Source organism: Cheilinus undulatus, linkage group 17 (assembly GCF_018320785.1).
Source record: "Cheilinus undulatus linkage group 17, ASM1832078v1, whole genome shotgun sequence".
Taxonomy (NCBI): Eukaryota; Metazoa; Chordata; class Actinopteri; order Labriformes; family Labridae; genus Cheilinus; species Cheilinus undulatus.
The window spans coordinates 14,293,288-14,437,466 of NC_054881.1; the positions used below are offsets into that span (position 1 = coordinate 14,293,288).

Sequence of the window (144,179 nt, forward strand, 5' to 3'; positions counted from 1 at the left end):
CCAGAAATCACTGTCTGTCAACACTGTTCATTGTTGCAAGTTAATGCTGTATCATGCAAAGAAGCCATGTGTGAACACGATCAAGAAACGCTACCGTCTTCTCTGGGCCAAAGCTCATTTACAATGGACTGAGGCAAAATGGAAAACTGTTGATATCCTAACCCCTACCTTAACCCTAAACAGAAGTTTAATCCTTTCTTAATTCCAAAATTTTAGCTTATATTTCCATTCTGAGTAACCTGGTGTCCCAGATGAACGGTTTGAGAGAGCGGCCGTCAGAAATGAACAGTCTGCAGCCGGGCTGTCTTGGATTAATTGCAAGAAAATGTTGACACTAAAGCTCCAAGTGTTTAAGCATGTTTAAAAATGTTCCTCATGTTGAAGAGCTCAGAGGTTTTCTGAGGTAACGTATTACAGCTCACATGTTCATGAAACTGTCAAAGACCAGAGACATAATCTACCTGCTGCTGAATGAGCTAAATAAATACTCCTCTGTAAAAGTCAGAGTTTCTGGTAGCATGTTGTTTCATCAACACCCTCTCTACCTCATGTTTTCTGTCTCCAAAGCATCAAACAGAGCCGTGGACCCCCTACCAGGCCGACCCCCACCCCGACCTGCTCCCCTCCCCATGCTCTGAGTCTGAGCAGCTCCGAGGTGTGAACTTCTGTCCCCCAGCTGATAGAGCCTCCTGATCATTTTTATAGTCCCCATCCCTCGCTGTTTATGACTCTGCGGTTTGATTATAGCGAAAGAGCCCCGGAGAGGCACACACAAACACTAACCCACACATGAAAGGAGCTATGAGAGGAATGTGGACATTAGTTGTTTGTTTTATCATCCAGTACCAGCACTTATCTGCTTAATCATAAAGGATTGGCCTGAGAACGAGGCTGTAGTAGCCAAACAAACAGTCACTGACACTGTAATCCTTACTGCAGGGATGAACCAGGCTTGTTTAGGTTATTGGAGCTCACAAGGGCCATAGGAGTTTATTTAAAGGGAGTGCAGAGCAGTTGACTTTAATATTACAACAGTTTCTGTTATGATAAGTACACCTGAGTGATTTTGCTGCAGCTAGACAACAATTCATCCCCATTAACATCACTGTTTGAGCTACATTGTCCCTTTCTACTGCATGAGATAAAGGTGAAACCAAATGCTCCTCATTTTTAAACACTATTTAAAAAGGGCAACTTGAGCAATGAAAGATTATTTTTATTAGTAATTAATCTTTCAAGAAAAGTTCATTAAACTGTTGTAAAAATGGATTTGTTCATCAAGAAGTTCAGTTTGGTTAAGGTCTCCTCCCTACCCAGTTAAATTTCCCTCATATCTACAATGACTTGTCAATTAGGTTAAAGGGATATGGGCTACTTTCGCAATGAAGTATTGCACTAAGTCTCTGAAAAGACTGGAAAGTTACAAGAAACGGACAAAAAAGGGAAAATGTATACAGCAGAAGTCAAGATATCAAAATTTAGCTTAGGAAAAAATACACTATAGGCTTCTAGATTTACATATTTTTGTGAGTATATCTTGTAGGAATGGGACAAACATTGATGCTGCAATCATCATCCTGACTTGTGTTATGTAATTATCCAATTCCTGGTGCCAGGGATCAACATTTTGATTAAAAATTGCCCTCAGAATAGATTCCCCTGTTATTTTGACTCCTCATGTCATCACTTCATCACTTCTTACCGTGGTGCTCTTGCATGAAGATAATCCCAACTGCTTGTATTGTACCACACTGTTTCGTACTGTACCGCATTGTACCGTATCGTACCGTATCATATGTCATGTCATGTCATGTCATACCATACCATATCATATCGTATCAATGGTATCGTATAGTCTTGTATCATACTGTACTATATCGTAATGTATTGAATCCTACAGTACCGTATCATATCATAACATATCATTTTATAACTGTTATCCTATTATATGGTACTGCACAATATTGCACTGTACCATATTATATCAGATTGTAGAATATCAAACAGTATTGTATCATATCGCATCATACCATATCATATATTAATATCATATATCAGATCCTATCGATGGTACCGTATCACAGCGTACCATATCATATCATGTCGTATCCAAATGTACATTATTATATTGTATTTTGTAAAATACCATATGACAACAACTAATCATAGTATACGGTATTTATGATGTGGTATCAATATGTACCGTACCATATCCTATCATATTGTATCGTATAATACCATATCATATTGTAACATATCATATCTATGGTATCTTATCATATCTCATCACATTGTACCGTATAATATTGTATCATATCATACCACATTGTATCATATTGTATTGTACATCATATTGTAACATATAATATCTATGATACTGTATCAAATACATACTGTACCATATCGTTTTGTATCTTATACCATATCATTATGTATCATGCCATATTGTAACATATCATATTATATCTATGGTATTGTACCATATTGCACCATACTATATCGTATCGTACTGAGAGTATTGTGTTGTATCATATCTATGCTATTATATCATACCATATAGTATTGTATCGTATCATGATGTACCATGACGTATTGTATCCTATTGTACCGATAGTAGCGTATTAAATCATATCATATCAATTGTATCACACTGAATTGAATTGAACCTTACCATATCCTATCGTATTGTATCTTATCTTGTGATATTGTACCATATCATATTGTATTGTGCCATATCATTAGGAGAAAAGTCTTACACAGTTAAGGGCTCCAAAAATTCCTAATTATTTATTGCTCAAGTACTTTGGTGCAATAAATAATTTCAAATTTTTGGAGCCCTGCAGTTTTTCTGTTCTTTGGATCATATCATATCATATCTTATCCTAAAGTTTTGCAAGAAATTTGCAAGAATTTGATAGAAATGATTTGATCTTATTTTATCATATCTTATTTAATCAAATTATTCTATACAATCTTGTTTCCTATCCTATCACACCCTTAAGTCCTGTATCATATTATATTGTATCGTACCTTATCGTATTGTGTCATATATCATATCTATGCTATTGTATTGTAAATTACCATATTGCATGGTATCATAGGCATGGTATGCTTTCTTTTTTTATCATATCATAATGTATTGTGAAGTCTTATGAAGTATTATAAATTATTTTATTCTAACATAATTGTATTGTATCTTATACCACATTTTAGTGTATTTTAGCGTAAAATCTTTGATTGTGTTGTATCACATCATATCACAGACTGTATCACGCATCATTATCAAGTATTAAAATGATCTTGTGAATCCCAGAACCAAAATATGGGTAAAATATGGGTAAAAGCATAGTCTCTTTATAAAAAATTACTACACATGACCTCTTAATATTTTTTGTCCCTATTGTTCAGTAGCTAATACAAATGTATCATCAATTGGAGAACCACGGTTACTTTGTCTGATGTGAAACCTTAACCTGGAGAGACTATAAATAGGAGTTAAATGCATTACTATTTAGTGGCAGTCTCTATGAGGGAGTTTACCCTGACCCATGTGTTTATTAGATCATAATACTGACAATTAAAATATGTCTATTACCATATTTTTGCATTGTTCATCAGACCTGTCACATTAACTGCGATCTCAACTGTTTTTTTACATGTCTGATTTTTCTCACCACACTTCCTCAACACCAAATTGACAGAGCTGTTTACAGTGTGTGAGATACCCAACACTTTAATTAAGTCACAGCATCGCAAACCCCCCTCTTTTTGTCTCTCCGGCCCTTGTGAGTCAATCAGACTCTCTTGCCCTTCGTTTCCCCTGTGTGGGAGGCCGGTGTGCTGGCCTGAGTGGCTGGGAAAGTCCGATGATTTATGGCCTTTTGCAGGCCTGACTGCCTCTCACCTCACTGATGATAGAGCCGGAGGTAACGAGGACTGCCTGCTCCAATCCACTCCTCTATTTGGTAAATCCAATTTTAATCATTTGGGATTTAAAGATCCATCATCGCAGCTACAATTGGAAAGCACTTCTATGTGTAATTGGGTATATTTTTTGCAGGGTGGGTGATGATGACATGGATTAGATGTTAATGATTAAGCACTCCAATGATAGGAAGGCGTATTTTATCCTCAGTTTCACATGGTAGACTTTCATTTCCTTCTTCATTACATTGTTCTGTTTGCTTCGTAGAGCCTCGTAAAAGTGTTAGAAGCAGCGTCAACTGAAAAAGCATAGGTCTCCTTTTTAGAAGTATGTTGTGGCTTAATATTTACCCTGTGACTCTTTGCCCTGGTCTCCCCTACACTGCTGTATCAACACTATTCAAATGTAGTGTACAGTGGAAAACACACAACCACAATATTTCAACACCCATACTGAGAGCATTATCAAGTCCATTTGGAGGGTTTCTACACTTGTTTCCATCGGAGGATCAAGCAGCTCTGATATATTAAAATCAACCAACCTTACATACATAGAGAGACATACACGAACACGCTCGCCACGATAGGCTGGGGCAGTAACTCAAGGCCAAAGGAGGAGGTTTATTTTTATCACGGGCAAAGGCGCCAAATCATGTTGGTATGAAGGGGGCTATATAAATGCAAATTGTATTGGAGAGCTATTAGTCCTGGAAAAGGTTTGTATGTAAATGCCCTATAGGACCACAGCGGAGCACTCGGCCAGTTCAGATTAGTGGAGTTTGTGGCAAATGTGCTGCAAAAGACAAAATAGAAAAAGAGACGGAAAATGCAATTGCCTCGTGGTAAATCATGGTGAACAAGGTGAGTTGAGGAGTAATTGAATGGCCAAGGTGTTTCTGTACGCTTTATTGTGTATGCAAGAGGGATGTATTGAGGTCTGTTTACTGTGTGCATGTGCAAGTGGTCACATTTTATGGTCATTTCCTCCATGCTGTAGTTTTTTTTTCCAGCTTTCACAAGTGTACAGGAACAAAACAAGGTAGCATCACTGAAGCAGAATATGACTGCTTCTCTGGCCTTCATAATACAGCAAAATAGACTTTGTAGTTTGTAATAAATTATGGTTTATTTACTGCAGACTGATCAAATCAAATATGGCACACAGTGCCACATCACTTAGAGAAACTACAGTAACATAGTAAAGCATGAGGCTTTGGTAGACAATACTAGTGCAAGGTCGCCCTCTAGTTTTAGGTAGAGAGAATCACAGGTATTCAACACCTGAATGTCTGAGATTTATCTCACACAATACTGGATTTTTATTACTACCTAAAAATCATTACTTTAGGGGAAAAGTTTACCAAAAAGCACTGTGTGCAAAACCAGAAAACAGAACAAAAGAGTCCAGTATATACAGTATTTACATTTGAACACTGACAGGCATAAAAGTTACCATGGTGAATAGCTACATGCTAATTTCTAGGTATAAAATCTTTGATACTGCCAACTAAACAGAATATAAATTGTATAAAATAAAGTAATGATGACATCTTTTGTCACATTCATGTGACTATGAAGTTCAAATTTAAAGTGCACTGCGATTCTTCAAGATTATTCCTTCCATAGTCATTTTTTCCTGAAAGAAATATTCCGGCAAACCCAGGTCATGCCATCCTACAAAGACACAGAAAAACGAAGTTTAGATATTAGAGGAATTCAAACTGTATGTCAACAAGCTATTCTTTACTAAATTTTAATCTTTCAAGGCAAAATAACATCCTCTAATGTAGTGGGACTCAACCAGACTAGCCTTAAAACCCACTACCACTTCCTTAATGAGAAATCGTGACCATGTTTCCAAGGAATTCCATCAACTTGAATTAATTCAGTCCACAATGTTGCAGTTTGGACCTAGATGATGCAAGCCAACTGATCAGAAAGAACTGACAGCAGCTACATCAACTAGAATACACTCAGCTAGTGTCAATGAATTTTGAACAAAAGAAAATCTTATGTTAGAGAGTAAAGTACCACATAAAAGGTTAACAGGCAGATGATACACCGCTTGCCTAACTGTAGCAATAAAGAAGGCTGAACCATCTGCATAATGGAGACGCATGAAGCAAAGCCTCTTTGGCCTTACGAAAGATGATAACATGCTTAACTTCACACTCCTAATCTGGTTAACCTTATAAATAGTATGTATAGTTTGAGCATGCAGGAGAGCACTCATTATGTTATCATGCCGCGGCTTTGGCAAACACCAGGAGTCAGCTTCATATGAAATAAATTGACTGCATGAGTGCTGTATGAACATTAATTCATTTAAATCAGAGCTGGCAGTAAGGCAGTTTTAATGTGGCAGCTTCTTCTGTAATCATTTATGTTCATTTGTTCAGCATTTTCTGCTGCTTTTAAATTTCATGCTAAAACTCAGTGTGATAAGCAGAAGAAACATAAGCGCTAAGTTATCCTTATATCAAAAGGGGCCGTCTTATTGGAAAAAAAAAATCATTCATGAATTCATATATAAATAAAAAAGGCAGCCACTCTGCAGTGAACTCTGCCTCTCCATTACCATACATACTGTATTTACCTGTACTCCCTCTGCTGTGATTGCCGAACACGCCTGGACCTGCCACATGCGATCCCGGATGGTGTGCAGATTGAGACTCTCTGCCAGCTCAGACGCCGGGGTGGCTGTCATCAGGTCCTGCTTGTTAGCAAAGATTAGCAGTGGCACACCAGCGAGCGCATCCTCCTCCAGCAGCTCAGCCAGCTCCTGAAGGAAAGAACATCAAAGTACAATGATACATGACATAAAAAAAAGAGAACAAGTAAAGATAGATATAATTACAATCATCTGTGATCATGTCCAACACAAAATCATACCAAAAATTATGTGTATTTAATGCGTCTTACCATACTTGTCTCTTCAAATCTTTTCTTGTCTGAGCTGTCAATCACATAGATCTGAAAACAGCAAAGTCACAGAAAATTTAGTCATAGATATTAATAAAGCAGTTCAAAACATGCAAGTACAGAATGATATCACATGAGAGAGACTGCTGTTATACAGGATATCAGGCCACAACCATGGCAATATGATACAATACCTTCAGATACCATATGATACCATACAACACGACATATTACATCATGATGCGATACAATACACGATGATAGGAAAAGGAAAGAAACGGTATGATAGTCATGCTACCAGACGATACGATATGATATACATCACCTCATGTCACAATATGAAACAAAACAGTACAACAGTCATGAAACCATATGATACAAGTGATAACTTACGTCATGTTACGATACGATACAGTCATGGTACTGATACAACAGGTCATGACACGTCACACTACAATATGAAATGGTACCACAGTCATGATACCATACAATACAATAAGATACAATATGTCACATCATATCATGATATGATATAATACAATGTGAAACAAAACAAACGATATGACAGTCATGCTACCATGCAATACAATATCATGAGATATGTCATGTCACAATACAACATTCATGGTACCATACAATACAATATGATGGTCCACATCAGGTCACGATACGTCAAGTCGCATCAGGATACGTCGTGTCACAATATCTTAAGTCACAATACATAACATCATGGTACGTCAAGTACCATGCCTCTACTTTGACTAATAAGCTTGTTAGGTTGAATGAGGTTATTTAGATTTCTAAAAAGGGTTAAACAAAAAAATCATTACAACGATGTCAGATAAAAACAACATGAAACAATGAAACAAAATGGTGATAGATGAGAGCCACTTTATGAGCTACTTTTTGGTTTCCAGCCAGTTCAACAAGAAAAGCTTTTTTAAATCACTTTGTACTCCTGGTTGAATATTCACCGATAGTGCCTGACAGCTGGATTTCTGAAAAAAACTCATTAAATGTTGAGTCCCTTGTGATTCAAGTGTTTCAATCTCAGTTTTGTTTTTTGCTTTAATAACTGCAGGGATTTTAAAAAGACCCTAAATACCACAACATGTTTCTCCTCCTCACATTTTCCGAATTTGATAACCTTATGGGGGCCAGATGGGAGGCTGTGGGGAGCCTTATGTGATCACCTGCTAGTGATCACTGGTACTAAGTAATGGAAACAAGGAATTCCTTATCGCTGCTATTGACTAAATTAATATCAAAAGAAAAAACGTATTAAAAAAAAAAGCTAAAGAAATACCCTGAGTCATCTTATCTATAATATACTACACACATAACTGTAGTTTTTTTTTTAATCTTAATCTTATGCTTTATATAATGTTAGTTCTGCAAGTATTTGGACAGTGAAACTTTTTAAAATCATTTTGCCCCTGTTTATTACCACAATGGATTAGAGTGAAAATAATTAAGATTTGACTGAAGAATAGACTTTCAGCTTTAAATACGGCATTTACCATTTAGGACTTATGATCACTTTTTTCAGAGCACCTTCGTTTTTTGGGGCTCAGATGTGTTTGGAAACACCAACATATCTAAATTTAACCCATGTTTTTAAACCTATCTCTCATTTTTATGTTTATACCTGTGCGTCCCATGTACAACGGATACAATACGATACAGTACGTATCGTACACATTATGATATGATACAATACAGTACGACATGACACATTAACATACAACAAACACAACACGATACAACACAATATGATAAAAAAATAATAGGATACAACAATACAATGACACGACACAACAAGGCTCACGCTTTGTTATCAGATAACACTTTAGCTTGGCGGGCTTCGTGGTTTCACATGAAGACACACAACACAGTTTGGTCTTCCGTCACTGTTCTCAATAAAACTAAACTCGAGATAGCTGTCATATTTTCTCAGTTTAGCTGGTTTGGGCCTAGCATCACTTGATGAAGTGGATGCTCTTAAATATTAATCCATTGTTGCTAGCTGGACCTGCACACCAAATGCATCCTGAGCAAAGAGACTAATGCGTGATGAGTGGTAGATTTATATGATATCTCACAATCATATCTGAATTTTTATTGGCCCAAAGCTGACTTATGTGGGAGTCATTGGTTTTGTATGGTTGTTTTATGGCGCTGTGGTCCCTATATGTATTTATTTGACTTTGAATGACATGGCATTACTTTAATGATTTATTTTAAACTATTTTGCGGACCCCTAAGCTGTGGCTCACAGACCCCCAGAGGTCCCCAGACCCCAGTTTGAGAATCACTGCTTTAGGATGCGATACAATTTTGACATGACATGACAGGATACAATATCATAAGATACCATACAACACAATTCCATACAGTACTAAAAGATATGACATGATACTGCTCAACAGGATACAACACAGCACAACACAACATGATGTAACACCATACCATATGAGAAGATACGATATAATACAATAACATACCATATGATAATATATGGTATGACACAATATAATACAACACAAAGCAATACACCACGACACGATCCAATAAGATATGACACAATACGATATGGTTCGATATGATACAACATACGATACACAGAAAAAGAGTAATGAGAGTAATTTTTCCAGAGTTAAAAATATTTGACTCAAAAGTATTTACTAGTATGTACTCTTTTTTGAGTGTATTAGTTAGCAGCCACTGCCAGAGTTTGAGTGGAAACAGATGAAATTCAACTGGAGTAAAATTTTAACCACACCCACTCAAGCTTTAGTTCAGTTGCCATCACTCGTTGGTAGTCATGGCCGCAGCTCGTTAGGTGTACCGGGTGCAGCTAATTCTTCGCAATCAAGATCTACACACCTGGTGTTGAACTGTCAGGCACCGGTGTACTACAGCTTCTAGTCAAGTAACCTGGCTCCTCTTCAACCTTTGAATATAGTGATTATAGGAGTTTTCGTTTTTTGCCTTGTTTAACCGCTTTTTGTCCCCTTTTGTTGTGCAATGTCTCTGTCTCTCTTCCATTGCTTCTGCAAATCACCAGCCAGCTCACCACTATTAGCACTACTGTTGTCAAATAAACTTCTTTAACCTTACTGCCTCGTCAAAATTGAAAGGATCAAATAAAACAGCTTTATAAAAAGTAAACTTTGTTTTGTATTACTCTGTATTGAGTACAATTGCTGTCGAATTGTTTTTATTTTGTTTATTATGGAGTACATTATCATCATTTAGTGTTAAAAAAAAACAATTTTTAGAGTAAAAACAACTCTGAAAACATTACTCTGCAAGCAGAGTCAATTTTACTCTAAATAGACTAGGACCAAATGTTATATTTTTCTGAGTAACATTTTATTCAATTTGAATAAAATTTACTCAGATAAATTTACTGTATACAATGCAATACAATAAGACAAGATACGATATGACATGACACAATACTACGTGTACAATACGATTCAGCACAAGTGCAGTCCATACGCAGGCCCATGAAATATATTCACTTATTTCTACTACAGTATACCCACTTCTATATCCTTTAATGTACACTGTTCAGTAGTTTGGTTCATTTTTGTTGTTGTTGTTGTTGTTGTTGTGTGGTTCATCAAGGTAACCCTATCAATAGCAGAGGAGGACAGGTCATACTTTGTCTGTTGTATATCTAGAGATGCAAACAGAGCTGCTTTCTATCTAGCTTTCTCCCCAGAATGATCCTTACTACCCGGAGTCAAGTAGCAAAAGTTGACTATCAATTTCCAAATACAAACAGCCTATTTTTGGTAACTGACAACAAGTCACAGTGTTTGCTATCGCTCTGAAATTCATTTTTATTTTTTCAGTCTAATTATGACCTCCTTCAGTTGCACTGACACCTCCCTGAACTTCATATTGATAGCTTCAGTCAAACAGCTTCAAAATACAATTCAACACTTGATATTATCTCTAGACCTTTTCATCTGCTTCAAGTGTCTTGAAGTATTGAGGGAATAGACCGAATCTGGCCATGAAACTTCCTTCCAGTTAGTTTTCAAAATACTTTTGAGCCCCTGGGGTACTCTGAGTGAAACGGCTGTAATTGCTAAACGGTAAATGCCATGATTTTTATAACACCACATACATTAAACCTCAAAGTCTACTCTTTAGACATGCATTGACTGTTTCCTTTCAAGTTAGTACAGATGAGAACTACCTGTGAATGGTTTATATATCTATTCAAAGGACAGCCAGAATACATCAGGGAAAACCTACCAGTACATCTGTGTTCTCGAAGTAATTCCTCCAGTAGGGGCGAATCTTGCGCTGACCACCAATGTCCCAAACGTTTAACTTGAAACCAGAAGACTGAACGCTCTTTATATTGAAACCCTACAGAGATACAACAGAAGCAGACTCAACACCTTTTGACTGTAAAATGACGACATGTAACTAAGTGGGGAAAAATGTGAAAACTTCTTAGTGCATGTACTTGTGTGGGGGTGATGTGGCTGATATCTTCAGCAGCGAGCTGTTTCAGCAGAGTAGTCTTTCCAGCATTGTCCAAGCCAAGCAACAGTAAGCGCACTTCCTGCTCTGGAGACTGTTTCATCCGACGAAGAATGGACAACAAGCCCTAGAAGTGGATCAGAAAGCACGTAAATGCTTCAACAGGACAAGCAGTTTATCACTGAATTGTTAAAAAAATCAATGCCTTAGTCCAGTTAGATAATGCTGTGGTCATCAGAGTTCATTTTGGTGTCAGGGTTTGGCAGAGGATCATGACACAGCTTGTGTGGGAGGTTTAACACTAACCCCACAGCAAGAGTCATCTAGAACACAAGGATTTAGCTGTGAGTGGCTTGCTGTGACCTCCTCTTGTTAGCAGGCCAGAGGCTCTAACTGGCATGTGCACAGTCAGTGGCTTGAGTCCAGAAAGTGGTGAGGAAGGAAAGCTTTGGTTCAGGCTGGTCATGTTGCAGGGTGTTCCTGTACTGTACAAATGTAAAACCGAACAACCCAAAATATTACAAAACATAACCACATAAATCAACATGCCACTTTTTGCACATTATAATTTAGACTTTCTTGCACTATATTCTTCATCTGTCTTGGTGTCTTCTCCTTTAAGTTTGAGGCAAAAAGATGTAAGGCAAAGAATCCCCCCAAAAGGCAGTTTAAAATCTTTTTTTTTTCTTAATCAAAACTAGCACATGTCCACTTTCCAAATACATCATCATTTTAGCACCATTACGTGCAGGACTGTATAGGTGTTTATAGTGATAACTCACATTAAAGTCATAATCAGGATCAACGACAACCTACTGTGGCCTTTTTGGCACTTGTTTTATTAAACCAGTAAGTAACCCTGACTAGGTGCACCATTCACTGTTATCAACTTCTGTAGCATTAGCCGCTGTGGCTAACAGTTTTCAGTTACACGCTACTTATTTAACAAAGACTGTAATTAAACATTAAAGAGATTAATTAAAATGGTCTAATGCCACAAAAGTTAACCGGAAAACTCACCATGTTTGTCTCAGGTGCTGTGGTGTTTTGTCCCGTCTTACGCTGAGTGGATTAAAATCTTTATAACGATTCCTCTCGAAGTGGGGAACAGCTGTCAGGTTCCGTTGTCGTGGAAACCGTGACGTCAGGATAAACAACGTGACTTCTGAGCGTCCGTGATATCTACAGGTCTGTGCAGCGGAAGCTGAAGCCTTCAGCTAGAGAAACTAAAAAGCTTCAGTGCTTTTCTGAATGAAGGACATTGTTATCTCAAAATTCAGGGGAAAAAATCTGGCAAAGAAGAAATCTAAAAAGGGCAATATAAAAGATACAGACAAAATAAAAAGAGAAATAATAACAATTTCTGTTTTCTTTCTTTCTTCTATTTTTTTCTCCATAATATAGGAAAGAAAATAAATATGGTCATTGTAAGGACAAGTTTAAAATCCCCAATATAATTTTCCAAAATCTAAGACATAATCATGAGGACAAAAAGGTATAAAGGTATTAAAATGAGATAATAACATTAAAAGTCGAAATTATAAAATGGATCAAAATTATGAGATCACAAGCTGGAATTCTGAGCTAGAAATTTAATAATTTGACATAGTAGACCATAATTTTAACAAAAAAGGTCAAAATTCTGCATAGTAAGTCATAATTATGACATAAAATGCCAAAACTTTGAGATGGAAAATGATAAATATGAGATAAAAAGTCAAAATTATGAGTTATAAAGTTAAAATTAACTAAAAAAGTCAAAAAATTTTAGATTAAAAGTCAATATTGTGATTTTGAAAATCGAAATTGACATAAATGAAAAAAAAACAAAAAACAACTAAATTATTAGTTATTATACCATGTGATATTCGGCCATGATTTATGTTTTTAATTAATTAAAGGTCTACGAAATGCCATAAAAAGTATTAATCATAAAATAAAGTGTCAAAAACTGAGATAGAAAGTTGTAATTACGAGATTAAAAAAAATTAGGAGATTAAAAAGTCTACATTCTGAAATAAGTCATAACTTGGAGTTAGTAAGTCATTGTATGAGCTAACTGCATTTTGAGATTAATAGTTTTACTTTGACATATCTCATAATTATGACTTGCTATCTACTTATTTCGACTTTTATCTTTTAAGATTTTTTAATCATTTATTTTTCACTGTTTATCACATAATTTAGACTTTTTATCTTATATTCATGAACATCTATCTCATTGTTTTGACTTTCTATCTCATAATGTGACTGTTTTCCCCATAATTATGACCCTTATCTCAAAGTTTAGACTTCTTCTTTCTTAATATTTACTTTTAATCGCATATTTATGATTTACAATCTCATAATTTTGACATGTAATTTCATTCATCATTATGATTTACTGTCTCGTTGTTTCGATTCAACATTTTGTACATAATTACCTAATTTTCTTTTATTTTAAGTGGCGGAAGTGTCCTTAATCAGAAGTAAATTAACTCCACTTTAATAATATTCTCACAAACGCATATACAGCGCCCCCCAGTGTGAGTCTGACTCAGTTTCATATTACCATCGCTGTTTCTGAGTCAAGGAAAACAAAAACATGTCTGAGTGCGACAGGCTGAACCGTTAACAGGCAATAGTAACCTGAAGTCACCTCAACAAGTCGTCGATTCGACCGACTGCTATATGATTCCCGTCGTGTCAACGGCCGACGACCCAGAAAGATGCCGCAGAAAGCACTGGGATCCATTGTAGGTCTTCTTTGTACCGGGACCTGTCTGGTGCAGGTAAGCCGATGGTAAATGTCCCGGGGTCGGTTGTCCCTTCAAGCCGAGGCCGCGGCTCCTTCGTCGGTTAAAGGCCTTCTGCTGATCCTTTTTGTCTCCTCCACAAAGGAAACAGGGCACGGCTCGTTACTGTATACCTAGGATGACGTCAGTTAGACAAAGTTTTTGCTTGTATTTCGACAGTTCACTCGCTTAAAAATGCAGTTTGTGTCTCAAAAAGCAACATGACTTTATTTCATAACCTCATTTTAACAGTTCGAATCACAGTATCAAGATTAACGTTAGCCATTGCTAACTGGTACCCGGCAAACTGACGCGTTTATTCATAGTAGTTGATATTAGCTAGCCAGCTAGCTCATATAGACGGTCACTCTCCAGATTGCTTTCACAATTTTTAATGTTTATACCGTGAAACTTGGGCTAAAACGTTGGAATTAAAACGAATCATTATAATGTTATTTAAACTAATTAGCATTGCATTTACATAACTGAACTTATTACCGTGACACCGTTGGCTTTGTAACAGAACCACCTTTTTTGCTTTTATTACTGCAGGCAGCTCTTTTTAAAGTATTGTCTCCATTCACCGTAGCTATAACATATGAAGTGTGTTGTTGAAAAGCTTTTTTTTCTCTTTTGTTGTCTTTGCCTCAGGGATATTTAAAAGGTTTCAAAATATTCAAGTTTTACTATTCAACATAAATGTAGGTCAAAGTAACGTTACAGGAAATTACCATAGCCAGTGAAAACACAAGAAATGACACGGAGTTGACGACCGAAAAAATATTTAACAGATCCTAGAAGTAGGCCATTCCACCCAGGGTTTTCTGTGCAGCTTTTGGGATTGAGTGTTGACTCAGACATTTATTTTCTGTTCTTCTTGTGTGTGTTTAAGGGGAAGGAGTTCTGTTTTGGGGTAAACAATGAGCAGTATCGCTGTGAGATGGGCTACTGCTGTGGTGAGAGAGAGTGCTGCACCTACTACTATGAGCTCTGGTGTAAGTATCTCTGGGTTTTTTAAATGTTCTTAAATATTTATATGAATAAGTCTAATTTGGTCTCTTTTATCCCATTCCTCTTTTCCATTTAATGCTCTGTTTGAAGATAAACTCTTTAGAAAGCTTCCACAATCTATAATTTCTTAAATCATGATGCTTACATCTGTATGTGTCATACATGAAGGAGCAACTATAACACTTGAATTTCCCCAGGGATCATTCTAGTTGTGACTTCCATTTTGATTATAGCGACCATTTTATTCTGCAATCAGTTTCGCTTTCATTTAAGTACAAAGCTTGGTGGAAACTACTTTAGTCTGCAGTTCAAAATGGATTTAGCATGATAATTTGAGACCAGACTTATTTGAGTTTCCCATCTGTCCTTTTTTTAGGTCATGGAAAACCTTGCAAGGTTCATCAGTTGCTGATGTTGTTGATGATTTGTTTATATTGAGCCTGCTTGTCTCCTTTCATAGGGTTTTGGTTGGTATGGACCCTGATTATCATGCTTAGCTGCTGTTGTGCGTACCGACATCGGAGAGTTAAGATGCGTCTTCAGCAGGAGCAACGTCAACGTGAGATTAGCCTCATGGCCTACCAGGGAGCTTCCAGCTCCTTCATTTCTCCTCCACCACTTAATTTAAGTAAGTACTTTGTCTTCATTAGACAAACTCAGCACGTTTGCAAGATGACAATATTTTTATTGTTTAATAATCTTACAAGTCCACCTTTGTTGGTATCACAGAATTTTAGTTGTAAACTGTGAGTTTCTCAAAACTTTTCACAATTAAGTGCCCATTCCATCAGATTAGGATGGCAATCTCAGACAGATCTCTGCTCAATGTAGATAAATAAAAGTACAGAGCTTTAAAAGCAGAGAAAATGTACTTGTGTATACAAGTTATGGTCTTTTTGCATTCTACAAAGTCCATATCCTGAGGTCATGTCTCCTGCTTTGACATGATCAGCAGCAATTTGCCTTAGTGGGCACGCATACTTTGCCCAGTTGCCCTGTACTGATCCAAAGCAGAATCCCCCCCCCCCACCCGGCCCTTCAGTCACATTGCTTCAAGCCAAAGCAGCCCTGAGCACTTTACCTCTTGTACATACATCATTATGTTAGAATAAGACTAGGGGTGTAACGGTATTTGTTAGTGATGCACTATATATATTTTTTTGAACCGATACCAATAACCGATAATTTCCTACTCCTGATGGCCGATAACCGATAATTTTTTTTTCAATTTTGTGATTTTAAAAAATAAGTTTATTCCATGTATTTATGAACATCTGGGGGCAAGAAGGGGTTAATATGTAGTGAGCACAGATGTTTACAACTAATTCTAACCGACATTATCCCCTTTTCCCTTGGAATAAATTCTTGACAAGTGGTCAAATCTGACATTTCAATTAACTAAACAAGGATTCAGCTGACTCATGTCAAATCAGACATAAAAACAAATGATAACAGGCTGTCAAGCTTAACAAATGGAGATTTTTGGGTGTCTGTTTTTATGTTTTTGCTGCATAAGTCAGAAACAGAGCTGACGTTTTACGTAAAGATTAAAAATATGCACTGACATAAGTCATATCAGAGATAGGTTAAGAATGTAAAGTCCACTGTGGTCTGTAACTTCTGTTCCTAACTTTGTAGAGTAGAGTAAATTCTGAATAACTTCGCTGTGTTGTTAGCTCTTAGCACAGAGGCCGCTTCTCTTCTTCTCTGGTGGTTAACAGTGGGTCGTGTACCGCGGCGCCACCTACTGTTTTGAAATGTGTAGTCTCATGAGAAAGAAAACAAACGCCTTTATCATCGGTGGATTTTATCGGTTAATATTTTATTATCGGCAAAATTAAAATATGTAAAATATATGCGTTATCATCCGATAATTTATCGGTGCCGATAATTATTGTGCATCCCTAGTATTTGTATTCGTCTCGTACCGTCACGGTACGGCCGTCACGGTTCGGTGCACGCAGTAATACGACAAATACGTCTGAGTGAGTATTAAAAAAAAGTAAGTTCTCACTTCAATCCAGGTGGCGGCAATGAGCCCAAAAGCTACCAGCAACCGTCATTACAGAAGAAGGAGCAGTTACAAAAACAAACAAAGAAGAGTGATGGCGCGTGTGGAATTAGAAGAGCCGCCGGCTTCATTTAAATCCCCCGTATAGCAATGGTGCTCTGGCTCTATGAATCATATTAACTTTACCTTCAGCTATCAGCCTCGGAGGAGTGAGAGGGACTCTGCAGCTGTGTCATAGGTAAAGTTATCTTCAGATTTCACACGACTCTAACCTCTTTATCCTCCAAGATGGGCTGTGAAAAGTTCTTCCAAACTTTGTAGTAGGTCCCATGGGTTAAAAAAGTAGTCCAGTGCTGAAGTCTGTGTTGAAATTGGCAAAAAAGGCGCTAATTTGCATACTTCACACGCTAACTTGGGGTTGTGTGATGATATGTTAGAGTTAACGGGGAAATTTTACTGTTTAAAGAATGGGTATAAATATGTCAATATATCAATGAAAATAACCTAGTTATTCAAAAATGTATTTATTTATTTATATTTTTAATCACTGAAGAACTTTTGGAGGGAGGTCGCAGCATTATTTATAATTTAAATGTAATTTATTCAGCCTATTTATTTTAATACAACTCAATTAAAAAAATTAAACTTAAATTTTATTTATCCGCTTAAATCCCCGTACCGAAAACGTACCGAACCGTGACTTCAAAAATGAGGTATGTACCGAACTGAAATTTTTCTGTACTGTTACACCCCTAAATAGGACACATGCATGACTTTATTTACAATAAGCGCAAACACAGAGATGGCTCAATGGACAAAAACACAGGGCACAAGACTGCAACCTTGTGTCTTTTTGTTGCATTGATTTGGTCAAATTCTGTCCTCTCACACTCCAAAAATCATGCCAGCATTATATACCCATGTTCATGTATATGCATGAGCAACCACAACATGCTGACGCCCACCTTTTCTGTCTGTGGCAGAGCAAAGAAAGTACACCGTCCTTAAGCGTGGTACAGAGTTTTCAGACTAGTCAAACAAATATGACTTTGGGGGTCAGTCTTGCTTGGCCATGGTGCGGATTTCCTAGTGTGTGTTCCTTTTATGTTTGTTTGCCACATTCTCTGATGATAAATGGTAAATTGGTGGGAGCACTTTGGGATTAAGTGTCTTGCCCAAGGACACATCAGCATATGACTGCAGTAGCTGGGGATCAGACCCCTGACCTCCTGGTTGACAGACAAACGACTCTACCTACCGAGGATAGCAGAGATGCGGCCATTATGTCATCAGTGTCTCTGAACCTTGGCTGAAACTTGATATTGTCTTCACTAATATCACAAGAGTGGAACAAAGGACACACTTGTCAGAGTCTGAAAGAGTCACATTGAACGTGTTTCACTTAATGTCAGAACACAACACCTCACTATGTGCATACACAGACAGTGATTCACACAGATCATTGCAACATGTACTCATACCGCTCTTCCCACAGGAGATTTTGGCAAAGGCAGAAAGAAGCCATTTATAAGACGATATAAAAAGTATCATGAAACATCTTCTCATGTGCTTTCCCAAACTCATCCCTAACCAGGCAAACCCATGCATGCTAAGAGAAGCAAAACTGGTCAACTGGGTACAAATTGGCACATTTTAGATATCCTGAATGTGTATGCCTTCTAATATTACAACTTTACAGCTATAAATTTGATACATACTGCACTCACGCTAGGCCCAGTTGCTGTGTATCACACTTGTCACCTGTCCCCAGTTTCTTGCTGGCCTGTATTGACTCTACTCCAAGCCCAATCAGGCCTGGGCAAGGGTATGTCATCAATATCAATACGACAGATGCAGTATACAGGACACGCAGTGAAGAAATACATTGACAACATGACAGCAGCTTTACTCACTTTTTTGCTTATTTGAGTATTTTTGGTCAGATACAGCCCTCTGACATTATGCCAATGTCTGAAATGATTGTCAAGAGGAACAGTTGTCTCCACTATAGTGGCGTGAAAAAGTATTTGCCCCCTTTCTGATTCCTGATTTTTTTTGCATATTTATCAGACTTAAATGTTTTCAGGTCATCAACCCAATTTTAATAGCTATATACAAAGTAATTGCCCCACCCTTGTTAAATCACGAGTTAACTGTGATTAACCACAGTTCTTGGAAAGCTGAATTCAATTTCACTAGCCACACCCAGGCCTGATTACCGCCAGATTTGTTGAAACAAGAATTCACTTAAATAAAACCTGTCAGACAAATTGAAGTAGGCTACAAGATCTCAAAAAGAAATGCATCATGCCACTATCCAAATAAATTCAAGAACAAATTAGAAACAAAGTGACCGAAATCTATCAGTCTGGAAAAGTTTACAAAGCCATTTTCAAGGCTTGGGATAGCGAACTACGGTAAGAAAAAGACTTCAGCTGAAGTAGGTCTGTTGGTACAGCCTGAAACCACTAATTTCTTTGTTCACATGACCAATATTTGCAGCGGATATAGGCAGATTTTAAAGTCAAAATGTCAGTTGAAAATATTTGCAGCAATATTCATATCTGCCGTACTGATAACTCACTTTTAAGATATATCCGCCAGTGCTGATACCACACTAATAACATAGTACATCCCTTATTTTCAGTACTCACTGAAATGTGTCCACATACAGCATAATGCTCCTGTACAGCATCATAATGCCCAAATTGGATACAAACACCTGTAAATGTATTGTATAAACAGGATTAAAGAGTTTGAAACCCTTTTTGTCTTCAAACATATCTTAATTTTTAATCAATCCAGCTAACACTTAGTTGACTTTGACTCTCAATTACTGTTTTGCTTCAATAAATCTTACTCATAAATGCAGCTACCATCATGAGGATGATGACCTAAAACTTTCATTTGGCTGAATTTCAGGATTCTGGAATGACTGCAAGCTACCTGACTACGAAGAGGTGGTGGGTCACCCGCCAACGCCCCCTCCCCCATACTCTGAAAACCCCCCTGAGACTGTTCCAGCACTCCCCGCTCCAGTGAGCCAGCCCGACACTGCCGCTGTTCAACCACCAGCAGCTGAAGAAGAGCCACAAGCAGACGCTCAGGCCTCAGGCTCCTCATCGGGCTCTTCGATGCTGATCCAAGCACAGCACGTGGCTGAGGAGAACGTCGAGGTTCCCCTGATGGCCGGGGGTCAAGAGGAGGACGAAGACGAGGAGCTTATTACTCGGCGCCGACATGTCACCGGTGACTCAGGGATCGAGGTGTGTGTTTGCCAACTGGATGTTGATGAGGGCTCAGGGCTTGAAGAGGAATGTGATGAGGAGCACCGGATGTGTAAGGCCAGTGGTGGCCACTGCTGCTCTGCACAGCAGCAGCAGAGCTTCAGGCAGAAGGAGCACACCACAGAGCTGCCCAGCCAGACCGCCAGCACCAGCACTGGGGACCACATGGTGTGATCCACAACTAACCAGCCAACCAGTCCGGCTTTCTGCCTCACACAGGGAGATCATCATCACCACAGGGACTGTCTGTGTTTTAATGCTTTAAACTAACACACAGGCATGACGTCACGATGATGATGATGATGATAACGATAACTAATCCTTAATGCCGCCTGTTAAAGAAAGATGAATAACATGTTTATTTTTTGGACTTTTTTTTTGCTTTTCTTTTGCAGGGGAAACAGAAAACGCTCTTGGATGCTCCATTTGGTCTGTTTTTTTGGTGAGCAAAAGGAAGTCATAAGAAGGCAGCAATTGATTGTGATTGAAACCAGAAATGACTGTTTCCCTTTGTTTCTGTGTTCTCTTTGAGCACTGCCTTCATGTTTCTGTCCCACCGCTCTCCTTGGTCAAAACATTTCCTGCCACTCATCCGTCTGACATTTTACCTCCACTGGGATGGTCAGCCAGGAGCATACCAACACGGTCAATGACATCCCCCCTCCCCCCAGCAGAGGAGTCATAAACAAACCTCTTGAAAACTCTATGATTCTGAATGAATCAGAGAGAGCACATACATTTTGTTTCCCCAAAAGCAGTTTGCGCCTAAGAGTTTATGTGTGTGCTCTTTAATCTAGGGCACAGCTGCATGGTGATGTCAGCTGTGAGGTCATGGCAACCAGTGTCCGCTGGTGTGAAGAGTGTGCGACTCTTTGCATGTGGGGGGGGGGTTATGCAACCGCAAATAGCAGAGAAGAGAGACAGGAAGGCGGTTGTTGTTTTGTCTCTAGGCTATTAAATGTCACACAACCCTTTTTGATATCCATGCAGTGATGTGTATAACTGAATGATCACCAATTAACACTTTTTGGAAGTAATGGGTGACCATCTTTAAGGAACTTAATCATGGTGTGCACTTGATCTCTTGTATCTGACTGTATTCAGTTCTTAATAATAGCCCAGAGGGCTATGCCACCACTTTTAACCCCCCAAAATATCCTGTGGTGGCTCTGATAATGTGTTTTATTTTCTGTGTTACATTGGAGTGAGCTTTGGCAGCATTTAGCTCATTTCTTCACTTAATTACATAGTTTAGATTTCACAGAGGATGTAAATGCTTTATTTTCATTTCATAACCAGCTATGCTTCACTTAAATGCCACGTTTGTCACTATAAATGGCAACAAAGCTCCTGACAGGGGCTGCTTGAGTATGTATGTGCTTGTGAGTGGATGTTTAAAGTGCAGTAGGTAAGGGTTGAGTCGTGTGGTTTTTTTAGTGCTGTTGCACCTGGTCAATGAGGTGGATTAGAAGCACTGGTATTTTTGCATGAGGCATGGATTTCTCTGTTTATATTTGAGTTCATTGGCATTTTCTAGCTATTTGTTATTAGGCTACACATCTGTGAACCCAGGGTTCCAGTTAAAAAGAGAGGTTTAAATCCTTACACCCTGTGTTTAGTTACGTTTTACTGTTAGAAGTGTGTAAGCCATGCTGTCCTCTGAATGCACTGCTGGGTAAAAGTTAACCGGGGCTATCCTGGTTCACTGCAGACCCTCTGTAGCTCTTGGCAGCCTGAGGGATTTGCAGCGGTATTTTCCATTGGCAGCAGAGGGCGGATGCATTAGCAAGTTGAGGTGGATGCGGGCTCTTGGTCTGCAGTCCTGTCACTGTTGGCACAGCTGCAGAGTCTATTGTGAATAACCGCATGCTTTTTTGCATGTCATGTCGTTTGCCCTATATACTGTACAGTCTGTATTCAAAGCAGTCCAACTGGATGGTGTCTGACAGGAACACAAAACAAATTCATCCTCCCCTGGCAAACTAAAAACTAGTGCAAGAGCAGAAAAAATTGACGCATCTGTAACTGTTTCATTGAGATTTTTGTTTGGGAAATGGTTAACAACTTTTTTTATTAGTCTGCTTTGATACGGTGTATGGAAATGAACACAGTGTAAAGACTCAGGTCAGTCATTCTGGCTCATACAGGCTCATAAAGCTCCACTCTGGAGTATATTATAAAAGTGATGCAAAAGTTTTCTATGATAGACATAATCCTGAATTAAGTATATTGGATGGATCTGGTTAAACATCCAGTTTACAGAATCCAAATGTTTTTGTTAGCAAATATCCATCCTGAGAAGCTGGAGGAAAAATGGTACCTTTTATGCTGAGTTTAGACCCTTACTGTGTTAAAGCAGGGATGCGCAATATTATCAGCTTAATGTAGGACAAGGTTCATGGAATGTTGAGGCAGTACCCACAAACTGACGTTTGTTTTTTAGTTCCACCTTGACCTATGAAATGTGCTTTAAGGATTGAAGTTTTAGGTCTGGGCTACATTTTATATAAGTACCGGAAAAAATGATTTTTTAAATATTAGATTGAGGCTAAAATAAAATATTATACTTCCCTACAATCAAGGAAACGTATATGTCGATTATTTTCAGCACTGTCTGAACACTGACAAGGACGATACTTGTTTCTGCTCTTAGTGCTTCCTTGTTCCTCCAGCTGGCAGCAGCCCAGCGCTCTGTTCTCACACTGGATGTGCTTCTTAGATCTACAATTTGAGCTTCACTATAAAAGCTGTATTTCCACCAAGCAGTCTGACTCAGTTTGGCTCAGTACAATAGGCAATTATTTGCATTTCTGCTGAACCAAAGGATGGGCTCTTATAGAGCCCAGCAGTGTTAGCCTACCTTTTTGGCAGTCCTGACTCTGGAACCAAAATTCACCATTCAAATCTGCCATGAACATTTTGTAAAATCCTTATTACAATGCTTTTAGTGCATAGACCAAGCGTAACATTCACCTGAGTACTATAAAATATTTTATTCAACTCAAAAATGGAGAGAAAGGCAATGGTACAAGACTGTGTGCATTTTTTCTTTACAAGTTGGAAGGAACTAAATATTCCACCATCCACCGTGATTTATTTTATTCCTTGTTAATGATAGATTTTCAGATCATACAATAACCCTTTTTTCTACACTAATCTTTATTGTAGTGACTTAATCTAGAGAGTTTGAGCATTTATCACTTGGCGATGGCATGTATTGCTTCCTTCGTGGGCATTTCCAAGGTAACTGGAGATCCCATCAATGAGAGACGTTAACTGTGACACTCAAGGATTGTGGGTATTGTAGTATTTTTTCACTAAAAACTATGTTGTTCTGAAAAACGAGGTTGATATCTTAAGAACCTTTGTCTCCTACAGGAGCATATAACGTTTCACACTCAGGTTACTTGTGGTTAATCTAACTTGGATACTTCTGATTATATGGTGGATAATCAAATCTGCTATGGAGAAAATGAATGGGATTTTGCTTCCATAACCACACTGTTGAGCCCTACTGCTGAGGTGAGCCAAAGGAGCCAGATCTCTGAAAAGAGCCAGGATTCTTTGTGCAAGAGTTGACGGACCGTTGCTGTAGAAACACAACATCAGCATCAACTATCAAATTATACCAAACTGTTCTTAACCAATCCAGACTGCTTGGTAGAAACGCACTTAGACGGTTTGAACTTGAGGAGAAATATGAGAGTGAGTGCACCTGTAACACTGCTGTAGTGTGAAACACAAATCCAGCTCCCTGAGGTCAGGACAATTTAGTTTCATTTTCATTGCATCAGCCTAATCAAACATGCTTTAGTGAAAGGTTTTCAGCCTTTTGATGCTCCTTCAATATGAAGCCGAACTGACGTGACAATGAGGGCTGTTGCACTGTGAGCATGACTAAATACCATTAGCAGAAGTCATACTACAGACATTGTTTGACCAGCACACCTCAAGCTGCCTTGCTGCATCTCTAGAGAGAAAATGTCTTGATTATGAAGTGGCACAGTGAAAAGTACAAGAAAAGAGTTGTGCTACTGCCTTATTAGAGTAGGTGTTTAAGTGGATTTGTTCTGTTTTGTTTTCTCAATAATATGATTGCTTCAGAGTAGAGGAGTGCTCTGTATCAATTCAGATGTCATCTGTGCTTGCTCCTCTTGTATGAAGAGGATGTGGTTTAAAAAGAGCAGCCACACAGTTTAAACTGTCACGTAATCGTTGTAGTGTTTTACATGCATAGGTTTTGTATCAGAGTGTGCGGTTGTGTTGAGTTCATGTGTGTTTGTCAAGCTGTGGCACTGATGGAGAAGTGGAGACCGGAGTTTGTGCTTGTTCTGTTTTGGTTTCAAGGATCTGGTCAGACATAGTTTGTGATGTGAACCGAATCTGAAGCATAAGTAAGACTAGTTTTGATCATCCTGTTTGTTATATTCTCCAACAAGAGATTACTTCATAACATGTTGTTATGAGGATTTTTTTTGTATACATATGTAGGCAGAGGAACTGGGGAGGGGGATGGGATGGGGTTTCTTTTGTGCATGAGTGAACTTGGGGGTCCATAGTTTTACCATTGCCAAACAACGACTATGCCTCGCTAGTTTTCACATGTTTACTAAGATTAAGGGCTATATCTGTCATCCATTGTGTACAAACATCCATCCATTCATTTTACTGAGTGATACGTGTGCTGTTTGTTTGAAGCCACAGTTGCCGAGATCCACTATGTGAATATGGTGTGTTTGGAGTTCTTTTTCATGTAGTGGAGCTCATATTTAAAATAGCTGATTGTATATGACCATGTATGTTTGTGTTATAGGCTTTAACTTTGCCTTTTTTTTGTTCTGTCACACTTAACGGAGGTGCGTGATGCATGCTGAACCCCGATCCCACTTGAACTCATTATGTAACCAGCTACATGTCTGTGTGGTGTGATGGGACTATGGCTGAATCCCAGTTCTCCCCTTAACCCTCAATCTTAACCCTCAGTCTCAAAATGTACATTCCCGGGAAGTGCGAGGGCTGTCCCAATTCTCCCGAGAGTTGAGTTGAGGGGCGAGTTTGAGGGTTTTATCTCCCCCAATTTTGAGATGTTCCTGGAGCTCCCTTGGTTTTGAGAGGTTTCACTCAAAGAAAGATGGCAGTGAATGTGGGGAAGAAATCGAGCTACAAATGTAAATATTTCTTTATTAATAGAGATCTAAAAATTAAGAAAACCACTCCAATGTCTTGGTTACCTCCGCCAAGGAGATTATGTGATCGGGAGGGTTTGTTTGTTTGTTAGTTTGTTAGCAACATAACTCAAAAACTTATGGACGTTTTTTTGAGATTTTCGGACAATGGCATAAGGAAGAACTGATTAGATTTTGGGAGTGATCCGGATCACCGTCTGGATCCAGGAATTTTTTAAAGGCTTCCGTACTATTGGGAGACACGGCTAATGGCGGAGGTCTGCGCTCTCCCAGTGCTTTTCTAGTTTAATGTAATTTTATGGATTATTTGCCTTTTTGTAGCGTAACATTTATATTTTTACTATCATAAGCTGGTAACTGTGCCGCCTCCTTCTTCTTAAATCGACAGACTACGCAGTTTTGGCACATTACTGCCCTCTACAGTCTGAAATCGCAACTGCTATTAAGGGGTGTCCCATTTCTAAGTCATGAGATGGCCCTTACACTTGGTTTTGAGGGGCAGGTGGGTTAAGACTGAGGGTTGAGCTTGAGGGTAAGATTGAGGGTTAAGGGGAGCATTGGGATTCGGCCTTTGTTGACCCTTTGTGAACTCCACGCTGACTGAAAGTGTGGCTAACGCTGTACATGTATGTATCCTCTCTACATTCGGTCCCTTGGAAACAGGAACACCAATGCAGAAGTGTCGACATAAATAATCAACCAAAGCCGCCACTGTCTCCATGCTACATGTCTTTTTGTTGTCTGTTTGGTTTCCCGCTCTCAGGGTTATCTTTAACAAGCCGTTTAGGATTACATTCAGTCTCAGCAGTCTTTTCACAACCTCATTGTTGATTTTATTTCTGCATCACGCACCTCTGTCGTTCATGTTACTACTCTATGCAAAAACATAAACCTACTGTTAAATGCTGCGACCCCCCCTTTGCTCCATCGTCTGTCTGTGGACACCAGTTAAAGCAATATAACTGAGTATGCGTGGCACTGACTGTAATCTGCTTTTTTTGGTCTGTGTACATGTATTTGTTTAAGAAAATGCTGAAAAAATACTTGTAATGCTATAAAAATGATGTGATGTGTATGTATGCTTCATGGTCAGCTGAGGGGCTTGATTTTAAGAGCCATTGTAGTTTCTATATATATATATATAACTATATATTTTACCTTCTCTTTTTTTGTCTTTTCCCTGCCTGCCTCAACCACTTACACTTAGTACTCCGTCTTCTAGGTAAACCACATTTTTGGGTTGAAAGGAAAGGGTTAAAAATGTCGTATTTGTTGGTTTCCTTCGTCCACTTGCTACTTCTCCATCCCTCATTTTTGTTGCACTAATTCAATGTTAAAGCAACAGCTTTTTTCTTGTTTCCATCTTGATGAATTTCACAGACTGAATATTTAACTGTTGCCTTTAATCCTCAGTTGTAACAGCATCAATTTCAAAGTTTTTATATTATACATATGAAGGACCTCAACATGGAACACAGTCAGCTTATGAGACATGAACACAAAAGGGCGATTCAGGAACTTCAGTGGCCACCTGGCTCTCTGAATTAGAGAAAATGAAACAGTACCCTCCATGATATATGATTGTCTTCTTCAAAAACTTCAAGCTGTACCTTTTTGTCCCTGCTGTTGAGGAAAAAAAAACAAACACATGGAGGTGTCCTTTTAGAGCTATGAGGGTTGTTTTTTTTTTTGTTGTTTTTTTTGCCAAAGTCCCAGTTAGAGAAGAAGGCAGGAATCTCCAAACACAGATAAGACTCTTCTTACATTGTTTTCCTATGAACTTTAACAAGCCAAAATAAGAAAAGAGGAAAAAAAAGAAAGCACTGAATGATGGAGAAATGCTTTGGTTGTAGTAAGAAGTCTGCTGTGTACTTGTTGGGTCATCATTTGTATTTTATTTTTTTAATAAAACGAACATTTGCACTCAAGAGTTCCTTTCCATTTCTTAACTTTAAAACTTGTTTCATTTCATCAATTTAACCTCAGTTTGCCTTTTACATGATCCTGGTAGGTTTTCTTTAGTATTTTTAAAGTGTGTAGAAAATGCAGAGACAGTTACACAACAGTTTTGGACAAGCAGCTTTTCATATGTGCAAATATCAAACACAACAACAGCTTTTGGATTTAGAGCTGTATGTAACACTAAGCTGGAAGTGTTTTGAATACCTTGAATTTATGTCAGCTAAGAATTTTTGTCTACTGTAAAATCACTAAAGTAGCAGTGGTTCATCTTAACTTTCAACCCAAATATTGATGCTCATAATACAAGAAAAGCTAGTCTGTGGCAGAGGTGGAAAAGTATACGACAAATTTACACCAGCTAAATTCTAGTTACGTAAAAGTACAGGTCTATAAATTTACTCAAGTAAAATAAAAAGTGTCAAATATAAAGTTTATTTTAAGTACTGAGTAGCTATAGATGAGTCGTACAGTAAAATGTGAAATTTCAATATTCGCAAGAACAAGCGAACAGATCTCTAACCAGGTTATTCAGACAAATTCACACCGCCCTCCTCTCCTGATCCTCCTCTCATCAGGAAAGCCACATTTATGAAGCCACATCTATTTCCTGGGAGGGAAGTGGTCAGGGGTGGGGTCAGACAGCTAATTAACATTTAAAGCCACAGACACGGAAACAGCTTGTTCTTAACAGGGCTGAAACAGAGGTTATTAGACATGCAAAAATCCAATACTGGAGTGTTTTTTCAGCAACAAACTTCAATAGTAAAGTAAAACATGTGACCTTTAACATGATAAAAAAAGCACCCTAAGATGACTAGTTTTCTAAAGGGTGCCTTTCAAGGACAAACGGGACAAGTTGCCCTTCAGCTCACCCTCTCATTGAGTACAACCTGATAAAGGGCCCTTTCCTACTCTTAACAAGCCTGTCATAATATGGTATATGCCACATTGCCAGTGACAACTGCTTCAAAATAGAGGCCTTTCTCCAAACTGAAACATGTCAAGACCCAGCGCAGAAACAGATGTGGGGAGGACAGGCTATCTGAACTTGTGCTGATATCAACTGAGAGGGACGTCACTCTCAATGGAGATGGACAGGGAACCATAACTTGCATGCTTGTACAGGTTTGATGACTGCCTGCATGAAGTGGCTGAATTGCTTGCACTTGAACCCAAACAGGTAGTTTCTGCTTCACCAGTGTTTATTTACTGTTTTAGGATTACTTCAGCTTGATTAACGAGTCATATGACATTTGCATGACTCATAATCTTCCATCTTTGCCATTGTCCATGCCTGAGCATGCATGTTCATCTCATAGTAAGGTGATAGATGTCAGCGAATCAGCTCAGGCTCATCTTCCTGCAGAAATTACTCATGTAAAATAAAAGTACTCATTTTAAAAACTTTCACAAACACACAGAAAGCTGCTCAGTTACACTAACATGGGTAAATGTCATTTCTTACTTTCCACGTATGGCCAAATATGTTTCCCATCATTGACCACACCGAGAAATCATATAACCAGTGTAGGTTGTTTTGCCTTTAATGATGCATTAAATAAATTAAGGACAAACAAAAAAGTGATGGAGCACACAATGGATACATGAGGCACACAATTTTCTTCCAAAACAAAGAAAAGTCGAGAGATAAACACAACACAACAACATAGTATAAATAAGGTAGGCTGGTTGTCAAAGTGGCTTGGAAACAGCAGAAGTCCTTACACATTTCATGACTGGATTAAAAACAGAATAAAACACATCTGACATTATAATAAATAACATAGAGAGTCAAAACCTTCATCCAAACACACATCTTGAGTTGAAACCAGCATGGTTTTTGGTTCACTGGAAAAATATGAAACCTATGAGGAACGGTGGTGTCTACACACAACACAAAAGAACACAAACAAAAGGCCGTAATAGTATTCAGTGTGCAAAAACAGGTGTCAATGAAAGGGTACAAGGGGGTATTACTGAGTGGAATTCTCACCATCAGCCCTCTCTTCAGTGCAAAGAGTACATTAAATAAATCTACTTAAAATAAACTTTATTTGTAATAATTTATTTCTATCTGTCCATGAATCCCACAAATCCCTCTTAAAGCTCATATGAGGGACTTTTGATCTGTGTCAACTATAGTGCCTCTATTGACCAATAGGTGTAAGTCAATCGATAAAATTTTATTTGTATGGTGGCAATTCAAAAACCTGCTCTATCAATTATGACAGACTCAGCATAAATCCACCATGAGCACAGCACTACGGAACATTTAGCATAGTTTCAGTAGCAAGGCAAAGCTTCCCTTTACAGGCAGAAACCTCCAGCAGAACAAGGCAGCCTTCTGTGGAAGCTGTGTTGGAGTTATAAAGGAATAGAAGGTAATGCGGAAAAAAAGAAGAGGGAGATGCAGGGAAAAGAAGAGAGGGGAAGGAAGCTGCAGAGACAGAGAGGGGAGAGAGATGCAGAAAGAGAGCTATACTGTATTTTTCCTTTCTTCAATGATCTTGTCCTGTACATGTTGAGGAAAAGTTCTCTGATCAATTCCTGTGACTCTTTACCATGGAAACTGTGAACAAAATCTGTTTTGCTGCCTGCTGTAACTCCCCTCACCTCCCTGCAGCAGTTATTGACATTAAACATAAATACAGTCAGCATCAGGCCATAGTCTTGGGTGGGGCGTCCCATTAGGGAATGCTGTAATGCCTTACATTGAGTCATTACTATTAATCATCAAAGGAAAATAATATGTCAATAAACTTGTCAGAATATGATCAGATTGTAGCACAAGTTTTTAAAAAAGGGTGAATGAAAGACCCCACTTATTAGCCCAACGTATCATCCGCAGTTATCTGGTAAGAGTCAGAATCCAATTCTCTGTAGATATGAAGTACTAAAATTAAAATAACATCAATAACTCCAAGTTTTATGTCTCCCCTGAAACAATCAAACACGGAAAACTTCATGTTAAAGTTACTAGGAGTTAAATGCTGACTATGGACACATGCTGGGATTTCGGATCCCACGTTCTGGACCTTAGATGGGTAAATTAAATAACTCAAATTTTAAAGATTTGGGTTTTAAAGTTCATTTGTAGGGCAGATGGCTACCAAGCAGTTCCTCAGCACTGAGGTTGATGGTGTACTTGTACTCTCAGTGTGAAGCACTGCAACATTTTGAGGGTGTTCCTATTGATGCTGATTGCAGCTATTGCTTAGAGAAATGATCAATAATGTTGCGATGATCTTGCTTGCTTTCACAACTCCTCACAGGAGCTTTAAATATGTGCATAAAATATGAGGAAGGGAAAAATAAATATTTTTACACTGTCATTAAAACACCATTTTATAGAAACTATATTTTCCCTGAAACACCGAAATTGTTGCCACATGCACCAATCTGGACGCAATAGAAGACCTCCAAATCTTAAAAAAACCTTGTTGAATATCATGCATACTATACCTACAGCATGAGATTATAAATATCATCATAAAGTTCATACACAAAAACCAAATGATTGATTGCTTAGTAATGAATTTTTTTTCTAATGTAAAAAGGAGTAGAGATGCATCTTTAGCTAGCAAGAAGTGATGATGAAGACCACAGTCATATTCTCAGGGTGGTTTTGGTTGGCTTTAGAAGTTCTACTGCATGTGGAGCACAAGTAGGAACACAATAGATATCCTTATATTACTTAAATTAATTTCTAAAAGCCACAAAATCAACATCAGCCAGCTGAAAATGTATTTAACAGTCACTTCACTTTCAGAACATAAAAGCTGCTCATAAGAAGTGGTGATATAACAGCCTGTTTTCTGTGAAACACATTCAGAGGTGGAGCTGGTAAGGCCAAGTTGGTGTGCGTCAGGCAGGGGCCTTCCTACTGCTTCATGACTACCAATGGCAAAATCAGAGGATGGCTTTAGTTGTAGAGGGTGATACACTGACTTGTTCTCCCATCAATATATTGTTGTCCTCAGGAAACAGAGTGCCATCAGCCCTTATTAAGGTCTCAGTGCAGCTGGGTCTGATCACCGCAGTCTGTATTTCCATTACCATCATGTCTTTCTCAGTAGAAGCGCTTGCGCCGGGTCTCATTCCAGTGGCTGTAGACCACCAGGCCGATGACGATGAGGAAGATACAGCCCAGCATTGAAAAAAGCATGGTGAAGAACATAGCCACTGCACTCATCCCTTCATCAGTCTGACCCACTGGAAGAGAGGAGCACAGACAGAGGCTTAGAGAAAGGTGGAAAAGTGACAAAACTATCACCTGAGGATGGCACATTTGTGTTATTCCAGCATTGTGTAAGTGTTTGTGCTTCTTACATCGGAGTAGTTCAAAGTTGTCAACACTTGGAATGGTTATCTCCTCTTCCTCCTCTTCCTCTTCCTGTTTACTCTTCAACACAGTCAGCTGGTAGAGTTTCAGGGAAATGATATCATGGTTGTCTATAAATAAGGAATCAGACAATGTGATTACAGTTAGGACAACATGGAGGAAAAGGTTACTTTCTCTTTAATCTTAAGGGAGGAAATGCTCAGACTAAAGTGGCCAAAGTGAATGCTTCATGTTAAACCCCTGAGACCTGAACAAGTGACTTAGTACACAAGCATTAGTATAGATGTCAGTATTATAACTTTAGTAAGATGTAAAGAGGGCTTTAGGGAGAAAAATGGAAAATGCTTGGAAGGCTTTTCACAAGATTTTGGGGCGTTTCTGTGGGAATTTGTACTCATTCATTCTGTAGAGCATTTATGAGTCAGGTACTGATGCTGGACAAAAGGCCTGGCCCTCAATCTCCATTCCAGTTCATCCCAAAGGTGCTCGATGGGGTTCAGGTCAGGGCCCCGTGTGGGCCAGTCCAGTTCTTCCACACTGAACTCATCAAACCATGTCTCTGTAGCCCTTGCTGTGTGCACTGGGGCTCAGTTATTTTGAAAAAGAAAAGGACCTTCTCCAAACTGTTGCCACAAAGTACAAAGCATTGTCCTGAATGTCTAGGTATGCTGAAGCATAAAGGTTGGCCTTCACAGGAGATAAGCAGTCTTGACCAAACCTTGAACAAAAGCTCCACACCATTATCTCTCCTCCACCAAACTTGACTGTTGGCACAGTCAGGCAGGTAACATTCTCCCAACACCCACCAAACCTAGACTCACCCATCTGACTGCCAAACAGAGAAGCAAGATTTGCCACTCCACAGAACACATTTCCACTGCTCCACAGTCCAGTGTCAGTATGCTTTACAAAACTCCATCTGATGCTGGGCATTAAACTTTGTGATGTTAGGCTTGTATGCAGCAGCTCAATCATGAAAACCTGTCCCATGAAGCTCCCGTCACACAGTTTTTGTGCTTACATTAATGCCAGTGGAAGTTCAGAACTTTGGCCCATATAGTGTATGTCAAGCTTCCAGCGAAGAATATGTCTGCTTACCCGAAAGATCTCCAGTGATGGCTGTAGCTCCAAAATAATAACCCATAGGCAGCCGCACCCCAGGGATGTCTAGGCAGTCCCTCCACTCATGTTGCCCTTCAATGTCAATCATCACCTGAAGAATGGGCAGGTATTGAGTGTCAGTAACTTTGAGATGATGTTCACATAGTATAAAAACCTCTACATCACTTTACTTCCCAGGAGCAGTTTATCTGAGTTATAAAGATCGATGAAAAATCAGAATCATCTTAGATATCAGACTTTGATTTAAGTAAATAAGGACTGTTTTCAGAGTTATCCAAATTCTAGAAAGGACAAAGGGGATGTAAAATGCTAGATAGATCCTGATACATCCCTTGTCCCTATCTCAAAGCCTTCTGTTTTATGCATTCACCTCTGTGGCTGGAGTGTCCCAACTCTTGTTGAAATGGATGGGTAGAGTGAGGTGCCAGGACTATATTGGGCCCACTCCAAACTGAGTGTTTCAAGAAATCTCCCAGAATGCTTTGCAACTCACAGGCAAGGTGGCTGCTCAAGAAGTGTTAAAACGTCAAATTTTTAAACAAGATTCAAAATTACAACTTAAATTTACTTACAAAACTATCATGGTCCTTTAGATCTCAAACAAGCATTTTGTTTGGTTGTAGAAATGTCCAATATCGCTGCCTCTTTAGTAATGCTGTTGATGATTACTGATGACATATTAGATACTTGAAGAGTCATCCTAGTTTTTTTTTTTGGGGGGGGGGGGGGGTTAACCACTACACACTGTAACTTTGTTTAAAGGGCAAGGGGTACTTGTTAGTGAGGGGTAGGGGTAAAGCTGATCATGGGACTGAGCTTTAGCGTAATTAACGGTAATTGTTACACAACTCAGTGCTATATCTCATAAATCAGAGTCATCGGTTTATTCCTGAGTAAGATAACAAATAACTTTTGTATTTTATCCATCTAAAAAGCACATCTTGATAACTTTTTTTCCACAGCATCTCCTAAGAGCATGTTTTTACTTTGACATCCTGCTTCTATTTTTTATTTTGTTACTGTGCCTCAATAGATATTAAAGGTGAGGGAAATAATCGATACAGCATAGTACTGCAATATTTTGCATGTCGATATATTGTATCTTCCGCCAAGTATCGATTTTTTTTTTCAAATTAATTGCAAATATGAACTGAAGTTTAGGATACTGGATAAATAGCATAAGTTGCTTTTCTGACCACTTGATGGTGCTGTTGCACCTTTTTCCAGGGAGGTCAGCAGAGGTGACGGCCATACAGCAGGAGAAAGTTAGTACAACCAATATGGCAGCACCAGGGAAAGGACATTAGGAACGCAAGCAGGGCACAAACAACATGGACATGACACATGGGGTTTGCAGAGTGCTGCATGAAAATAAAATACTGCAGTAATACGATAAAAATGAAGGCAAGGCTGATACACAATCAGCTAAACAGTTGGAAAAATGGTATAGATAGAAATATATCGCAATATATGGTATGCCAATACTATATAAAATTGCAATAATATCGAATCGTGGCATAAGTATCGTGATGATATCGAAGCCTGGGGCCACTAGTGATTCCCACTCTAGGGTACTGGGACATGAAAAGAGGGAGATCAGTGTAGCACTGGGAATGCCCTTGAAGTTTTTAATTATTTGTTTGCACTCTTCTTACTCAACAGAGCTTGTAGTTTTTTTCAACTCATTGGAGATAAAGACGCATTAATGATGAAATCCACACCCATGACTAAAATGTTGTGCTCTGACTTGTCTTGAGGCGGAGGCAAAACCATTCGGCTTGCAGCCACTGAAGGCTTGTCATTGCAAAGCACCACACTCCTGTTTCTCCACCTTCAAAACAAAAGTACTAGCTGTTGTACTGTTAACAAGGGGAAATGTAACTTCATACAGCTGAGAAATAAAAATTGAATGGATACTGTGTGGACAGCAAGCATCTCGTGTCAAGATAAGAAGCAATATCTGATGCTTTCATCACACTGAAAGATTTTATCTTTGCATTAACTATGCACTAATGCTTTCTTTGAATACTTTGTTTCTTAACAATTTTGTTTAATTAATGTTAACACTAGTGAAACTTTATTTCTCAAGAATATCGTTCAATACTAATCAAATCCACAGTACAATACAGTTCATGATAAGCAAAAACCACAATCCCATCCTGTTTCTCCTTTTAATACCCCTTTTCACCTGGAAAACCATGCTCCTCTGTTTAGTAGTTTATACTAGAATATAAAAAAACAGCACAGACAGAGGCTGGAAGTCCAGCTTGTATTTACCGAAAAAGATTGGAGGAAAAAAGGAGAGTAACAAAGGTCTCCAAGTGGAAAAACATGGACAGAAGGTCAGCCTACCAACAGTGCATTCGACAGAATCAATATCATAAAATCAGACTCATTCTTCCAAATGTACGTCTGCAAATCACAGGCTGAAAGATGGAGGGTTGCGTCTCTCACCGTTAGCCTGCGACGGATATACCGGATGAAGAGGAAGGTGTCGTGTTTGAGATTGCGGACCATGGCGTTACAGCCTCCGAGCTCCGTGGGCCGACCGTCCCTCTCATGGTCGTAGCTGATGCTGCCGTTGCCGACCATGGCTAACACGAAGGGGAAGATCCTCTTGTGGTCACAGGAGAGAAAAGAGAAAACTCTGTGTAGTTTGGGTTACAGCACTGAGAGGTGATGATATGATATCCAGAGATGGCTGGATGATGAGGAGGACGAACAAAACCCAGGCAAAAAGAAAGGGACAAATACAAGCAGAAAAAAAAAAACGAAATTAAAACAAATGAAGACAAACGTACGGATGACCTTGTCTTACAAACAGTGAAGCAGATCTTAATAACCAAACAGTATCATCTAGAATTACAGACATCAAGGAAACACTTAAGGAAGGCCAAAGCCTCCCTTTGAAGGAGGATAAGCAAAAATACTTCTTATCATATGCTCACAAGGTCAACAAGCCATGCATGCCACAAAAGTTTAAAAACACAGAAGATCACTCAATCTGCAGATTAAATAAACATGTTTTATTTAAATGAAAGTACGGATGAGTGTAAGGGTTGTGTTTTAGTCATTACACATTATGCTGAAACACAACTTTTGACTCATTAACTTGAAAGATTATTGTTACAAATTTACAGCCTTATTCATGTAAATGTAGGACTTTGAGGTTATTTATGTATGTTTTGAATTTGTAAATAACTTTACTTTTGTAATATTATGCCTTTTATCTCTTCAGTCTGTACACTCATAAATTAAGAACTTTATCCTTGCAATTCAATTAATATAATTTTGTAATATTATGACTTAAATCCTGCAAATTTTCTTTGCTGTGGCCCTAACACTCCGTCGTACTGAGGTTATGCTTTCAAACATAGAAAAAGGCTAACAGACCAAATGGAAGCTGTATCGGGACAAAACACATGATTTATCGTCAGATGCTCAAGGTGCTGTTTGTTTACCTGTGTGCGAGGAGTATATCTTTTCTTCTGCGCCTTTCTCCAAATGGTTGCACAAAAGAACACAAAGACATCCTTTTTTTACACAACTCTGCCAGAGCCACTGTCCATGCTTTGCACTAAACCTTCACTCCACTTTTCTCTCCCACTAAGTGTGAAATCTACGCAGAACATACCTCCAGATGTTTCTCCTCATTGGGGTATGTGTCCACAAACACACCCAAGCCAGTGAAATTATCCATATTGCCAAATACAGGACCTGTCAAAGAATGTGGACACAGTGTTAGAAGCACTAAACAGAGAAAAAGTTATTTTTTTCCTATTATTATTTACCTTTCTGCATACGTTCCTTTGTGTACCAAATGGCCAACCCGTCACCGTTAAGGTTCTTCTTTCCTTTTCCGTGAATCTTAAAGTGGACTTGCATCTCCCAGTTCTTCAGATGGCAGGGCTAGAAACACAAAACCGATGAAATTATGCCAACAACTGAAGCTAATGTAAACAACTAGACATGTGAAGTGGACTCAAGAAAATGACATATTTGACATTTTTAATATGAATTTTCTCATTCAACCATTTGCTGATCATCCTTCATATTTTTTGCAACAAGGAATATCTTCAAAGTCAATGTTCTGAGGGGTGGTGGTTTGACGAGGATTTCAAATAAACAAAGAAGGCAGAATAAATAGCAGTCGGTGTTGTCAACTACATCAAAAGTCACCAGTGCAGCCATAACGTAAATAACTTTCTAAGGGCACTCCGCCTGGCTTCAATAAGGACATATAGGGGTTCTATGAGAAAAACTCATCAGCAAACTTAATGGATGTTAAAGCAAAGAGCTTCACAGCACATACCTGGAGCTCTGATGCTACTGACACTTACATACATCAGACACCAGCACTCATTTTCAACTATGGCCATTTTAAATGGCATTTAAATAAATGCACAATTTGTGACAGTAGTACAGACACTAAACCAAAAGGGAGCATATAAACTTTATTTTCAGGAGTTCCACCTGGCTTAGAAACCTGTCAGAAAATGTGAAATTTCGAGTTCTGAGGCTCTTTAAAAAGGCATTAAAGCACTGATGAGTGTTTATATTTCAGATTTGGGTATTTCCTGTAGTCCCTTACTTTGTTACTTAAAAAAGAGGCTTCCAAATTGTTGTTCACGCACTGTGATTGCCTACAGCTAAATGGGAAAGAGTCTCATACAGGTCTTTGCACGTAGCCTCCAATTATCAAAACCACCCCTAAAAATACCCCAAACCGAGGTATGAGCTCACAAAGTTAGACGGGTGCATCCTTCTACTACCTCAGTATTTACAGTATGCAGGTACTTACAATGCGGCTCCACACTGCCCCCTGCCTGCTCTGCATGTCAGGTGTGAGGCGCACCTGGTCGGTGGTTACCATGGCATCCCCCATCAGCTCCCAGTGGGCGGAGCCCAAGGAGCCCACACCTGAGTACACAAAAAGCACCGTCAATAAAATTAGAAAGGCTGGCACAACACAAAGGATACTGAAAAGACCAATAAACAGGTCTGCTTTGTAACAAAGTAAAACCCCTTTTTTCTATTATAGGAGACATGCTCAAAAGTAAAGGTTTTAAAACACTATGCGGTAAATATATCGTGCTACATTTACTTGTATTACAATAAAAGCAAAACAGCATGGGAAGCTTAATGCTAAAGCAGCAACGGTCTTTTATAGATTATAGATGAGAGACACAATATAGTATCTTTATCACTTTTCCTTTAATTATCATGATTCCTTTTCCCTTTTTATTAACGAGAGAGGAGCTCGTGCGCAGATATAATGTAACATTTACTGATTATTCTAGAAATATCTGCGTCTCGTGAATCAGTGTCTAACGGTTGGGACAGCATTACCTTGGTATGGCTTGGATAGGGAAAACTCCCGCTTCAAAAACTCCTCCATTTCATGGTCGTCGTCAGCGAAACACCCACTGAAGACAAAAATAAGAAAACTACATGTCCAGTAGAAATTTAAAGACATAATTTTCCGTTTCGGCTCCCTGAAATGATAGTTCCTGCCGACGGCAGCCATGGTGGGACAAAATTCATCCCACTAAATCATCTGCCTTTATCCCATTGGTTCGCTGTGTTGCATGGCTCGTTTCTATTTGTCCGTTTGGTTGTCAATCAAAATGCCCGCTTGTTATTGGATGTTGCATATGGATTTTCTAAATAATGACAGCAGAGAAAATGATATTTATTTATTAAACTGGAGGATTAAAGCTGTGGCAGAGATGAATGAGCTTTGTAGGGAAAATCTGATTATCATATTACTGAATCTAATCCAGCTTTTAGACGTTGTTTTTCAAAGCAGGGGTCCAGGTCCTCGATCGGGGGCATTGGGTGGGTTGTAGACAATTGCCATAAATAAATCAATAACACTATTTGCTAAAATAAAATCAGAAAAACTGTCTTTTAGTTGTCAGTAATCACAGAATATCGAAAGCTAGAAATAATTTCACAAGACCATTTATGCATCCAGGTACTCTTGGGAAAAATGAGGAAATCAATATCATTTTGTTAATATCATTGTAATTATTATTATTAGTAGTAGTATCTGTAAGTGTTTTAGAGATAAGAGTAGCTATGTAGCCTATAGGGCAGTCTTTTTGATTTATTCCAACACCATGGAGTAAAAGTCCACATACATTTATTTTCATGCATATGAAAACAAAACAAACAAACAAACAAAAAACAAAACAAAACAAAACAAAACAAAACAAAACAAAAAACAAACAAACAAAAAAACAAACAAACAAAAACATAAAACCAAACAAAAAACAAAAAACAAATAGGATTTCTATATAAAAGCTTATTATAACCACTAACAAAAAATAATCATAATAAAGTGAAAAACCCCTAAATGTTAAATTGTAATTATAAGATAATTAAAATATAAGATTTTGAGAAAACAAGTCAAAATAATGAGATAAAAGTCAAAATTACGAGGTAGTAAGTCATAATAATGTGATTAAATGTATTAAATGTCATAGTTATGCAATAGTAAGTCATTATTGTGAGATTTTAAATAATTAAAATTATGAGATCTTAGTCAAATTTATGAGAATGTAAACGCTTAGTATGAAATAAGCTAATTATGAGTGAAAAGTTATCATTTTGACTTATCTAAAAATTATGACTTACCATCTCAGATTTTCGAACTTTATCACATAATTTCTTATTTTTATCTAAATGTTTTACCTTTTTTTTTTTTTTTCAAAATTTCAAATACTTTAATTTCATAACCAAGATGTTTTTATCTCATAATTTTGACTTACTTTACGACAATTTCGACTTTTTGCTTCATAGTTATGACTTATCTTTTCATAATTTCTATCAAAGATTTTGTTTAAAATGATTACCATACATTTATATATCTTCTGTGGTTCCAGACGCTCCTGATCCCAGTATTTTGATCCCTGCCGTAGCTGCTCATCCCTGATGTGAACTGCAGATGGCGGTAGTGTGCCATTACGTTGGGTAAAAAGTGCTTCGTTTAAATGTAAAGAAGAAGAAGTCTGTGCTGACAGGCAACATGGCGTTCAGTTTTGGCGGCCCTGCGACCAACACAGCGGCAAGTAAGTGCTCTTAAATCATATTTGTAGGCATTTTAATGACACGGGAAATATTTGCATTAACACTAGATACAAAGGTTCAACTGACACCGCCTATTTAGCTTCCGTTAGGCAGCCCATCACTCGATGGAGTCCTCTTAGCTCACGGTACATGTATGCTAACTGTGATGAAGTGCTTTCTAATTCCGAGGCATATGGTTAGCTGTTAAGTCCACGTTGTTACTTTTATTAGTATTCAAGTACGCTCGAATTATATGCGATTGAACTGTTAGCTAATAACCGTTACCTTAGCTGTAGTTGCTATAGATGCTAACGAATACATCACAAAGGCTTATCTGCATCTATCCTGCTCGACAGTAGTGTGCTCATAGAATACACAGGTGCATTTAAAAAATTAGATATCAAGCAAAAGTTTATTCCTCCCTTGAGTTACTTCGGAAAGTTACATTTATATATATTCAAGTGTCATCTCATACAAAGTGAACCATTTTGAGATTTTTTTTGTCTTAATCTTGATGAACACAGCTTACAGCTCATGGAAATTAAAAGTCCACTATCCAAGAATAGTAGAATATTTTGGAAAAGTTCAATTTGCAAAGGTTTCCTGAGCCTTGATTCCCCCAGTAAACACAACTGCAGTCATGGGGAAGACTCAACTCTTGTCCAGAAGACAGATAACAAAGATGCACAAGCAACAGAGATGAGTTCAGCCTTCAGAAGATTGTCAAACAAAGCAGATTCAGAAACTTTGGGAGCCTCACAAGAAGTGGACTTAGGCTGGAATCAGTGTTTTAAGAGCCAACACACACAGATGTGCCCAGGAAATGGACTACAGGTGTCATGTTCTTAGTGGAGAGCCAATCCTGAACTACAGATGTTACAAGATCTCACCTGGGCTAAGGAGAAAAAGAACTGGACTGTTGCTCACTGGTCCAAAGCCTTATTTTTAGGTTAGACTAAATTTTGAATTTCATTTAGAAATAAAGGTCCCGCAGTCTAGAGGAAGATCAGAGTTTTCAGTTCTGACAGTCAGTGATGGTTTGAGGTGCCATGTCATCTGCTGGTGTTGGTCCACGGTGCTTTATCACGTCCAGAGTCAACGCTGTCAGTCGTCTACCAGGAGATTTTACAGCACTTCATGGTTCCATCTGCTGAGAAGCTTTATGGAGATACCGATTCCCCTCTCTAGGAGGACTTGGCACCTGCCCACAGCGAAGCCAAAACTACCAGAAACTGGTTTACTGACCACTGTGTTACTGTGTTTGATTGGGCAGCCATCTAGCCTGACCTGAACCCCATAGAGAATCTCTGTGGTATTGTCAAGAGGAAAATTAGACACACTAGACTCAATAGTACAGAGGAGCTGAAGACTGCTATCAGAGCAACCTGGACTTTATAACACTCCAGCAGTGCCACAGACTGATTGCCTTGCCTCCATGCCACATTGCCTAGATGCAGTAATTTGTGCAGAAGGAGCTTCAACCAATTACTGAGTGCTTAAATGAGCGTAATTCTCCAGAAGATCAACGTTTATATATTATGAATCCTTTGTTGGACTGGTGTTTTGTGATATTCTAATATTTTGAGATGGTGGATTTTTGAATTGTATGAGCTGTAAGCCATAATCATCAAGATCAAAACAAAAAAGTCTTGAAATATTTCACTTTGTGTGAGATAAATCTGGAATATATTAAAGTTTCACTTCTTGAATTAAAACACAGGAAAAACTTTCCTGAACTTTTTCATGACATTCTAATTTTTTGAGATTCACCTGTACTAGGGATGTAACGATACACTCATCTCCTGTATCAAGATACTGAGTTTACTGAGCCTTTTTTCTTTTTATTTTCTAACATAAAGTAATTGAAGTAATTTTATGAATAAATCTGATGGATTAACATTAGTTCTTTGTCAGTCTGAACATCAGAATCCATACTAGCTTCCTCCATGTCTGTATGCCCTTGTTTTTAAGGCACTGACATCAAACGAGAAGCTAAATGTAGACAGTGCTCTTTGCTTGTTAAGGATAAGTTTTTGAATATACTATTGGCAAATTAATACAAATTGTCCATATTGCATGCATTTTTTAACTGTATTGTAAGGTATCGTTACATCCCCAGAATACACTGCAGCTGTAAATTTATTATCACTACACCCAACACTCATTGCACTCTCTATGTTCTTGTGAAGACACATCCGGGTTTTCTTTTGGTTCATTTGGAGCCAAAACGACAGCATCAACCACATTTGGCTTTGGCGCTGCAGCCACTACTACCACCACTGCCTCATCTGGATTTGGCAGTAAGTACAGAGTAATGACCCCCACTGAAGGAGGACACCTCTCCTCACCTGTCACCTGAAGTAAACACATCTGCTCTGCTTTGTTTTTGATCATTGTTGTCACTGGTCAGTGAGTTCTTTCCAGAGTTGTCACAAGAGTTTACGCCAGACTTTTTTTTTGTCTCTGGCCTAGATGGATAGCAGTCCTCCAGAGTTCCAGCCATTTAGAAAAATTACATATACTTTACATCAAGGGTTCCCAAACTTTTCAGCATGTGACCCCCAGAATAACAGTAGCACGTTGCAATAATGGACATATATACCAATTTAAATGATTTTTAATTTCTTTTTGTTGTTTTGGAAAGCATCCTGTGAACCCTCACCAGTGTGCAACCTCTGCTTTTGGTAGCCTCATTTGACCAATAACCTGCATTTAACAGCAATAAAACATCTGAAAACAGACACACTGTGATACACTTTTATGTCTGGGCTAAAGCAGGGCTGGTGTCTCATGTTTCTGTCAAAACCAGTGTTACAAACTGCTTCACACAACATCAAAGTCCCCCAATAAAAACACAATAGAAGAATAAATTTGGAATTTAAAAGGTAAAGATACAAAATGTAATGGGGACAAATTAAAACTGGCTATATAAAAGAATAAAAGAGGATCGATAATTAGAGAAAAGATAATATAAGACACAACCCTGAATCAGTGGTTGAATATATAAAGTCATCATCTGAAATAATTTAGGCATCATGGATAAAACAGATTTCACAGAAAAAAAGACATGTCTTTAAAAGTGATTTAAAGAAGCAGCTGATGTAGCCTGTCTGAGATCCTGTCTGAGCTCGCTCCTCAGCCAGGGTGCTCCAAGCAAGCACTCGGTAACTTTTTGTTTTTAAAGTTTGAGATGGGAACGCAGCAATTGCACCATGCCAAACACCAGAACTTGTCTCCTGACTCCTCAGAAATAGAGCAGTGTCATTTTTGTGTTACTTATTAAGACTGATAGTAGTGCACAGCTGCTTGGCAATCTTTTTCAATGGCTAACACCTGGGAGTGTCTCCCCCACAGGGGATGAGGTGGTTGAAATGGGACTAACCCTCTGCTGTCAAAGTAATTTTCCTCTTAATTTCTGTAAATTCTGTCTGCTGGTGTGACTAACTGCCTTTGCTATCTCTACTTTTTCATCAAAGCTCTTACAGCCCCTGGTTTTGGGGCGACCACCACCACTGCGGCTGCACCAGCCACAGGATTTAGTTTTGGCTCCACCAACACTGGTAAGATACGCTAAATAGATGTGAAAAAGCATGTCCATCTTTAGCACTTTTTTACTCCTGTCTCTTTTAGATCTTTTGATGACTGTTTCTACATTTATTAAGGCCAAATAATAGACTGTATATGAGAAGACGATGTAGTATTGGTGTAAAAATAACAGCTATTGCTTTAACCGATTCTGCTCATGTATAATCGTAAATGACTTGACATTATTAGGGGTGGAAAGCATTCTTGTTTCCTGCCCCTATGTCCACTGCTTGTATACAGTCTATTGGCCATACTAAGCCTGACCTTTTACCATTTAACTCCTTCATGTCATTCTCTCTTTCTCGCTGCCTGCCTCTGCTGGCTGCAGGATTTGGGGGGCTGGGAGCTGGAAACACCACGGCTGGTGGGTTTAGTTTTGGGGGGTTTGGTTTAAATGCCAACCCAGCAGCAGTCAGCTTTAATGTGGGGTGCTTTGGTACAGCAACCACCACTGGCACTGTTTTCAATTTTGGTAATAGCCTGGCTAGCACAGGTAGATGACCTTTGTGATTAATAAATCAGTACAGTCTGTGTTTGTAAACACTCATTTTCATCCATTTTCACGTCTATATGGTGCACTTGTTTTTCATCCCAGGTGTTTGTGTCATTTAATGTCTTACATTGTTGTTTTCCACTTGCATGAGGAGAATAACTTTGACATTATGCACTTATATCATTAGATTCCTTTTAATAAGACAGCAAATGAAGGATTGAAACAAATCTGGTTTGCATTTTATTAATTCTAAAAGGAAAGACATGATATATTTTAAAATTATTTGTCAAATGCAGCAGTTTCATCCTTTTCTTTTCTGTCACATCTTTTTTCTTCTCCTTCTTTTCCCATTATTTGCATTGTTTCTCAGGTGCTTTTGGTGGCTTTGGGACGACTACTACTACTGCCACTGCTCCTGGGTCCACCTTTAGCTTTGCAGCTCCTTCCAATACCACAGGTCTGCGGCACGGCTCGGTTCAACCTCAGAATTTGTTGAATTTGGCCTAGTTTTTGTCATTTTTTTGTTTATGAACATGACTGCACACACTAAGTTTTAAAAGAGGACAGGGGAGTATCATGAAATGGGATTTGATTAGTGCTGCGCAATTAATTAAAATGCTATCGTGATATTAGGCTGTGCGATTACATAATCACATAAAGGCTGCAATAACTACTGTACTAAGAAGTATTTGAAGGAAAATAAATGCAGAAAGGCCTTTATGTTAACAATAAAGCCACTAATAATACCTTTATTTTCATGATTTTAAAAGGTAAAACTTTAATTTGGGAAATTATTCAGCTATTTAGCATATAGCATTTTTGATTTGAGAAATACACATATTAAACAATCATTTTTCTTTGCATTTTCCAGCAAACTGTTAATAAAAGCATTTCTTCCATTCCTATCCCTCACTCTGTGCTGTGCATACTGTGCTGTCTTATCCTTAACAATAATCCCCTCTGCAAAGCCGCAGCATGTTTCCTAAACACAGAAGTCTTTACCAGCATTATTCTCATGCTTTTGACTCTTTTTGATTGTCCTGACGTGTTCTTCTTTTCCAGGAGGCCTGTTTGGTAACACCCAGAACAAAGGCTTTGGGTTCTCCTCTGGACTCGGCACTGGGACCGCCACTGGGACAACAGGGTTTGGAACTGGGTTAGGAACAACCAGCCTGGGTGGAGGCTTTGCATGCTTTAATATCCAGCAGCCTCAGCAACAGCAAGGTGAAGTCATGTTTAAGATTATCAGCATAAATTTAAGGGGTGCTACGTGCTTTCATCATAAAAGCTACATACTCACTCTGATAAAACAATAGACCAGTGCTTCTAAAGTTGTGGGCTGGGGCCCTCTGGTGGGTCCCAGAAGTACTGGGGGGGAACCATTTGCAATAAAGAAATAAAACATAAACCTAATTTTAAAAATTAAAATAAAGTTGAAGTCCCAGAATGAAATAAACACAGCCAGAAGATTTAACTCCCATTTATTTATTTTTCTGATGTCTGTTGTCATGGTTTAAATGGTGATGGATAAATTGGTGACACTGTTAAATATTTTACTCTGGCACATCACAATTTAAAGAAATTATCAGTGTCTTTGGAGACTTTAGGGTTTCTTGGACAGAATTTATAGGGTCACAGACTTTGTTTAGTGATAGGAATATTGGAAAGGAGAATATAGGTGGCTTTGCAGATGCCTGCTCAAAACAAATTCAGGGGGCGTTCTTAATTTTATTTTGTGACTCTGCAAAGGCTTTCCTATTAAAGCTAATGTCCTCAAACAGTAATTATCTGTACATGAAGTAAAAACATGGAGGGAAGTTCTTTCAGTCTCATGTTATGGATTTAAAGGAGTTTTGCTGGGCCCCAGAAGATTTTCAGGTTTCACTTTGGACCGCGGCATCATCAAGTATGTATGTCTATAAAATATGGGGGGTACAACAGCTTTCAAAAAGTGAAACCAAAGTATCTGGTGCTCCCCGCACTGACTGGCTGCAGTTATAAGCTCCAAATCTTCCATGTTAACAGATGGGAAATGGACCAAGCTGCAAGGGAAATAAATGCATGTTGAATTAATCTTCATCAAATGAAAATAATCATTATCATGCTCTAGATACAGTTAATGAGTGAAAAGGAAAAGTGAAACATTTACCACCCTTTCTTGGAAGATGATTTAGAATGCAGCTTATGTTATTGTCGTCATTTTTTGTTGTGAACTGATAAAATTAACAGCTTACACAACAACTCTGACACTATGCTGTACACATGCTTATAACTACAGAGGGTGACTAACACTTTATAGCCTCAACATCATCATTAGTCAAACAGTTTACTTCAAAGTAGAACAAAAAGATTGTGCAGCTACAGCATGCAAGACTTTCAAAATTATAATCATAATCAACATCTGCTCTTATGTTCCCTTTCTTTCTATCTTTCTTTCTTTCACAGGGGGCTTGTTTGGTCAGCAGGCCCAGCAGCCAGGTCAGCCTCAGCCCACCCAGCTTTACCAGCAGGTCACAGCTCTGTCAGCTCCCACCTTATTAGGGGATGAGCGTGACTCCATCTTAGCCAAATGGAACCAGCTCCAGGCTTACTGGGGCACCGGAAAGGGCTACTACAGCAACAACACCCCACCTGTAGACTTTACCCTTGAGAATCCATTCTGCAGGTTTAAGGTAATGAATGATGGAGTGGTAGAAGCATTTTTATGTTTATTTGAATATTAAACAGTCTTCCTCTTCTGCGTTTGTTTTCTAGGCGGTGGGCTATAGCTGTGCTCCAGTGAGTAAGGATGAGGATGGTTTAGTGGTTCTAGTTCTGAATAAAAAGGAAGCTGATGTTCGAGCTCAGCAGCAACAGCTGGTGGAGTCACTTCACAAGATTCTTGGAAACAACCAGTCCCTCACTGTCAATGTAGATGGGGTCAAACCTCTTCCCAGTGACCAGTAAGCCACTTTAGCATGTCATGTGTTATTTGCTTTTTCTTTCAGAGAGATTTGTAGCTGTCAGAAATTGTGTTTATTTAAAAATGTGTGATCTCAACCACAACTCTTCTGTGTCTCAGGACGGAGGTGATCATTTATCTCGTGGAGCGTTCACCTAATGGCACCTCAAAGCGAATTCCAGCCTCCACCCTTCTCAGTTATCTGGAGCAGGCCCACATTAAGAATCAGCTCACACAGATTGGAGTTGCCATGTCCGTCACACGCACAGAGCTGTCTCCGGCACAGCTCAAACAGCTGCTGCAAAATGCACCTGCAGGTAAATGTTTAAAATGGTAGTCCACATATTGTTGTTATGGACATTGTTGTCTGAGGATGTTATTTCTTCCCAATAGGAGTGGACCCCATAATCTGGGAGCAGGCTAAAGTGGACAACCCAGACCCTGAGAAGTAAGCTTGCAAGGAACATCTAATTAAGACTTTTCAGTAATGCTGGTGCCTATAAAAAGTATTGAACCCCTTAGATGTTAATTAGGCTTGTCTGGCCAAAAAAAAAAAAAGACAAACACTTTAATCTCAAAAAAATGTTCTCCAGATTGATCCCAGTGCCCATGGTGGGGTTTAAAGAACTGCTCTGCCGGCTGCAAATCCAGGAACAGATGACCAAACAGCACCAGACCAGGGTGGATGTAAGTGAGATCTCTGCTGTCTATTCTTAATGGTTTCCTGGATGTGAAAAAAACCCACTGGGTGTCAATGTAGAGCATCCTGATTACCAAGGGAGGAAATTTGAAACACATTTTTTTGCCTTTACAAATACCGCTGTAAGAGAACGTGCCAGATGCTTTGAACTAATTTTAGCTTTTGCCTGTAGCCTTGTTTTTTTTTAAGATAATTTTGTTGCTAATATATTTACATGCAAGCACCATTCATTATTCTTAAACAGAAGAGACTAAAAGTGTCTCTGAAAACAAACAGATTATGCCCAAATCAAAATCAGTTTCTTTATATAATCAAATGCTGCAAATGAAAGATATAACACAAAGTTATCAGGACAGATAGTCCTTTAGGTTTGAATTGAAATGAATAAGTCACATATGCTGTTCCAGATCATCTCAAATGACATCAGTGAGCTGCAGAAAAATCAGGCGACCACGGTGGCAAAGATCGCCCAATACAAGAGGAAGCTGATGGATCTCTCCCACCGGGTGCTGCAGGTAGCTTCTTGCATTTCAGACAGTGACACAGAACAATAAGTTTGCATTTTATACAGTTTCACTGAATACATGGCTCTATCTTGGGGTGTCAAACTTAGGGCCCAGGGGCAAAATCCGGCCCGCAAAATTATAACATATTTCTGTTATGACTGGCCCATCCGTGTGAAGTCTGCAGATTTCCTCCTTTTTTTTTTTTTTTAATTAAAATGTAAACTTATCCTTGATGATTTAAGATATCCTTAAGTCATAGAATTTGAAAAAGGAGAAAGATAATATAAAAAGTCAGGAATGTGGGAAAAAAATTAATTTGTGTTTCTAATTTAATATTTTCAATTTTGCGTCTCACAAGTCACACTCAAACTTAGGATTTTGACGTTTTATTTTGTACTTTGAGCATTTCAACTGATCATTTTTACTTCTTATATAATATTTTAAGCTTTCAAAATTCACAATTTTAAATTTTAAGTTATATTTTGACCTTTTTAACTAATTATTTTGTATTTTATCTCATATCCACTCCTAACTTCGACTTCATAATCCCATAGTTTGACCTTTTAGACTTACAATTTAAAAATTTGAATCATATTTTGACTTTTAATTTCATGATTACAAATTTTATTTCATGTTTTGACTCATGATTCAAAACTCTTGATTTTGACTTTTTTTCTAATATATTTGGCTTTTTAAAACATTTTGTAATTTCATGTTTAACCGTTTTGATCTTACTAATTTCTTTTCTTAGATTTTGAGCCTTTAAACTCGTCTTTTTAAATTTTCAAATTTCAAAGTCATTTATCATCAGTGCTAAGTTTTTTTCGTATTCTATTCCTGGTGAAATGAGGTTGACAGTTTATAGTTAAAAAGTGACCCTGTCAGGCCCTCAGGTTAGACCTGAATCCAGAATCCTGCCCCTGCTGTGATTGAGTTTGACACCCCTGCCCTATCTTTTTACCCTGTTTCGTCCACTATTCTCCAGTGTTTCTTGTTTATCCCTCTCTGTTGTCTTTTTTCTTGAAGGTGTTGATCAAACAGGAGATTCAGAGGAAAAGTGGTTATGCTATCCAAGTGGATGAGGAGCACCTCAGGGTGCAGCTGGACACCATTCAGTCAGAGCTCAATGCCCCCACACAGTTCAAGGTAAGTTTGGCCCATTTTTCACTCTCTGAGGACGGTAACTAGACTGAGAGGTAAAAATTACTAAGTCCATGAAACATTTCATTGCTTTCTGGGCAAATATTAGATATATTCTTCTGTGACACCGAACACAAAATGTCTTTCAGGAAATTTTACCTGAGTCTGTGCTTTTTCTTTTTACAGGGTCGGTTGAATGAATTGATGTCTCAAATCCGCATGCAGAATCACTTTGGAGCTGTCAGATCAGAAGAGCGCTACAGCGTTGATGCAGACCTTCTCAGAGAAATTAAACAAGTAAGTCAGCACCTTTACACAGTCTGTACCTTTACAGAAAGTCTGTACCCTGTCATGGTAGTTCCAGATGAGGATTTTTCTCTGATGATCAAACTAGAGGTCAAATTCAGACTAGCCAACCAGTTTAGGAAATGAGAAGCCACTACATTTATTTAACACAACTAAACACTGTCCAAAGCAGTTTTACCTGTAGCATATTTAAATGTTTGAGAACATCTGATCACATTCTCCAGTAACTGATGGTTGCTTTAAATGCTGCTGAAACGTGTGGCACTTTGCGACATGCATTACTCTACAGGAGAACAATGTTAACTTGAGTTTGAGTGTGACCAGTGTTAGCAGTGCACTCCAGCAGTCTTCAGTCCGTCTTAGAGGTTAATGTCAACATCCCTGAGCTGAACTTGGTTGCACATTGTTCCACTGAAGTGCTTGTATGCCAGTTTGGCTGCACTGCTCCTACTAGCTGCTATTGGTTCACTGTGCTGGTTTACATCTGGGTAGAAGAGCTAGGGGAAAAAAAGCTACAGCTTTGCGAGTGACTGACTGATTATCACTTAAAGCACTGATTCCCAGACTTTTTCTGCCAGGCCCCATTTGGCAGACAATTTTTCAAAGCCAGCAGTCAGGGATCCTGTGTCTATGGGCACCGTAACCCTTGACTTGTTGCAAGAGTATATCTGAAGCAGAACCAACAGACCTTCCTAAAGAAAAGTTGTTCTTCCATCTATAAAGACAAACCAATAACCAAATCAGCTGTGATACCCATAATTGAAATTGTACACAGGATCTTGTTTCCAGATGGTTATCAGCATGTCTGCTGCTCTCCAACTCATTGGTTTCTGGTCAAACAGTGAGGCAGAGAGGAAGCTTACTGTATGACAATATTTGTCTAAAAATCTGCTCTGAAAGTTGCATACTAAACCCTTAAGTTTAATAACCTTTCACATCCCTGATTCAGACCTCAACAGTTTGGTTTTCATACTCTCCTTTAAATATATTTGAAGACTTAAAGTATTTCCTTAACTAAAAACATTTCTCCTTTATCTTTCCCTTTCAGCACTTAAAACAGCAGCAGGAGGGTTTAAGTCATTTGATCAGTGTCATCAAAGACGACTTGGAAGACATCAAACTCATAGAGCACGGGCTGAGCGACAGTGGACACATGAGAGGAGGCATCCTGAGCTGAGTTTATCCTACATAGAAACACGCTCACATGCTTGGACTCTTGGTAGCAGTCCTCCTAAAAAGCACCATGCCCCTCATCCACACAAGGAAAACACCTCTCTGGTCATGGTATTAAAATAATCTCAACAACAACTTGCTAATCTGCTCTTTCTAGACTGAAATCTTCATGGAAAGACTCTCTAATAACAGCTGGCTTACACTATAATAAATCAGATTAAAAAAGTTGGACTATGAATGTATCAAGCATGTTAACAAGTCATTGAGTTGAGTGTGTCAGTATTGATAATTTGTAAATACATTTTGTATTTCTTTTTTATGCTGTTGTTGGAATATAAATAAATTTCATTTAATCTGAAAAGAAAAGGAATGCTATATTTTTTTCCTTGCATACATTACCACAGGTAAGCCTGTTTTAATTTTTTTTTCTATCTAAACTGTTTTTCCATCCTGAGAAGGAATGTACAGAGGCATTGTTTGGTTTATGGGCCTTATTTTGTCTCTCTGTTTACGCTCACTAAAAACCTCTCCTGTGTTTCGTCAAACAACGGCTTGAGTTGATAGGATTCATGTCCTGGATTCACCACCCCATAGGACTGAAAGGATGACTCACAGTTGAACTGATAGAGCAGCCACTGAATGATAATGATAATGATTGGGATTTAAACATACAACCAAATTTAGCTTTTTATGAGACGATGACAACAGATGGGACATAATTTTGTGGTGACACGTGACATTTCAAGTGCAATGTCCATACTTAGGTCACAGACCTGGTTGCTCGGTCACAGGATTCGAAAATTAATTCATTTGAATGAAAACGGGATCAAAGACTTTTCAATCCAAACGAACAGAGAGACAGCAGCAAATTTCTGATTGGAAACACTTTAACTGATGTTTTTTTTCTCCTGCAAAGTGTTTAACACGGGAGACCTGGGTTTTTTTTAATAAAAAGATTAAAACTCTTAGACTTAAAGATGCAGAAACATGAAAAACATTTAAATATTCACTCTGTATTTGGCTGATCACATTAAAGCAGAATTTTGTCAAAATGACAAGAAATCATTCAAATTTGGAAGCCTTTTAATCAATTATTTGCTGATTAAATCATCCAAATCTTTCCAACCAAATCCCCTTGTTAATGACCTGACAATAAGATAAGATAGGACAACTGTACTGTCTTGTGAGATAATTGAAGTGTTTTCATTAATTCACAGTTTCTATAATGAAAGATGATTGATTATTTTAAAAAAAGAGTGTAATTTGGGTTGCGTTTAAGTAGAAATGTTATTGAACTAGGCTCAGAAAGTAGAGGCATCAGGAATTTTGAGCTCATTTGAGGTGTCCCGAAGCCTAATATAACCTACATAATAATCAAAGGATAACACCTCTCAAATTGATTTTATTTACAAAACATCATCTTGGTTTTTTGAATAGTTGTGTAAAAATCATGCAGAAATAATGTGTTACTGGCCTGAAAATTCTGGATCAAGGTGAAGAAATCTTGTTCACTGAAAAGACTTAGAAGAGCTGTGAACAAAGCTCCTGAGTAACAGCTCCATCTTGTGGTCTTTTGTGTAACTGTAAAATCAGTTTTGATTTTGTGTGATGACTGAACAAAAATGACTTCAATATAACAAATACAAAACACCATGTCACATCAAGACTTTCCTTTAGGGTGTAGATAGTTGACAACATGTAATCAAAAAAGGCTTTAAAACTAAATTTTTGTTGGAAATCCTATAAAAATATGTCTGTGACTTTTGGTTTTATTGATGATTATTGAATGGAGGTTATGACTGGTCGTCAGGTGAAGACTTTTTTCAACATGAAATGTCTGCATTGATCAAAATCTGAAACTTTGTGTCTGTGTCTTCAGAGGAACTACTGTGCCTTGATGGGCTACACCCTGGTCCAGGGGCCAGGCTGGTCCAGCCAGAGGTTGATCCTCAGGAGCATCCCCTCAGCAGCCAGTCCACCCAAGTGTCCCACGGTTGCGCCTCCATGCTCTCCCTCTACAGAGGTACAGTGGCTTGCAAAAGTATTCAACTTTTCCACATTTCTTCACATTACAACCACAAATGTAAATATATTTTATTGGGATTTTATGTGATAGATCAGCATAAAGTGGCACATAATTGTGAAGTGGAAGGAAAACTATACATGGCTTTCAAATCTTTTTAGAAATATAAATCTGAAAAGTGGTGTGCAAAAGTATTCAGCCCACTGGAATCAATACTTTAGAGCCACCTTTCACTGCATTTACAGCCGCAAGTCTTTTGGGGTATGTCTCTACTAACTTTGCACATCAAGAGACTGGAATTTTTGCCCATTTCTCTTTGCAAAATAGCTCAAGCTCAGTTAGATTTGATGGAGAGCACCTATGAACAGCAATTTTCAAGTCTCGCCACAGATTCTCACTGGGATTTAGGTCTGGATTTGACTGGGCCATTCTGACACATGAATATGCTTCAATCTAAACCATCCCACTGTAGCTCTGGCTGTATGTTTAGGATCATTGTCCTGCTGGAAGGTGAACCTTTGCCCCAGTCTCAAGTCTTTTGCTGATTCTAACAGGTTTTCCTCCAAGATTGCCCTGTATGTAGCTCCATCCATCTTGCCGTCAACTCTGACCAGCTTCCCTGTCCCAGCTATAGAAAAGCATCCCTGCAGCATGATGCTGCCACCCCCATGTTTCACGGTGGGGATAGTGTGTTCAGGGTGATGTGTAGTGTCATTTTTCCGCCACACTTAGCGCCTTGTGTTTAGACCAAAAAGTTCAATTTAGTTCTCATCTGACAAAAGCACCTTCTTCCACATGTTTGGTGTGTCCCCCACATGACTTTTGGCAAAGCTGTTAGTAGTTGGCCTGTGGACAGGTTCTCCCACCTGAGCTGTGGATCTCTGCAGCTCTTCCAGAGTTACCATCAGCCTCTTTGTTGCTTGTCTGATCAATGCTCTCCTTGCCCAGCCTGTAAGTTTAGGTGGACGACCATTTCTCGGTAGGTTTGTAGTTGTATCATGCTCTTTCCATTTTCAGATGATGGATTGAACAGTGCTCTGTGAGATGTTCAAAGCTTGGGATATTTTTTTACAACCTAACCCGCTTTAAACTTCTCCACAACTTGATGTCTTTATGGTGTTTTTTTTCACTGAGGCCTTCACAGAACAGCTGTATTTATACTGAGATGAGATTACACACAGGTGGACTCTATTTACTAATTAGGTGACTTCTGAAGGCAATTGGTCACACTGCATTTTATTCATGGGTATCAGATTCCAGAGGGCTGAATACTTTTGCACACCACACTTTTTCAGATTTTCATTTGTTAATAATTTTGAAAGCCATGTATAATTTTCCTTCCACTTCATAATTATGTGCCGCTTTGTGTTCGGCTCTCATGCAAAATCCCAATAAAATATATTTACATTTGTGTTTGTAACTTGAAGAAATGTGGAAAAGTTCAAGGAGGATGAATACTTTTGCAAGCCACTGTATATTGGATGCAACACCAAATTATGCACAGGGGACGGTTTAATATCAGGCTAGCAACAGGCAAACTGTATCACTGCACTTACATGTGAGAATGTAACGTGTGTGACACACAGTCTGTCCACTCAGCACTTTATTATTTCCGCTGAGAGCTCAACCAGAGGACCAGAGGACTTCCTGTTGGTTTTATAAAATTGGTCCAAGAGTATTTTGCAGACCCTGCCATGTTATGTTTACTTGCCAAAGTTTGCAATCATACGTAGGTTCATCTTACCTTAGGGGCTGAATTCACAAAGGGAGGCACCACTGAGCCATTTTGCCCCACTGACTACATAACTCAAACGATCCAAGTAATTTCTAGACTGGGCTAATTTCTACCAATATGAATGGCATTACAAGCATTTAAGCCCTTCTTAAAAATGTCTTCCTGTTTGAAATGCAAGGTTATTCACACACAAAGCTTGCTCTTATTCTATAAAACACTTAACTGCATATGCAATATGTAACAAGCATTAAATCAACACTTCTGCACACAGGGATGGATTAAATCCTTATAATCCTCAGCTCTAGCCCACCAGGCAAGAATACCATCTAGTGGTGGAGAGCTAACAAGCAGAGGTACCAGCGATCCTTGTGCTGCACATCAAAGGCAACTCAATTGACACCAATTAACTGCTTGAACTCTTGACTGGACTTACAATTGTCGTTAGATGAAATATAAAACTTGCATACCACAAACTCTAACCAGTGATCTAATAAATAAGAAATAATATCAAACACAGATATGTTACTGCTGCAGGTTAAGATTAAGAAGTAATTCAACACTTAGTAAGCAAATGTCCACACAATACAAGGCTTAGCAAAGCAGGGGAGCAATGTACATAGCACAAGCAAAATATAACCTTTACCAAAACAAACCAAGAAACTCTACAACATAAATGAAACTAATGTACTTACTGTAGCATGGACGTACATAGACACAAATAAAGTCAACACTGGCTCATCTACAGGAGTATGAACCTGAGTACACGATGCTCGCGCTTCTTCTTAATAATAATAATTTTATTTGTATAGCACTTTCAAAAACATGGGTTTACAAAGTGCTTTGACATGTGTAGAAGCAAACAGAAGAACAAAGCAACAAAAACCCAAATAAAGGACAAAGAAGACAGAACAAATGACACCTGACAACATCAGCAAAATCCAAAACAATTTAAAAATCTAACCAAAAATATGATCGAGATAATAATTCATCAACATCAAAATTCATCACACCCAGATGTCATATGATGCCATGCAAACTAAGGCATGTCAGACAACAATCAGGGTGCAGACATCATGCGATACTGCACAACTAAGACGTTGTGGACCTCATCGGGATGCAGGTACAGACGTCAATGGCTAATCTTAGAGGCAACTTCCCACACTGCTCTGCAGCTGTGACATCAGAGTGTGGCTTATAATCCTGGGCCTTTTCTACACTGAGTACTGTGTACTTGATACTAAAAATGTGTTCAATCAACTCAGAAAAGCAGCTGACAAGATACCACATCACCCCAGATTTGCCTTGTGCCTTGGCACTCCATTTGAGAACCACAGATTTAGCCTTCCAGTGATTTATGAGCTGTCAGTGGAGGCCAGCCAACTCAAACACACAGAGGAGTGAAAAGCATAAAAATCCCTCTGATACAGAAAGATAACAACTGTAAATGTTCAAGAACAAATGTTGTGTTGGGCATTAAACATTCACATAAATTTTCTCTCTTTTGATTAAAAAAAACTGCGTCATTAAACCAATGGGTTCCAGATGCTTCTGCAGAGAGTGAGTGATCCTGTCAGTCCTCTAAACTTTATCACCTTTCAGCTGGTTCACTGATCCCACAGAAATCTGTTTGTTCACACGCTCTTTGTATTATTAGCGTAGAAACTGTTGTTAATTTGAAGTTCTTTGCTGTTAAACTGGTTTTTATTCTTCTTAATGAGTCTCACACCTTTCACTTTATTCATAAGAACAAGGAAAGCCGGGCATTAAGGTGGAGTTGTTCTCAGACGAGGAAATAACCTGCATAGCTTGAATGGAGTCGTATTCTCCTTTAAAGGTGTGGGCGGGGAGCAGAGTTGGGTTTCAGTGCCATCCCCCTTTTTTTCTGCTCTCTCACACACTCTGAAGTGCAGTCCAGACTAGGAAGGCACTTTGAGCAGTGTATGTGTGAGTATATTGGTCATGGCCTCAAGCTTTTCTGGATGGCTATGAACTTGAATAGCCATCAATGAAGGACTACAACACGAGATGCCACTGGGGAACCTGCACAGCCTGTCCACACCTTTTTCAAAGGTCAATGACCTCTGAGAAGGGACTGATCCAGTTTCACTTGGATTTGTCAATGAAACTGAACTTTCATTTGTCGTTTTATGAGCGCTTTTATCAAGTGAGGAGATGGCCAAGGTGTACAGAGTCTGTCTGGTAATAATAACGGGTAAGATTTACTTGTTATTTATTTTTTAATGTGAATTAATGTTCACCTTTCCTACTTAAAGGTTCCAAAACTGAAGGCCTTCTTTAATGAAAGTTGTGCAGCCTTAGATACTGGCATTTAACTCCCATTCTCTTTACTTTTAACACTTCTCAAGAGACATACCGGCTAAAAATACCATTGAATAATAGCGTCTATTGTTTTCATTGTTGGCACCTATTTTCAACACCCATATGCCTTTGAAGCATTGCAGCCAAGGCTGGATGAAGACGGTGTTCTCCCTCTAGAACCATATTTGTACAGTAGACTTCACTGTTGGTTAATGATTGAATGTAGACTCCATATCTGCCGGTAATATCCCTTGTGATTACTAATCCTTGTCAAAACAGGCTTCCCTAATGGGTAATATCTCAATACATGTGCATGATTGCAGTCTGTAGTAAACCTTTAGTTATCTAGCAGCTATGGGAGTGATAATATGTTTTAGTTTAGAGAGGGAAAAGTGTTTGTTTGTATCAAAAGTGGGCGTGATCAAGCAGAATCACCACTCTCCTAAATCACTGGCTTGCATCATGACTCAGCAGCATTCTGCCAATAACTGGGATAGTGATTACATGTTTTCTGCTCCTCATTGCTTATCCCTCTCTGTGGTTGGAATATCCTCAGAACAATTTGCATATTGTACACATGTGTTGTGTGTCTGTAATCGTCTATTTGTTTGTGTCTCTGGTTGCAGCTCTGGCTTTGTGCAAACACTCTCTGGCTGAGTGGAATGTGACCGGGGAGTCTGCCAATGGCACTGTGACAGACTGTCATCAACATGGCGACAGAAACAATTGCACAGGTAGATATTGGCACGAGGGGGGGAGAAGGCGGTGCCGACTGTGGGGTTATAAAGGTTGCTTTGTTTCGAGGTGGAGGTTAAATGGAAAATTTTGAAAAGCATAGATGCCGATATGAACATACAAACACACCTATGCAGGGAAAAATATACTGCTTTCCACATTATTAAGCAAATGACATTTTTCTCTTATTTTCCTAAATATTAATGCAAATGACAGTCAGAGTATTTTTCAAGTCATCAGCCATTAGAGCATAATTCAAATGTTTTTGAACAAACTTTATAATGATAACCATTATTTTTTTTTAAATAAAAACCTCAAAATGCACTTTTCCACATATTCCAGATTATTAAGCAGGCCACAGGTTTCAAGCAGTATAGGAAAGAAAAAGGATTTTCTGTTGCCGAAAAATGTCAAACAGTGCAATGCCTTAAACAAGGAATGAAAACATTAGATATTTCATGAAAAAAATTAATCGTGATCATCATACTGTGAAGAAATTTGTGGCTGATTTAGAGCACAGACGGGTTCCTGCAGATAAAGGCATAATGAGGAAGGTTTCTGACGGACAAATTCATCAGATTAAGAAAGCAGATGCTAAAATGCCATTACAAAGCAGCAAACAGGTATTTTGAAGCTGCTGGTGCCTCTGGAGTCCCACCAACCTCAAGGTGTAGGATCCTCCAGAGGCTTGCAGTCGTGCATAAATCTACTATTTGGCCACCCGGTCCAATGCTCACAAGCAGAAACGGTTGCAGTGGGCCCAGAAATACATGAAGACTCATTTACTCATTTTGCACTTTGACATTTACAAACTTGTTTTTGATAGGGATGCACAGGTGCATCGGTTTAACATCAGTATCAGCCAACAGCTGCCCTGCTTACAAATATCTGTTGTGTCCAACCAGTTTAATGAGGGCATCTGTTATACCTGACTACTGATTGAAAGAAGTTTTTTTTACAAGCTAGGAGAAGTCCCCATTTGGACAACTCTGATCTGCTTTCATGGTCAAACATGAAAGAAGAATTTTGACAAGGGGGGGGGGGGGGGGTGGCAGTGGGCACTGATCTTCATCAGTCACCCATCTTAATGACTTGGACTGATGTAAAAATTTGCATAAAATCAATAAAATCAACCCCTGTTCCTTAAAAAATAATGAGGAAATTTTCAGTGTCAGCGTGAAGGCATGATTTGAGCATGAGCGTGATTTTCTTTTTCAACGTTAAAAAAATTCGGACGAAATAAATGTACCCAATGTGCAAAGGCCTTTACACCGGGAAGTACATGGGTATCAGTATAGGTACTGCCAAAGTAATTTTAAACAGAACCATTGGCCCTAATTTTGATATTTGGTGCATCTCTACTTTCTGACTTCAGATCTTTGTGTTTCAAGAAGGACACAAAATGTATTTTTATGCTAGAACATGATATTTGCTACTAGGGGTGTAACAGTATTTGTATTTGTCCCAAACCATGGCATTTCGGGGGTCATGGTTCAAAACACGTACCCTTATATTTTGTTCACACTAAACGCAAATGATCACCTCAACAAACATGGCTGAGCTTGACTACACTGAGCCTCTAAATGAGGAGGAAGTGAAGTGAGGGGGAAAGATACCTTATTTTTTAAAGCTAGTTCTATAAACTGTGGCATTAATCAAATGAGATACACTTAATAATTTTGGCACTGACATTTAATTTTTTCTGTTGGCTATCCCTGATCAACCAAGATAAATCAACCTGCTGCAGGGATGGTTCAACAAAGCTGCTCTGGCTAAACTCAGGAGAAAGACATCGGAAAATGTAACTTATTTCACGGTTCCTTTAAAAACTTTGACTCTACACACTGGTATTTTTGTATAGAAATAAAATGAGATAAAATAATTTGGACATTCTTGATCATTTACAATCTAGGTGGCCCCACACTGAGCTAACTGCAGGGCTGCAGAGAGGTTAGCTAAAGTCAACAGAGAGAAACTTGTCACCCAGCTTTGCATTTGTACATACAGAAATAAAATGAACACATATGAGAGTTGAATAGTTTAGGTGCTTATTGACATTTTTTAATCTTCTCTATGCTAGCTATTCCTATTACACTATTAAAGCTGAGCTAACCTATCCTAGGCTGCTTTAAAACAGAGCAGGTTAGCTGAGGTCAGGAGAGAGAAACTTGTTACTCCACTTCCTTCAGCAAGCAAGACTTAACACTCTGTACTCATACAAACCAACAGGATATGTAAGCTAAATAGATTTTGCACTTCGACATTTCGAAGACTTCAGGCAAGCTTTTGCCCACTCTAAATCACTAATCATACAACAGCTAGGCTACTGAAGCCAGTAGCAGGTTAGCTTAGCTCAACAGATGAGCCACAAGTTTGGCCAATTACTTAAAGTCAATGTAAAGCAATAAATATATATTAGGTTTGCTGTATGACAGGCCACTGTGTTATGAACCACCAGGCAAATTTAAGTCAAATAAAATATCTCTGAGTTTATATAATGACACAGTGGCCTATGGGTCATTGAAAGTATCATAAAACAGAGATTTGTGCCAGAAAACAGTAAATTTTATCCCCAACATCAGTTTCAGCTGCACTCAGTCTTTTTCTTTTATTTGGGAGGATTGTACTTCTGGTGAGTGGGCGTGGCTTCAACTTGTTAAATCGACATGCCCACACCATCCTTGAGCAGATTCTACTGCCCCTTTTTTCATGGTTTTGATGCTTAATTTTATAAATTTGGAGATATTTTTCACGACTGAAATTTGGCCTGGTGGTAACACAGTGGCATGTCATACAATACACCTTAAATAAAGATGTTTTTCTTATCACTTCACAGGGACTTTAAGCAAAAATGAAAACAAGGGTAAGTTTCCAGGATAGCTGCTAAGCAAGGCAAACGTGACCATCCATATTTAGCAAACAAACACAAGGGGGTCTAAAACCTATTAGCTAAATTTGGTCAAGGATGCAGCTAAACACATTTTTCCTTTGAACTCTGTAACTGGATATTTTTCTTTACAGCGTCCAGGGAATGGCAGCAAGCTGGAGCTCATGTTGCACCAAACAACTGAGGCGCTCTCATTGATGTCACCTGAAAAGCCGTATTCTTTTACAAGCTCATTTTCAAAGATAATTTCATGTCAATGGGTTGTAAAGATAGCGGCAGCTAGTTTAAAACGCGGTATGTGACACCAGGTCAGAGGTTCAGCATAATGGCCTACTAGCAGTTGTGTTAGGGTGTTTCAGTTTGTATTTGTTGTTGAAGTTAAAGAGAAGATGAAAGGGAAATACATAAGCACAGAGAATAAGAGTTGTACTGAAACTGTATCCCACTTGTGCATCCGCTGAATTAATTATTGAGACACGTGGTTGATGAGACCATGACAACACAAGGCTTTTCCAAGCACTGATTCACCCTGACTTCTCTGTGGATCATATCACAGTCTATTTTTACCTCAGGTCACGGCAGAAGGTGAGCGTGTTAGTCAAAGTGGCAAGCTGACAGAATGTGACACAGTTACAGGAATAGTTAAGACATATTTTGGGTATGAGCTACTTAATTTTCTTGATGAAAGTCAGGTGACAACACCAATTTAATGTGTTAGTGAGATAAATGGATGCCAGGAGATGGCTTTGCTCATAATAAAGACTGGGAATGAGCAGGTAACAGATGGAAGAAGTGTGTACTTATGAGCATATTGAGGCATTTTTCCAGACGGTACCAGCTAGGCTAGCCTTTTATGAAAAAAAACAAACAAAAGAATTAACTAAAAATCAGTTCTTTAGAACACACTACTGCACACAGAGCAGAGCAGTTTAGATATGGCAGCATGAGTGCAATTATCCAATAGTGTGCTTCGAGTGAATCAGCTGGCCATCATCTGATGAGGGCTTGTGTAAGATCAGCTGATCTCAAATGTATGGCAGCGCTCGACTCTGGGGCCTGCCTGAACTAATGCCATACGCTCGATTTCTGTTCAGTTTAAATTCTTTGAACCCTAACTCCAGATAATAAGATGCGATTTATGATGAATTGTCAGTTACTACAAACTCATTTTAAATTTCACATTATTCTTTCAGCAAACACAGAGGATACAGATGAGTGGAGCGGCCACCTGTCCAAATGTCCGGAGGAATTTTCACATTTCTGCATCCATGGGGAATGTCGTTACGTCACAGAACAGAAGACAGTTTCATGCAGGTTAGAGATTTCATCTCAAAAAGACGAACTGAAAGAAAGTCAAATGAGGGATTTGGCAAGAAAGGCAGTTGAATGACAAGAAAATTAAACAGCACAGACAAAGTCTTTTTTAAAAGTGATCTGGACTGATGTGAAGGGGTTTCGAATGAAAGTCCCAAGATTTGTCTTTGGACAAGCCCAAAGGTGGCTGAAAGGAATATTCAGAACAAATTATTGAAATAAAGCACATAAAACGTACTTTTCTTGTTTTTCTTTTAGATGTACGCAAGGCTACCATGGTTCTAGGTGTGAATTTGTGGACATTGACTGGCTGATAGGAGATAAGCGGCACATCATTATTGTCGGAGTCGTTGGAGGCCTTGTTTTACTCATTCTTCTCATTGTGTTCATCTGCTTTTTTTCACAGTAAGTTATCTTTCAAGTACAAAAATCATCAAGAATGCCAATGTGTCAAATGTACTTTCAGCCTATAATTAGTCTCTCAAGAGTGTTGCAATGTTAAAATCAGAAATCCATCCATTTTTCATTATCGCTTATCCAGTTTGGGGTCACATGGGGCTGGAGCCTAGCCCAGCTGTCATTGGGCAGGAGGCGGGGTACACCCTGGACTGGTCGCCAGCCATTCGTAGAGCTTGGATCAAAAATATTAAGACATATTCAAATAGTCCTTCCAAAGTAATGTCAGACCCCATAGCAAAGCCATAATGTGCACATAAATCAAGATAATGGGGAATGAAGAAGAAGTAACTTTCCTGGAAATAATTCAATAACTTTGAAAAGGAACAAAAAAGAGTTAAAATTGGAAAAATGGATAAAAAGTGGCAGAAATGTGGCCATATAAAGCAGCATAATGAGTTATAAGTGGCAAAATATGGCAACAACAGCAACAATGGGCAACAGGTGGCCTAAAGTAGCAAAGATGGTTTAAAAGTGGCAAAAATTGGAGAAAAGCAGCATAAATTGAAAGAATATGGCTAAAGAATTGTCCAGAAGTGGCAAAAAGTAGCAATGGGCAAAAAAACAATGATGGATTGAAAGTTCTAAATTTAATTTGAAAAAAAAAAAAAAAAAAAGGTAAAAGTGGCAAAAAAGAAGCAAAATTTCTAAAAAAAAAAAAAAAAAGGCAAAAGTAGGTTACAATAGCAAAAAATGGCAACAGTTGGCTTAAAAACAGTAAAAGTATGTTACAGGTGGCAAAAAAATGTCAGAACAGGCAAAAAGCAGCATAATGGGTTCTAAGTGGCAAAGAAATGGCAAAACATTGTAAAGGTGGTTAAAAGTGGCAACAATTGAAGAGAAGCCTCAAAAATGAGTTCAAAATGGCAAAAAGGACAAAAAGAATTGGCAAAAAGTGGCAAGATGGGCACAAATTGGTTGAAAGTGACAAATAGCATTGGCAAAAATGTGGCAAAAATGGGTAAACAGTGGCAAAAAAAGTGGCAAAATTGGACAAAGAGCATGGAAATGGGTTACAAGTGGCAAAAGAACTGGAAAAAATTGGCAAGTAGCTTAAAATGGCAAAAAGGGGTTACAAGTGGCAAAAGTTAGTGGCAAAAGGGGCAAAATAAAGCAAAAAATGTACTTAAAAGTAAAAATTATGGACAAAATGTTGCAAAGATGGGTTAAAAATGGCTTAAAAAAATTAGCAAAAATTGGAGGGAAGCAATGAAATTGGGTTAAAATTGGCAACAAGGGCAAATTGAGCAAAAACGTATTAAAAGAGGTTGCCAGAATAGACAGAAAAAGTGGTTTAAAAGTCTAGAAAGAAGCACAAAAAAATTATCTAAGCATCAGAATCTCAACATCACTCACATTTTCAGCTCCAAAATGAAGTAACTGTTAGCCAGAAAGCTAACACTAATGCTACTGATCCAGCTCACATGCACTGATATCATCAATAAATCCCAACTCGGGAGGGTCCGTTCTCTGGGTTTTACAGCCATTCTGTGAGCAAGCTTGCCCAGGGGGACCAAGGACATAAAGACTGACTTTCCTCTGGATGCTCGGATACTGTCAGTGCCACATCGCCTTGTTCATCCTTTTCCATGCAGTGGGTTTGCAATAGGTCCTACTTTACATAAAAACAAAACAAAACAAAAAACCCAAAACAATACAAATTGAACTGCAACTTTTTGGCTGACCGCTGAGGTTTCTGTTTCGGCATGGCTTTCTGATCATGGCGGTGGGCTTGTCCCGTTTAGTCCACCGTTAGCTGTTAGCTTGGACGTCGCAGTAGGACCGCTGCTGTTTACTCCGACCTGGACCGCTGTTCTTGTTAAATTCAGAGCACAGAGCCACACCGACTGCTTTTCTTGTGCAGAGGAGAGGTTTTCTCCCTTTTCTTGTAGTGTTGTGTCCCCAGGCTAGGACTGAGCTTCAGCGGCGCTTCTGTCTGAGCCAGACAACGTGTCTGAATCCAAATAAGCGCAGAGAGCAACACTGAAAGCTTTTCATGATGGAAAAAAATGTTCTCTCTCCACTCCCGGTCTGTTTCTGCATGGCTTTCCGATCATGGCGGTGGGCTTGTCCCGGTTAGTCCATCGTAAGCCGTTAGCTTGGATGTCGCGCTAGGACCGCTGCAGTTTACTCTGGCCTGGACCACTGTTCTTGTTAATCCAGTGCACAGAGCCACACCGACTGCTTTTCTTGTGCAGAGGAGAGGTTTTCTCCCTTTTCCTGTAGTGTTGTCTTGCATTTGCGCAGGGATAGTAAAGAATACAGAGAGCGTCAGCTGAGTTAATGTGTGTCTATGTTTAACCAATCAGATGCGGTAGAACAAAAGCAGGAGGGAAGGGGGGATGCTGCTGCTCAGGGTTCATCTCCACACACACAAAAGGGGCCAGAGAGAGAGAGACAGGGCAACATGTAGCTTTTTACATTTCAGTAACCACTTACTATACTTTTGGCGAAAAATAATATACTACTAACAATCATGACAAATTCGGTCTGCCAAAAGAACACAGATTTCAGTCAGGCATTTCAACAGGCACCCCAGATAGCTGCGGCCAGCCATATACTAGGTTTTAACCTAGTCTTGTTAGTTAAAAAAGATGCCACAAAATAAAGCATATCAGCCTGCATTGGTAACAAAAAGCCCAAAAACTCCTGGAGACTGTTAATTCCAAGGTCTTTCCTTTCTTCTATTTTCATTTTGTATGCTAAACTAAGCTCGTTAGATGCTAGCTGTTGTTAACAGCAAGCATACAGGGATAAAAGTGGTGACAGTCTTCTTATGTTACTCTTCTTATGAAAGCAGATATGCATATTTTCCAAAATTTTGAGCCTAACTGGTTTTGTTGTCTCTGTCAGTCGCAGGTGCAGATTGCCTTGGCGGCGGAGAAGACGGAGAGAAGAACCGAGGAACGGGACAGAAAAAATTAGCATGATGGACAAGAGTGCAGCACACGTAAACTCAGAATCAGCAGAGCCGGCACAAACTGAAGCTGTATGAGAGGCTCTTTTCCAGGATGTGTGCGACCACAAACCCATGGACTGTTTACACACGAGGGGTTTTGTCCTTAAATGTGACAGCTGCTGCCTTTTGTCTCACAATGACAGCAGTGCCCTGTCCCTTCAGAGCTGGATTGGGTGAAGGCCTGCTCAAAGCATGGTCATTTATGGATAAAGTTTGTGCCTTTCTGTGTAAGATCAAGCCGGAGCACAGGCGTTTGGATCCCTCCATAAAAAGCAGCCCTGTCTGGGAGTTTGATGAAGCTTTGGAATACAGAAGATGCCATCCTGGATTTAAGATAAACACAAGGCTGGAGAGGAGTTTTTTCCCCAATGGCACAGAGCCACATCCATTTGTAGCCTTTGCATAAGCGCTGCTGATAGCGAAGCGCTAAACAAATTGTTGCTGTGTTGGAAAAACTGAGGCAGCAGCTGTCAGCCGGTGATAACAGTTCAGAGAGTTATAAGTAAGCATGCAAAAGAGTTTGACGCTGAAAAATGAGACGAAAGGGACTGACTGACTGCACTATGTTTCTTTGAGTAAAACTTAAATCATTTAAAGTTTTAAAGTAGGGAATTTAACTAGCACCAGCAGTTACACAATGCTGATTAATACTGTAATGCTGCCTCTCAAACTCCTCAACATAAGCAATGCAAGAAAAACTTCTATATACCAAACGGTGCATTTCTGGACTCCTGGGGTTAGAGGAGGACAAGGAGAACTTGTGCAGCAGGCTTTTTTGAACTGTATATTTGGAGCCGAGCAGCGTCCGAGCTTAAGGGGCAGAACAGCTGATCCAGTGTGTGGAGGCTCCGATGAAGTGAAAGTGTTCCACTGTTTGAGACAGTGAAAACTGCCAGCCTTTCACCGGGCTTTTAATGTGCATCTGTGTTAAGATAGAACATATAAATGTAGAGTGAAGAGAGTCAGTGATGTCCGTTCAAATGGCACTCAGCAATAAACAAATCTACTGTTAAAGTGCTGTCTGCGGTTACTATGACTACGGATCAATGCAATATTACCACCCCAATAAATAAACAACAGCGTAAAATGCATCTGATCAAATAACTAGAATGCTCGCATTCATGTGACTGAACTTTGGTTAAAGTTTTATGATGTCTCTGACATAATGTGACTAAATCCTTTTGTATTTCACTTTGTCCTTAATTGTAACACTGGTCACACTGCTTTTATATTTCTATTATGTGCCTAGACAAAAGAATGTAAGTACATGAGCTCAATAGTATCACAAGAGAAAGCTTGGGTGAAAAGATTCAATTATTGAACATAATGTATTTTCTTCTTTTATTCCATGCTCCTTAAAAACCAGGCTGAGTCGGTTATGTGGATGTGATAAAGCCAGGCATACACTGTACGATTTCAAACCTAATCTCTAGCAGTCATGATGGAATATCAACTCATACCGCGAGACTGAATAGCTAATGACACAACCATCGCACACAATTTATGTGCTCACACTGTACAGTCTGACGACACTACCTGAAGTCTCACACTAAAGCTGAAATCAGAGGTGTTTTATTCAAATAGCTACAAACCGCGACAAAACCACTCTCGCCATCTCACACATAAACAGCATTACCAACGAGAACAAATAGCAGCTAAATCTCTGATCTCCAAGCTTCCATCCATCAGCAAGATCTTGGAAAAAGCAGTTCTGCACAGCTTCCCCACCATATATCCAACCATGATCTCTATGAAACCTGTGAGGATACTCACTCCTGCAGCTCATTGAGGCAGGTGATGCAATCATTCAACTCACCTGCAGAGTCAGGTGTGTGGCTGATTAGCCTTGATGATGACCAGGTGTGGGAAGCTTATATATGCTCCTGAGCTCCAGCTCTCCTTGCTGACTCATTGTCTCACCTTCAGAGATTCTGAGAGCATCTCCCTGGGTTTTCTCGTGTGTGTTTTGCATGAAAGAGTTTTCACAAGCATTTATAAACCTTTCTAAAGGAAGACTTAGTTTACTGGTCACTGAAAGTTCATTGAGTATCAGTGCTGAGGGTTTTTACTCAGCCATTTTTGGTTTCCTTGTTTAAGCTGATCTAGTTGCCTTTGCATGTCATTTGAGTTTACTCAATCTCCCAAGTTGTTTCAGTTTGTTGTCAGCTGCTTGGCAGCAGTGGTTTAGTTTCTTGTTTGCACTTTGAACGGGAGCTTTTAGGTTATTTCTTACCAGCATATAGCTTTTGTTTTCTTTCCCCGCTTCCTATTGATCGCCTACGATCTTAGTGGTTATCCTTTTAGGATAACTTAAAGAACCCCACCCCCTGCCTTATCCTGTGTCCTAACTCCTCGTCCTGACAGAATGAGTCAGCCAATTGTGGACACAGTGGACCACGGTGTTGGGGTTGACCTAACAAGTGACTGGAATGAAAAAATTGCCTTACATGGGCAAGCAATCTCTGCTCAGGGGGCTTTACTAGGCTCCCATGAACATATGCTCCAGTCAATTACGGACCAACAAGCGAAGCATAATATTATGTTAAAAGAGATACTGGGCCATTTACAAACACCAGTGCAAGCAGCAACTGACGTACAAGCACCGACATTAACCCTAACTCCAAACCCTAACCCAGTTCCAACTTGTAGTCCTTTTACCATACAAGAAACCAAGTTGTCAACTCCAGCCCGCTATGATGGGCATCCAGGGAGGTGTAAGGGATTTATCACTCAGTGTAGTCTGGTGTTTGAGTTACAGCCCTCCATGTTTAGCACGGAACGAGCCAGAGTAGCTTATATAATTTCCTTGCTTTCAGACAAAGCATTGTCCTGGGCTACAGCCATGTGGGAGAGACAAACTTTGATATGTTGTGATTCAGCTCTCTTCATGGCAGAAATGAAGAGAGTTTTTGACCATGATGTTAGTGGCCAAGAGGCAGCCAAACGGCTAATTATGTTACGCCAGGGCTCCAACAGTGTTGCAGAATTTTCTATTGAATTTCGAACCTTAGCTACAGAGTCGGGGTGGAACAGGGAAGCTCTGACAACCACTTTCATCAATGCCTTGTCGGAAAAAGTAAAAGACGAGCTAGCCCCCCGCGATGTTCCTGGTTCACTTGAGGAACTAATATCCTTGGCAATAAGGATTGACAACCGAATCCGTGAGCGCAACAGAGAGAGGGGACAAGCTAATATTAGAGCAGGGGTGAGAAAGAAGGCTCACAACTCTCCCGAAGCCCTGCCCTGGGAGCCTAATGTTGACGAGCCCATGCAAATCGGACATACACGGCTCACACCTCAAGAAGAGAGGCGCATAAGCAGTGGGCTCTGTCTGTACTGTGGAAAAGCTGGCCACTATCTTAAGAAATGTCCTTTAACGCAGAGAAGATACGCTCAGGAAAGCGAACAGACTCGCCAGAAGGTGGGGAATTTCTGCCGAGTCTGAATAACATTCCCAGGTAGCCAATGACCACACCTTCCTGTCCCTTGAATTATCCTGGGGCAACAATGAGTGCCACCTCAAAGCGTTTGTTGATTCAGGAGCAGCTGGTAGTTTTATGGATATAACCCTGGCCAGAAATCTTAAACTGCCCATGTCTACTCTTCCCTATCCTCTTGCCATTACAGCTGTGGATGAGAGACCTTTGGGGACTGGAAGGGTTGAAAAAATTACAGGTGAGATCTTGGTCCGTATTGGTAATCATATGACTAAAATGCAGTTCTTTCTGATCGATGCACCTAAACTATCACTTATTCTGGGACACCCATGGCTAGAAGAACATAACCCCCATATCAACTGGAAGTCTGGGGAAGTGATGAGTTGGGGTCCTGACTGTAAAACTCACTTGGTTGAATCCAGTTTAGTGCAACTCAGTCCTTTAAGACCGGAGTCTCCTAATGCTCAAACTTCTGCCCCTAAGTCTCCCCTCCGGATGAATGAAATCCCTTTTGATTCCCTGCTTTCTATAGACCTCACTCCACCCAAATCCTGTAATACAGTGGAGGCCCCTAAACCTATCAACACTTCGTGTTCCTCCTCCGAGTCTGTGTGTTCTCCCCTTCCCAAGGGGGTCCCCACTGAGTATACAGAATTAGGTGAGGTGTTCAGTAAACAGAAGGCCTCAGTTCTGCCTCCCCACAGGTCATACGATTGTGCCATTGAGCTCTTACCTGGCACTACACCCCCCAGGGGGCGGTTATATTCATTATCAGGACCTGAAACAGTAGCTATGAACACCTATATCGATGAAGCCCTAGCTGCAGGTTTCATCCGCCCTCGTCACCAGCTGGGGCTGGGTTTTTCTTTGTAGGGAAGAAGGACGGGGGACTCAGACCCTGCATTGATTACAGGGGTCTGAACAAGATCACCATTAAGAACCGCTACCCACTCCCTCTCATGTCTACTGCATTCGAGCGGCTGCAGGGTGCTGCCTATTTTACTCAGTTGGACCTGAGAAATGCGTACAATCTGGTACGTATACGAGAAGGAGATGAGTGGAAAACTGCGTTCAACACTCCACGGGGGCACTATGAATATCTGGTGATGCCCTTTGGACTGGCCAATGCTCCAGCTGTTTTTCAGGCGTTTGTTAACGATGTCCTTAGGGACATGCTTGAAATATTTGTGTACGTGTACCTGGATGACATCCTGATTTTTTCAAAGTCCTATGAGGAGCATGTGACCCATGTGAAAATGGTTCTCCAACGGTTGTTGGAGAATCACCTCTTCGTAAAGGCGGAGAAATGTGCCTTTCATGCCCCTACAGTCAAGTTTCTAGGGTACATTGTGTCACCGGGCAACATCAGCATGGACCCAAGCAAGGTCAAGGCAGTTCTTGAGTGGCCACAACCTGACTCCATCAAGAAAGTTCAGCGTTTTTTGGGCTTTGCCAATTTTTATCGGCGGTTCATTAGGGGTTTTAGTTCTATTGCTGCCCCCATTTCAGCACTGACTAAGGGGGGCACCTCACAGCTCAAATGGACTTCACAGGCTGAAGAGGCCTTTATTGAGCTCAAGAAGAGGTTTGCTGCGGCACCTATTCTCATTCATCCTGATCCAGCTTTACCATTTATTGTTGAGGTTGACGCCTCCGATGTAGGAGTTGGGGCTGTTTTGTCCCAGCGCTCCCCTAAGGACCAAAAGCTGCACCCTTGCGCCTTTTTCTCTCGGCGTCTCTCGCCAGCCGAGGGAAATTATGATGTAGGTGATAAGGAGCTTCTAGCAGTAAAGTTGGCCTTGGAGGAGTGGCGCCATTGGCTTGAGGGTGCGGCACATCCATTTCAGGTGTGGACAGACCATAAAAACCTAACCTATATCCAGCAGGCTAAGCGGCTAAACCCTCGTCAGGCCCGATGGGCCCTCTTCTTCAATAGGTTCGACTTCACCCTGTCTTACCGTCCGGGTTCTAAGAATTTAAAGCCTGATGCTCTCTCTCGCCAGTTTGACCATCCAGACAGTAACAGCCCCAGTGAGCCTATTATACCCCTGACCCGCATCCTTGCACCCCTAACATGGGAGATTGATGCTGTGGTGCAGGGGGCTCAGCAGCAGGAGCCAGGTCAAGGAGGAGGGCCTGCAGGCTGTCAGTATGTGCCCACCACTGTACGATCCCAGGTGCTCCAGTGGGGCCATTCGTCTCGACTTACTAATCACCCTGGTGTCCGGCGAACTCTTAATTTCCTCAAAAGGCGATTTTGGTGGCCCCAGATGGAAAAGGATGTACGTGAATTTGTGGCAGCTTGCACGGTGTGTGCCCAAAATAAGACAGCCCAACAACCCCCTGCGGGGCTTCTCCAGCCGCTGCCTGTCCCACATCGTCCTTGGTCCCATGTGGCCCTGGATTTTATAACTGGACTACCACCATCAAAGGGATTTACTGTCATTATGGTGGTAGTAGATAGATTCTCGAAGGCAGCCCACTTCATTCCCTTACCGAAGCTTCCCTCTGCCATAGAGACTGCTCGGCTTGTGGTCCAGTATGTCTTTTGCCACCATGGCCTCCCCCTAGATGTTGTATCGGACCGGGGTCCACAATTTGCTTCCCGTTTTTGGAAAGCATTCTGTTCTCTCCTTGGGGCGTCCACTAGTCTGTCCTCGGGGTTTCACCCTGAAACTAATGGCCAGACTGAACGCACAAACCAGTCGCTGGAAAGAACGCTCCGTTGTTTGGTTTCATCAAACCCAACCACTTGGTGTGATCAACTTATCTGGGCAGAGTATGCATACAACACCTTGCAGAATGCATCAACTGGTCTATCTCCCTTTGAGTGCCAGTTTGGGTATAAACCGCCATTGTTCCCAGACCAGGAAAAGGATGTGGGGGTACCCTCTGCGACACAGTTCATTCAGAGGTGTCGGGCCACTTGGAGACGTGTTCGCACGTCCCTTCTGCGCTCTGTAGCACGGCAGAAACACTATGCTGATCAGCATCGACGCCTGGCCCCACGCTATAAGGTCGGTCAGAGGGTGTGGCTTTCTACCAGAGACCTTCCCCTGCGTGTAGAGTCACGCAAGTTGGCACCACGCTTTATCGGGCCCTTTCAGATCATTCGGAGGATTAACCCAGTCACATTTCGCCTCCTGCTTCCTCGGTCTATGAGGATTCACCCCACCTTCCATGTTTCCCGTCTGAAACCAGTTTGCTCAAGTCCTCTTGTGCCAGCAATGAGGCCTCCACCCCCACCCCGTATGGTTGGAGGTCAACCAGCCTATACCGTTCGACGTATTTTACAAAGTCGAAGAGTCGGACGCGGAATGCAATACCTGGTTGACTGGGAGGGCTACGGCCCTGAGGAACGTACCTGGGTCCCAGCTAGGAACATCCTGGACCCAGGGCTTATCCAGGAATTCCGTCGCCGTAGCTCAGGCGGCGGGGCTGGAACTTCAGGCGCCGTTCCGACCAGGGGGGGTACTTAGAGGAAAATCACTCCTGCAGCTCATTGAGGCAGGTGATGCAATCATTCAACTCACCTGCAGAGTCAGGTGTGTGGCTGATTAGCCTTGATGATGACCAGGTGTGGGAAGCTTATATATGCTCCTGAGCTCCAGCTCTCCTTGCTGACTCATTGTCTCACCTTCAGAGATTCTGAGAGCATCTCCCTGGGTTTTCTCGTGTGTGTTTTGCATGAAAGAGTTTTCACAAGCATTTATAAACCTTTCTAAAGGAAGACTTAGTTTACTGGTCACTGAAAGTTCATTGAGTATCAGTGCTGAGGGTTTTTACTCAGCCATTTTTGGTTTCCTTGTTTAAGCTGATCTAGTTGCCTTTGCATGTCATTTGAGTTTACTCAATCTCCCAAGTTGTTTCAGTTTGTTGTCAGCTGCTTGGCAGCAGTGGTTTAGTTTCTTGTTTGCACTTTGAACGGGAGCTTTTAGGTTATTTCTTACCAGCATATAGCTTTTGTTTTCTTTCCCCGCTTCCTATTGATCGCCTACGATCTTAGTGGTTATCCTTTTAGGATAACTTAAAGAACCCCACCCCCTGCCTTATCCGCAATTGTGTCCTAACTCCCCTCGTCCTGACAGAAACCCTCAAATCAGGATTCAGACCACACCACAGCATTGAGACCGCCCTCATCAAAATCACTAATGACCTCCTCATAGCAGCAGATTCCGGACACATCAGCCCATCCTCTTTGACCCCCTATCCCACCACCTAGACATTACAGGGACAGCACTCTCCTGGTTTCAGTCCCAGATGTCACCAACGGCAAGTCCAGCTATCCCCCAACCCCTGTAAACCAAGGTGTGCCCCAAGGTTCTGTCCTGGGACCATGTCTTTTCATCATCTAAGTGTTCCCTTTAGGTCACATCATCCACAAAAGCGGTCTCAGCTTCCATTCCTACGTCAATGACACACAGATTTATCTACACACAGCACCATCTGCTCAGCACCCCCCCCCAAACCACTAGTCAACTGTCTGCAAGAAATCAAAACCTGAATGTCAACCAGCAAACTCAAACTGAACAGCGATAATACTGAGCTCATGGCTGTTCCCCCCAAAGTGCTGCTCAGGAAGGATGGAGATCTTAACAAAGATGATAGTCCGATTTGCCTGAAAACTGGGCGTTTACCTGGACTCCACCCTCTCCTTCCAGTTCCATATCAAATCTGTGACCAAAACTGCCCTTTTTCACCTCAAGAACACCTCCATACTCAGACCATCTCTTACAGATTCAGTGGCAGAAACCCTCATTCATGCATTCATTGTCTTGACTATTGTTACGAAGTCCTGTTTGGGGTACCTAAAAAAGGTCCTGGACAGGCTACAGTACTTCTGAAACTCGGCTACAAGGGTTCTCACCTATACTAGGCCTTGGCCGCATATCACCTCTACCTTCATCCACCTCCACTGGCTCCAAGTTAACCAGTTTTGTGCCCTTGCAGTAATTAATCCAGAGTGGTACTGATGCCAGTGTGACTCGTCAATTTCAGATGAATTTTCCCAATCTGGCTTACTGATAAAGATTTATGATGTTTGACAATGATTATAAATTAATTCATAAAAATATGCAGTAAGGCTGTAAGTGTTTTGAGTTTTCCTCCATGGCGCCTCAATGTAGCAGACTGGTTGTCATTGTCACGTGACTACTTCTTTCCAGACGCGCCAGTTTTAAAGTAGCCACAGGTCTCAATAGGGAAGTAAACATTGTCTTAATATTAACAAAATGTTTAGTAAATTTTCCCAAAAGGTATTCAAACATAACTTTTTAACACTCAGTGGTCACTATATTAGGTATAACTGTTTAACTGCTCATGGATATAAAACTAACAAGGCATGATGTATAAATCTGAAAAAAAAAAAGAGATAAGGAAGGGGGGCTTATACTTTTTCACAGCACTAAAAATCTTTGCTGAATAAATGTAAGTAAATTCCTGAAGTGGGCTGTTCAACATAACCAGTCACCTATCCTGTGGGATGGCATGAAATAATTAAAATAACTTTTTATAACGATGATCAATGTTGTTGCCTATGGTCTTGTTTACTCTACAAGGTCATAAAGATTCAACACTATTTATCTCAGTTACATAAACTGTGAAAAAGCTCCTCTTGCACCTGCAGAGCCCTTGCATTCTTGGTCAAATAGCTACCTGAAAGAGAAAGAAGATGGAAAACATTTCTCAAGGAAACTGTAGGAGTTGAAAAGACAGCGATTAAAACAATCCTGGTGTGAAATTTGTCCCTTATCTGTACTTAAATGTGCCTGGTAACACAAGCCTGCAAGTAGTATGTTTAAGAGTATCAACTCTGAGCTCCTTTTATGATGAAGGTGTTTAGATCTTTGACCTAATTTCAGGTGACCCATGTGCCCGGCTGTCTTCAGAAGAGTGACAGCTGTGGAATGCCGGAGTTTCTATATGAGGGGTGTGTCTGTGTCTGCAGGGCGATAAAAGGACAGATACCAGGCACACAGCTGTGGATGTTTGATATGTAACAGACACAATAAAAACTCTTTTGTAAATCCCGGACTCTTGGAGTAGTTTTGAATCACCTCTGTGGACTTTGGTGGACTTGTTGTGGGTATTAGACTTTGGGTGACGTGTGGATGTGACAGCAGGGTTCATTCATAACAGTTATCACACTGAATGCTAACAGCTCCATCTGTTCTGTGGTATGTGTGCAGGCTGCTGGTGCTAACAGCTGTGCTAGGACTAACAGACAGTCAGGCTGGGAGGGACTGCAGCACACAGAGGGGAGAGGGGCACATATTGGCACTATTCTAAAAGAAATGTAAGGACTAATTCAACAAGTGCTTTTACTTGTACCATCTCCTTCAGGGCATAACCAATTTGCATGCAGTTGTAGTTTAAATGGCAAGCACTAGAGGTCAGCAGAGGACATACATCAGGAATACTTAACCCACAATATAAAAGGAGTACATTTCCTCATGTGCCTTTACAACTGAATGTATCTTTCTAGAGTATACTTATTTTATCATACTTTATACTTCTAAGAAGTATTCTCTGATCAAAAATCTGATCATTCTTTCTTTAACAAGTCAAATATATCACTCATAACTTAGAACTACTGCCTGGCATTTGTATGATTGCATAAAGTTCCCAATGAAGACAGGGAAAGTACAATGCAGGCTCAAGAACAAGGCTGGTTTCTGTGGTCCAAATATTACAAGCAGCGCTGACCATGAGGCCTAATGACTTTTGACCTTCAAAATCTAAGCAGTTAATCACTGAGTATAGGTAAACAATTGTGCAAAGTTGGAAAAAAATCACAGCTTTCTTGTGATATCATGTTTACAAGCAAAAGAAGTGCACAACCCTGTGACCTTGACCTTTGAACTAATATCTAATCAGTTAATCCTTGGGTCAGGGTGGACAATTGTGCAAAGTTTGATGGAAACCTTTCCAAGCATTCTTGAGATATAGTGTTTACTGGAATGTTGAGGACAAACATAATGCATCAGCTCCAACAATAGCCAAGGCTGGAGGCATAATGACACAATAGCATGTCGTTTTTTCTCTTCATGTGAAGTGGCTGCAGTAGTGGTTTTCAGCATTGACAGTTACAATAAGGAAATAATAGTGCTCTAGTAAGTCTTACCGAGGCACCAGTGTTATTTCAGTCTATTTGATCGCAAGCTGAAACTCCTAACAGGAGCTTTAGCATTTTAATGTTTATGCCAGAGATAGGCACAGTGAATTAAAAAAAATAACCTTATTAACCTTTAAAACTGCTGACAAAGAAATGAATTTAAATCATTTAATAACTCAATAATCATTTAATTGCATGAACATTAACGGAAGTCAAGCAATATTACCAAACAGCAGCATTTGCTTTTTGCAAAGTCAACAGATCTGAGCTCTTAAGAGGCCATGACAACTTGGAAAACTAAAAATGTTATGTATCTTCACTGAAAATCTGGCTGGATGGATGGATGGATGAAAGAATGGTTGAAAGAATGGATGACTTGATGGCTGGCTGGATGGATGGATGCTTGATTAACCCCTAGGGAAATTCTAGTGGCGCTCCGCATATATGTCACTTCATGTGGGCCAAGCAGTATTTCACAATAAAAGCACAAGACACAGAGACATAAAGGAAAGAAAATCGTGGTCCCACTTTAAATAATTCCTCATTTGGTAACTTGTTTACTTGAGTTAAAAACAAAACAAAACTTAATTTTCTTGTAACTAATTGAAGCAATTTCTTAAGGTTTTTCCAACACTCCCTTTTTTTTAAGAGCAGGCATTTTGGTCTGATTATACAGTACCATAGTTTACTCATCTACAGACTGAGTTTGCGAGAGGTTTAACTAAGGAGCTGGCTCTTTCCTGTTTTTTAAATATATTCTGCTACAGACTATGCATCAGGTTGGAAAGTAGACTAATCTATGTCGAAGCCAAACACGGAAAATAGACCGATTTAAAGCATGCTCTTGCTCATGCTGTAAACTATCCATCTTACTACGCAGGGTTTGGATCCCTTTTCTTTCTCATAGTGAAAGTCAGTAGCACACCAGCACCACATAGTGGCAGGAATATTTAACATCTTGAACAGACTTTCTTCCTCCCCCCTCGTTGGCTGCTTACGCATGGCACAAGCAAATTCAAGTAACAAAAATGATGTAAATGGAAAACACATTTACAGATGGATGGCGTTTATTCATAAAGGTTTTTTGAATTAACATCCACATTAATAAATAACATAATAATTGCTGCCGATAATGGCATCAGCAAATACTGGGACATGCACTGATGGCAGTAGCCGGTATGTGAAATATTGAAAAAGAGAAAATCTAAAGTACATGCTGCTGTGAGAGATAACAGACAGCAGTCTGGCAAATTTCATCTGCACCCTCCAGCCGGCTATCCATGATGGCGTTTGCAGCCAGCGCAGCATCTTGGTTGCCACTGTGAAATAGCGAAACACTTTAAACATTCTCCCAAGTGATGTAATCTGCCGGTACAACATAGCAAAAGCTAACTTAGCTACGCTAGCTGCATAGATAATGTTACTATTTTGGCCAAAGTAGTAAAATGAGCTTTAGGTTTAGCAATGTAGGCTTAAGCAAATGTAGCCAAAGGTAACAAAGGCACAGGTTACATAGCTTTGTAGCTATGTTAGCCTTAGCAGCTTTAGCTTTGGCTAAGCATGTTTATGTAGCTTCATTTGCTTTAGCTTTAGCTATGGAGGCTGCTTTAGCATGTTTTCATGGAGGACAAGCCTTTTGTCTGTCAGCAGACTGTTTGGTTGGCTTTATTAAACATTTTGCTATAAAATTTGGAAAATCAGGTTTTTAACTTTTACCTTTCAGTGTTTATTTTGGTTTTATTTTGAGAGTTTTGCATTTCCGTCCTGACAGTGGTGGTGTCTAACTGTATTTCTAAATGAGATATAGGATAAAACTAACCTTGCAAAGCAGATGGATACGCCCGTTTCCTTGTTTCTCACTGGTGAATCCATCTTGCAAAGCTCCTGTCTGAACCGTTTGGGCCCGGTTAGAAAGTGACAGGAATTATGCAATTATGGCAGAAGACATTAGCGTGGATGTTGCTAAAGCGCCAGTTTTATCAGAACTTGACGACATTTCTTCATTAAAAGAAGAACAAAGAACAGCAGTGAGTTGTTTTCTTTTCAAAAACGTCAAAAGTCGAGTACTTACATGTCTATAGTCGCCATGTTTCGCGTTATTCCTCCCTAGCTGTGCACTCGCAGCTCGATAGCAGCTACATCATATGTTTTGTTGCTCTGATTGGCCCGTAAAGATGTGACAGACAGAACGTTCATCCAATCACACAGGGAGCTTTTTTCAAATCCTCTACCCTTTACCAAACACTTAGTATTGGAGGTTTTCTGGAGTGTCAGGTAACGGTTGAACAGGTTTGCTTATGAAAATTTAATTTATGTTAAGATCGATTAGAGAAAAGTTAGTAGTGATTTATTTCAAGCTAAAGAGGCTACGCTGCAGTTATTCCAAAATAATGTATTTCTTTGCTTTCTAATTTTTTCCCTTCTGAAATAAGTTTGAATAAAATTGTATTGTTGGTTTTAATATGGTTGATCCCCCCCCAAAAGTGATAAAGAATAGAATTATACTTTTTTAAAGAATAAAAATCAAACATGTCACAACAGTAAGCAGAAAACTTTGGTATCAGCATCTGCCTTGATTTTCACAATCAGTGCTTCACGAATCATAATACAGCATCAGGAAAGTCTGGATTTAATGCTGTAAATATGAAAACTTTTGTAAACATGCAGTAATTTCTCAGCTCATTAACATTCTAGTCACTGGATGGAGCTCTGGGTATAACATTTTTTATTTTGATGCAGTTAAATGACACTTAAGCAAATCAAATTTAAGAAATGATTATGGAGTGTCAAATCTGCCAAATAGTCTTTTGGCAGGGGAACATTAAGAGATTTCAGGAGGTGAGAGGAAACTTTCTGTGTCGCTCTGAATCTATTCACATCATGCCAGCAGCTGCCATGCAAAGATGTTTCCTGAGGCTTGTGGATCAGGAAACCATCAGTAGGATGGCAGATTCTGACGTTTAGAGAACAAGCTAGTTATAGCTCAGTTTTTTTTTTTTGCGGTCACATATACTTTTGTTTCTTCCTCAGTGCTGTGGGTACTCAGAGGGAATCAGACATGTTTATTTTTTGCAGATTTGAGGCATTAAGGCTCAAAGATCAAACGTGCCTTGACTTAGCATAACTTCAATGACTCTCATTTCCTTTGTAATAGAGCAGCTTTGTTGTGATTTCCTCTTGTATTTTACTATTTTCCTCTACGTATCTCTCCAAAAAGTCTGCCTGCTCACTCTCTGTATCATCTTCCCAGCCTTCTCTGAACACACATTTTGTTTGAAAATCATTTAAGGCCAATTTAAGTTACAAACTCAGGAGCAAGTCTTCAAAGTTGAATATTTGATGCTAGATAACTCTGACTTTCCATTAAATCCACTGTCACAACCCAAGTTGTTGACTTTATGTCTAAAAAGTTGTTGACAGTTCTGTTTATGGAGTCTACTATTAACTTATCTTTCTGTTCTTATCTTTTCATCTCTATCCTCTTCATTCATGCCCTTCCTCTTCCTCCTCATCTAAATGCCGGGCCTCTACTTACTGCTCTGCAGCTGTCATTCTGTTTCTCAGATGGAAAATGTTCCAGCAACCAAACACATCAGTGCTGATGGAGTTCATGCCCTGCTGACTCCCCAGATGATAAAGACAAATTGAGTTTATTTTCCATCCCAGCATCATGCCTTTTTTATTTAGACATAATTTCTCTGGGTTCCTGTTTATCATAATGCATGTTGGATGCATGCTGCATGCACAGAGTTGATCTAATATGAGAGAAGGAGGACAACAATAAGAGGCAAATATCTCTTGTCCTCCTTCTCTCATTTTAGATAAAGTTTTATTTTGTTTAAGATAAGGTTTCCTAACCTTGCAAAGCAGATGGGTTTGCCAGACTCCATCTCTGTCATCAGGCAAATCCATCTGGGAAAAATTCCAATCCACATTTGTGCTGAACCGAACACTATTTGGACCAATCAGCATCATTTAAAGGGGACACATTATGCAAAAATCAGTTATTCAGGCTTTTCTAACAAAGATATGTGCCCCTGGCCTGTCCACAATCCCCTCAAGTACCAGACCCTCCCCCGCAGCTTTTTCCCCACCTTCAGAAAATGTATGCTGAAACAAGATGTTCTCAGATTTTCCCCTCATGGCGTCATGTGGGGAGTTAGCACCACCTCCAGGTTCGGTTGGCCCTCCCCTCTTGGAAGAAAGTTCTGCCCAACTCTCTTGATCCTCCTCTCAGCTGCCACCTGAGAGGAGGATCAGGATACAGATTCAGACTAAGCTGAAAATGTGACAGGTATCTCTAATTTGTAATTAAAAGGGTTTTTCATAATGACTCAAACTAACATGACTTCAAGAGGACATTGTTGGCAGGTTTTTGGGTAGAGTTCGGTTTTGTGGTAAATCGATCGTATTTGGGCTAATAATGAAGCTTAGTGTTAGTTCATGCAGGACATGGTAGTCATACGCCCAGCTGTGATAAAGCTGATGGTCAGCTGATCCTAATTATCACCTCCCAGCTCCCATACCCAATCACAGCTCTTTCTCTCAACACAGCAGTCCATTTATATACCACGCTGCTGCTGCTGCTGCTGGCAAAGCTTAACCTCCTCCACCCCAGCCTCCTCCTTTATAGCATAACGCTTGTTGCACCCTCATATTCAGATTCATGCCACTATGGATTTACTGCTTTGAACAAATTGTTTTTGATATCCATTATCATAAATGTATCTATCCATATGGGGGTCTGTGGCACCACATTATGTAATAACGCCGCATTATGTAATAATGTGGTAAATTTTCAATTCATTATGTAATAACGCCGCATTTTGTAAGCCACTAAGCAGTTAGGGTTAGGGCAAGGTAGTAGGGTATACCCTGGAGCCCACCTTAAGTCCTAGGGTTAAGGTTAGGTGTTTAGTCTAGAGCCCTGAAGGGGGGTTAGGTTTAGGCTTAAGTCACTAGAGTTAGGGCAAGGTAGTTGGGTAGGGCATACCTTGGAGCCCACACTAAGTCCTATGGTTAGGGTTATTACATAATGCGGAGTTATTACATGATGTGGCGCTACAGGGTCTCAAGCCATGCTCTCTGCATAACTGACGTACTAGAGTCAGTTTATCATAGATTTAAATGTGTTTTTATGCTCTCTTCTTTTCTAATCCTCCCTGACTCAAGAAAGAATTTTGGGTAGACTCACCAGCACACTCGTCACAAAGGAGTAGATTGATTTAGTAGCATCACAAGTGACTTCTGCTGCCAAGAAAAGAACACTGCTAGAAATATACTGAAAGCAGCCCTGTTTGGAAGGGAAGCTGGTCATTATTAGAGTTTTCATTGGGGGTCAAGCTGCAGCCAGAAAATACACATGCAGTGTTCATCTTCATCAATTTTGAGCTGCCCCCTGAATCAATGCAGAATCACCAAAGATCTTAGGGGCGGCGCAAGGCTTTGTCTGCTCTGAGGCTCCCAAAATTAGATTTGCAAACTTCGACTAAAACAGTGATAAAGCAGTTATGAAGTATTTTATACAAACATCTTTTGATAAGGGTTTATCAATGAGACAATTAAAATCTATGTTGATTTTTGAAGGCAGTGCGTCACATTTTCTTCTATCTTTGGTCTGAGGGGGCTCCAAGGAAAAATGGTTGGGAAACACTGCCCTAAAAGGAAATTCAGTTTAAATTTTGAGTTTATTAATGAACAAACAGAACCTTGTGGTGTGGGTGATGTACTGCTGTGGATCACTCTTGCATGCCTGCTGTTATTACTGAGTGTATTATTTCACTCTAATGACTCTTAATAGGTCCTAATGGAATCTGACGTGCTAATCAACTCCTTACCTCTGCTCTGTAAGCATTTCCAGTCTCTGCTGTGATGTATGCTGGCTGATTCATTTCAGTTACAACTTTGACTGCCCACAAACACACAAACAACATAATCATGATAAAACTATTATTGTGCCACACACTGTGTTACAGTCTTTTGTGCATATGGTGTATATTTTAATGTTTTTCTTTATATTTTGGCCATAAAGTAAGTCTTTTAATTTTTCATTAATGTTATATATCTTTATTTTTGTCTTTTATCCACTCTTTTCTCATTTTTTCTTGTTTTTCAAAGTGTTGAGCATATTTAAGTTTGATAAATGGATGTGATGCAGATTTTGTAAAACCAATCACTAACTGTGTTTGATGATGTGGATCTCCATTAAAATAATCCTAATGATGTTTCTTGCCATAATTGAGCAGCTCTACTGTAGGGTGGTCATCCTCTCTCTACTGTTCAGGTCACTCTTCTTCTGAATAATGAATCTCCTTACTCACTGTGATTTCTCTGCAGCAAGTTGTTTCATTAAAAAGCCAGCAAACTGGGCTCAGTGGGAGTAAATCTAAAGTAATCGATGGTTTAACCCAAAAGGAAATGACTGTGAGTCGTAGAAAAGCTTACATCACTTTACAGCATCACATACATGCATAATCTGGCTGATAAAACTCTCTCCTTGTCCCTTGGTAAAGGCACAGCCTTTAAACACGATCTGTCTGGAAAATAAAGCAGTGAAAATCTATGTTTAATACATTTCCTAGCTTATTAAATGATTTCTGTGCGTTTCCTTTAGTTAAACTGAGCTTCAGGTACACCTTTGTTTCTGCGCTTTGCATCCATTCAGGACCAAGGACAGTGCCAGATTGCGCCTGAGCGCTGCGTCAGGGGGATTTTTTTTTCTCAACGTTTAAAGAGCTGAGGTGCAGAGACGATCTCAGAGCAACACGGAAACCCAAGGAGGAGCTCTATCACCTCTCTCTCACACGCAGCAACACATGAAAGAATTGATGAAGTAGTATTTACAATAAACATGGAAGCTGACGCAGGAAACCCACATGCCAGCATTTCTCTCCCCTAAGAGAACCACTCTGGATTCAAGGACATGACTTGAGTGAGGATTAAACTTCAGAAATGTCTGGAGAATCTATGGACTGTAACGAGGGCTCCGCAGGGATCGATGGAGCAGGCTTTAACTTCAGTGGTGTCTCCAGCGTGTTTAACTGCTCCTCCGGGGACTACTTCCACCTGTCAGACTTCACTAAAACGGATCTCGCGGGAGATGGCGCCGCTGTTGTGCGGATTATCATCTCTGTCATCTACTCTCTGGTCTGCGCGCTGGGTCTGATTGGAAACTTGCTGGTCCTGTATTTAATGAAGACCAAACACATGTGGAGGAAATCCTCCATCAACCTTTTCGTGACTAGCTTGGCGGTGACTGACTTCCAGTTCGTGTTGACTCTGCCGTTCTGGGCTGTGGAGAACGCGGTGGACTTCACGTGGCTGTTCGGCAAAGCGATGTGTAAAATTGTGTCCTACGTGACGGCGATGAACATGTACGCCAGCGTGTTCTTCCTCACCGCCATGAGCGTGGCGAGGTACTGGTCCCTCGCGTCTGCGCTCAAAGGTAAACGGAGGCGTCCGCTGTGCTGCGCCGCGCGGTGCATCACGGTCTTCATCTGGTGTGCCGCGGTGTTTGCCGCTTTGCCGCACGCAGTTTTCACCACAACCGTGACGGTTTCCAATGAGGACCTGTGCCTCGTCAAGTTCCCGGAAACAAACGGAAGCGCGCAGCTCTGGCTAGGACTCTACCACTCTCAGAAGGTGCTTCTGGGATTTGTGGTGCCCCTGGGGATCATCTCAGCCTGCTATCTGCTTCTTTTGCGCTTCGTCACATCCAAAAACATCAACACGTCGAGCGCAAAGCGGCGCGCAAAAATCACCAAATCCGTCACTATCGTCGTGTTGTCCTTTTTCCTCTGCTGGCTGCCCAATCAGGCGCTCACAGTGTGGGGCATCCTCATCAAACTCAATTTTGTTCATTTCACGTATGAGTACTACACCACGCAGGTCTACGTGTTTCCCGTGTCCGTGTGCCTGGCGCACTCCAACAGCTGCCTGAACCCCGTCCTGTACTGCCTGATGAGGCGGGAGTTCAGGAAAGCGCTGAGGAAACTCTTCTGGAGGATGACCTCGCCGAACATACGGCCGATCACAGCCACGACGAAGCAAGAGATGGACGAGCACAGGCACGTGCTGGCTCGGGTCAGCGTGCGCGAGGAGCCAGAAGTGGTGTTTTATCCTCCAGGGGCTGTGGTGTACAATGACAGGAGGGATCTGCCAAACAGCAGTTAAAATGCAGCAAAGACGTCTATTTAATCTTCATCATGTTTTTATCTGACAATGGTGAGAAAACGGAAGAAACAGCTGAAAATGTATGTCTGCTCATGTTCAATCTGAAGGTTTCCATGTGCGTAAAGCCAGAATACAAAATGCTGTTTGGATAAAAATCCTGTCCAAAATATTGCCACGTGCACCTTATTTTACCTTTTTGTTGTTCATTTGGACCAGAACACTTAGCTGCACAAAAACGCAGAATGAAAAATCAATAGTACCTCAGGTGCTTTTTCTTCAGAAGAAAAACCTTCATGTGCTCTTGAATTGGTTGTTGACCAAAGAGAAAAATCATCCTGTGGTTTATGGAGCAAAACCAGCATGTGGCAAAGATTTTGTATTGATTTTTCAAAGAAAGAAAAAAATCTTAACAAAACAAGTTACAGGTGAATAAAACGCAGCAGAATCCATATCTATTAAGAAAAAAATGTTTCTTTGCCTGATAATCTCTGCAAACATCAGACTCAGTCTACATCAGAAACCTCTCCTGTACAGAGATCATTAATGAGAGGTTTCATCATGAATAGCACAGCTATTTTTAATCAGCCAGTAGAAATTAAACTGTTAAACCCTGACAACTTTAATAGAGTTCATTTATTTACATTGAAGACATTCGCCTCAAAGCATGAAACAAGAAAACTGTTCAGGGTGAATTCAGCCAAAATGGGCACATTTTTAGTAAACCATCTTCTGGTCATGCATAAGAGCTGATGATATTTTTATAAATGCCCACAGGCATCTTGAATGTTTATATGTTAAATTATAAGGGGAAGAAAATAAGATTATTTTTGAACAGTCCAGTAGCTAACTGTGGCCAGGCCTGCCCACAGAACTAGCTGGGCCCCTGGAAAAAACCCAGAGAATGGGCCCCTCCCCAGTTGTCATTTATTGATTATATCAATGCGTGTTGGACCAGTAGCTTTAGTGCTAGCATCCTGGCTAACAGTTATCTCATTTTGGAGCTGAAATGTAAGTAAAGCTATTATTGGGTTCTGATGTTCAAATAAATAGTTCCACTTTTAACCCCATTTCATCATACCCCCCATTTTTTCTACGGTCTTTCCACATTTGTCCTTTTTTTTTTCACCACTATAGATGCCAATTTTAACACTATATTTGCAAATTTTTGCCTCTGTAAGTCATTATTGCCTATTTGTACCCATTTTTGCCATATTTTGCACTTTTTTGACACATTCAACTCTTTTTGTTGCCATTTTCAACCACTTTTAACAATTTTTCGCCCATTTTTCCTCAACTGTATCTTTTTTTTTGGTTCTTCTGGTAACCCATTTTGCCAATGGGTAACCACTGTGTAACCAATCTTTTTTTATTGCCAATTTTTTACCTTTTCTTTTTTTTCTTTCTTTTTTTTTTTTGTTTTGCATTTTTTCCACCTTTTAACAATTTTTTAGCTTGTTTTGAAGGCCATTTCACTTCTTTAGCCCCCCATTTTTACCACTTTTTTGCCTCGTAACCTCATGCTGCCACTCTTTACCCATTTTTTGCCACTTTTTGGCACATTTAATTTGTTTTGGCCCATTCAATCCTTTTTGCCATTTTTTTAAAACCACTTTCATAATTTTTCACCCATTTCTTCCTTTCCTAACTCATTTTCAACCACTTTTTATTTTTTATTTTTTTTAAGATTTGTTTTTGTGCCTTTATTAGATAGAGAAGGACAGTGGATAGACTCAGAACCAAGGACAAGAGTGGAGGAGAGACATGCAGCAAAGAGCCTCAGGCTGGATTTGAACCCAGGCTGCCTGCGTACATGTTGCGCACCTTAACCACTCGAATACCAGCGCCCTTCAAACACTTTTGACTGATCTTTTGTTATTTGAACCGTTTTTCTCACATTTGTTCCCCTTTTTTTGCTTCTTTGAACTCGTTGTCATTGGGTAACCACTGTGCAACCAATTTTTACCACTTTTTACCACTTTTTTGTGCCATTTTTTCCACTTTTAAACACTTTTTTGCTCATTTTGAAGGCTTTTTTACTACCTTAGCTGCCAATTTTTGCTACTTCCTTGCCCCTGTAACTAATTGTTTCCACTCTTCACCCATTTTTGCCACATTTAACCAATTTTTGCCACTTTTTAACCACTTTAAAAAATCTTTTGCACACTTCTGACCTTTTTTTGTCTTCTTAACCATTTGTCACTTTTATCCCACTTTCTATAAATTTCTGCCCTCATCACCCCTTTTCACCATTTTTTTCTGCCAATTTTTGCCACTGATTATCCCATTTTGCCCATTTTTACCTTTGCCTTTTGTTGCCAAGCTATTTCAGCTCCTTCTTGATGTGCAAGTAGAAACCAGTTATTAGCGCAATTTAAAACATTTAGCTGAGTAAATTCCCAATGTGCGTGCGTTCTGATACATATGATTAGGTGATCATTCGTGTCCGGTGTGAATACAACATAACACATAAAGTGTCCAAACAAATGCCTCTTTGTTTAGCTTTTGAAAAAGTTATAATCAAGGCTGCCTATAAGGGAGGATAAAGGGGAGGGCTTTCTAGGGCCCTGACAAACTGGGGGTCCATGGAGGTCAGCAAAATTATTGTCCATTCTAATGTTAAGCTGTGATTACCATATTTTTGTCACCTGAATAATAACCGCTTCTATCAAAGTAATTAATATTTTTTAAATTCATTTATGCCGTAGTATTAAGCCTTCTTTAAAATACAACCCCCTTCTCTTAAGACAATGAAAATCAGTTAAAAGTGGCAAAAGGGCAGTAAAGCTGGTGAAATAGTATCAAAAAGTGGCAAAAAAATGTTGAAAGTGGCAAAAACTGGTCAAAAGATGCAAAAATGAGCTGAAGAAGTGGTGAAAAGGGGGTTAAGGTGACAAAATGGGAGGGAAAAAGTGATGACTAGGGGTTGAAATGTGGCCAAATGGGTCAAAATAAGAGCCAAAAAAGGGCTAACAATTGCACAAACTTGATGAAAAGTGGCAATTACTGGTGGCAACATGGACAGAAAAAGAAGTTAAGGGGGCTGAAAATTGGCTTAATAGCCAATGCATAATATGCATAATAACACCAATAAATCACAATCTGGGAGAGCCTATTCTCTTGGTTTGTCAGGGGCCTAGCCAATTCTGTGGGCAGCCTTTGCTATAAGATATGAAAAACAAATAAAAATGTCTTCAATGAAAAAATAATAATAAACAAACATTCTTTCAATCTCTTTCTGTCTTTGGTATCTATCAAAACAACAGCCGCTGTTGACAAAATCACTAAAGCACAGTGGGCTTAAATGGTTAAATTTGTTTAAATTAAATTAGCCGGTGCAAGATTTATGAGTCAGTCAAACCACTTACCCATCTGTTTTTTTTTTTTTACACACAGGCTTGAAATCCCAGTCTAATGCTCTTTTGTAATGAATTTCTCACCACTAGAGGCCACTGTAGCTTCAACTAATAGTCGCTGCATTTCACCAGATGAAAATATGAAAGGCTTAACAGTTAGTAAGAACAGCACGGTATGACAGTTTTTTAAATAGAAAATAACATGGTATATAGGCTGTTGAGGGTTGTAGTCATGCATAACTACTCAACCGGAGTGGAAAGAGGCCACAAGGCTGGCAGAGCTAGCTGCTAATGTTAGCCACACTGTACAGAGTATATCAGGCTCACATCATACCTGCTGACACAATGACCCTGTGAGGAAGTATTTTCTCCCCTTTAGACTAGTTGGTTAAACACAATTTAAATGGGCATTTGGCCGAATGGAGAAAAAGACGCCTGGGAGCCTCCTTAAGGGAAACAGCACTATGCAAATCCAGGCAGCTAGCCAAGGTTGCTACCTAGGGTTAGCCTAAGCACATGGCAAATTTGCAGCAAAAAAAAGTGACTAACCATATAAATTCATCTTGTACAGACAGTCCTCTTCTCCCTTCATGTCTCTAACCTTTGAAGCAGAATGTTATTATCCTCAATGCTGGAATAAGCAGTCTTTGGTCTATGCTGACAAACCCATTCACTGTCCTCCTTTTGTATTAAAAACAAAGGTCATGGTGGGCAAACTTGTTTTCAACAATAATGAGAGGTTAATGAGTTTCACAGAATCTTTATGACGCTTTTAACTGTGTGAAACTTGCAATTCTTACATAAAACTTACATAAAACTTCAATTTTTGTCCCATAAGCAAAACCAGATGGGAGTGGTCACTTTCGCTTATGTCACTGTAGCATCAGTGGGTACAAATATATGTGTATTACATTATTTTAAACAGTGAATGTAATTGAACTCGGCCAAGAGAGACAGTTAACGTTAATTTATTCTCATATGTAGTATTCAAATTGGTAGCAGTTTTGTCTTAGGTTTATCCATCCGATCCATCCATCCATCTTCTTCTGCTTATCCGGGATCAGGTTGCGGTGGCAGCAGGCAAAGCAAGACGACCCAGACATCCTACTCCCCCACAACACTTTACTGTTCCTCCTGAGGAATTCCAAGGTGCTCCCAGGCCAGATGGGATATATAATCCCTCCAGCGAGTTCTGGGTCTGTCTCAGGGTCTCCTCCCAGTAAGACATGCCTGGAAGACCACCACAGGAAGGTGCCCAGGAGGCATCCTGATCAGATACCCGAACCACCTCAACTGGCTCCTTTCGACATGAAGGAAGGAACAGCGGTTCTACTTTGAGATCTGTCTGGATGTCCCAGCTTCTCACTCTGTCTCCAAGGCTGAGCCCGGCCACCCTCCTAAGGAATCTCATTTTGACTGCTTGTGTCTGTGATCTCATTCTTTTGGTCATTGCCCAGAGTTCATGACCATGGGTGAGGGTTGGGACATAGATCGACCAGTAGATCAAAAGCTTTGTCTTCCAGCTCAGCTCCCTCTGTACCACAATGGTAGTTTACCATAGACTGTAGAAAGAATTGGACAAACCCCGTGTGACGTCAGTCGTCTGCTTACAATAGTCGGACTCCAATGGCTCTTGAAGCCAATCCTTGGAGGCTTCCATATTGAAATTGCAGTCTCAACCGAACTTTCGATCAACCTAACGGCCCGCCCACTGAGCGCAACTTCCTGTCAGCCTGCTAGCTCGCATTCTGGTTGACAGAAACGGAGCCTCTGCCTGCTGAGCTATCTGTCAATCAAATGAGAGGCGCCAATCAGCTTTCATCCTAAATATAATCCAAACGATTGTGGAACAAAAAAATTCACCCCCCGTACAGTAGGAGCACAATAAGACACTAGCTAATGAGACACGTTTGGTGTTTTGAACCAGGCTGCAAACCAGTTTTTTTGTAGTGTCAAAACGGCTGTTTAACATGTGTCCAGATGGGACTTCCGGAGTTCCTGCAGCCAGCCTTAAGTGGACACTTGCAGTATAGCAATTTTTTGCAAATCTGCATTGGCTTAATTTTTCAGGACCGGAGGCTGCCGCTTGTAGTTTTCAGTGCCTGCAGAACTGCTGACACTGCACCAATCCGCCTGCCAATCTCACAGTTCATTCTACCCTCACTCATAAACAAGACCCCAAGATACTTGAACTCCTTCACTTGGGGCAAAGAATCATTCCCCAGCCAGAGGGGGCAACCCACCGTTTTCCGGCATAGGTTTATTCATTTTTTATTTAGAAATAGGATTTTGCACTGAAAACGTCAACCTCAGTGATTAAATGGGAAGCGCAAGGTTCAGTTACACACTTCAATTACTTCACTTTTTTCTAAAAGATAAAAAGGTCAGATTTTATTTTCTTTGAGTTCTCTTAATCTTTTGCTGCCCTCCAGCCCCGCATGTTTATGTTTTTATGTGTCATAAGCAACAGAAAGGAACATGAAGCATAGATGTACTAATGAGAAGAGTGACTCAGAGAAGTGTGGCAATGCCATAATAACAAACAACATCCTGAGAGGAATACTATGATTTTTAAGTAGCTGCTGCAAAGAAAATGGGCAAACATTATGCATTTACCAACAGCCTAATTAAAATGAATGGCTAATTGCCCCATGTATATTTAAATGATGCATTCAAACATTTCATCTGTTGCTAAAGTCTGCCTGAGGGACGAAGAAACTAGCTGTTAACGGTGAGCAGCCATTCCCCTCAGATTTGAGCTAATATCTGTACATCTCCCAGGGTGCAGAGAAGACTCTTTGATGTGCATGTTTTGGAAGAGATAGTTAACAGATGTTTCTGTTGTCTGCCACACTTAATGCTTCTTCTTTAATAAATTACTACATGAAAACATGTCTGACTGCACCTGTGAAATGTTGGAGGACATATTTTCCGAAGCCTCAGACACCACATCTGCTCTCTGTGGATGCCACTAAAGCACGAATGACAGACAAGGGTGCAAACAAGCTTTGAAAAGTAAGAAGTTGCTTATCGCTATTCTCGCAAAGCCTAGAGGCAAAATAGAATTATGACAAAAAAGAGCATTAAAAGTAGACATTTATGAGGAAGGGGAGCGCCGTTACATATTGATCGCTTGTGTAGTTTGCACTGTGTAGGACTTGCACCAGCTTCTTTTTCTAAGTTTAAGATCCCCTGAAGGCATGGTTTGACACACGTTGCAAAAGTACTTTGTCTTCTGCTCTGAATGTGAAAGTGGTTGGAATTTTGTGAGATATTGAAGCAATATCTATTGCCATACTGCTATTCCAAAACAACAATTCAACCTTAATCATGACAGTTCTATCAGATTAATATACATTTCTATTTTTTTGTACAAAGAAGTGCATATAAAAAGTCACATCTTGAATTAGAAACTTTTGGCACAACTTAAAGGTTGTTACTCTAAGCAGCTTATCTATATTTAGTAAAACAATGTTTGAAGTTATTACATAGAGTGAGTTATTGTGGAAATGTAATGTGAACTGTTATAATCTATGGAGAAGACGTGGGATTAAATATGTTTGTACTTTTTCCCGCTCCTTTTTGAACATGTAATCTTGATCATTAACTGTCCTTGTAACTGTTTTGTTTCATCTCTCTCTCTTCGAAGTCTGTATGTGTCTTCGAATGGCATAGGACAATTTTTCTTTGTTTTTGTTTTTACGTTCAAAATAAACCTTACTAAACACCCCAAATTTGTCATGTTTCCCTTCGGAGATACATGACCCCCAGATCGAGAGCCAGTGTAATGTTAGGAAGAATTGCTCCAACTTAACAATAACCACCGTTTTGTTCCACCCAGTAATCCACATGGACCTCTGCGTATATGAAACCTTGAAAGCTAATGGATTGGTCAGATTCTGGGTCTGTCATCTTGCAGATCTTCAATCTGAAACATTTGTGCAAGGTCTGAGAATGACCAGACCGCTCTGCATGATTTGATGGTAAACAGAGATTAGCTTAGATGTAGCCATAGTGGCAGTTTGTTTAAATCGTGGACCACAATTCTTTATTAAAAGAAGAGCTCTGAAAGATTGTCTTGGCAGAAAAGAGGTTTTGCCCTGAACAAGCCTCGGTATTAGTGTGCAGCAGCTATAGGAGTGGTTTAGTTGTGCTGCAAGCCTGTAACCAAAGGCTGCAGGTGCACTTGCCTTAAATGTAGCTATAGCGGCAGTTTCATCAGAACTGGGCAACATTTCTTTATTAAAAGGAGAGCAAAGAATTGCATAGAAAGCTTTTCTTTTAGGGAAACAATGTTTTTGCTTTTCTACAGGCCAACTGGCTCCGCCGATAGTTAACAATGATAGCAGCTGTTTGTCAAGCTCACATTATGTAGTTTAGCCAACGTCAGCTGCGCATGCCTACTACATCATGTATCACTCTAAATGGACCATAGTGAATAAAACAAACAGAATGTTCATCTAATCTCCCTCTTGAGTTCGACCCTTCCTGAACACAGACTATGGGCGGTTGCCCCATGTTGAACAGTCTGGTGTGTCAGGTATGTTAGCATTTAACCACATTTCAGTTGATAAAACCATTAATTATCAACACATTTTCTAATATAGTGCAACTTCCAATGCTGAAAAGAAATCTAGCCAATGAAGAAGTGTCTTGTAGTTCCAAGAGTGTCCACTTGAGGCTGGCTCCAAAAGCCAGGGGATCCCCATTAGATCCCATATTAAAATTTAGTAGAAATTAACATGCCTACAGTCCGGTTCAAGAGAGGGTTTGAATCTCTGTAGCTTGTGTTTTTTTTTTTTAATTTTTTCACACTTTTAAGGGAAGGATTCTTTTTTGTAGCAAAGATGTTCTGATTATTTTGTGGGTCAAAATTATGTTTGTTACAAGGTGCCTTCCAAGAAAGAAAGAACCTTTTTAAATGATTTCAAATTGCATCTTTAATCAATTATTGTATAATATATGCATAAAACTATCTTTTATGCATATATGCAAAGTAATCAGTTGATGCTAAAATAGTATTACTGTTTAACCCCCCCATTTTAATTGTTTTGAGAAAATCCTGACATAATAGGACCACATACACTTGTTCTTGACAAAAGATCCTTGCATAAACAACAGTGTATTAGGGCCACTCTAGAAAAAAATAATAAAGAGGATCTGTTAGTAATGAAAAAAAATTAAAATTTACATTTAAAATGTTGTTAATTCTGAGGAAATCTTTTAAATTTTAAAGTTGTAAGCGTATGTGAATCAAAACATAGAATTTTTAAGACGATAAAGTCAAAAATCCAACCACTATTGTCAGTTTCTTGTAGTTCTTTTTTATTTTATACTGTTGTAAGTTTATAGTTTTAAAAACATGACATTTTTGAGTTTCTTGTGTCAAAATCTAATACTTTTTTAACTTGGGAATTCCAAGTTTTTGTTTTCTTGTAAATTTTTAAGCCTTTTTTTCAGCTATGAAATTCTGAGTTTAATTTCTTTTAAACATACAACTTTTACAATCTTAACCGACCCCCCCTGCCCCCCAAAATAGACCTTTTATCACAAAAATGAGCAGACTCTCTTCATTTTTCACCTTTTCAGTTGGCCCTTATACATCATGTTTCTAATCATGGTTTAAAAAATATTTACTTACATCTAATTTTGACATGCCAGAGCAGACAGGGTCCCAAGCCCCCCCCTGTTATCACTCGCATCCCCCAGGGATGCCTGGACTCCAGGTTGGGAACCATACACGAAGTATGCCTGGAGATATCACAGAGTTTTTAGCATGATTGTTTGATGCATAGTGGAGGTGCACGTCGTCTTTGTACATAAGCTTCTGTGTAGGGTTAAGGGGAATGTATCTCTGTGGCGTAAGGTGCAGGGTAGATTTTTCTCAGAAGTATTTATCAGGCTGTAGCCCTGCCATCATATGGAAAATAGAGACAGCCCACTCAGGGACTGGCTTCTTCTACTGGCAAAATGCAAACAAGTTTATAGTCCAAATACTCCTGTACTTTAAAATGAACTTGCCTAATGTATCACAAAATATGGAAACACATTAAAAATAAATCCTTTTTTCTGTGGCACCCAGTGTGACAATTGTTGTTAAAGAGTCACCAGCAGACTAAAGGTCAAATATATGAGGTGAAGAGAACCACATAAGTCAGAGACATTTAATGATATAATAAAGAATTTCCATTTATTAAAAGAATACCATTAAAATAATTTCATATGAGCAGAATCAATCTACATATTTAATAAAGAGGGCAATGAAGATGCAGCCTAAGAGGGACATGGTCGACGCTGACACGACCACTACAATTACACTTCCTGCCATGTTGACCAGAGCGCCTAGCCCCGCCCCCACGATAATCTGAGCCAGCTGGACCATGCAGGTGAGTGCGGCGCAGTCAATGCCGGTGCCTCTGGGTCCTTCATCAGTTCCTTGCAGCTTCAGTTGTTCCTGGAGGCGCAGAGAGGTGGGAGGAAGGATGTGGGAGGAAATAAGAGAGGAGGAGGAGAGAAGAAGATGAGTGGAAAAAACAGCAATGTACTACATAGTATCTTTACTTTCCAAGCAACTAATACTGACAAAATAATTAATTTAAAGTTCATTTTCTCATCTGATGTTTTCATAAAAAGATGCATCTACCAGAAATTTGTAATATATAGAGTGCATTCAGAAAGTCTTTAGACCCCTTCAACTCTTTTCAATTTTGTTATAGCTCAGTTGGATGCTACAGTTGAAAAAAAATCATTTTTATTCTCAATAATCTACACTCAGTACCCCATCAGCACAGTGGCCTCCCTAACTCGCAAATGGAAGAAGTTTGGCATAACAATGACTTATCCCAGGGCTGGTCACCTGGAAAACTGAGCAATTGGGGGAGAAGAGCCTTAGTAAGAGATGTGACCAAAAACCTGATGGTCAGTCTGACTGAGCTCCAGAGATCCTGTGTGGAGATGGGACAAAGTTTCAAAACATCACAGCAGCCCTCAACTGATCTGAGCTTATGGCAGAGTGGCTACACGGAAGACTCTCCTCAGCACAAAACACATGACAACGTATTTTTATGTGCCCTAAAAAGCGGCCTTATGTACAATAAAGAGAAATATTTGATACAGACATTCAAGAAATGGAAACCAGCAAATGTTTCTCATTTTTACTTCAGATTTTTGAAGATGTTTTTCTAAAAAGTTTGAGGGATTTAAAGTTGGAATGGGACAATTCAAGGAATGCCACTCAGAAGCTGTGCCTCAGATGAATGCTTTATCTTCAGTCTGATTAAAATGGTTTGGATTGAAGAGCACGATTATTGGCATGGATCAGATTTGACGAGATACAGTCTACTGTCTTTTGTTCATGATAATCAATGGTGTCTGTCTCACACCAAAGTCATGAATAAATCGTTTTTTTTTTTGTTAAAAACCAACAAAGGCTGACAGTTCTGTTTTCATTATAAGCAACCTTGATTTAGTTCAACTGTGGAGCTTGTTTCAAAACATGCCTCTAGCTCTTTTTATGCTGCTTGCACCTGTGTCTTTGATAGAATTGTGTGGAGAAACTTCTGCTCCACTGTGGTGTATCAGTGAAAACATGCCAAACAGGCTTATGAATACATGATGATATCACCCAGATGTGCCAGTCACCGGAGCTTGGCAGAGGAAAAAGCTGGACACTGTTTTCAAAAAGCCTGGATTTGAAAGTACAGAATACAATACATTACGGAAGTTAATTGATGTTTAAGGCTATGCATGTGGAAGCGAAGGACCCCAAGTTCAAGTTTCCATTGAAAGAGTTAAAGAATCATTATAATGGCCCATAAGACTGCTGTCATGAGTGTATTTGGAATTATATTTGCCTATACATGACATGGCAAACAGTCAAGGAGGCACTCAGCTTAAAAGCACCAGTTCATCCATGGCAACTGATACTCATTTTCATTATTCCTCCAGGTTAAAACATAGTTTATGTATTATTTTCTTTGGTTGAACACACTGTTCCTCAGGCCCTGAAAGCATTTCTACTTGTCTCCCAACCCCATTACCTCCTCTTCACGCTGATACTCAGCAATCAAGTTGAACGGGATGGTGTAGAGCGTGCTGGACATGACCCCGAACACGCTGCAGAGGACGAGCGTGGCGATGATGTTGGGGAACAGACCGATCAGGCTGGTGCCCAGGCCAAACACAAAGTAGCCCATAAAGTATAATCCCTTCAGGCCGATGTATTGGAGGAGGAAACGCTGCACATCTGTAAAACATACAAACACGCATGGATACGTCATGCTTGGTTACAACAAACCGTCCCGTGACCTGCCTTGTCTTTTATTGCACCTCATAAACAGCTTAAAACCTTCTGCAGTACACATTAGATTTTCTACGCCTGACTGGACATGCGGTTGGTCAGGCTGTCAAAGCTGTAACGTGGGAAGAAAAGCTTCTGAGAAGAACATTTTCACAGGCTATAAATAGAATCACTCTCCTTTATTTAATGTACCAGATTATGTCTTCCTCTTTACCTTTTTCCTTTGGATATACTGTGAAATATCACATCTACAGTAATGATTGGCTGCATCAGAATAAAGGCCATACTCCCACGAAGAAGTGGTGCTTTTGCTTCCTTTAATCACCTTGTTATTCAATAATTCACTCAGGAAGTAATAATCTAAGTGAAGGACATGATGACGCAAATGGAAGCATTATCACAGAAATAAAGACTTCATAATCAACTTTCTTTGGTAATTCATTCTTTCTGTCACTTACAGGAGTAGAGAGCAGAAGAAACAGCATTAATGCACAACCCCCAGCAGCCCACTTCAACTCCTCTCTCATATATGGCGTAGGATGCCGAGTTGTGGTCTGCGTAAGGATTTCCTTTGTATACAATCTGGAAATAAAAGGAAAATCAGAAAGAGCAACAATAGAGCTGAGAGTTTCTAATACACAATGCAAAACTGCAGAAACTCAGCATTTATAAAGGTTATTCCAGTCAGACATATTCTCTCACAATTCATAAAAGCCAAATTCATCTAAAAACTCCAGTTAAACATCTTGCTGAAAGATGTTACAAGTAAAACTAAGATATAAATTGCTTGAAGTGGATAAAACTGGCTACCAATTAGTGTTGTAGTACTCGAGAACGGTCTTGGTCTTGAGTCCGGTCTCAAGACCACATTTTGGATGTCTTGGTCTTGTCTTGGACTCTACAGCATTTTTACTCGGTCTCATCTCGGACTGGCCGGACTCAGAATTATCCATCAAGACCAGTCAAGACCAGCACTGATCTGCTATTCTTCCACTTCATTAATATGATAATGAGAAGTACTTGCTAAAACAACAAATAGCTACACCGGCAAAAACTTGGACATCAGTCCATCTTATTTCTAGTCAGAAATACAGTGCTTAACACATTTATTAGACCACCACCCAAAGTAAGGTTTATGCCACAGCTGCCCTAAATTAACAGCATTGGTAAAAACTGGTAAAACCAAAATCATTTTTATAATTCTGCAATGGTTAATACACCAATATATAAAAGCTCTTTAACTGAAATGATATCTTAAATGCTAATATATAATTATTATTGTTATCCATGAATTTTCAAATTTACAAAAAAACTGAAAAAATAGTAAAGCACATTATCATTTCTTGATCAATATGTCAAATTATAGTTATTTACTTGCATTCCTGAACAGAAAAATTTGTTTTAGTGGTTGAATGTTATGCTTGATTAATTTCTGACTTCTCAGAGAAGCTCAGTGAGCCGGCTTAAATTTGGGTATAAAAAGGTAAATTCAGTTTGAAATTCCTCATTCCTGTTGAAAATGGTAAAACGTGGAGAGTTCACTGAAAATGAAAGAGTCCGCATTAAAGCACTTCATGGTGCTGGATGGTCTCTGAGACAGGTGGTCTAATAAATTTGTTAAGCACTGTACCTCTGAACACTTAAGTCTTATTCACCTGACAAATCTAGATACACATCTCATTTTCAGATATTTAATTAATTCCAGACTTGTCAGTGGCTTTTAAATACATACAAGGATTTATTTTTTACAAAAAGTTAGTTGAACAAATTTGTTAAGATATGAGATTTTTTCATGTTGTGCTTTAAAAGAGCTGCACACACCCTGATTTTATCTGTCAAATTGATTAAAACTAAAATTAAAGAGAATGCTCAACCTTCTCATGTTTTTTTTTTTTTTTTTTTTTTTTTAATGGTCTTGGCCCCCAAAAGTCTTGGTCTTGTCTTGGTCTTTGTGCAGTCTGGTCTCGGGCAAGTCTTGGTCTTGGATAGTGTGGTCTTGAGTACAACACTACTACCAATGCAGCAATCAAAGATTACAGATTAGGTTTCTTGGAACAAGATATAAGCTGCTTCTTTCTTTCTTTGGTTTGATCTTTATCATTTTCCTTTATCTACTCTGGGTTTGATTGGATGTTTAAATAACGGCTGTTTTAATGTGTCGCTCTTTTCCTTTCGCAGTATGTTTTCTTGTCGGGTCTGCCCACAGAATTGGCTATGGATGATGGCAATAGACTGTCATAGCATTGATGCTAGCATCATGGCTAAGAGTGACATCCTTTCAGAGCTGAAAAGTGTGTTAGCCATTATAGGCTTCTGATGTTGAAATCAATTATTCATGCCACTTTTAACCACTTTTCATCAATGTTTCTGACCATTTTGCCGCATTTGTTTCCATGTTAACCCAATTTTTGTCACTTTTTAAGCACTTTTTGCCATTTTCCTACCCCTTTTGCCCCTTTTTCCTTAGCTAACCCATATTTGCTGCTTATGCCTCATTTAACTTTCTTTTATATAACTTTCCAAATGGTTTAGTTCAGTGTGCTCATCCACACTGTTAACATTACCACAAAAAGGTAATTCTTTTTTCAGAAGAGGAGTTTAGGTTTTGAAAAAGGCTTTTTTTGTACCAAGGTATTAATGAATAAAATTCCTTTTTTGTTTGTTTGAAAAGAGTGTTTTTTATTAAAGACCCCGTAAACTGAATATAAATCTGTATTTAGATTTGTTGTATGGCAGGTCACTGGGTTATTAACCCCTAAATCAAATTTCAGTCAAATAAAACATCTCAAAGTTCATAAAATCAAACTTCAAAATCATGAAAAATGAGGCAGTAAAATCTGCTCTAGGATGGTGTGGGCTTGTCTGTTGAATGAGCTGAAGCCACGCCCACTCAGGAGAAATACGATCCTCTATAGTAAAAACATGCCACAATCTGAATTGAGGAAAGCACTCACACCATTGTCTTGCCCCTTAACCTTTTGTTGACCTTAGAAGAAGAGACCAAGTCTGTTTTCTGTCTCAAATCTCTGTTCTGATGCTTTAAATGATCCATAGACCACTGTGGCTGAAAGATTTGGTAAATTTACCTCACAATGAAAAAAAAACAGCATTTAACTGACTGTTAACTTTCAATAAAGGTAGTGACATCAGCTAACAACAAACTGTACTGAGATGAACTGCTCTGTGATTTTATATTGTAGTGTTAGAGGGGCGGGGTCATTCCCTACTGTGGGCTCATGACATCACGAGCCCATTTATCAGCCCCGCCCACATTAAAACAAGCCAGGAAAGAGCTGAAAAACTTTCTAACAGTCTAAATCCAGAATTTAGTCACATGTAGATCTCAGTGTTTTCACATGTTTACAGAACCATATTCCAACATATCTAGTGTGTTAAGACACAAACTTTGGTTAAATGGTTATCACAGATTAACTTTGCAATAGATAATGATTTTCCTGACCTTCATGGGCCCACAGTTTAGCTGGGCCACAGAGAGTTCTCCCCTTTATTCCCCCAAATGGGTGGCCTTGTTTGTTGTCAGTGTTAATGATTTTAATTGTCTTGTTGCTTGAATAACTATACGGGTAATCAAACTTTACGTGGCCTTATAAATAAGTTCTGCACTTGTACCTTATTTTTTCATGACCAGCAAGTTTCAAGCTCTAATTAGTATGCCTTTTTGGCATAAATGATAGTATCTGTTGTTGCCAAAGCAAAAATAACCAAATCAATCCACAACAATGTAAAATAAAAAATATTTTGAGACCAGCTCACTTAATGTGGAAAAGTATGCTGTGGTGTGACAAGTTCACGATTCAAAGAGTCTTTTTTAAACAATGATCGTCAAGTTCTCCAGCCTAAAGAGGAAAAGGATAATCCAGATGATCATCAGTGCAAAGTTCAAAAGCCAGCATCTGGGATTGTGTGGGTGTATTAGCGCCCACAGCATGGGTAACTTGCACATCTGTGAAAGCACCATCGATTTTGGGGTATATGTCTGGCTATGTCTAACTCTAGATGCATAATATATCAGAACATTTGAAGGGAGTATTTTTGCTTCACTTTTGTTCAATAGAGAGAGATGGAGACATGTCAGTTAACAGTGCAAACACTTCATGTCCAGTTTGGCCTCCCAAGCAGAAAAAGTTCTGAATACATGCCTGTAAATAATCCTAACCAATTAAGTGATCCAATGCGTTATTAAAATAGATATCAAATGTCGTCTTTATGGCTTTAAGACTTGCTCTTATAAAAAGACGAATTCTCTTACACTCATCAGGGTGCCACCGGCTACCCACTCCTAATCCTGTCTTTGGATGCCTACACAAATACATGTTTGTGCCTGAGGTTTTAATAAACCATGAGAGTGAGCAGCATGTCGCTGTGCCTGGTGCGCTCTTTGATCAGCATTCACAGCAGGAAAGTGCGGGGCATTCATCATTATATCAGTGTCAACAGATGATTACACACAACAGTAGACTTCTAACTAAAGCTCCTCCAATCTCCCCCTACGTTCCTCCTTCACAAACAGGGATTAATAGAGCTTGAATGCTGCAGCTATTGCTGCTTGTGGTTCACCTCCAAGTGTCATTGTTCTCAATATGTCTGTATGTTGTTTGACATTGAGCATCGTTTAGCACTATTGAGCCATTATAAATTACTGATGGATTCAGTTTGTTTAGATTTGGACCTAGCAGATACTAATTAAAAATAATCCTAAATGCTTGTTTTTGCCCTGGCTTTGACCAAAAGATAATCATCTCTGGTTTGCAAAGATACAAGCCTGATTCAAACTTGGAAACTCTTACATTTCAGAGGCTAGAAAACAGAATTTGTGGTATTTCTTTACTAACTGTGACTGAATTATTGATAACTTATCACCACAGTTCACTATGAACGTTTTAACTAAGTGGTCCATTTCATGAATATTCAGTAGCAAACCAATCAATAACAATTTAACTCCTCTTCACCTATTTTTGCATTCAATTTTGCTCTAAAAGAAAAATGCAACATTTTGAGGGAGGAGATTTTTCTCTGTAGCCAATAGTGTTATGAGAAATTTGAAAAACAGAACTCTGTACAAAGTAAATTAAAGCTGAAATTTCGATCTCTTTTCTCATATTCATCTTTTGATATTAAACCCAAATGTTTTCAGTCTACAGCAAAAATAAAGAAATTGTTCTCACGGTTCTTATACTTTTGGAAGGAAGTGTATCTAACCTTTTCTGACTAAGGTCTGGCAAAGGACATTTATTGAATCTGAGTCTTTGTGTCCCTCTTACCTAATTTAAAGTCACACTGTGTGCCAGAGCCTGAGGTGACATTTTGAAATGTCTTGATGGTGAAATCGATGGCACGGCATATTACATAACAATGGGCCTTCAAATCTCACAAACACAGAGCTGACAGCTGAAGTGATCAGATGTTTGGCAGTTCTGCATGAAACCAGCTCAGAAGTTAATGAAAAAAGATGAAAGTAGAGAGTAAAAAGAAATGAGTACAATGATACTATCAATGTGGCTCCATTATGATTGGCATGAAGTTGGAGTGTTACAAGGACTCAGAAAAGTCAGGAAGAAAGCTGTGATAGGAGGATATACGGTGTGATATAAAAGGCATGAGATGATACATTTCTTTCTTGATCCACAATACTGGATTCAAAATGCAATTTTATCATGACCTATGGTTTTTAAATTCTTATAAAAACAAGACTGAAGTCATTTTATGAATGTGTTTTATTTCAGTTCTCTGTCAATTAAATCACATAATATCTTCTTTCTTGTTTTTATAGTCATTGTTCTGCTACTGATGTTCAATAAGGCTACGTTCACACTGCAGTTAAAAGTGAACTGAATCTGATTTTCTTGCTCACATGTGACTTGTATCTGATTTTTTTCTGACCGTGTGAACAGTGCAAGTCACACTGAATCTGACCTTTTCGAATCAGAATCAGGCCACTTTCGAGTGTGGTTCTAAATCAGATACATATCTGGACTTTCAGAAGCTGACTGCAGTCTGAACAGGCAAACAAAAAAAAAATCAGATCTCAGAAAAGATCAGAATTGAGCATTAAGGCCTGCAGTGTGAATGTAGCCTAAGAGAAGTCAAAGTAGATAACGCCCTCTGCAGGATAAAAAAGAGGGTTTGCAAGATCATTTTTTGGCCAAAATGTTTTAAAATCCTGCCTTGTTAGGATTGATTTTTACTGATCGACGTAGCAGGGACAGTGGCACATTGGCTGTCTTATTCATATTTAACAGTCAAGCTAGGTAAAAATGTATTTATATAGCATCTTTAAAACAACCGTAGTTGACAAAAGCTGTGCACAGGCTTATTACATAGAAGGCAATTAAACACAATACAAAACAACAATAATAAACAGTAAAAATTAGAGTAGAAAATGTAAAGGTGTCAAAGCTCAACTTGTCTTAAAAGCCAGTTCAAACAGGTGGAACTCTCGGACTGGCCACCACAAACGCTCTGTCACCTCGGGTTTGAAGCCCGCACCTTGGATCATCTAAAAACATCTGATGTGTTGACCTCAGTGCTCTGACTGGAGCATGATGGTGCAATGACTCAGACAAGTATTGTGGGGCTGGCATGTATAATGTTTTTAGAAACAGTAAAAGAAATTTAAACTAGATCCTGAAGCTTAGAGGAAGTCAGTGGAGGAAAGCTAAAACTGGTGTGATATGATCATACTGTCTCTTCTCTGTAAGAAGAGGAGCGCCTTCTTTTTGCTAGACGGTGTTTTGTGCCCCTAACTTCGCCTGGAAGGCAGTGGCTGTCTGGAAGGCCCGTCTTGCCCTTCAACCACCTTCCAGTCAGGTGAAGTCATGAGCTCGACCTCTCGTTCAATCACCAGTCACCATTATATTGAATGTGCAAGTTTGCTGCTCCCCCAGACAACAACGCTAGCTTGCTAACTAGCTTCTATATTAGGTTTGTTTATATTAGTTACCTTACCTACAATGAAATAGATTAAAATAAAAAAGCAAAGAAAATCAACCCAGTTAAATATCCTTAGCAAATTAAGAGGAGCTTATTTATCTGGTATGCATCTACATGTTTATGCTTACTGCAAATCTTATTTTATAGAGCAGTTTTTCAGTCTTTTTTGAGGCATGGCACATTTTTAGATTAAGAAAAATCCCAAGGCACACACTTGGTTTTATCCTCATAAGTGCAGTCTCATTATTTAATAGCCAAACCTCGTAGGCCACTCTGTCAGACAGGAAACAGAAGGAGCAGGGGTGTGTGCTAGGAGAGCGGCAGTATATTATGAACATGAGGAGTGAGGTCACAGTGTGCTGAGCATTAATGAGCATAAACAAGCTAATGATAATCTGGCCACACAGTGAGTGAGTTTGGTCTGTCAAGTTTCCTAAAATAATCAAGAGTATTAAAGATCTTTTATAAAGATGCAGAAGAAAAGTGAAATCTATTGCTCCTCTGTGCTATGATATATCCTAAGTATGGTTGTAGAAGTAGTTCTACCATGCTATTAAAGTAATCCATTCATGAAGTCATTACTACCGTACTCTTAACAGTGAATTTAAAATTGCATAAATGTAAAATGTAGTTAACAGACTGAACCCACACGGTCACATCTATGGGATTTACTTCTCAGCTTCTCAGTGTTCTTACAGTCTTGGTGGAAAATGTGGTAGACCTATTAAAGGGAACACGTGTAGTGTAGAGTTACCAGCATGTCATGTCAATCTTTTGTCTTTTGAGAAAAAAATCATTACCTGTCCCATGAAATCAGTGAAGAAGAGCATGTTGCAGAGGAAAGCCGTCCATCCTAGCAGGTGACTGACACACAGGCAGCGGTAGTGGTGCGGCATGTTGATGATGGCTTTCAGCAGAGACCTGAATGTCATCTTCTTCTGGGCCTGTACAAACACGCAAACATTTCATGTGTCAGTTTTGAAGCAGCTCTTATTCTGGCACTCATCACTCTCATCGCTTTCAGTGCTCGAAATAGAAAATCTTACCTGGGGACATTTTGAAAACATAACAATTACTACTTATACAAGGTGAGCTGATCCAATGTGATGAAAGCAGCCGGCAGGTTCACTTTTCAAAACATCATCTTTGATATAAATATATATCTATAGAGGTCATGAAGTAAAAAGCCATAAATGTGCCACTTGGAACTTGTGGCTATAAGTATGAAAAAGCCTCATTTTATAACACTCTAAGGTGTTCTTTCAACCTGATAAAAAAAAAAAAAAATCAAATGCAATCAATTCAAAAGTACATGAATGTAAGCACATGCTGTGTAAGGGGTGATTAATGTATCTTCTTTGAATTCACCCAAGACTCATCAAACAGAATCTGAAGGCAACTAAGCAGGGAGGTTTTAAAGTTTTGTTTAATATCAAACCTTTCTGGCACCAAAGAGAATACATCAATAGTCATTAAAAATTTAAATGCATGATGTAGTAGACTGTTTCATATGGATGAAACTGTCACTGCTGCATATGAGTGGTACATGGCTGTTTCAAGGAGACTGCATCTTTGCTGGGATTCTTAAGAATGGCAACTACAAGTACTAGGATTTAATAAAGGAATTTACTGGGGAATTTGATCCCTTTTTCACCCAAGACGATGGAAAAATTGATTTGACATTTCTGGGATTGGCTACAGTCCACCACAACCCCAAACAGGATTAGTAGTATAGATAATGGATGGACAGACTGATGGAGGAATTTCTACAGACGGCCCATCACACTTTAAAAATCTGTCATTCTCAGTGAACACATCGAGCTGGGAAAGTAAAGTTCAAGAGGCTTTAAAGCTTTAAACTGTAAGATGATGTTCATGGATATCTGATTTATGTGCCAAGCTAAAAGGGCAATGGATGAAGAGATGTTTAGAAAATTTTTGAAACAATTCATAAAACAAAAGAATTACACTATATGGACAAAAGTATTTGGCCACACCTGTTAATTATTGATTTCAAGTGTTTCAATCAGACCTGTTACCACAGGTGTATCAAATCAAACACCAAGCCGTGCAGTCTCTATTTGCCAACATTTGTGATATGAAATGGGTCGTTCTGAAGAGCTCAGTGACTTCCAGCGTGGTATTGATATGGATGCCACCTTTGCAATAAGACAGTTCCTGAAATTTCATCCCTGCTGTAACTGCAGTGCTAATATTAGAAAATGGAAGCGTTTAGTGATAACAGCAACTCAGCAAATCACAGAGTGGCGTCAACAACTGCTAAGGTGGATGTGGTAGTGGTAGATCAGAGCAGTTCAACGTCACAGCCCGCTTTACAATGTGATTGAGCCCCCATCTGGGAGAAAACAAACCCTCACATTGAATGGCAGTAGGTTTGAAAACATTGGTAACAAAACGATTAAAAGCCATTTGTTGTGTTTTATGCCTTAAACAGTCAAAAAGCCATAATTTAAGGCATGTTCTGTTATTCTTAAATGATTAAGGAGTGTCAAAGAAGAGTTCTGTATCTTTTGGCTGAAACTAGAGAGAAGTAAAGAGGGCAAATGTTGGACCCATCATGTTCTTAATGACTTTAAGCTAGTGATCGCTCTGTGACAGCAGGAGTTGTAGTCTGTCTGCCTGTTAACAGCTTTTTCACACATTCACTAATTTATTAACCACATTCAAGTGTTACCATCCCACACACATAAGGTATGTGATGTCGGTTTATGACACCTCCAGTCACAAGATGAGACTGCTTGTCCAGTTTGACAGAGGGAGCCTGAACACACCCTCATGTAGATCTATAATTTTATTTCATATTGTTACGATGCAAGTATTCTTTCATAAATTGATTATATGTTTATCTCACTGGCCATTTGATTTTGGCTCCCAATAACCATTAAACCATACGTTTTTCATATTTTGAGCTTTTTAATCCATAATGACCCAAACTTACCATTGGGGCAGTTCTGGCATCATTTGGGCAAAGTACCCGAATGGGTTGCTCTGGTCTATAGTGGTATGGGGCTGTTTTTCAGGGTTTGGGCTTGGCCCCTTATCTCATGTGAAGGGCAAGTCTTAATGCTTCAGCATAACAGGACATTCTGGACAATGCTACGCTTCCAACTTTGTGGCAACAGTTTGGGGAAGGCTCTTTTCTATTTCAACATGACTGTGCCCCAGTGCACAAAGCAAGGACTATAAAGACATGGTTTGATGAGTTAGGTGTGGATGAACTTGACCTCAACTCCATCAAGCACCTTTAGGATGAATTGGAACAGAGATTGCAAGCAAGGCCTTCTTGTCCAACATCAGTGTCTGACCTTGTAAATGCCCTACAGAATGAATGGGCAAAAATTCCAACAGAAACACTCCAAAATCCTGTGGAAAGCCCTCCAAGAACAGTGGGGGCTGTTATAGCTGCACAAGGCAGAGGGAAACTCCACTATAATGTAGTCGAATATATCTGTGCATATAGTGTATGTAAGTAATCTGTAATCTATGCACTGTATGTACTATACAGTATGAAGTTTCACAACAATGTAAAAAGTTTTGATATTTTAAGGATAAAGTACCCACACATTGATCCCTATATTCAAATTTGAAAACAATTTAATCCCAATTTATGTCAGGATATAAAATGGGCAGATGACAAACATTTTAATCAGAACTGTTCTCACAGTACTCTTTTTCATGTTTGTAAATCTTTACTTTTTCTATCACCGTAGTACAGTTATTTTTCCTCTATTTATCTAACTATATACATGAATGTTTTCCTTTATAGATTCCTATATCACAATTACAGACACTATGCCTATTCCTTACCTTACTATGGATTGCGCATAAACCAGAGTTGATCAAATCTTCACTAGAGACATTAACACCTTTGGCACAAAAAGACTTGGAAACACTGTAGGCTCAGGTAAATCCATCATGATATAACATCCTTTCTTTTATGTATTCCAATTGGACTCCTTCCTCACTGCCAACAACAAGGCCTGTGCATGCTTTTCTTATCAAAATACCTTTGCATAAACAACTTAATAACTGCTTTATCATGGTTTTAATCAATATTTACAAATCTGATTTTGGCAGCCTCAAAACAGACAAAGCCTTGTGCCCCCCTTAAGATCTTTGATGCCCCCCTGGAGGGTCCCGGACCCCAGGTTGGGAACCAATCTTCAAGGTCATACACATCCTGCTGACATCCACCTTTGGCACACAGCACCTTTAAGCCACCTGCTCCAGGTAATTCCTTAATACAAATTTAAAACCCCAGTTTCACTGTTCCATCCCTCTCACTAAAAAAATCACAGTCAAGCAAAATTAAAATGCTGCTCAAGCCTTTAGCAATCCCTGGTGTGTTTACTTTTCAGGCTTTTTTCTGTCTGACATCACCAGTGCTTACAGTAAATTTTAGTACTATTATTTCCTTTATTCCATTGAAAAGGTGCACATCCTTGGCTGGCACATCTTTAGTGCCTAATAATAATAATAATAAGAAACCACTTATAATAACACACTCTTGGCTCATTTTTACGCCCACTTTCTTAATGATTTAGCTAAAAGGGTACTGTAACTGTCTCTCTAAAGGTTACCTCTCAGGGGCTGAAGTGAAGCCCACTATACCACCTCCATCTTTACCCACGTTACTGTCAGTGTGTTCAAATCTCTGTGTCCCCATGGAGATATCTGAGCTACTATTGGGTAAGAAGCTTTCAACAGAACTCACACTGAATGACTTTAAAAGTAAACTTCCTCCTTTGAAATGCTCACACTGCACATGCCAAAAAGTTGAATGAGTTAGGATGATCTTTTTTTATTGTGCCCCAAATACACTGAATGTGATTCATCTAATCCCTTAACTGTCCTCGTTTGCTCTGCAGGGAAAACTCCACGGTTCTTTGCAAATCTTATTGTTCATAAATGCCAGAACTTTTCTCATATGTATGAACTTCTGTTGCCTTTATTCCTTTGTTTCTACTTTATCTGCATTGTTATTGTTCCTCTGCATCAAAAAAAAAAGTATTTTCCAGGATTTAAATACATAAAATTGTAAAAACAATAATACATTTTTTCCTGCAGGCATCAGTAGGATGAGCAGTTTAATTGAGCACCACATATGAGCATCCTCAAAGAGAATTTATCCTGAACATTTTACAGCACCTTGTTTGGCTGCTTGGCGCTGGAGGTCACCGCGTTGGCCTCCCCAAGAGCGGAGAACGACCTGGGCCTGTGATCTGGGACGGATGGAGGTATGGAGTTGGGCTCTTTAGACAGGGATCCGTAAACATTGCTGTGGGAGCCCAGTAGGCGGAGGGCACTGGGAGGTGCAAGGTCAGAGTCAGATGGAGCTTTGCCCAGTGGTACCTCTGGAATACTGAAGAGGTGCACGGTGAGGAAGATGCCCCAGGTCATTGCTGAGAAGAAGTAGATGACCTGGTACTCGGAGCCCAGCAGTTTGCCAATCAATGAATGGCCCCAGTCCATAGCTCCAACCAGGTAACCGAATGCACCACCGAGACCTGGAATTGTACAGAAAAAAAGACTGAAATACAAGAGAATCTGAAGACTGAATTGTAGCTTCTTAAGAGAAAAAAGAAACAAGCTGTGATCACAGTTTTACTCCAAAAATGTATAAAGCAGTAAGTGATGTCACCAGCTGGTTTCTGAAGAAACCTTTAAAGCCAAACAACGGTGGCTGCCATATTGGAAATGCTAATACTACACTCAATCCTGCCCAGTCCCCCAGTCCCTGCTGTTGAAAAACACCCCCACAGCATGATGCTGCCACCACTATGCTTCACTGTTGTGATGTATTGGGCAGGTGATGAGCAGTGCCTGGTTTCCTCCAGACATAACATTTAGAAATGAGGCCAAACACTAGAGTTTTGGTTTCATCAGACCAGAAATTCTTGTTTCTCACAGCCTGAGAGTCCTTCATGTGCTTTTTGTTCAAACCCCAATTGGACTTTCATGTGTTTTGCACTGTGGAGAGGCTTCTGTCTAGTCACTCTGCCATAAAACCCAGATTAGTAAAGAGCTGCAAGGATTGTTGTCCTTTTGAAACTTTGTGCCATCTCCACACAGGATCTCTGGAGCTCAGTCAGAGTGACCATCAGGTTCTTGGTCACCTCTCTTACCAAGGCTCTTCTCCCCCAATTGCTCAGTTTGGCCAGGCGACTAGCTTTTGGAAGAGTTGTGGTTGTGTTCTATAGAGAGGTGTGTGCCTTTCCAGATCATGCCTAGTCAATGTAATTTTCCACAAGAGTTTTTGCAAAGGGTCTGAATACTTATGTCAATGTGATATCTCAGTTTTTTATTTTAATACATTTGTGAAAATCTCTGATTTCATGTTGTCATAATAGGGTACTGAGTGTAGATCAATGAGAGAAAATCTAATATTTTTTTCAACAGTAGCAGCAGGCTGCAATAGAACAAAACTGAAAAAAGTGAAGGGGGCCTGAATACTTTCTGAATGGACTGTACCTCAGCTGCAATGAATTTAAATGAATAGTTCATTAATCACTCTTATCAGAAACTAACTTATTAACATTTTAACAAGTCATTAATTTGCATACAGACTACAGTGCAAAAAACACAGAAGCAAAATTACAGGAAGGGAGAGGGAGGACGAGGAAAGCAAAAGGTTGAATGCAGAGAGAGAATACCCATTATCAACACGGTGTACCAACAGTGATTTATGACTACATTTTATGCTTTTTTTCTTACTCTGGAATCTTTTTGGTGTCTTTAGAACCAGTTCCAGTCCCTGGCTTATCAAAAAACAATTTAATTTAAGCTCATTTACATAGGCAAAGCAGGTGGCTGAAAGTTTTTCAGGAAAGCCAGTAAGCTGTCTCTAAAGCTGCTTGATTAATACACAGTTGTCCTGGAATGACTTCAGAATAAAAACACTCTGCACAAACAAGATGAGTTTCCTCCACAGAAATGCTGGACTGTGCTTTTACACTGAAAATCCCCCTGACCTGTAACCCTCCTTGATTTTGATGCATGTGGCATATCCTACTGATATAGATATAAATGCTGCGCACAGCATCCTTTTTAACTCTACTGCCTGTATCAGCTGGGAACTACCCCAGACCTCAAGTGAATGAGACACAGGTCTCACACAGACATTGCTGTGTCAAAGCTCTGACTTCTTAACATACATGCTTAAATAAAATAGCAGCTGTCACCAAGGCCGCTCATAAGGGGGGATAAAGGCATTCTGTCACCCTGCCAAAGAGGGGGCCCATGGAGGTCAGGAAAACCATGATCTGTTGTAAAGTTAAGCTTTGATAACCATATTTTCACCTTAACCTGAATAATAATAACTATTATCAGAGCAACAAAAATTAATTAATTTATTAATGCTGTAGTACAATATAGCCTTTGTCAAGATATAAAGCCCTTTTCTTAAAACAGAATCACCTTTATTTAGTTTGCCATTACAATGTGGATGGAAATTTCCAATAAATGTAATACTTTTACTTTTATCAAGACTCTCTTCCTACATTTTAAGACTTGAATCTACAATTTCTAACCTGTTACAGTAGCGACACAATTTTGTATATGTATTGTGATTTTGGGATTAGAAGATGGGGGTAAAGACATAGGTTTGATACCATAAGGTAGCTGACAATGAGAAGTCTTTACATGTTTTGCGCTTCGCTTTAAGCTACTGAGTAGAACAGGCTTTATTTAGGTTTTGGTTTAAAAATTGTTTTCTGATTGCCCATTTTAGGATACTTATAAGACTATTTTATTCAGATTTTGATGCACTGTTGTGTCCATTATGGCTTTACCGTTGTAGCTGATTAAACATAGCTCACTATAGTTGGGTTATATTAATCTTAATAATCTGGCAGAGTTTCAAAAGAACATCACACATCATTAAAATTAAATAGAAATGAAAAGTAGAAATACTAATCACAACCTTGTTTGGTGAATATACAAATTCATAAAGCAACAATTTTAAGACCTCATAGTCTTGCATTTAAGACTTTTTGATAATTGTTGAAAGCCTTAATTCTGGCTAACTTGATTTAGCAACTTTTAACACTTTCTGAGACCCGGGAGACGCCCTGGAAGAGGCAAAGAAAATTAAAACTGGTAAAAAGTGGCGGAAATAGGTCAAAAGTAGCACAAATGGACTGAAAGTGGAAAAAATAGGTTAAAAGTTTTGAAAACAGTTTAACACTGGGAAAAGGCTGCATAAAGAAGTTAAAAGTGGTAAAAAGTGGAAAAAATTTTATCAAATGTAGCAAAATTAATTGTGAAAATGGATAGAAAGTGGAAAAAAATGGTTGAATGTTCCTAAAAGTCATGAAAATGGGATAGTAATGGCAGAAATGGGTCAAAATTGTCAATAATTGGAAAAAATATGTACTGTTTCAATAGGGTAAAAATGGCAAAAATAGTGTGAAAAATTGGTTTAAACTGGAAAAACTTGTGAAATTGGTTTAACTCTTGGAAAAAAGCTCCTAAAAGAGGTATAAAGTGTCAATAAATAGGATGAATATCGGTTAAAAGCGGCAATAGGTGAAGAATATGAGCTAAAGTGTTAAAAATTTGAGAAGATTAATTAAAAGTGGAAGAAAGTTATGAAATTGGTTTCACACTGGAGAAAAAGCTGCTAAAAGATGTAAGAAGTGGTAATACAAAGGGGTGAAAATGGCCATAAAGTGGCAGTAAGTGGCAATAATGTGTTGAATGCTCTAAAAAGGTGTTAAAAGTGGCAAAAAAAGTGGTAAAAATTGGATAAAAGCAGGGAAAAGTTGTGAAATTGGTTTAGCACTGGCTATAAAGCAGCTAAAACAGGTAAGACATGGCAACAAAATAGGATGAAAGTGGGTCAAAAGTGTTGAAAAGGGAAGATATGCACCAATCAGAGCCAGGATTGTGATTTATACCTGTGACCAGTGCACTAAAGATTGTATCTTCCATATGGATGTGTGATCTACCAGCTGAGATAACCTGCTCCTAGCAACTATTTTAATGGCTGTATCCACTGGAAGTTAATGTTCAACTATTAGATAGGAATAAAATCTCCCTTTGACACAGGCACTGGAAAGATAAGTATATAAAAGAATAACAAACACCATATCAAATAATATTTTACAGCTGCAAAACCAGTTTAACTGCTGGTAATTTCCTGCGATGACTCCAGGTAATTATCTCTGCAGACTTGGGGCACAGATCAGCATTAAATGCTGAGCACCACATGAGTAAGAGAAAAATGATTATCATGGATAATTCTAGATGGGAGGAATGATTGGTGCCATTTCTCACTGTAGTAAGCCCTAGACAAACAAACAGTAGTTATGACTGGCAGGTTGGCAAATACACCATGAGCTCCAGTGCTGAGGTAAATGTCACATACATCTCAACACTTCCTGGTTTTCATTAAAAAACATCGCCTCCTCTTATTACACAAAAGGAAATTAAATGTTCTGACCCCACAGCCTCAGGAAGTGTGGAGGCTGATGCCGTATCAAACAAGAATGTCAAGAAATTAAAAAGCAACGTTGCTGTTAAAGAGGTTTGATTGATTGAATTGAACAAGATTTAAAAGGTCATGTCACAGACATGTTTAACATTTTTTTTTTATTACAACCTAAAAATAAAGACGTTGGGCTGTTGAAGTAAAAGACAAAAATGATGATTTGTGATTCCTGTAGCTATTTGAATGAAAATAGCACAAAGGCAGCATGTCATATTTTGAAACTCAGACTTGTTCTTGGGAAATGACATATCCGTTTTGAAAATGCTAGTCTATCTGCAGACCTCCACTGTCAGGCACTGTGTGAAATTTCTACCATTCCACAACAGTAAATGGTGGTAATGGGGCAAAACTTTGTTGTGTCACTGATTACATTTAATGCTGATTAAAAAATTAAAACGCGTCAAGGGAGTGTGACATAAAAGGGCACAAAAACAGAGAGTATGACACAAGAGGTCTCCAGGCTGCAGCTATGTCCACCTCCTGGAGGGGGACTGACAGCGGCGTCAGGCATTACAGCTAACAGCTGTGGTCTAAAGGCAAGGCCGTTCATACAGGGGATAAGGGGAGAGCCTTCAGCCACATAGGGGGCACATGGAGGTCATCAAAGTCACAGTCCATTTTAAAGACAAGCTGTGATAACCATATTTACAACAAAAAATATAATATTTTTAATTATTTATGCTGTGGTACAATATAACCATATTAAAAATGTAAACCCCTTTTTCTAAAACAGAATGACCTTTTTAGGGTAATGTTAACATTGTTAGTTGGCAGCTAATCAATAATATTCACAAGTGTAAGGATGCTGAAAAAGGAAATTGAAGAAACAGATACAACTTAATGGAAAAGAATTATATAGTTGTTAAAATAGGTGAAAAATTGTCGAAAAAGTGACAAAAATGAGTTAACAGTGGCAAAATGGACAAACAGCAGTATGGGTCAGAAGTGGTGAAACTAAAATAAAAGTTGTAAAAAGTCAACAAAATCGGTAAAAAGAGGGGAAAAAAAGGGCTTAAAAGGGGCAAAAGAATGGCAAAAGAGACAAAAATAGATTATAAGTGGCAAAGTGGGTAAGAAGATGTGAAAAAATGTGTTGATAGTGGTTTAAAAAACTGCAAAAAGCTTGAAAAGCTTCTGCTTCTTCCTACTCCTGTTTCCGACTCATGAAAACTTTGTGGGATGGACAATGAACTGTTTTATCATTGATTTACTTTTTTTATTGTTTGTTGTCCGAAATAAATAAATAAATTAAAAAGTGGCACAAATTGGTCAAATGTTGCAAAAAAGAGGCGAACAGTGGCACAAATGGCATTAAAATGGCATTAAAAAGTTTACAAAATAGGTGAAGAATGGCAAAAAATGGGTAGAAAGATGCAAAAAATGTTCAAAGGGGTTTAAAATATTGCAAAAAGTAGCAATGTTTAAAGTTACAAGTAAGTGGCAAATGGGATAATTGGCAGTAAAAATTGGCAAAAAGGGGCATGCCTTCTATTCTTTAGATTTCAGCGCTGGAGATGTACGTTTCAGGTACCAGAGACTCAGCGCTCATGCAGGAAGTCTGACTTGTTCACATGCACACTGAAATGACAATTAAGCAGTGGCAAAGTTGTCATGCTGCCACCACACACCCAGTATGAAATGTCCATAAGTTCGATTGACTGAAAGTACCAAAAAAGACAAATCTTCACCTGAAGATGGCGATAAATGATTACAAAATCTATCCAGAATCATCATCTGGAGAAAACATGATTGTACCTAATTTAATGGGTTAACTGAGGCTTGAACAGGAGGCGCTAGAGTAGAGACACCAGCCTTTCATAAAAAGAGCTGAATTATGAGCTCACCTAAATTTTACAAAGAAACACACACAATTCCAGCTCCTCCCTCCCCAAACCTCACATACCAGCACTGGCAGTGGCGTCTAAGGAGTCATGTGCCTGGCCTCTGTCTCTCTCAGCCCAGACCCATGACTGCAGCACATGACTAGCTCAGAGCTGGATTACAGCCTGACTAGCATGCTCACACCACCCGGTGCCTGCTGACAGCTGAGCGCACCACTGACGCTCACTCTAAAAACATCATAATGTTTGAACAAAAACACACTTTGATGGGTGTACCTTTTTTAGATATTCTCTACAGTCATGTGGTGTTAACTATTTAAGATGTGATTTAAAGATTGTGTTTGGAAGAGATAAAGACACTTTACATTGCATATTTCTAATGCACACAGTAAAGGGTCTGTACAGCTTAATAACCCTGAAATATGCTTCAAAAACCAAAGTAGAGGGGTCATTTCTATATATTGGTTTATGATGTAGTTTGACAAATCTGAGGGAAGCATACTGAAAGAACTTGGAACAATGAAATAAAATAGAAGGGAAACTAACATTTCTTTCTCAACGTCTCCCACCACTTGATTGTAAAGTATAAGAACATATCCTCTTGATGGCTTTCTTCTGCTTTGAATGGAGCTTTTAAGAGAGAGAAAAAGAAAAAAAGACGAAAAAAACCTGCAGTTATCAAGGCGGTGGCAAGCACAGCCAGGCTGCATTTAGCATCTCTCTTCTATGTCCATTATCTTGGCTGGAAACATTTTCTTCCAACCTATAACCATGAACATGGAAGAAAATGGTCATTATGGTTAGTTAAATTTGAAATAGAGAAGCTATTTATTCAGCTATAGCATACATGTATGACATGAAACGGAAACAACATAAGAAGGTATAGAAATGGGCTTCAATTTGAGCACACTCTTAAATTAAAGATCGAGAGAGGCAATCAAACACTCACTCAAACAAGAACCTCTCTGGGGTGTCACACCAAGACCTGAAACAAGTCTCTGTTCACAGAAACCACACAGTGAGAAATTCAAAGAAGTCATACATGAAGAAGACTGCCAAGCTTTCTCACTGAAGACTGAGGATTGGATGGATATTTATCAAACTGAAAGAGATTCTTCTCCCATATGTACAGTTTTAATTTATCTTAACATGTCAACAGTCAAAATATACTGTATCTATTTAAGTTGTTCACAAACTAGTGTTATTGGGAATAAGACAAGCTAGTGACTGTCTGTCTGCTGTTAATTGCTCAGAATGTTGTCAAAAATACTAAAGATTAACGTTACTAATGCTAAATGTCCCACAAGTTAATGACCTTCAGATTCTATGTCATCTTGTAAAGCTCCAATCTGAAATGTTTGTACTATGTCTTAAAATGCACGCACCAATCAGCATCCTATGAGAAGAAGGATGCTGTGGCGATGGACGTTTAATGCAAGCAGTTAAAAAATGGCTGCCCAATGGTGAAGCGGTTAGCCCGGATGTAGCTACAGCGGCAGTTTAATCAGAAATGGCCAATGCTTCTTCATTTACAGAAAAGCAAAGAACAGCAAAGTTTTTCTTGGTAGGAAGATGTTTTTGCTCTTCTAATGATCAGCTCCAGCTTGAGTTTGATTCACCAACTGCTCTGCTCAGTTTTAAACATGGTCGATTTCTTGCTTCCTCTGAGCATACAAGATCAGTTTTAAGCTTTGATGCTCCAAAGGTAAGGAATGATTTACAGCCCAGTAACAAGGCTGTCACTCTTATTTTTCTTGGACAGTTTAAGAAAGACAGTGCCATAGTTTGCCGGAGATCATTTTTCTGTAGATTTTATTTTTTTCTACCCCTTTAAAACCTACGGGATCGCCGGTGCTCCCATTTGCATATCTATTTTTAACCGTGGGTAGAATTGTAACCAAATGAGATAGAGCAATATTTCTTTTTGCATTTAAACCAGAGGAGTAACCCTAACATATTACACATTCATTGTGTTCCAGAGTACCGTTTCCTTCTAGAAATATCCTTCCTTCTTTTGCATAAATATAGTACAAAGTGCACATCAAAAAACAATAGAATATAACATAATCCGGGCAATAAATGTGTCGACTTCCTGCGAGTCACACTTGTTATTGTTTCAACATGGTCTTCTGCAAACATATGTATGCTCAAAGACATCTGGCACACTTAGAGATTTTATTTCACCACCGTAAAAAGTTTGTTTCTTCTAAAGATGCTGTCATTTTTGCAAATTGAGCACAATTTCATTTTATTTTTGTTTTGGCCGCAGTTTATAAAGATAAGTATATTTAAAAAATGAAGCCATGAACATACTCAAAATAATTTTTTTGTGGTTTGAAATGATTGTGTGCAACTTTTTTTACAATCACAATTTTGAGGGATACAGCTATGACAGCTCTGTATTTAGGAAAATGTGTAAAAACAAACAACAAAAAAAGCTTTTCATTTTTCTTGTAGTTTTTTGCATTTTTGCAGTTTAATTTGTTACTATAGACCTATCACATGCATATCATTAAAATTTGGGCTCTAAGGGTTGTATTGACGCACAGCGAATTCAAATACTCCAAAAAAAAAAGGCACTACAACATGTAAAAATGTAAAGACATGCTCTGGTGGACTTGTTCTATGGTAGGTCATAAAGGCTTCAAATTTATTCAAAAACACAGTCTGGTGGTTTCATTCATTGAATAACCACATTGCAAACATTACAGACAAAAACAGAAAAAACAATCAGGGGACTAATCCAGGAGTAAATTATGTTGGGACCAGTTTAGAAGTAGATATGCAAATGTTGGCTTGCTTTAGCTTCATAAGCTAGCAACGCAAGCTTTAGAGAGTGTAGCTAAAGGTAAAATAGCTATGTAGATAGCATACCTACATAGCTTGTAAGCTTAGCTTTAGCTACGTAAGCTATATAGCTATGTTAGCTATGTTATTTATAGATGAGTTAGCTTAAGCAATGTGAGTTTAGCAATGTAAGATTTTGCAAATGTAGCTAAAGCTTACTTAGCTACACAGATAATGTAGATACGTAGCTTCTTGGTGAGCTTAGCTTTAGCACCGTTTTCTATGTAGCTTACCCAGTCTATGGAACTACCTTCGCTATGCTGGCTTTGTAAGGGTGTTTTCTTGGAGGACAAGCTTTTACCCTGTGGGCAGACTGTTTACTCTGACTGTTTATGAACAGACCTGTATAGAGGTAGATATGAGAATGTAGGCTTGCTTTAGCTTCATAGGCTTTATCTAAAGCTACATAATTAATGTTACTACATAAGCCAATGTAGGTAAAGCTAATGTAGCTATATAGATAATGTAGCTTTCCTAGCTCTGTGAGCCTAGCTTTAGCTACATTACCAATGTTAGCTATGTAGCTTGTACAGCTAACGGTGCTAGGTGAGCTACGTTTGCTACTTTAGAGTTTTCATGGGGGACAAGCTTTTGTCCTGTAAGCAGACTGATTGATTTATTAAAGGTTTTATGAGGGTTTGTGGGTCATTTTTTAACTCTTGGTATTCTAACCATTACCCTAACCCTAAATGGAAGATAAATCCAATTTCATTTTGAAAGTTTTAGCTAGTGTTTCTGTTCTGACAGAGACAGCGTCTCACATGTGTGGTCTGCAGCTAGACCCCTCTCATATCAAAACTATAATCTCAAACCCTTACACCACAGTGTGTGATTGTTGTTTTACTTAGTATAATGCGTCCCTGCTTTATTTAAGTGGTGCTTTTTTATATCCCAACATCATTGCAAATGACTCAATATATGTTAGATTAATAAATAAAACTCTTATTTTGTGTGTTGAGAAACAGGAATGAGCTGAAATAGGCTAAAATGCATTGCAGAGCTCTACCATTGGGTAATAATTCTCTGTGGCTTTTTCCACTATGTGCAAACGTCTTTCACACACGCACATGGTCATTTGATTCAGTGTTGAAAGAAAAATATTTATCAAAGCAGCTTTTGGCTCAGGAACTGCTGAACTCAATATTTAGTAACAGAACTAATACTTTCTTTGCTTTCGTACAGGGAAGGACACTATTCAATACATTTAGTTTCAGCAACTCAGGATGCATATTATTGACATAATGTGAGGATCTGCAGATGACAGCTTAAGACGCTATTTATTGGTATTGGCAGATATTAGAATACCTGCCGATATTATAGCAAATACATTAGCAGCAAATATCAGCAGTTAGGGATGTGCATGTCAAAGAAAATTTCAATTGGAAAGTCACAAGAAAATTCAAAGATTGCATAAGATGGACCTGGATGTGCATCTTTGCTATGCTAACATATAACTGAAATTGCCTTTAACTGGCTAACTGATTTAGCTTTACTGATGGATCGGCCAGATTAGGCTGTATCGCTCCACCTTTTTCACAAGCTAGCGTTACTGGCAATAAGACAAGCTAATAACTGCTGTTTATTGCTCAGAATGGTGTCAAAATACCTCTGAAGAGCCTGTCAAATACTACAAGTCCCACAAGTTAATACCCTTTGCCAAAGGATTGGCAAGATTCCACATCTGTCATCAGGCAAATCCATCCTGCAAAATTCTAATCTAAAACGCTTTTGCGGTCTGAGACAGACCTGACCAATCAGCATTATTTGAGGAGAGCGAGCATTAGCTACAGGTGAGATTTAGTTATACTGGATGCCTGTAGTAATGGCTGCCTCTGGAGTAGCAGCACTATAGGATAGCATAAGTGTTATCAGAACTGGACCACATTTCTCAATTAAAAAAGAGCAAAAACCTGAACTAAAAGTTTTTCATGATGGAAAATATGTTTTTGCTCTTCTGCTGACCTGCATCAGCATGAGCTTGTGACAGTTACTGGCAGGGTTTAGCTGTATTATGAACTGATATATACAATGGCTGCTGTTTGAGTGATTAGCTTGGATGTAGTCACAAAGACAGTTTTAGCTTCAATAGAAAACGTTTGAGAAAAGGCAGAGGCTTTGAAAAAAAAAACTCGGAGTGTGATTGGGTGAACGTTCTGTCACATTTCTATGGGCCAATCAGAGCAACAAAACGAATAATGAATAACAAATAACGCAAAACATGGTGACTATAGATATGTAAGTACTCGACTTTTGTTGTTTTGAAAAGAAAACAACTCACTGCTGTTCTTTGCTCTTCTTTTAACAAAGAAATGTCGTCAAGTTCTGATAAAACTGGTGCTTTAGCAGCATCCACGTTAATCTCTTCCTCCATAACTGCACCAGCTCTTGCTGTTGCTCGTTTACGTCATGACTCTGCTGCGCCTGAAAGTACCGCCTCTCATAGCTGATTGGTCCTGTCACTTTCTAACCGGGCCCAAACGGTTCAGATGGGGGCTTTGCAAGATGGATTCGCCAGTGAAAAACAAGCAAACGGGCGTATCCATCTGCTTAGCAAGGTTAAGTTTTATCTAAATCTGACCAAATTTCTTTACAAGAGCAAAGAAATCCAAACAATTGCACAGAAAGCCTTCATGGCAAAAAAAAATTATGTTTTTGCTGTTCTTCCGACCTACTTTGACATGAGTTTGTGATAGTTACAGGAGGAGTTTAGTTTTTTACTGCCAGTAAAACTATTAGCTCTGATGTAGCTTTAGCAACAGATTTCATCAGATAGGGGCAGCATTTCCTGATTGAAAGAAGAGTAAAGAGCTGCAATGAAGGATTTTCAGGGCAGGTAAGATGTTTCTGCAACTCTCCCTATCGGTCTCAGCATGAGCTTTATCCAACAACAAGCTCCACTGTATACACTACTGCTACAACTGTCAAGCTCACTTTACTTACTGGAGCTGAGCATTCCTACCTCAGTATCTCATTTTGTCTTGTCCCTCTGAGTGGCCTATGACGAATGTGACAGAACATTTATCCAATTACCTTCCGAGAATCTTTTGAAAAGTCTTGCTCTTTTCAAAAACTCCAATCCACTGCAATGACAATAGAGAATAGGTTTTTTTTGCAGATGATGTTAAGTTATTCACTGAACTCCAGATAGGGGACAGGAAATGGTTTCTACGTAGCGGTGATATTAAAATGCCAAATATTTGTGTAATTTACAGCTGTACTAACTGGTCATCAAAAGAAAGAGACACTTTCATGTCTTGAAAGTGGTGGCACATAAAGGTGAAAGGCTCAAGTAGAAACAGTGGCAGACATGGATTAAAAATCTCAGTCTGAGGAGCAGAGACTACTTCATTAAAGGTAAGACTACATTAAGACAATGTGTTTCAACTACTTAACTAATATATCTGACTAAAATCTAAAAAGATACAGATCTCAGTGGCCATATTTCAAGTAGTGTTGCAGTCAACAACAACAAAAAAAGTTCTAATTAATCATAGGCTTTGTAATTACTTATTGACAGTTAACTACATTTGCCTATAATTCAAGAGAGACTGTATTACTGGTAGATTTAAAATAATAGCAACAAAACAATCACAAAGGACATTTTCCTAAATGGCATCAAACCTTATATTAGCTATTTAAACAGAAAAAGTGGAGACAGAGGGCAGATTATCCACATTCTAGTCAATCCAGGACGGTGTTAATCTGTAGAATATGGATTTCATCCATAGAATTAAAAAATTACAACATTAATACTTGAGTCAATTTTGCACAAGCCTTATGTCTCCTAAGCATTCTGGCACTAAAATGGCCTTTTTAAATCAATGAAAAATCCAGTAAATAAAACACATTTTAAATTCCTCATTTTTGTCCAAAAAGTTGTATCCATCCTATGTAGTAATGCAAAAATTATGCCTGCATGAAATGAGACGTGCTGTGATGATTGCAAACGCATCTACCACCATCACAAACAAATGAAAAATTTGCAAATTTATTGTGTACTCGAAGCCGTCACTACATTGCTAAAAGCATTCTGGGAGACATAAGTACAGTAATGACGCAGACAAGGCTGGTGCTGATCCTTTGTAACAGCATTTCTCACTCATTAAGTAGTGTTCTTGCATTTAAAGCAAACAGTGCTGTCTGATTGAAAATACTGCTCCATTAAAGATAAGTAAAAGCTGGAGTAGGTTGGCAGCTTGACTCCCTTCTTTACTGTGGGTCCATCATCATAATTATCATCCCAGGCTGAGAGGACAACTACTGTACTGAAAGCCAACAGCAGTGCAAACTTCTCAAGGAGAAGTGATGACTGTAAAAGAAGCTATAAGCTGCACGGTAACAGCATGTTGTTGCATAGGAAGCAAATGTAACTTTTTTCCCCGGAGACCCTCGTGAACAGATAGCTTCTTATTCACCTGTGCAACTGACATTCTGGATTTTATGGTAATAAAAATAAAGTGAAATGGCACTTAACTGGGACATCTCTTACAAAATCAGGTATTGCAGGTTTGTTTCTGTTTTTTTCTGCTGATGCTGAACAGCCAAAGCAGTAAATTAATATTTTCATGTATGTACAGAAAGACTTAAAACAAACATTACCATAAAAATAAAAAAGTCATCATCATTCTGATACTGTTTTTCAGGAGGGGAAAAAAGACAACATGTTCCTACAAAACAGGGAGTATGCACTGTTTTCTATGGACATTGCTCATAATGCATTCTCTTTGTTTTTATCTATTAAAAATGAATTCATCATCATGCCTCCACGCTCTTGATAGTCAGGGCATATTGTTGTTAATATATCTCAACAACACTGAGGGATTTTCTTCAATTTTTGTGCAAATGTCCACTCTGAGTCAAAAAGGAACCAGCTGATTCCCAAGGTCAAAAATCAAAGGTAAAGGTCATATGACTTCTTGTTCATCCTTTGAGATAAAAGTGTCTCAACATTGTTTTGAGGGATTCCATCAAAGTGCTGCATAAAATGTCCACTCTGACTCAAGGATGGACTGATAAGATTTTAAAGGCTTAAATTTTGATTCAAGGGTTTTTTTCTTTACAAACTTTGCACAAATGTCCACTCTGACTCAGGGAAAACTGCTAGGTATTGAACAAACATCAGGGGAAGGTCATTTAACCTCTTGCAATTTTCTGGGACATTTTGCAGTGAATTTCTCCAAACTTTGCAAAGGTCAAGGTTTTTGGACCTCTTGCTCCTTCCTTGCTTGTCAATGCCATAGCTCAAGATTTATTCAAGAGATCTTCATCAAACTTCGCACAAATTTTCACTCTGGCCCAAAAAAAACTGGTTGATTTCAGAAGCCAAAAATCATATGTCAATGTTTCTGACCACCTTGTTGAGCCACAGCTTGCAAATGTGATATGTAACGAAGCCTGGGAGTTAGTTTAGTCAGTAATCTCAAGTACAGTGATTCACACCTGACATGCATCTTCATCAAATCACATGACTTGCATCGTCCTGATTTGATGGTCAATTTAAGCTGCAGGATTTCTAGTCTCTGCTCTGCCCTGTATCAGCATGGCACTTTCAACCCACCTCCACCCCAGCATCCACCTGCTGGTTCTGATTTGGGGTTTAAGATGTTGTCTTATCACTCCTCATATTCTGCATCGAAAATAAATCTGTTAGGAGGATGACGTCGGAGCCTGGCACCAAACATGTAATGCTGCCAAATGAAATGCTTGAGCAAACTACAACTGTGAGATGACTGATTGAACTCAAGAGTTTTTTAAGGGATTAAGGGCTGATTTCAGAAGTCAGGGATCAAAGTTTAAGGTCATTGAACATCTTATTGATCTCCTGTTTGAGAATGTGATAGCTTAAGATTCTTTCAAAGCGTTTTCTCAAAACACAGATATCTGCTCTGACTCAAGAGAAAACTGCAACATTTTGGGCAAAAATCTTAGGTCAAGGTCATTGAACCTTTTGTTGATCTCTTGCTTGCAAGTGCAATATCCCTTTTAAGGGATCTTTTAATTGATTTTAATTGAATTTAATTGATTCTGACTCAAGGATGAACTGAAAAGATTTTTGAAGCTAAAAGTCAAAGGTCAGTGTCACTGGATCTCTTGTTCCTCTCTTTCTTATCAAGCGATATCTCAAGAGTGATTAAAGGGATTTTCTCCAAACTTTGCACAAATGCCCACTCTGATTCAAAGATGAACAGAATACATTTTAAAGCCTAAAAATCAAATGCCATTGTCATTGGACCTCAAGATATCTAAAGAATACTTTGAGGGATTTTCTTCAAACTTTGCTCACTTACTTTTGGGGCTTTTTTTCTCTTTTTAGGTAGGATAGCCAAAGAAAGACTGTGAATATGAAAAAATATCATAAAAATAATCTCTTCTCTTTTTGTGTTTGTTTGCGTATTTAACTCATAATGATGAATTAATCTTATTTTCAGTCCACTTTATTACCAGCTAAAATCCCCCACAGGAGCTTATACATGCTATTTCATAAACTCTAGATTTGATGGTAGTAAGGGTGTTTTCTTTTCCTTTATCACATTTGAACATAACAGGTCAGGATTTTTCCAGTTCATGGAAATGCTCACATTTACTTTCCACCAAGATACTATTATTACAAAGACATGCAGTGTACCTCACATAATAACAACATGTCTATCTGCTGTGTGAGGTTCTCAGCAAGATAATACCCATGAGAAAGCTATTATCACTGAAATGCTTAGCAAACAAAGGGATCCAGCTGGCAGAAAATCCATCAGGATGCACAGCAGGAGAAGAAGAGCAACAAAAGTGCATATATATGTTTGTGTGTTAAGATATGTATGTATGCACACCTGTGAGCAGAGCGTGGTAGTGCAGTCCTCTCTCCTTATCCTGATGTGAACACACATCAAACAGGTAGGCCTTGATGGGCCCGTCGATGAAGTCTGCAGCAAAGTCAAACAGCACGACTCCGAACATCACCACCACGATGGCCCATACGCTCTTCAACGACTTATCACTGACGATAGCTGAAAAACAGAAGCAAACATATCAAAATGTATCAGGAACTGGAAACAATTACGTTAAAAACAATACTGTGATAACTTTAAAACAAAAATGAATAACAGACCCTGCAGAGAGAAGTTTCAAAGTTTTTATAACGCTGAAAAAAAAAAGAGAAATGAGACTGAAAGCCACCAAAAATACATTAAGAGCCTGAAACTGAAAAAGGAACAAAAGGAAGCCAAAAATTCCTGACCGGATACAATTAGAGCTAAAAGCCTGGCTGTTTTGCTCTGCCTCGTCTTCAAAAGAAAGACACTTTATGAGTAAAACACCTTTAAGCCTAGCTCACTTTATTTGACAAATTCTTATAGATGCTGAAAAAGTTAGGGACCCACACTTGATGAAACAAGACTAGGTTAAAACCTAGTATATGGCTGACTGCAACTGTCTGGCATGCCTGTTGAAATGCCTGACAGAGATGTGTGTTCTGGCAGAGTGATGTTGTCATGATTGTTAGTAGTCTATTATTTTTAGCCAAAGTTATAGTAAGTGGTCACTGAAATGTAAAAAGCTACATGTTGCCCTCTCTCTGTCTGTCTCCTTCTGTATGTAATAAAGCCCTAAGTAGCATCATACCCCCTTTCCTCCTGCTTTTCTTCTGCTGCATCTGATTGGTTAAACACAGACAGACACACACATCAACTCAGCTGCAGTTAGAGAATAGAGGGGAATAAACGCTCTCTGTATTCTTTGATATAAGTGCGCAGAGGGGAGACATACAAGGGCAAAAACCTCTCCTTTGTTCAAGACAAGCTGTCGCTGTGGCCAGTTAGACAAAGTGCTGCTGAGACCAATTCAGAGCTAACTGATACACGAGCAGCCAGCGTACACAAGCATTCACACCAGAAGTTACCCTTTCCCCCTCAACTATCACATAGTCATGCCAAAGCAGGTCAGCAGAGGAGTGAGACATCTTTTCCAACATGAAAAGCTTATAGGGTTTTTTTTTTAATTCTTTGTCATACAGAAATGTGGCCCAGTTCTGGTTAAACAGAGGCTATGCTAAAGCTATATCTGAGTATTTAGAGCAGTGGAGGCAGCCATTAGAGGGGTTTTAGCACAAGTAAACCCCGCCCATGGTACAACTCTGTATGTATGGCTCTAGTTAACACAGTGGAGGCAGCCATTACTGCCAGCATTCAGTACAAGCAAACTCAACTCTGTATTCTATGGCTTATAAATTAACGTCACTCACTCAGACACTTACTCAGACACAGACAGAGGCATTTGTAGGGCTGACGTCAGTGGTCAGCCAGAAATGGGATTTAGTATATGGAGAGCAGTGATACGATAAAACTTGCAAAAGCAGTTGGATTTGCCTAACTTCATGTCTGTCATCAGGCAAATCCATCTTGAAAAGCTCCAATCTCAACACAGTTCAGACCAATTAGCATCATTTGTACTGTGAGCCGATAGCAATAGCTTCTGCTTAATGTAGCAGCTAGCTCAGATGTAGCATAAGTATAGCAGCAGCAGTTTTGGCATGAGTTTGCGATCATTACAGGGTAAGGAGGGATTCTACTGTAAGCTGGTAGCAATGGGCATAGATGAAGCTGTAGAAAAAGGGCTGTTTAATCTGACCTCGACAACATTTCTATACTAAAAAGAAGAGCAAAGAGCCACACAGTATTCTCCTGATTGGCCTTGGTATAAGTTTTAGCCACATCATGCTTCTTAATTTCAAAATACAGCAGCATTTGCCTGTCCAGTTCCCTGGAGCTTAGCATGAGTACAGCCTCATTTTTTCATGTCACTCTGATTGGTCTGTAATGAATGTGACTGACAGAACGTTCCCCCAATCAGAGACTGAGACTTTTTTGAAAACCTGCCCTTCCCAAACACTCTCTATGGGAGCTTTCCCAAATGAATGTGAAATATATTAATGCAATGAAGAAATGAAACATATCTTCACAACATACATTAACAGATTCTCCTGATTTTCTGAACTGAAAATATTTCACATCAAAATTCTGAGACAAACTTTTTAGATCATGAAATTGTAATCTTTATAATCTTAAAAATTATAGCATTTGAACCAGTGAAATCTGGCGCGAACGGATTCTTGTCATAGTTTTACACAAATTGTATTTCATAATTTTATATAGAGTAAAAATGCTTTCATGACAAAGTTACCCACCATACCTCTTCTGTCCTTTTCTGCATCTACATCTCATTTAGGATTTTGCCTCTGTCTCTTTAATTGTGTTCTTAATATTAACCTTGTAAAGCAGATAAAACGGCCAGATTCAATGTCTGTCATCAGGTAAATCCATCTTGCGCAGCTTTAGCCACAAGCTCACACTGCTAAAGCTAACTTAGCTTTAGATAATGGAGATACGTAGCTAATATAGCTAAAGCTAAGCTCACAAAGCAGCTATGTAAACTAAGGAAGTAAGCTACGTAAGCTTTAACTACATTGCAGAGCTGATGTTGCTAAAGCTAACCAAGCCACAATGGCTTATTTAGTAATGCCAATTACATACCCATGTAGTTACGAAGCTAGTGTAGCTAGAGCTTAGCTCATAAAGTATCTCTATAAGCTACGGGGATAGGTTATCTATAAGCTTTAACTACGTTTGCTAAAGCTCATGTCGTTGAAGCTAACTTTGTGATGTTGGCTTATGCAGAAATGTTAATTATGTACACATGTAGCTAAGCAGTTAAAGCTTAGCTCACAAAGCAGCTAAGAAAGCTTTGGAGATAGGTTCTCTGTGAAGCAACGTAAGCTTTTACTACGTTTGCTAAAGCTCAAGTAGCTACACTGGCTTATGCATTAATGTTAATTACGCACCCATGTAGCTATGCAGCTAAAGCTAAGCTCACAAAACAGCTATGTAAGCTACAGAGATAGGTTATCTACGTGCCTATGTAGCTAATGTAGCCAAAGCTAAGTAATATTAATTTTGTGCCCGTGTAGCTATGTAAGCTTCTTCTTAAGCGGGCCTATACGTAATCTCGGATTAGACTTTGGTCTTTTTTCTATTTTATTTATAAAATTTCACTCAGTCTGTAATGTTTGCAATGTGGTTATTTCATGAATGTAACTTTCAGGCTTTCTCTGAATAAATTAGAATTTAAGAAACAAATCTAAAACTGGAAATACATTGTACTGGTAAATTAAGGCTTTTCCCCTCAACTTTTTGTTTTGAGATATGCGGTGTCTCAGATGAACGGCCTGTAAGACTAGCCTTTAGAGATTTCACCTTTAACGCCCCTCAAATCACAGGAAATCTGGATAATCTTTAAAAATCTTGACTTTGATAAGTTTTCTCAGCAGGAGGAATCAAGTCTTTACTCTCACATTTTCAGAGGGAGTTTTATATAAAAAAAAAAACATGATTGTATGTTAAAAGGCAATGTATGTACTCCAGTGACACTTGAATATTTTAAGGATTTACTGTAGGAGAAGGAAAATGCACAGACTTCGAATAATTGAACACTTTGTTTTAATGCTTTTACTTTTACTTTTACTTTTACTTTTACTGACATTTCATTTGCCATTTAAAAGAAAGACAATTACCCTGAAGTGAATAAAGGATCAATCTTGTGGCAGACAACGTGAGGCTGAGGGCCGTTCCAACAATGCAAACATTATGTCACACGCTTGCCTCTGCATTTTCTACAACCCTGAGAAATGTGGAAGGTTAATCAGCTTATCCGGCACTCGCCAAAAAGAAAGGAATATTTGATCATTCATATGATGATTATTGTAAAACCCTGCCTTCTTAAATAGGAACTTGACCAACAACTACAGCATTCAGCAGAGCAGAAAGTGAATTTCGACAGAAATTAATTAAATTGTGTTGCAATTTATTGTCTTTGTGGTTACAAAATTAAATTGGGACTGGGAACTTTTTTGATGAATCAAACCTGACAAAGGGATATTTATGTATAAGAATAGACGTAAAATAAGGTTTGGTCCTCTCTTCGTTTGCTAAGAGATTGCTGTTATTAATTTCCAACTCAGCAGATCTGATTGAAACATTGTTGACATGATTGAACCACAATGAAAATGTTTCACAATGAGAGGAAATTATCTCTGAATTAGCACTTAACCCCAGAATGAACTAAACAATACAGATGCACTGTAATAATGCTCAGCAGAGTTGGTTCATATTTCTACACAACAGTGATAATTTCTCCACTTGTGCTTTGTTTGAAAGGTCACAGTCTTCTGTACGGAGAGCTCTTCTCGTGATAGAGCCCCAAGGATTCAGCTCTTTTAATGATGGCAGTGACTTCCGCTACTTCTAACTTTATTCTCAATACAATTTTTCACACTCAATCTCTGTCTTTAGACTTCACAAGTGGGCATCGGATCAGGACTACCTTAAAAAGTCACACTATTAACTTGAGTCACAAGTTTGAAGTGTGAGCGTAAGAGCCTCTCAGGAGTGTATGCCAACACATTTAACAAGTTAAATCTTTTTAAATCTGGGCTGAGTGAGCCAACACGGCTGCAGCTTGAATTATAGAGTCTGTAAAAGCCTAAGAAAAAAAAACAGCAAAAAATGAAGTAGCAATTTTTGCATTAGGGTATAACACAGAAAACATCATGAGCTATGATGAGTAAAAGTCTCTGTTAAAAATCAACAGAATTCCAAAAAAATTAGTTAGAAATCTGATAGGACAGTAGAGACGAAACCGGCCATGTCTGCTTTGCATTTAACAACTTTGAGGCCAATTTGAGATCTATTTTTTGGGGCATCTTTATCAGACAGGAACTGGCTAAAGCTTGAAACCAGGGGAGAGAGAGTGGCGAACGACATTTGGGAAGTAATCATAGGGCATACAGATGTAACCACTAGACTACTGGCACCTCTTTAAAGACAATTTAATCTTCTTTTCTCTTATCTTTTTGCGAAGAGCTGAAGAAATCCCCAGCCAGCCACCCAAGACTTAATTCTCTGATGTATAAAGACTACAACTGATAACTTTCCAGGTCTTTAATGGATTCTCACAAATCTTTTCTCATCCCTTACCTGAGATGACAGCATCTCCATTCAGAAACAGGGTGATTCCCAGCAGCATGAAGATACCCAGAGTCAGGATGTAAGGCCTCCGCCGGCCCCAAGGAGAGCGGCAGTAGTCGCTGGCCGAGCCAATGATGGGCTGCAACAGGAAGCCCAGAATGGGACTGATCAGCCACACCAGGCTGTACAGGCTGCGAGGAAGACCTACGCTCAGAAGCACCGGTGTGACGAACGCAGCCTCCACGGCATAGCAGAATTCCCTTCCAAACATGACCATACCGTGGAGGATGAGTCGACCCCTCGAACGTTTAGGGGGCTCCATGTTTTCAAGGACGACACTCTCCCCACTGGTCATGTATTCCTCTTTGGAGCCAGTGTAGCCGGTGGAGAACTGTTGCAAAGAGTTGCTGATGTGTTTGCCAGGCTCAGGGAGCCGACAGGGCTGGGGTCTCGAAGACTGGTCCTCTGAAAGAAGGGTCATGGTTAAGAGAGAGGGGAAAGAGGGGTGGAAGGAGAAAGGGAGAAGGAGAGGGAGATTGATACAGGAGCAAAGAGGAGATTTTGGTAAAAACTGAAAAAAAAGTGTGAGGTTTCTCCTTCTCTCCAGATCATGCAGAAATGGCGAAAATCCTTGCACTGGCACCCAGCCTTAGTCCTTAGTCTTAATCCTCCTCTCTACTGCATAGCTGAGCAATGAGTCCTATATCCATACAGCTTTACTTCACATGTGAAGGTCTACCTCCTGGTCTGAGCCTCGAAGAGTGGGACTCAATGAAGAAGAAAGAAAGGGAGGAGTGAAAGAAGTGGGTGTATTTCAGATTTACTACAAGTCTCGTTCTCTAGTCTTCAAAGTAGTGTGGTAAAAGCCAGAGGGCGATTCATGGGAGTGTGTGTGAGGGATTATATGCATGTGAGCATAAATGATGTGTGTGGCAAACAGGACTTTTTATTGCATTGTCTCACACTCACTTATCATCCAAGTAGTTTTTATTTGAGTTTTTCTTCCAAAGAGATGCGGTGGCACCATATTTAAATTATTGTTACATTCATAGGCTTGTTTTCTAAAGTGACCCTTTTGATGCTATATCACGTATCTTTCTTGTATAACACATCAATTTGTCTGTAAATTTCCAAAGTTGTCTTTAAAATGTTGGAGCCTTAAATTTTCCTTCTGCTTCTGTCAACAGTTTTTTCACTGAATTAAATAAATGAGGACAATCATAGTCCTCAGAGGACACAAGCTGAGATTCAGCCTTGCCTTGGATGTTTTCCCTTTTTATTTATTTTATAAATCAATCATGGTCACTATAATTTACTTTTTTGACAAAAAAAATCCCTCTTTAATGCCAAAGTGAAAACAGATTTTTACAAAGTGATGTCGCCTGTGTCTGGAAGGTCCAGTCGCTGCTTAATCAGTATTCCTGGCCACTATTACACCATGAAGACAAAAGAACACTCCAAGTGACTTGGAGAAAAGGTTATTGAGAGGTATAAGTCAGGAGAGGGACACAAAAAATATTCTGAGGCACTGAACATCTCAAGAAGTTCAGTTAAATCCATCTTCAACAAATGGAAGGAATATGGCATATTTGTAGATCTAGATCAGGCAATCCTCACAAACAAAGTGACCGTGCAATAAGAAGACAAGTGAGAGAGGCCACCAACACCTCTGACTACTCTGAAGGCGTTACAAGCTTCAGCAGCTGAGATGGGAGAGACTCTACTTACAACAACCTTTGCCGAGGTTCAGTCAGAGCTTTATGGGAGAGTAGCAAAGAGAAAGCCACTGTTGAAAAAAAGTCATTAAATCTCAACCAGAGCTTTTCAAAAGGCATGAGGGATGAGACCACAATGGTGCTTTTTGGCCATCAGACAAGACGCTATGCTTGGTCATATCACCACAACCATACCATCCCCACTGTGAAGCACAGTGAACAACAGTGGCCTACAACATATTAAGGGTAGCTTTAAAGCTCTACCTTTGACTTATTAACAAAGTCTTAGTGCATGTGCTACATGTGAGACATCTCTTGTGTTATCTTGTTTAATAAGAGCACAGAGAAGTGCTTTAAAGGGAAACTTCAACATTTTGGCAAATTCGTCCATTGTCATAATTCCTATAGTCTTAGTAATAGATTCGTTACCTTCAGTTGTTGGTGCAAGCTATTTTTAGATCGCCGCTGCCGAGTTCGGAGCTGCTGTGCCAACTCAATGTAAGCAGACGGTATTAAAGCTAAATGCAAAGCCGGAACTACACTCCAGACATGGCTGCTGCGCTGTGTCACTCCGCCCAGTGGTTTACTCAAGAAATAGTTCAGAGTATTTGTTTCATGCGTCGTAATGTTAAATAATTATACGTTATTATTTCATAGCGTGGTTATTGAGTTAATTTTTTTGATACTTAGTTTGTAAAATATCTTCAACACATGTCAGCTATCTGATATATACGGTCGAGGCACCATTATTAGAGCTAAGCAATGTTTGCCCTGTTGCTTCTGCTCTGAAACGTGTCCCGTTCAATACACATTACACATTACACACATAAAAAGACAATAAAATTGGTCAATGCTGTGCTAAGTAACGAAGTTGTTCATTCATAGAAATGTTCGCGAAAATATCGCCTTTTTTTAATCGCCTCATTGGAACCAGTATTTCATTTTGTGCCGTGTCCGCAGTAGAGGTTCAAATATACTTATTCATTTTCATTTTTAGTTCGTGGAACTTTTAAGTGTTACTTCACTTACCTTCTCTGTATACATGATGCCGGTAAATCACCTTGGTCTGCTTGTGTATCAGCTGATAAACCGGAGGCCCGTTCATGAGCAAGGAGTGCGCCATCGTGGATGAGCAACACAATGTTGTTGTAGTTCGCCTAATGGCCTGCGGTGTCGCTACACTGATATTTTTCAAAATCTTGCATAGAGCCCCTTTAAGACAAAGGCTGTCACCTCTTTAGCATTGTGGCGGAGTGAGCATGAGTGTTTAACAGGGGAAGTGACGTAACAGGGGAAGTGACATAATGGGGATGGGGATGGGCATGGTGACGGGGGAAAAACAGAAGCGAAAGGCGCAACAGTTTTGGATTTTTTTGAAAATCTGTATAAAATTATGATTTTGTTATGGCACCATTTTCAAACCAGTACAACCAAGAACTCTTCTGAGAGCTGTCAAGGAAAATCAGAGCAATGGCGAGGTGTGCAAATTGAAAGACACAATGCCAAGGTGTGACTAAGGTGATTTAGTGAACAGGATTTTTTTAAATGTTGTGCTTCCATTATGTTTCACATTTGAGATTTTGAGTGAAACATTACTAAGATGGATTTGTGTAGAAATTCACAGTCCCAAGGGGATAAATCCAGCTTACTACTATTATCATTTGACATTTTACAAAAGCTCAACATCTTTTATATTATTTACCATGACATTTTCCTTTTTGGTCATTCTCTGACTTTTGTAGGCTGGGACATCTTCATGTCACAATTTGATGGAAACTTTGGCTTATGACCATTTATGTCTAGGAAATTACATCCTTGGCTGTACTTGGGGCTTCAAACAATAAGGGCTGGCATTGGGAATGCTAAACTTCAAGGTGGAAATGGCCATTATTTTTCCTACTTTGAATAAATATTCATGAACACACAAGCAGAGGGTTTTTGGAATTAAACTCAGAATGTTTCACAGTGGAGCTAGCATATTCTGTTGCCAGTGCAATATAATTTGAAGTTTATTTAAAGAAGACTTCGAAGTTGCAGAATAAAAATGATTAGAGAGGAAGAAAAAAAGGATGTTTTACTAGTCTTCATTGCAGAAATGTTTGAAGGAGGGGTAAATGGTGTGTAATTGTTATGTGATTGAATGCTTTGCTTTCCTGTCATATGATTTGTAAAAAATCTGTCTTAGAGCTTACTCATCATGGCTTAGAGGACAATCCATACCAACAAGGTTAACAGACAGAGTGAGCTGATCAGACTTGCTTTATAATCATGTGCTTCTTGAAGTAAAATGTAAGGGTCAGTGTCCTGAAATCATTCAAATCACTTCCAAGAAATAGAGAGGTTGATTTTAGGTTTCATATTTTTCAAGAGCAGCCAATCCCACCAAATACTGGAACAAATGTACTGTTTTCATCATGTCAAGCTCTCAAAGTTGGCTTTCTCCTCGGTCTAGCTCTGTACTCTTCAGCTGAGGTAAAGCTTTGTCAGACAACATTGAGCTGTGACTTTCTTTTACCACTCAGCAAGTCATTCAGGACTAGCTCCTTGATGTGGACTTTAGTCTGCTTATAAAAGATAGCTTCCTTGAAAGGTCATGTTAAAGTCAGGCATGGGTCTTTCTCAGAATCAGAAGACCAGCTCCAGGACCAATCACAAGAATATCATTAGGACTCAACCTCACACAGAGGTTCGCAGCGTGGGAGCAGTTAAAGAAGACTTTCACAGAGAGCCAGTTGTCCTTAAAGACTGCTCGCTCCCAACTAGTTACTTATTTTCCTGCAGGGGTCTGGTCCCATCCCAGCAGGCGATTAATTCTGCATCTACATCCCTGTTAGAGCCACAGCATAAATCAGTGTTATGCAGTATGAAAGCACAGGCTGGAGGGTCAGACCACTGGTCCAACTTGAAAGCCTGGTTGACTATAAACCCTGACACAGAAGTAAGTCAAAATTAAATTTAAAACACAGATTAGGGTTAACAAACAAAAAATAGACAACTCTGCAATGTCAATCTGTTCACAAGTGCTGTTATGTTGTGATGGCTATGTTTTAACACAAATAATGGCTATACTTGGATCTTTTAGTGCACCATAATTAAAAATAATACATTTTCCACAAACAGGGTCAGACGTTCCAGACTGTTGTAATGTTTGAGGTTGTTTTTCAGTCAGCACAGCCATTGTCCTCAACTAAGACGGCTATGGACGTCTACATTGGATGATCCAGATGGATGGAGTTCTGTATGGTTGGAGGATGGCCACCATATCCCAGCAGGGCTGCAACATTAGCAAGGAGGTGGTGGAGTAATGTTTTGGGCTGGAATCATAGGAGGCGAGTTGGTAGGCCCCTTTAAGGTGCCTGAAGGTGTCAAAATGGCCTCAGCAAAATATGTGGAGTTCCTAACTGCCCATTTCCTGCCATGGTATAAAAAGAAGAACCATGCCTTCTGGAGTAAAATCATTTTCATGCAAGACAACACACCATCACATGCTGCAAAAATATCACTGAGGCCTCTATGGGCATAAAGGGAGGAAAAAATCATGGTGTGGCCACCATCATCCCCTGACCTCAAACTTATTGAGAGCCTGTGGAGCATCCTTAAAAGAAAGCTCTAGGAGGGTGGACAGCAGTCTACCTAGAAACAGCAACAGGGTGTTTTGAGACTCTCTTTTATATAATAATTTGGGATACTGCATTTAAAGCTATTTTGCAAAAAAAAAAAAAAATGTAATCATGGGTAATTTTGTTGAATAAAATCCAGATAACAATAAAATTGTTGAGGAATGAAAAATCCTATTGACTGCCAGTTATAAAGACTATTTTGGGAAAAAAATGATCAAAAACAGAGTATGCATAATAATTAGGGACACAGTGTTAATCATAACATCAGCAGCCAGATGTGTCTGCCCCCTCATTTAGCTGTCCCTTAAAATCATCCAATGAGAGCAGATCTTTACGTTTCAAGTCTTTTCGCAGGTCATTCCAGGCAGAGGGAGCAGCAAAAGCAGCATTTAAGTCTTCTTTCAGAGTTCTGTTCTGACCTTTGGAACAGGCAGCAAAAAAACAGGTCCTGGGAATGAAAATCATAAGTTAGCGTATTCTTCTGACTGATGCATGTCAGAAGATATGAAGGTATTAGACTGAGAATAGCCTTGCAGATGAGACAATGGCAGTGCTTCAGTCTACGTGAAGACAAAGAAGACCAACCCACGTGTTCATACACTAAACGATGATGAGGAGCATGCATGTACAAAACATCAACATGGTCCAGCATTGACATAAAAGTTGTACAAGCCAGTCTCTTTTTAGACTCAGAAGAAAGGCAGGATTTGGTTCTGAAATAAAAACCCAGATCTAGTTTTAGTCTTTTAACTGGCTGCTGAATGTGGGAAGTAAAGGACAGAGACTCATCAATCAAAATATCAAGATATCTCTGACACGTAACACACTCAAGCTGTGAACCCTGAGAAGTGGAGATTGAAGGTAGGTTTGGGATTAGATTTAGCATTTGAAAAAAGCATGACCTTAGTTTCGCCTGCGTTTAAAATGAGTTTCAGGTCATAAAAGTTTTCTTGGATAGTATTAAAAGCAAGTTGTAGCTGGGTGAGAGCTTGGTCTGGGGTAGAGCCTACATGACAGTATCATCGGCATAAAAATTAAAATTTGCATTTTGAGCAATATTACTAATATACAGAATGACGAGGAGTGGCCCTGAAACTTACCCCTGTGGCACTCCTTTGGTTACAGGGAGTGAGGCAGAAGTACAACCCTTAGGCCCCGTCCACACGGAGACAAATTCAGGAGTATATGCAAAGATTTTTTGCTGTAATGGTGTTTCATCCACATCCACGGCGTTTTGGGTGACTGTAAACAATACTTTTTGAAACCGGGTCCCAGAGTGCACAAATCCATAAACGACTACCGTTTCGTCTCCGTGTGGACGGCCAACTGCATCTCTCTTGAAACGATTACGTCACATTTAGCGTAGCTCTCTTAAGACGCTTGCGCGGGTCTGGCCAAAACAACAATGGCGGGTTACAGGGTTGTTTTTGTGCTGCAGAAGCTGCTGAGCTTGTCATGTCTTTTACAGCAAAATCTGATGCTCCTCTAAAACCACCGCAAAATGCACACACCAGATATTCTTAAACCCAATGCAGAGAACAACCAGAAGGGTAACTAGAAGAAAGTTTGTATAAGTTTTCTGTGATCTTCTTCTATCTTTTGGTGCATTTCCGTTGCCGCAACACAGTGCCACATACAGGCTTGGCATATACACTACAGCGTTTTCAGTGGTTCTGTGCTTTCGCAGATATTTCCTGAAATGTTCCCGTCTTTACAGAAAACTATTCAAAATAAAATCGCAATATATCGGGGCCTTAGCCTGCACACACTGAGGTAGTTGTTTAGCCAGTTTATTGTTTGTTCAGACAATCCTGCTTTGGATGATCTGAATCTAAGAACTGAGTGGTCCACCGTGTTAAATGCCTGGGAAAGGTCAATAAAAAGGGCCACACAATGCTGCTTATTGCCAATAAAATCAATTAAATTGTTAAAAAAAAGGACACTTGAGATTGTATAGTGCTTTTTTACTCATCTGACTAGTGCTTTTCCACCACAGGTCACACCTACCCATTCACATGCATTCACACACTGACAGCAGAGGTTGCTTAATTAGCCAATACCATTAATACACATCCGTACCCATCTACACTACACCAACGAGGCAGTTGGAGCAAATTGGGGTACAATGTCTTGCACAAGGTCACATCAACATGCAGCTGCAGGAGCTAGGGCCCACCCACAACCTTCAGATTGCAGGATGACCACCTGCTGAGCCACAGTTACCAACTGTCTTATATGAGCCAGGGGATCCGATAATTTAAGCTTAATTTGTTGGCTTTTCTCAGGACCACCCTCGTCCTTTATATTGTCTTAACCTCTCTGTAATCACAATGACACTTCACTGATCCTAGATCAGATCATTTGACAGCCAGTAGCCGATCATGCACTGATCATGTCCATCACCTGTCGTCCAGTCACAGCCTTCTCACATACTTCAGATACAGTATCAAAAGCCAGAATCCTGCTATAAGAAGTCTGGTTAATGGATGTTTCATTTGGCTTGTCCACAAATGTGGAGAAAGCACTTAGTAACATCAGGAGCTTCAAAAGGCCACAGAGGTGAGCATGACCTGACACCACATGCTGCTACTGAAATGCACAAGAAAGCCACGGTATAGGCACAAGCCCTATCAGGTTAGGCTGTGTGAAAGAACACAGAGCTGCTTGTATCTGTCAAAAGCAACAAAAAATATCCATGCAAAAAGTGAAGTTGGGGTGCCATGCTTATCTTTTGGATTTAAATTCATTTTTTGCTTTTATTGTATGGTTTTAGGCTGTGACTAATCTTATCATTTATTTTGGAGGTCAAAAAGGGGTTACAGGGGGTCACAACAGAATAATTTTATTTTAAAAAGTTTGCATGTGACATTTTTGGTCATAGTTTGGTCATCTAATTACTCTCAGGTGAGGTCTGTGGTATATTTTTTTCATTTTAGGTCTCTTTAGTGGGGGGGGGGGACTAACTTTAGCATTCAATCAATGCTTAGCATCAAATATTAACCATAAAACACCAACATCTAAACCACAACAGCTAACGTTAGCATTCAACCAATGCTTAGCATCAAATATTAACCATAAAACACCAACATCTAAACCACAACAGCTAACGTTAGCATTCAACCAATGCTTAGCATCAAATATTAACCATAAAACACCAACATCTAAACCACAACAGCTAACGTTAGCATTCAACCAATGCTTGGTTTGCATTTGCAATCTGTTGTTAGCTAACAATATTGTAAGCTAGGAATTTACATCGCTCGTTCACTCTAAAACTCTAATGTTAGCAGAGAATAGCTACCTGCTAAGATTAGCCATACTTGCCAATGAGCTATCAAATATGTTTTATCTTGAAAGTAACGCAATGACTCAACATTTTTTTGCACTTTCCATTGAAATGACAACAGCAGTACAAAACATTCTGATCCCATTCTCAGTATTGGCATTAGTATGCATGGCATATTCACAACACCAATTACAGACATTACGACACATTAATCAAAGCTTTAGATAACCCTCAACATTGATGGATATGAACATGCATTTGTCCCTCTACTACAGTTAGTAGGTTGCTCTTAATGCAGAACTTCTATGACTAAAAGATTGTTGTATCGGTATTGGAGTATTTCTTACCTTATGTGTGTGAAGAATCCCTCAACCAGTGCTGCTGTTTGTGCTGCACAGAAACACAGAAGTCAGCTCATCAGCAGGTGTCATGATTAAACTTATTCATGTTCCATTCATCTATGCAAAACAAAAGGGGTTAAAAGAGAAAAAGCACAAGCTGTGATTTACCAGAGCCATACTGATTTGCAATCACAGGCAATGGATTACAGTCTGACTTGAAAATACTTTAACCTTATCTCTGTCTGAAAAGCTTCTGAAAGTGAACATGCAGATTTTGCTTGAATGTATAGTGTAAAAACTTAGAGGTAATGCCAACTTACTTACTGGCACTGAGATAGTGTTGGTTTGCACAGCCAGGCATAATGACTGAACACACAGAAAGTAGCTAGCTTGACTTTGGCCAAAGGTAGTCAATGCTATCACTTGTAAGAATGTTTGAATTTCTTTTTCTTATGAGAAACAAGGAGTTATGTAAAACGGTTGTGGTTTTACAGGAGCAAACCATCTTGGGCCTAGTTCACATGTAGGCGGATATTTTTGAAAATGAAGGCTTTCCTGTAAATGTTGGCCCTGTGTGTGGACACAATCAGCATATAAGGTCACTGAAAACACATCTTTGGGAAAAAATCCTTCCAGGGTGTAGATTTTTAAGAATTCCGTTTACAGCGCTTATGTGTAGACAGGTAAAACAGAGTTTTGGGCTAGTTATGTTATACTGAGTGCCTCTGTTTGATTTAACTGGTGTTCAAGGTTATCACTTTTGTCTCAGTTGCAATGATGGACGTTGCTAAACTTGCTGGTGTAAATATCGCCAGCTAGACTCTACACATGCTTCCACATGCACACACAGTCACTCTCCCACTATGTTGATGAATAGAGACAACAGAACAGAGTTCAGAGATCTCTGTGGCTTCACATAAAACTCCAGAGACACAAACCACGCTACCAGTGTCCGCTGTTTGGTTCAGGTTGGTGGTGCAACTTTGATAATGAAAGGTTCATTGCAGAGGGGTGGAGAAAATAAATTGCATGTCAGGGATTTGGTTCTGTCTCTGAATGTGCTGCTGAGTCACCTCGGCAAGAAGAGCCGAGGCGGAGTCGGGGGGGGGCGGGTTTCAGTTTGGTGATGTCAGAATTCCATCTCTGCTTTTTGCAGATGATGTGGTTCTGTTTGCTTCTTCAGCCAGGGACCTCCAGCAGGCACTAGGATGGTTTGAAGCTAAGTGCAAAGCTGCCTGGTTGAACATTAGCACCTTCAAGTCCGAGGCCAGGGTTCTCTGATAGAAAGCATTGGATGGTTCCCACTAGGTGAGGAGTGAGTCTTTGCCCCAAGTGAAGGAGTTCAAGTATCTCGGGGTCTTTTTCAAGAGTGAGGGTCAAATGGGCTGTGAGATTGACCTTCAGATTGGTGCTTTATCAGTCAATCATCATTCCAACCCTCACCTATGGTTAGAGCTGCTGCTCCTTTGTCTCGAAAGGAGCCAGTTGAGGTGGTTCAGGCATCTGATTAAGGTGCCTCCTGGTTGACTCCCTGTGGAGGTCTTCCAGGCAAGTCTGACTGGGAGGATACCTTGGGGTAGACCCAGGACTTGCTGGAGGGATTATACACTCACTGGCCACTTTATTAGGTACCCCTGGCTAGTGCCAGGTGTGACCCCCCCTTTTGCCTTCAGAACTGCCTTTATTCTTCATGACATAGTTTCAACAAGGTGTTTAAAAAACTCTGGTCATAAAGGGATGGACATGGTCAGCAACAATACTCAGGTAGGCTGCAGTGATTAAACAATGCTCAATTGGTACTAAGGGGCCCAAAGTGTGCCAAGAAAATATCCTAACACCACTACACCCCCACCACCAGCCTGAACTGTTGATGCAAGTCAGGATGGATCCATGCTTTCATGTTGTTTACACCAAATTCTGACCCTACCATCTGAATGTCGCAGCTGAAATCGAGACCAGGCAATGTTTTTCCAATCTTCTGTTGTCCAATTTTGGTGAGCCCTGTGAATTATAGCCTCAGTTTCCTGTTCTTGGCTGACAGGAGTGGCACCAGGTGTGGTCTTCTGCTGCTGAAGCCAAAGGTTTGATGTGTTGTATATTTAGAGATGGTATTCTGCATACTTTGGTTGTAACCGGTGGTTATTTGAGTTACCGTTGCCTTTCTATCATCTCAAACCAGTCTGCGCAGTCTCCTCTGACCTCTGACATCAACACAACTGCTGCTCATTGGATATTTTCTCATTTTCAGACCATTCTCTGTAAACCCTAGATATAGTAATATCGGAAGATCAGTTTCTTAAATACTCAGACCAGCCCGTCTGGCACCAACAACCATGCCACGTTCAAAGTCACTCATATCCCCTTTCTTCCTCATTCTGATGCTCGGTTTGAACATCGGCAAGACTTCTTGACCACATCTACATGCCTAAACACATTGAGTTGCTGCCTTGTGACTGGCTGATTGGCTATTTGTGTTACCAAGCAATTGAACTGGTGTACCTAATAAAGTGGCCGGTGAGTGTACATCTTATCTGGCCTGGGAACACCTGGGGATCCCCTAGGAAGAGCTGGAAAAAGTCACTAGGGAGAGGGATGTCTGCGATGACTTTCTTAGCCTGCTGGCACTGCAACCTGACCCCAGATAAGCAGAAGGAAATGGATGGATAGAAGCTAAAAATCTGTTGCAGTTTAAAAATCTTGCCTTTTGGAGTCTACTGTGAATCTTGTTTATTGGAAAGTACAGTTCTGTCTGAAGGTAACACTCAGTAGGGATCATAAATTTGTCACCCTAGTCTGGATTACTATGAAATGTCACAGCAGTCCTTCAAAATACACTGCCTGGCCGAAAAAAAGTCACCACCAAAAAAAGGTCACACACTCTAATATTTCGTTGGACCGCCTTTAGCTTTGATTACAGCATGCATTCGCTGTGGCATTGTTTCAATAAGCTTCTGCAATGTCACAAGATTTATTTCCATCCAGTGTTGCATTAATTTTTCACCAAGATCTTGTATTGATGATGGGAGAGTCTGACCACTGTGCAAAGCCTTCTCCAGCACATCCCAAAGATTCTCAATGGGGTTGAGGTCTGGACTCTGTGGTGGCCAATCCATGTGTGAAAATGATGTCTCATGCTCCCTGAACCACTCTTTCACAATTTGAGCCCGATGAATCCTGGCATTGTCATCTTGCAATATGCCCGTGCCATTAGGGAAGAAAAAATCCATTGATGGAATAATCTGGTCATTCAGTATATTCAGGTAGTCAGCTGACCTCATTCTTTGCACATATAATGTTGCTGAACCTAGACCTGACCAACTGCAGCAACCCCAGATCATAGCACTGCCCCCACAGGCTTGTACAGTAGGCACTAGGCATGATGGGTGCATCACTTCACCTCCCTCTCTTCTTACCCTGATGCACCCATTACTCTAGAACAGGGTAAATCTGGACTCATCAGACCACATGACCTTCTTCCATTCCTCCAGAGTCCAATCTTTATGCTCCCTAGCAATCTGAAGCCTTTTTTGCATGCCAATGATTTGACCCTTCTTAAACAGACTAACATCTTTTCCATGACCACAGAATGTGTCTTTCGACATGGTTGTTTAAGAAATGAGAAGTTACTCATTACATCAGCTGGGGTTAAATAACTTGTTGCCAGCTGAAAGATAATCACCAATGCAGTAATTATCCAATAGGAGGCTTGTACCTATTTGCTTAGTTCAATCCAGGTGGCGACTTTTTTTCTGGCCAGGCAGTGTACTTGTTGAGATAGTTCTGCCCTGGTCCAAGCAAGCAACCCTTACCCCATCAGAAACATATCTGTTTTCCCTTTCTGTCTGACAGTGTTCAATAGTACAAGTGAGAAAAGTAATTTTCTACTCAGACATCATCTCAAAAAGCACAGCTGCTCCTTCAAGTATTAAAGGTTACCTCCACATTGGTGAAGGCTGAATAACACCATGACATTCACAAAGAATAAATTCCTCATCAGTTTTATGAACTGTTACTGCACCAACCACCATTTTCCTGCTAATTCAAATACCATTCCTCAAATCATCACCACACGACAATCCCTCTGGGTACACCTTGAAATTGACACTTTAAAAAACTCCTGGCTTTTGATTTCTGACTGCAGGATGTAATTGCATTTCTTGAGTAATAATTTTCATTTTTAGAGGCTTCAATCTTTGGGATATAAAACCGACCCCAATATCAAAGAAGTGAAGTCAAACTTTAACAAGCTCTATGAAGAAATCATAACTCTAATATCAAAGTTTCTGTCTGACCCACTCAAAGAAATATGAAACATTAAAATTCTGTACATATATGAACTGGAAATGACTAATTCAAAAAGGAGTGTATTATAGATATGGTTTTATTTCTGGCTATTCAAAAATATCAACTCAATAATCTGTCAACCAATTAGAATACCACAAGCACTAAAGGACAATTGAATTCAACTTGTGGGAAGTCTAGAGCTCAAATTCTGAGGATCATAAGAGGCAGGATTCTGTAATCCTGTTCGCACTGTGTGTAGAATATATCATCTGTATATTTTTTTATGAAAATAAAACTGTGACAACAGTAGATCATGCATTTAAAGGTTATATACTTTCAATTTCTCTCCTTTTTAACGAGAAGCTTTACTCAACATAAATGCCCAATGTTGACACTACAGATGTGGATGTTGAACTTTGGAAATGGTCGAATAACCTCCACATACACCTGCCAATAGTGACAGCCAGGTTTTGAGATTTTCTTCAGAAACACTGTGTTTAAGGTTCCTTTGACAATACCTGTGTCCAGTACTGAGCGCTCCTTTGCTGATTATGTTGGATGAAAGCATCTCTGTGGAGGACAATGACAGACAAATGTCTGTATGAACTGACAATGACGAATGTTCATTTGGATAATAAAATGGATAGGGAGGCTGTTCTGAGAGTTTGACACAACCGAGAGACAACAAAAGAACGTCCTCTAGGGATGCAGTTTAATCAACTGATCATTCCTCTTCTTCATCTGGCTTGTTATTGTTATTGCACATTTTCTGTGCTTCCATTAATGCCAGTGTATGTGCGGGTTCTCATTCATCCAGGTCATGGATCCAGTTCTCTGTCAAAAGGAGAGCTGTGTCAGGGAGGCCATCTACGTCAAGCTGGAAAAAAATCCTTGAACAGAGATGGCGGGCCAAGACACTTCTTATACCCTACATACAGTTTAATGCAGCCTTGGATTCCTCTCAACAGCAATCTAAACCAGGGATTCTCAAACTTTTCTGTCTGAAACCCCCAAAATAAAGGTGCCAGAGACCATGGACCCCCACAGAACCTGAAGGTGGTTGAACACAGCCATGCACATTCAAGAATAGTCATGTGCAGACATGGCCGCCCATAAGGGGGGATAAAGGGGAGAGCTTTCTGGGGCCCACATAAAACTGGGCACCCATGGAGTCACCAAAATCCTGGTCCATTGAAAAGTTAAGCTGTGATTTTTTTTACTTGAATAATAATCATTCTTAATAAAGTAACTAATATCCTATAATTCATTTGTGCTGTAGTATAAAGCCTTCTTAAAAAATGTAAATCACTCTTCTAAAAAAAAAAAGAGATTTCAAATGGGTTAAAAATGGAACAACTTGGCTGAAAAGGTGGTAAAATTGGATATTAAAAATAGCAGAAACAGGTCAAAAGTGGCAAAAATTGGTTCAAGTTGCAAAAATGGGCATAAAAAGCAGTAAAAGGGGTTAACAGTGGCAATACTGGCTTAAAGTGGTTTAAAGGTGGTGACATGGGATTAAAAAGTGGGAAAATTTGGTGTAAAGCAGCAAAAATGGGTGCATTGATTCAGAAAAATAGGCAGAAAGTGGAAGAAATGGGTCAAACTATTATGAATTGGCATAACATACAACAAAATGTGGATGAAATTAGCAAAAGTGGGCAGAAAAGTGGGAGAAAGGGTTTAACAGTGACAAAAACTGCTTAAAAGTAGAAGAAGCAGGCAGTGTTGATTTTTTTTTTCTCTATTAAGGTTTATTTTTGGGCCTTTTCCATTCCTTTATTAGATAGAGGAGGGCAGTGAATAGACTCAGACACAGGGAAGAAAGCAGGGAGAGACATGCGGGAAATGGTGCCACAGGCTGGACTCAAACCCGGGCTGCCCGCGCACATGGTGCGCGCCTCAACCACTGGACTACCGGCACATCCCATGGCAGTGTTAATTTTGTCGACTAAAACTATGACTAAAAATGTTCGTCGACAGCCTTTTTCTCCATGACAAAAACTAGAC

The 144,179-nt window shown here is 39.4% G+C and overlaps 7 protein-coding genes across 13 annotated transcripts; 4 read left to right on the top strand and 3 right to left on the bottom strand.

Moving 5' to 3' along the window:
* Positions 1-5,521: 5,521 nt before the first annotated feature.
* LOC121525358 (ADP-ribosylation factor-like protein 3) lies at positions 5,522-12,634 on the bottom strand. Its single transcript, XM_041811311.1, has 6 exons — positions 12,373-12,634; positions 11,336-11,479; positions 11,119-11,235; positions 6,847-6,897; positions 6,521-6,706; positions 5,522-5,598 (listed from the first exon to the last, which is right to left on the bottom strand). The coding sequence occupies exons 1-6, from the start codon at positions 12,373-12,375 to the stop codon at positions 5,551-5,553; spliced, it is 549 nt and encodes a 182-aa protein (XP_041667245.1). The 5' UTR covers positions 12,376-12,634; the 3' UTR covers positions 5,522-5,550.
* Positions 12,635-13,883: 1,249 nt separating this feature from the next.
* Positions 13,884-25,784, top strand: wbp1 (WW domain binding protein 1). The gene is made up of 4 exons (XM_041811337.1): positions 13,884-14,123; positions 15,019-15,121; positions 15,598-15,765; positions 20,071-25,784. Exons 1-4 carry the CDS (start codon positions 14,061-14,063, stop codon positions 20,607-20,609), a joined length of 873 nt encoding a protein of 290 aa, XP_041667271.1. The 5' UTR covers positions 13,884-14,060; the 3' UTR covers positions 20,610-25,784.
* A 2,544-nt stretch (positions 25,785-28,328) lies between these two features.
* Positions 28,329-38,574, bottom strand: lman2la (lectin, mannose-binding 2-like a). Of its 2 annotated transcripts, XM_041811335.1 has the most exons (9): positions 38,397-38,574; positions 37,849-37,967; positions 36,839-36,956; positions 36,682-36,764; positions 36,509-36,541; positions 35,502-35,663; positions 33,024-33,138; positions 31,913-32,035; positions 28,329-31,795 (listed from the first exon to the last, which is right to left on the bottom strand). In XM_041811335.1, exons 1-9 carry the CDS (start codon positions 38,572-38,574, stop codon positions 31,653-31,655), a joined length of 1,074 nt encoding a protein of 357 aa, XP_041667269.1. In that variant the 3' UTR covers positions 28,329-31,652. The 2 variants fall into 2 exon arrangements, with proteins under 2 accessions (XP_041667269.1, XP_041667270.1); XM_041811336.1 differs by lacking the exon at positions 36,509-36,541 and having other exon boundaries at positions 38,397-38,564.
* A 1,426-nt stretch (positions 38,575-40,000) lies between these two features.
* Positions 40,001-51,323, top strand: nup54 (nucleoporin 54). 6 transcript variants are annotated; one of them, XM_041811696.1, is made up of 14 exons: positions 40,059-40,120; positions 42,308-42,418; positions 43,595-43,678; positions 44,567-44,653; positions 45,259-45,420; positions 46,642-46,868; positions 46,951-47,138; positions 47,258-47,454; positions 47,531-47,585; positions 47,731-47,824; positions 48,245-48,352; positions 49,370-49,489; positions 49,670-49,780; positions 50,838-51,323. In XM_041811696.1, exons 1-14 carry the CDS (start codon positions 40,078-40,080, stop codon positions 50,964-50,966), a joined length of 1,716 nt encoding a protein of 571 aa, XP_041667630.1. In that variant the 5' UTR covers positions 40,059-40,077; the 3' UTR covers positions 50,967-51,323. The 6 variants fall into 6 exon arrangements, with proteins under 6 accessions (XP_041667632.1, XP_041667634.1, XP_041667630.1 ...); XM_041811698.1 differs by lacking the exon at positions 42,308-42,418 and having other exon boundaries at positions 40,001-40,120; XM_041811697.1 differs by lacking the exon at positions 44,567-44,653.
* Positions 51,324-56,638: 5,315 nt separating this feature from the next.
* On the top strand, positions 56,639-66,474 carry btc (betacellulin, epidermal growth factor family member). Its single transcript, XM_041810400.1, has 5 exons — positions 56,639-56,932; positions 57,666-57,773; positions 61,855-61,975; positions 62,234-62,380; positions 65,285-66,474. The coding sequence occupies exons 1-5, from the start codon at positions 56,893-56,895 to the stop codon at positions 65,424-65,426; spliced, it is 558 nt and encodes a 185-aa protein (XP_041666334.1). The 5' UTR covers positions 56,639-56,892; the 3' UTR covers positions 65,427-66,474.
* A 16,418-nt stretch (positions 66,475-82,892) lies between these two features.
* rxfp3 (relaxin family peptide receptor 3) lies at positions 82,893-84,113 on the top strand. The gene has a single exon (XM_041811689.1). It carries the CDS (start codon positions 82,893-82,895, stop codon positions 84,111-84,113), a length of 1,221 nt encoding a protein of 406 aa, XP_041667623.1.
* Positions 84,114-93,698: 9,585 nt separating this feature from the next.
* Positions 93,699-129,407, bottom strand: slc45a2 (solute carrier family 45 member 2). The gene is made up of 8 exons (XM_041811609.1): positions 128,936-129,407; positions 123,740-123,916; positions 107,886-108,244; positions 107,475-107,477; positions 103,517-103,660; positions 96,224-96,347; positions 95,506-95,711; positions 93,699-93,920 (listed from the first exon to the last, which is right to left on the bottom strand). Exons 1-8 carry the CDS (start codon positions 129,405-129,407, stop codon positions 93,699-93,701), a joined length of 1,707 nt encoding a protein of 568 aa, XP_041667543.1.
* Between the last annotated feature and the right edge of the window lie 14,772 nt (positions 129,408-144,179).

What these genes read in the sequence shown, in the direction of transcription:
- rxfp3 (XM_041811689.1), top strand. Translation starts at nt 82,893, where the DNA reads ATGTCTGGAGAATCTATGGACTGTAACGAGGGCTCCGCAGGGATCGAT.
- btc (XM_041810400.1), top strand. Translation starts at nt 56,893, where the DNA reads ATGGCCAAGGTGTACAGAGTCTGTCTGGTAATAATAACGG. An exon ending in CTGTCTGGTAATAATAACGG is followed by an intron (nt 56,933 to 57,665) that starts GTAAGATTTACT and finishes CTCTGGTTGCAG; the next exon opens with CTCTGGCTTTGTGCAAACAC. An exon ending in CAGAAGACAGTTTCATGCAG is followed by an intron (nt 61,976 to 62,233) that starts GTTAGAGATTTC and finishes TTTTTCTTTTAG; the next exon opens with ATGTACGCAAGGCTACCATG.
- lman2la (XM_041811335.1), bottom strand. Translation starts at nt 38,574, where the DNA reads ATGGCTGCCGTCGGCAGGAACTATCATTTCAGGGAGCCGAAACGGAAA. An exon ending in CCTATCCAAGCCATACCAAG is followed by an intron (nt 37,968 to 38,396) that starts GTAATGCTGTCC and finishes TTGTGTACTCAG; the next exon opens with GTGTGGGCTCCTTGGGCTCC. An exon ending in GGGCAGTGTGGAGCCGCATT is followed by an intron (nt 36,957 to 37,848) that starts GTAAGTACCTGC and finishes TTGTGTTTCTAG; the next exon opens with CCCTGCCATCTGAAGAACTG.
- LOC121525358 (XM_041811311.1), bottom strand. An exon ending in GCCACATCACCCCCACACAA is followed by an intron (nt 11,236 to 11,335) that starts GTACATGCACTA and finishes GTATCTCTGTAG; the next exon opens with GGTTTCAATATAAAGAGCGT. An exon ending in TCGAGAACACAGATGTACTG is followed by an intron (nt 6,898 to 11,118) that starts GTAGGTTTTCCC and finishes TGCTGTTTTCAG; the next exon opens with ATCTATGTGATTGACAGCTC.
- nup54 (XM_041811696.1), top strand. Translation starts at nt 40,078, where the DNA reads ATGGCGTTCAGTTTTGGCGGCCCTGCGACCAACACAGCGGCAA. An exon ending in TGCCTCATCTGGATTTGGCA is followed by an intron (nt 42,419 to 43,594) that starts GTAAGTACAGAG and finishes TTTTCATCAAAG; the next exon opens with CTCTTACAGCCCCTGGTTTT. An exon ending in AGCTCCTTCCAATACCACAG is followed by an intron (nt 44,654 to 45,258) that starts GTCTGCGGCACG and finishes CTTCTTTTCCAG; the next exon opens with GAGGCCTGTTTGGTAACACC.
- slc45a2 (XM_041811609.1), bottom strand. Translation starts at nt 129,407, where the DNA reads ATGACCCTTCTTTCAGAGGACCAGTCTTCGAGACCCCAGCCCTGTCGG. An exon ending in TGGAGATGCTGTCATCTCAG is followed by an intron (nt 123,917 to 128,935) that starts GTAAGGGATGAG and finishes TCTGTTTTTCAG; the next exon opens with CTATCGTCAGTGATAAGTCG. An exon ending in AGTATCAGCGTGAAGAGGAG is followed by an intron (nt 93,921 to 95,505) that starts GTAATGGGGTTG and finishes CTGCGCCTCCAG; the next exon opens with GAACAACTGAAGCTGCAAGG.
- wbp1 (XM_041811337.1), top strand. Translation starts at nt 14,061, where the DNA reads ATGCCGCAGAAAGCACTGGGATCCATTGTAGGTCTTCTTTGTACCGGG. An exon ending in CCGGGACCTGTCTGGTGCAG is followed by an intron (nt 14,124 to 15,018) that starts GTAAGCCGATGG and finishes TGTGTGTTTAAG; the next exon opens with GGGAAGGAGTTCTGTTTTGG. An exon ending in TCCTCCACCACTTAATTTAA is followed by an intron (nt 15,766 to 20,070) that starts GTAAGTACTTTG and finishes GCTGAATTTCAG; the next exon opens with GATTCTGGAATGACTGCAAG.